The sequence below is a fragment of the Candoia aspera genome, chromosome 4 (genome assembly GCF_035149785.1).
Source record: "Candoia aspera isolate rCanAsp1 chromosome 4, rCanAsp1.hap2, whole genome shotgun sequence".
NCBI lineage: Eukaryota > Metazoa > Chordata > Lepidosauria > Squamata > Boidae > Candoia > Candoia aspera.
Window position 1 is genome coordinate 102,376,559 of NC_086156.1, and position 137,089 is coordinate 102,513,647.

Below are 137,089 nucleotides of genomic sequence, written 5' to 3' on the forward strand. Positions count from 1 at the left end.
TTCCCTAGCCAGCATGCTGGCTGGGGAATTCTGGGATCTGAAGTCTACGTATCTTAAAGTTATGAACATTGAGAAACACTGGAACAAGCAACAGCGAATAGTGGCCCTATGGACTGCTTTTCTAGTGGCCCTATGGACTGCTTTTCCAGGAGCTCATTTGCAGTAATCTGTGAGTTCTGTTTGCAGATCTGACCATTTCTAGCAGAAGGGGTAGGGGTGGAGGTGAGGGTTGGTTTATTTATTCCAGATCTTGTCTTGACTTCAACAATTCCATATAATTTCCATTTCTTAACAATGCTTCTCACAGTTAAAATTGCTAGCTGGAACCACTGAGTTTTATAGCCTTCCCCTGCTTTCTAAGTGTAAATTACAGTATCTTTGTTTTCAGATGCTCCAGCAACTACTGAACAATCACAATCTGAGAGTGAAAAGGATCAAAATATTTGCATGCCTCTAAAAATTGTCCTCACTTGACTAACTGTATGAGTCAATCACTTTTTGGGCCTTATTAACAATTCTACAAGCACTGTTGATCAATTGAAGGGGTGCCCAAATTTCTGCACTTGCTATATTTACTGTTTTATTTAGAATCTGTAAACAATTGAGCATGAATGGCAGGTATGCATTCAAACTTGCAGAAAACTGTTGGGGTAAACTTGATACATCGTAGAGGTTATGTCAGCTTCTGTTCACTTAGAGATTAAAGGTGCCTAAACTTTTTCATGCAACTGGGACTATCTAAGGCCAGGACATCCGTTGCCACTGTTTCAGATCTGCTCTGAAGATGCTAGCAGCACAGCTAGAGAAATCTCAGCACATACTGCCTTGCGCTCATTAGCTGGAAGCTGCTGTGAAAAATTATACTGTAAATATTGTGCCTAATTTAATAAGGTCCAGGAAGCTTTGTTTGAAGTCCCAGTTTTAGCTGTAAGGTTTAAGGCTGGGAGCAACCTTAGCACATTTAAGATGGGTGGACTTCACCTCCCAGAATTCTGGGAGGTGAAGTCCACCCATCTTAAAGTTGCCAAGCTTGAAAAATGCTGCTCTAAGGTACAGCCGTTAAGAATAAGTTAAATGGGGCAGCTACTAATGTTCTACTGGAAGAAGAATTGCATCCAATCATTCCCCTGTTGGAAAATAGTGTCACATGATCGTCTTGTGACGTCAACTGGGCTTTTGTCATCACCGGGCTGCCACTCCGCAGGCGTCCACGGGCCTTCCTCGTCAACGCGGCGTGATCCCACTTGCGGAGGCTATGACGTCATTGTGCACGATTGGGGGAGGAAACTGACTTCCTCGCCTTACGTTTACCGCCGTAAGACTATGACGTCACCCCCCACAGGACGGAAGTGACTCCTGCGAGGGCTGAGGCGCTGAGGAACACCGTCCCTCCTCCGCAGACGTTCTATGAAATGGAGTTTAATTGGAGGAACTATCCTCCGCTCTCTTCCGGCGGAGGGATTCTTCCACTTCCATCCACCGAGAAGGCGGAAGGATATGACGCTGTGGGCGGAGTTGCGTGCCGTGCGCAGAGAGGAAGGAGATCCGGCAGAGACAGCTAGGGAGAGAGGGAGTCGGGGGCAGCAGCTGAGACGAAGCGAGGGAAAAGGGCGACGGGACCTCCCCCCAACAGGCGGGGGAAGGGGATGCAACGCGACCCAGGCAGCTGCCCTCCTTCCGCGCGGCTGACCCGGCAGGCCGCCGCTGCCCCTCCCCCATCCTTACTCACCGCTCCTCTTCGGCCAGTCAGCTGGGGGGGCTCCCGGAGAGCCGAGGGAACCGGCCTCGCCGCCCGTCAGCCGTAGAGGCTCGCGAGACGCTCAGCCGCGCGCGCGAGCGGGGGCAAGAGGGGCGGCGGCGAATTGAAACTACCCTCAACAGCCGGCGCTCTTAAAGGTACAGCCTGGGGGGCAGCGAGAAGAGGGGGCACTTTCCGCCGGAGGACAAGAAACCCCTCAGCTTCCAGCTCCTGTCAATGGATTTAAAGGGAGCTCGGCCCTCTTAAAGGGGAGTTGTCTCCAGGCCTCATTGTGACTAAGAGGGAGGGCTGGCTCTTAAAGGGGCCGTTGGGGTTCCTCTGGAGGACTTTGAACGCTGGAAGCTTAAAGGGGAGTGCGAGCTGAGCAGGGGAAACGCTTGGAGGCTTTTAAAGCCAGTGGTGGAAAGAGTGGATGCCTGACAAGGAGAACTTTAAATCCAGGTGCTTAAAGGCGAGGCCATGCTTCAGCAGGAAATGTGTGGCGGACTTTTAATCGTACGTTCTTAAAGGGGATGGAGTGAAAGGAAGCAGATTCTCAAACCTGGACTTTTAAAGGGCAAGGTCACACCTTTTAGGAGGAATCCAGGAGACCTTCTTAAAAAAAAACAAAAAACCGTAAGATTTGCCAAGAGAAGGTGGCTACAGAGTGGAACCTTGAAAGGAAATGCTGCCGCAGGAATAATTATGGGAGTCCTCAGCCTCAAAGGGGGGGAAGCAAACGCTCTCTGAGAGGAAGCCATTTGCCATTGTTGGCAGAAGCCGCATCTGCAGTCTTAAAGGGGAGGCTCGTGAAGCTCTTAGCCCTCTCTGGGTAAATGTAAAGCCTCATTTCATACAGAAACCCTAAGGATAGTTTATGCTTTTTAGAACACACACACACTTACGTGCACACATAAACATATATCTCTTTATATAAATATAGGCACTTAAATCAGAAGATTCAAGGGAGAAGCAGCGAACTAGCAAGTACTGAAGTTTATTCAAAGGGATTGTCAGTTTTGCTGATTTCAAAGGATCCATCTCTCCATACTGAACCACTGTTGGAGGGATGTAAAAATCTGATCAAAGCAAAGTTTTTGGTGTTGGACTCATTTTTCTTCTGGACCCAAAGGTAAAGTTATTCATTAAAAAGAGAGTTCTGTTCACTGGCAAAAGTTAATTTCCTGTTAAATGGTTATTAGATCAGTTTCCATCTTAGTATTTTATGTTGAAAGTATTTGATTATTTTTTAAGTGACTAGTCTTGCCTTTAGGAGGAAGTCAAAAAAAGAAGTTGCCATCTGTATTTTCCTTAAGAGAGAATCTGGGTAAAAGAGTTACTTCCTTGACTTTCCAGAGCAAAAAGGAATTTCTTGATTTTGAATGGGTTTTTAAATGTAAATCAAGGAAAGTTGCTGACAGTTAAGGTATAGGAGCCGAGGACTTCCTGTAAGGAATACAGAAGTTACTTTTTTTCAAAAGCAATATAAAGGAGAACCTCTTTTTCACGAGTGTGCTGCTTTTCTCCGTGGCTTCCACAGAAGAGCAGAAACCCAGCAGAGGCAGCTGCAATGCTTCTGGCTGGTGAGGGGTGAAGGGTGTCTCCCTCCTTTTTCACGTGCCTGCAACAGCCATTGGACACAACGCAATTTATTTTCTGTACCTCAGAGGGGAGCGTAATGGAAGGAACAACAGCAGCTCCTACCCCGTGTTGGAGCGGGGGAGGAGGCAGCAGCAGCCGAGCACGGAGACAGCGACGTTGCTCACGGCGGGACCGTGAGAGTCGCTGTACGCGCCGTAGAGGAGGCCGTCTTGGAGACCCTTCCCATCGGGGCCTGTCCTCCTCCTCCTCTTCAGCATCAGACAGTGAAGGCCCCTCTCCACCTGCCCCTGTGGCTCCTAGCAAAGGACGCCCCCTGCAGCGACGGCGACGGCCCCTCCGACGGCGGAAGAGAATTTCTGGATCATCTTGCAGTCGCGAGGAGGAGGAGGAGGAGGAGGAGGAGGAGGACCTCATTGATGGCTTTGCCATTGCAAGCTTCGTCAGTCTTGAGGCACTTGAGGTGAGGTGGTCCCCCAGTCTCTTTCAGCAGAGGTCAGGTCCTGTCATGTATTATGCAGCTAAAGTAATGGGCTGGTCCTTGCGCTTGTCCTGAGGCCTCTTCAGAGACCAGGAGATCAAGAGTTCTAGTCCCGCCTGAGGCAGGAAAGCCGGCTGGGTGACCTTGGGCCAGTCCCTCCTGCTCAGCCCAAGAGCCAATCAGGGGTGGTAGGAGAGTTCTAGTCCCGCCTTTGGCAGGAAAGCTGGCTGGGTGACCTTGGGCCAGCCCCGCTCTCTCAGCCCAACCCACCTCACAGGGTTGTTGCTTTGGGGAAAATAGGAGGAGGAAGGAGTATTTGGTATGTTTGCCGCCTTGAGTTATTTATAAAATAATAAAGGGATAGAAAATAAATAAATAAAATATGATATGATATGACGAAGAAAGAGAAATAAACTGGGAATCCACCTGTTTTTGTGGCTCTGGGGCAATGCAGATAACTAGTGATTCCAAGATTATGCAGAATGGTGTAAGCTAGGATGGGTATATTGGAAATTGAGATTTCTTTTTTTTTTTAGTAGCTAGTAATTTTTAATGTAGTATGGATCTTCTAACTAAAAAAACACAGTGATGCGTTCAGTTGGTCAGCAATACCAGATGAAACTGCATTGTTGCTAAGTAGGGGTAGACCTATCTGTCCTCGAAAGGAATACCAGTGGAAACTCAGTGTAAGAGCGAGGCAAGGGGAGATTTCTACCTGTGGTTGGTGATGTTCAGAAATCTGAAGTTATTTTTCTCCTACACAAAGGATCAAGGGAGGATATAAAAGGAAACAAGGGCATAGTAGTCTGTGGTTTCTACATCCTGAGTTAGGGTGACCAAAAGAGTTAATGCTTTTTATTTTCTGTGCTGCGATTCTGCTCAAGTAGAGAAACAATAAGATACTTGAGGCGAGAGTTGAGGTGGGATGGGCCTATATTTTCTTGCATAAAATAGAGACTAGGGAGTTCAGGTGCAGTCAGATGAGTTTCCATAATAAAAGTTGTAAAATGGTATTGGCTGACAGAACATTTAGCACAATGTCAGAACCACTGATTTGTTCGTATAAAGATTATGAACTCCTTGTTAGTACTCTTAAGATGGAGCCAGGGTCCAGCTCACCGTAAGGATGTCTCTTAATGCTATCTCTTAATTTCATAGTGGGCATATGTTGTGTCACAGAACACAGAAGTGTAGTATGAACATAAAGCCTTAAAATATTGAGTGAGCTGTTAAATTGAGATGAGCCTATGTTTCCTCCTTGACTGGGTGTGGGGCACTGCCTATTTATTATGCTTGGTGGAAGAGAATATTTTTTTTTGGTGAGAGTTTCAGCTTGCCCCTCCTAGGCATTTTTGTAGGGCTGGGATCTGTCCCTGGAAACTACCTATTTCTTGGGAGTGGTCAATCAGAGGATTTAAATAAGCAGGGCAGTTATTGGATGACATGTAAGGCACAGCTGATTTACCTGCTGAAGCAGAGAGAAAGCATTCCTGCTTTATTCAGGAATGTTCTAGGCTGAGCATGTAGACCAGTTTCGGACTGGATTCACCAGTCTTTCTGGCTAGGCGGGATTGGGTGAGGAGTAGGGTGTGAATGCAGGTGTCTTTACCAAACTCTGCAGCAGTGCAGTACACAGCTAAGAGACGTTACTACACAATAAATAGACAAGCATACAATTAGAAAAGTATGCAGTAACTTTAATTCAGTACCCTGCCACCCAGAAATTTACCATCTGTTGTATGATTTATCTTCTAGATCTCTTGTCCTCCTCTGGCATGCTTTAAACAGTTGCCGTCTTCCTTGAACCAAAGAGTTCTTTCATAAAAATGACTACCTCTCCCAGAACAGTGTTGATGACTGTGGCGTAGGACAGCATTTGTTGCACCTCAGTAGCCTTACATTAAGTGTTGACTTATGTTGCAATATGAGTCTGATGAATAGTTATTGGCAAGCTAGCTTCTTGATCTGTGATGTCTAATTGTGGCATTCGGGACATAACTGACCAGATGAAAGGGGTTGGGGTTTTTTTGCATTTACCTTTTTATTCTGTCCTTTTTTTCAAAGAGCTTAGAGCAGTGTACTTGGTTTTCTCCTTTCTTATCTCCTTGCTTCTCTTTCACCCTACTAGGATGTCAGACTGAAAGAATAGCAAGCCCCAGTTTAGTCTGTGGATCTAAGAGCTACATACGGATTTAAACCAGGTCTCCTAGCTCTTACTTTTAACAACTACCTCTTACTGGCTTACGATGTGGAAGTGTTTTTATAATATTTAGGATATTATTACACAAATAATTCTATTGGAATGCCAACCTTTTTTCTAAAATGTCTGCAGTATCTGCAGTACAGTGAAAAAAGAGTTTAAATGTTGTTTCTGGATCCTGGTATTAGTACTGGTAGTTAAGCAGTCGGGCTACATATTTCAGTGTTTGTCCCAGAGTTGTGTTTTACATTTTGTAATGTGCTTTTCAGTTCTTATGTTTAAATAGACATTTCTATCCTGGACCAGCAGCTACACCCTAGCCTTTGTCCAGGGAAACCATAGGGTAGGCTGTCTGCAGCCATTACAATGCCCTCCTTGTCCCTTCCGCAGAAGGATGCAACCTTGAAGACTCCAGAGCGGTTGGAGCTTCGGCTGAAACATTCTGGAAAGAGGAAACGGGGCGAGGGAAACAACTCTGAGCCTGAGGACGAAGAGGAGGGCTCAGAGAAGGGTCGTGGCCAGGGCTGTGGTGGGGAGAGAGCCCTGACAAAACGAAACAAGCGGCGGCATAAAGAGGTGAGGTCTTGGGCTCAGGGGTGGGGCTCGGGAGGAAACTGGAGCAGGCAGGGGGTGTGCACGATAAAGGTTGGAGGGGGAAGCAGCTAAATTGAGTTGGGGGAACATGTGGGCTGGATTGAGCTTACAGAGACTTCTCCTAGAAGCCTGCTCCAGGAAAAAAATCTTCACTTGCTTCTCAACACTGTCCTGTGGAAAACTGCAGGATGCCCAATGGAGGCCAGTATCGCTGCCTTGAAAGGATGGCTTTTGAAGGCTCGACTTTGCCTTTTTTACCAGGGTAGATGAGTGGGGAGTAAAACCTTTGGGAAACCCTCCTTCAGGGTGTTCGGTAGTTCCTGAAAGAGCAGATAAACCAGTGTTTCTCAACCTTGGCAACTTTAAGATGTGTGGACTTCCATCTCCCAGGATTCTGGTTGGCTGGGGAATTCTGGGAGTTGAAGTCCACACATCTTAAAGTTGCTAAGGTTGAGAAACACTATAATAGACTGTGGCAACAGAAGGTCTAGCCTCCTGAGTTCGTGGGTACAAGAGCCGTCATGGGAATGGAGGCTTGTCTGTTCGTAACATTGCCACTGTGGCTAGTATAGCCTGCCACAAATCACTTGGTGAATTTTCTTTTCTCAGCAGCCAAGTAGTTTCAGTTTTCAAATGTATTAAGTGTATTAAATATACAACATTTATTTTTATTATTATTATTTCTGAGTGTCCTTGTGGTACCTGTGTAGATCCCAGATGCATATTTGAAACTAAAAATAACCGACAGCTGGTGTTTTGCAGCTTCCCATTTGTTTTTAAAAATAATTTAATTAAAAAGATTAGATCCGGGTGAAGCAGGGAGCCTTGCAAGTGCCAAGGAAGGTTTTCTGGGAATACATGTTAGAGATCAGAAGTGATTCATGGACACGTGTGTCTGAGCAAGGGAACTGCATGCCAGCAGTGCCTGTGTAGAACCAATGCAGCCTTGTACCCAAAATGATGCTCCACCATTGGAGTAAACAGTCATCTGCTCATCTACTGTAATTTGCCATGCAAGGGATGTAAGTGTTGACATTCAGTGGGGGAAAACAAAAGTGCAACATTGACAGCAGGAAACGGTCATTCTGCTGTATGCCGAATCAGAGCAGGATCACAAGCAGCTACGCATATGACCTGCATTAATATTGTGTAGTCACAATGTTTACATGATTGTGTCATTAAATAACTCTGTCTTAATATATGTGCATGAAATTTGCTAAGCTTTTATTGGAAATAAGACCAAAAAAAGCAGTTCATAATAACTCAGCCTGTAGTGCTCTTGAGTTTTTTGTTCCTTTGAATGGTTTTTCGTTTGATAACCATGTCCAAAACACAGCTTGAATAACTAGCAAGTCAAAATCTGTCATCCTAAGACTAGCTGAAATCCCAGCTTTTTTCTTTATGTAGTGCAGTTGAAATAGCAATTGACAACAATAAAGTGGGAACAAAGCTGACCTATACTCAGAGTGACCATATTTTCTTGGAAAAAATAAAGGGCAGACCTTAAAAAGAGGCAAATCTGAAAGAGGTTCATAAGGATTTTAAAAAAATGTCAATGTTTATAACTTTAATTCAAGAGCAAGAAAATAATTAAATTTAAAGGACAGCTTTCTGAAATAAAGGACTCCTTTATAATAAAGGACTTTTGGTCACTGTATCTATACCAGAGATGGACATATTTTTTAGCCAGAGGCTGCACTTGCTATTTGAATGGCATGCCAGGAACCACATTCCTTAAAATAAACGTGGCTGGAAAGAAAATTAACTTTGATTTAATTCACATTTAATTTTAAATATTTGAATTTAAATTACATTTATTAACATGATTATTCCCCATATATTTAATAACCGTTTCCTTCTTTCATATTAGCAACTGCAGTTTTGGTGGCCATGTTTGAAGGAGTTTGCTGGGTCCTCAGACTATGTTCCTCTAACAGAGACAACTGGGCTTCCCTTCATGGGAGGTTTGTTGTCATTATTACACTACTGAGAGATTCACAAGTGCAGTGTTTTCTGCTTTGTAGTTGAATCTGCTAAATTGTTTAAACAGGAATAATCTTAGCACAATGATCAGTATGTTGTCATATGCCCAGCAAATTGGCTCATGGTGCCTCAGAACAGTGTACAGCTTTAGAGCAAAGAGTGGAGCAATTATTTTCCAAGGTGCTCTATTGGCCTCTATAGTGTTTACAGCCAACTTCAAATCAAGGTTGACCCGTTTTAGAAATCCAGATCACATGTTTTGAAGGCGGGCATGGTCTTACAAGCCTTTCAGCAAAACAAAACTTGGTATCTAGAGCTCCAGTCTGTTTTCTTTACTTTGGAATTGTGTAAGTCTAATCAATTTCTCTCTCTCTTTTCTCTCCCCCTTCCTTTTTTAAAATCAAATTCAGCCTTCTCTCCAATCTTACCTGGAAACTGGATATATAGTAAGTGGGTAGTGTATGAATGTTCTCTCCTCAACCCCCTCTAAACACTGTTCTGCAAGACTGAACTTTAACTGCCCAAGCATTCCATCAGTAGAATTCTTTCCCTCAAACTAAAGCAGGTTTTAACTGAGTTGCAAATGGCTTCTCCAGAAGAGAAGAGAAATCAGCTCCACTCCAACACAGTTATACTAGGGCAAGTGGTGGATTATGTATAGGACAGCTAGAAGGGGCTAAAAGTGCTCATTCACTCCCTCTTAGTTATAGTTAACTCTTGCAGTGATGCCAATTTGCATGCTTTGATTTGTTAGTAATAGATTCCAATGCATTTTAGTGTCTCTTGGGACATTCTGACTAATTTCCTGAGTTCTGTGTAGTAGCAGATCACTCTTCCCATGTTCTACTGTTTTTTAAGAATGCTTTTGTGCTCTTAACACTCTTATTTTTTTAACATACAATATTTTTGTATTGGATACAGTAAGACCTAGCTTGCTATTACACTGTAAAAATCTCTAGAATATGGAGTTTGTTGTGCATATGCATAGAATAGCAAAGGTCCAGAGGGGGATATTTTCCATTCTATTGCTGCACTATTTGACATCTGTTTCTTTTTCTCCATTGTTCTTTGACAGTGTGATACAGAAAGTGACCCAGAGGAGCAGGTAGGCACCTATAATTTTCTGGGCCTAATTTATGACACATTCTCAGTACTTAGCAATAGCTGCGTATTTTTCTAGAAATGACTTGGGGGCAATGTTGTGAGAAATTCCATTTTATGAAAGGATACTAAGGCTGTTTCCACGTATGGTAAGCTGCTTTCCATGGTTTCATTCTGCACAAATATATAGTGTGTAAATACTTCAACTTTGTATATTTCTCCAGAATTACACCAGAATTCTAGGCATGTGCAAAATATTCAGAACTTGAAAAGGCTTTTATTAGTGTTCAGAGCTCAAAACAAAACACCCCATGTTTTGAGGTTTTGTCCTGAGGTAGGGACAAAATGGAGGGCTTTATTTTCAATGTTCTATAGTATGAAGGCAGAGGAAGCCATAACAATTGCTCACTCCTAATTAATTATCTTAGGGTCACAGAAGTAATTGGGTGGTAGATCAATTGACCAAATTGGCCAAGGGGATGTTTTTTTAGAAAATTTAGCTAAGTACAAATAAGCACACTTTTTGCAATCTATTGCAAATGTTTTTTTAGAAAAGGTTTTTGGCTGATTTTTCTGTAGGTTGGGTGGTAGGTAGTACCAAGCATGAATGACACCCCATGCACTTTAGTGGCCTTAGGATGACTAATATGAGAGCAAGGATCTGAAAACCATTCTTTGTGTATGCATATGCTCATATACACAGTGGTAAAAACTCTGGCCCTTCTCACCTAGTCGCGATTTCACCACGTGAGCCATTGAGGACTTTGTAGAAGATCTAAGCAAGGGCTTTAAGCGGCATCTGGAAGTTTATAGCAAGTGAATGCAGATCAGTAGTAGTCTAATAGTTTTCCAATGGATATTGTGCTGGAAGGTACATTGCCATGTTGTGTACCAGTTCTGACTACCAAGAGATATCATGGATGACCTGGGTCAAAAACTCAGGAGGTTTGAAATGCAGAAGAGAGAATTGTGATGAATTAAGGGTAGCTTGAGAGCCAGTTTGGTGTAGTGGTGAAGGCACCAGGCTAGAAACCGGGAGACCGAGAGTTCTAGTCCCGCCTTAGGCACAAAGCCAGCTGGGTGACCTTGGGCCAGTCACTCCCTCTCAGCCCTAGGAAGAAGGCAGTGACAAACCACTTCTGAAAACCTTGCCAAGAAAACTGCAGGGACTTGTCCAGGCAGTCTCCGATAATTGGACACAATTAAACAGATTTTTTTTTTAAAAAAAGAGCAGTTTGACTTGGGTAACAACCATTCCTAGCCTAATTACTTGTCATACAAGGCAGTCAATCCTACAGTAAAGATACCCATGAATCCATCCTTCTTTGTAGAAAAAAACTATCATGCTTTTGCTTCCAAAAGAAAAATACTTGGGCTCTTGAAAACCTCTCAGGTAGCTTTTCTGCCTGTTCCAAATAAATATGGAAGTAGGGGATTTTTAAAAAAAATCAATTTGGGGGGAATATAATGGATTCCCTGTGTTTCTTGTCTTTCTGCAGGCCTCCGTTGATGACCTCGAACAGTCATTCACTGTCTCAACCAGCAAAGGTTGGGTGTGGACAAATAGCAAGGGGGTGGGAACTGCTTGTGGTCCTGGGCACTAAAGAAAGCATTGCAGCATTTCTCAGACCTGGATTTTTAGCTGGCTTGAATGAGCATGGTTTTTGGTTCTGTGGGGAGACTGGTGCACTGTTTTACCTGTACAGAATTCTCAGTCCATCCAATTAAAACAATGAGGTAGCAAGTGGGGTGTAATATCTTCCTCTGCCTGAGATGGTGGAGAGCTACCTTGAGCCACAATTGGCAAAACTAATCCCTTCCAGCTATGTGGGCATGGCAGCTTCCAGAATTCCCAACCTGCCTTGTCATTTATCCTGCCAGCTGAACATCCTAAGAGTTGCAGTCTTCAGGGCAGCTTGAAGAAACTGGGTTTGTATGGTTAAAAAAACCAAACTATTTTTTAGCATATTTCTAACCAAATTCATAATAATGAGCATTATCTTCCCATCAGCAATGGGTCAGAAAAGACTCTTAATTATTTCAGAGTAACCTATATTAGGTCCCCTGTCCTCTCCCTCCTGATGCTTGTAATTATTTTATTTATTTATACAATTCATAGGCTGTCCAAATCCCAACAACTCTGGGCAGCTTCCAATTAAAAAGTAAAATTTAAAAAGTCAAAAAATCATGAGTGGCCCCCGAAAACCCATCCAGCAGGGCTTCGTCCTGTACTCTGCCCCAAAGCTTGAGAGAAGAGCCAGGCCTTTTAATAGGTTCTTGAACATGATCAGGATGGGAGCCATCCAGATCCTTGGAGGTTAGGAGGAACATCTGAACAGAAGACAGAGTACGTCTACATTGGATTCTGTCAAAAAGGGGGGGAAAGAGGCAGTTCTGAGTTCCACAAGAGCTTGCTTTCATAAACTACATAGTATTAAGCAGCCCTGTGCAGATCACCCTTCTGTCTCGACACGGCAAGGGACCCCATAGGCTAGAATCACTGTGCTTCTGCAAAATGTTGTGGGGGGGGGGGGCTGATGTGCTTCGTTTGGTAACTTTGATTGCAGAAGTGGCTTCTGCGTGTGCATAATCATGACTTTCGCTGAGCGAGGTATTGCACCACCAGCTAGGAGCAGGGTGCTGTGGCACCTCAACAAAGCACTGTGAGGGGGCACTTTGCTTGAACTTCCAAAGCGAAGCACTCCTTCATAGTGTGGCCATGCCCTCTCAGCGCTTTGTTGAGGTGCCACAGTGCCCTGCTCCTAGCTGGTGGTGCAAAGAATCAAATACGAAATCCTTGCTGGGTTCTGTGACAGGGTTGCCACCTCTGTTGCTGGTGCCTGTGCTATTTTCATGGCATTTTTTAAAACATGCAATGTCAGTGGATAGTTACGCTCCCCACCCCCCTTAGTTACTTACTGTGGCTCTTGTTGTGTACCATCAGCACTGTAGCTGACAGACTTGTACAGCCAGTGAAATGGGGCTCCACCCAAAAATTTTTAAATCCAACACTATCTGTTGGGCCTTTTCCAATAGCCTGATCCCTGTTTTCTCTGTTTCCATTTTTTCTGGCAGCCTCGGGACCCATTGGTGCATTAAACGGGAGCTGTGAAGCCAAACTCTCTGTGATCCCCAAAGTCTCCGGCCTGGAACGGAGCCAGGAGCGTAACTATGAGGCTGACCGGGACTCCCTGCTAGTGCCTTTCCTGCCTAAGGATCCCCCTTCTCAGGCAGCCACTGCCCCTATTCTGGCTCAGGCCTTGCCTCCAAGTCCTCCTGCCCCACCTCCTGTCAAGACTCGGGCTCAGACACCTAACACTGTTCGTGGGACGCCCCAGCCCAAAGGCCAGCTGCCTCCAATGCCTCAGGGTGGAGCAGTTACCCACAGCCTTGCCCAGAGCCAACTGCACATGAAGGTGCCACCCTTTGCCAGCCAGACACAGGCCCCGTACTCTGTAGGGCTCGACCTCAGCACTGGAGGGTGAGTCCTGGTGCTGTCTGGCCACAGAGCTCGCTCTGGTTTTTGTTTTTTGTTTTTCACCTACTTCCTCTCTATCCATCCCTCTCTTTCAAGCTCTCCTTCTGTCCCTGTGTTTGTTTTCCTTTCTGTCCTTTTGTTCTTTCTTCTACTTTTCCACAGTTTTCTTCCCTTTAACCATTGTTACTTCTGTCCTCTTCAAGAAATTTACGGCTTATTAATTACTTGGAAAATTTTGAGAGCTCTTTGTACATCCTAACAGCAACCCCATAAATAATTATCTATTGTTATAGCTACATTGTGGATGAATTAACTAAAGTGGGGAGAACGGCCTAGCTTATTCCATATACTGAGGTTATGATGGGGGTGAGATTGGACTGGGGCTTTCTGGCCCACAGTTGAAGTGACTACACCATGCATTTGGGCTGCGCTTTTTCTCTCTCTTTCTCCTTCTCTGTTTTTCTCATCTCTTTCATTAGAAAGATGTGTCTTTTTTTTCCCCTTAAAGTTTATTCTGAATACATAGTACCCTGGTATGTGTTGATAACAATTCCATGAGACCTGCCATCATTGTTCCGTTTACGCTATAACAAAGGACGTAATATTGGATGGAGCGTCTATCCAAGACATCCCAGCTGTGTTCGTCACTGAATTGGGATGGAAAACCAAGCCTCTCAGAGCCTAATTAATGGCTTTCTTGAGTGTCTCCATATTTTTCTGGCTTCCATCATTATTTTCTCCTCCTGACCTAGGCACTCCAAGTATTTTTTTTTCTCCCTTTTTCAGGTGCAGCCGCGGTGCAGCTCACCCCAAGCCCATCCTCCCGCCCTGCTCCCCCTCTTCCTCTCAACTCCCTCACCGGCCCTCCACCCCCTCGCTGGCCCTGCCCCCCCACGCCTTTCCCTCCACCCTTCGGCCCCCTTCCCACCACCACCCAGGCATGTTCACCCCCTCGCCTGGCCTCCCACCGCCACCCCCGTTGCTTCAAGTTGCTGGGCACCCAGCTGCAGCCGCTGCCATATCTGGTAAGAGAGAATTCAGGGGAGGGGAGCGATAGGGTGTGACAAGTTCTTTGGGAAGATTGGCAGGGGCTACATTGAAGAGAAGAAGGGCAATTCAATATTGCAGTTGATCTGTTTAGCCTGCGTTGTACACATTCAGGATACTGGACATGCATTTAGATGAGAAATGTGTTGGTAAAAAACTCAACTAAAAAGTGTACTGTATGGATGTAGAATACTTATTCTAAGTATTCTAATGTCACAAGTATTCTTGAACAAATTGTGCATACAGCTTAGAGCAGAGGAGTACAAGCACTTTGCGGACAGAAGGCTACATTTGGTCTTTGAGTTGCATGCTGGAGACTGCACTCAAGAAGTAAGCAAAAGGTTAAGGCAACGGGCTAGAAACCAGGAGGCTGCGAGTTCTAGTCCCGCCTTAGGCACGAAAGCCGGCTGGGTGACTTTGGGCCAGTCCCGCTCTCTCAGCCCAACCCACCTCACAGGGTTGTTGTCGTGGGGAAAACAGGAGGAGGAAGGAATATTAGGTATGTTTGCCACCTTGAGTTATTTATGAAAAATAATAAAGGTGGGATAGAAACTAAATAAATAAACAATGCCCCAGGAACTAGGAACCAAGTGCTATGAAGAAAGATTGAGGCAGCTAGAGGTCTTTCGTCATGGGAAGAGAAGATAGAGCAGAAAATGGTAGCCAGAGTACAAGACACAGAAATAATTTCCTTAAGCCACAGGAAGGACTGATTCTGATTGAACACTAAAAAAAAAGAGTCAGAAAAGACTCTGTATCTTCTCTATTTACCTAGCACTTACTACTCTGAACACCCACTTACTAAAAATTCCAGTGGGTGAAAACAATACACGCGGGTTGAGCTAATATAGAAAAATCTTAGCCCAACCCACCTCACAGGGTTATTGTCGTGGGGAAAACAGGAGGAGGAAGGAATATTAGGTATGTTCCCTGCCTTGAGTTAGTTATAAAGATGATAAAGGCGGGATAGAAAATAAATAAGCAAGACAGGGCTGGGACAAAAAACTTCGTTTTGATCTACATTTACAGTCAAATTAGGTAATTTAAATACCATTAAGATAAATATTTCACTTGGATTTAATCATTGCACACTCTTATCACTTTAAACATTACAATTCAGTGGCAACTTTTGGAGTTGCTCTAGGGACCAGAGGTTGTGCAACCTGGTTTTAAGACACTATGCAGTGGGGACCATAAGGTTCTTTTGAGGGAGCTTAGAGGAATTTCTAGCCCCAATTTTGAGGGAAGAGTTTGAATATAAACTGGCAACATGAAACAAGAAGAAGAAGAAGAAGAAAATTGCTTTCAAAGGGAAACTAAAAATAGTAATTTTGTCAAAGGGTATGTGGAGGCCTTAACCCAGTGTTTTTATCAACCTTGGCAACTTTAAGATGTGTGGACTTCAACTGCCAGAATTCACAAGGCTGGCTGGCTTTTGGCTTTTTTGTAAACTGCCCAGAGTCCCTCTTTTGGGGGAGATGGGCGGTGACGAAATTTGATAAATAAATACATTAGTCCACATATCGTAAAGTTGAGAAACAATGCCTTAACCTAAGAGGATTGTTACTGCTTTGGAAAATGTGATGAATTATGGGAGAAAGGGCCTGGCGAGATACAAAATCTAGTTAAGTGCTTGTAGAAAAATTAGGCGCTATAGGGCAGAGAGACGTGGAGGGTTGGGGAGTTGTCAGGAGGGGGTGAGTCAAACCTTTCCTCTCTCTCTCAGCATTGGCTCCTTTTTTCCCAACAACTGGCTTTTAAATTACGGGTTGTCCTTTTGTCTCCTCAGAACAAGAATTAATCCGCCAAGACCTGAGTTCCCGATTCCTCACAACGCAAGGCGGGGCCGACATGGGGACTGCTGCCATCCGCCCTCTGGCTTTCCAGTTCCACCAACACAACCACCAGCACCAGCACACCCACCAGCACACCCACCAGCACTTCACCCCTTTCCCATCAAGCATGGTGCCCACACCCAGTCCAGCCATGGTAAGTGCGGTACGGACTCAGTGAGGTGGCAGGCAAGGCTCCAGGGCTCGTGCGTGTTACAGCATCCAGTAGAAGATTAAGTTGGTCGGTCAGAATTTAGATGTTGGGTTAAAAGGCTTTTCTTCCTTTCCCTCCCTCCCCCTGGCACCTGTCTGTCCCATTCAAAATGTTTCTTTTCTGATTTCTTCTCTCTTTCTGCAGTATGAGAAGTACCCTGGGAAAATGGATGGTCTTCTGAGGCATAATGTAAGTGCAACCATTTTGGCATGGGGGACCCAAAGCAACGTATCAAACTGCATCCTGAGAAAGGAGCAGAACCCTCTCCTGCCTCAGTTCTCTGGGTGGCACTTCCATTGCTTTCTCTTCTTCTTCCAGTTTTATCCTGCCTACCCCCCAACCGTGTCGGGGATCTCCCCAGTCCTGCCTCCTGCTGTGAATTTTGGCTCCCTGCAGGGGGCATTCCAACCTAAGGTGAACCCTCCAGACATAGTAGACAAATGGGTTTTTGTGGAAGTTTGAGTGGAGGGAAAACGTTAGAATTTAGAGCTTCTGGCTTTTCTGCTCACTTTCTGGCAACAGAGGCCTATTGCATTTTACAGCAGGGAGGGTTGAGGATTATGACTCTCGGGTTCTCTGCATGCAGTGAGTTTGGTGGGATAGATTAGGGCTGTGGAGAGCCACAGTGACTAGAAAAGAATGCAGACCAATGGGTCTGAGCATGAGAGAGCAAGTACTTAAAGTCCCAGTTCAATCCTGAGCTTTGAGAAGGAAGTAATGTTTTGGAAAAAGCTTTGGGGTTGTGTAGGGCTTCATAGCGTGGTGCCATTTCATAGAGTGGTGTCATGTCTGCCAATAATAATTTGGTAGGGTAGGAAAGGAAAGGAAAGGAAGTACCATTCCTTGGCAGCTGGGCACAAAACTAGGATGTTTTCGGTGGAAGAGGCTGAAAGGTTGAGCTCACAGTTCCTGAACCCTGCAGTTGGAAGGGGGAAGGTTTCAAGGTTCTCTGTGCTAGGAGCACTAATCAACCGATTGTGCTTATATTGAGTGGCCTGTTTTGCCTCTTGACTTACTCTTTCTTCCTCAGAGCACTAATCCTGACCTGCCATCCCGGCTGGGTGCTGTCCCACCCAGCATGTCCCAGAAAGGCACCCAGGTGAGTTTACCGTCTGTTCAGGAGAATGGCAGGGACAGCAGGGAGAGGATTATCCACCCCCACATGGCTTTTCTGTCTCCTTGCAGCTCGCCGATCCTTTCAGGCCGACATTGAGAGTGAGTAGTGTCAGGACACCCTTTGGTCACAGTGCCAAGGGGTCTAAGGACTAGAAGTGGTGGGAGGGGGAAACACACCCTGGAGTGGGGAAAGTGAAGAAGTCAGGGTATAGGGCAACATGTGCCTGGCCCATCAGGGACATAATGCGCAGAGCTGATGGTTCCCCCCTCTCTCGCAGAAGCCGGGGAAGTGGTGCGCCATGCACGTCCGCGTGGCATATATGATCCTGCGGCACCAGGAGAAAATAAAGGTAGGGTGAGCCTGGGCCACCTCTCCCCTCCGCCTGCTGTGTACAGTGCCGGGGTGTGGCACAGGCCCTGCCGGTAGCCACCCAGAGGTCACTGCAAGCAAATGGAGAGGAAACCTTGCACTCTGCTCTTCTGACGGCTCACGTGCTGGACCCTGGATCCAAGTTGGGGCTTGTGATACTGGGTCAGAGGTTGGAGAGCAGAACCGTAAGACTGTTGTGGGGCAGAGTAGGAGAGATCTCTGCCTAAGTATAGAGTGAGGCTAGTTGGATTGAGTTGGGCCTGACTTGGTGGCTTACCAGGGCTTCTTGCTCTTCTGTTTTCTCACAGCTGATGCAGGGTGATCCCCATAAATTGGATTTCCGGAATGACCTCCTCACTGGCTTGCCTGAGACCGGAGCCTTCGGCAGTCTGCCCCACAGCCAGGAGCTGGCACGCCCTGCCACCCTTTTCACAGCCTCTGGTCAGTGCTTTTTGCACAATCCTGGAAGGCATTTCCCTGGCAATGAAATAACTGGGACCTCCTAAACTCACCCTGCCCACTTTTTGCCACAACTACTAATTGTGCCATCTACCTGCCCTGGCACTTGGTGTCTGCTTGAGAATCAGGCCCATACTGTGAGAAGAACAACCCTATAGCCTTTTAAGGAATGCTTTCCTTAGTTTTCTCTGAAAACCTGAACAGGAAGGCCTTACCTTAATACAGGGCTTATGAGAGAAAACTAATCAAGGCACTTAAAGCAAGTTTTGCTTACTTTACATTTTACCCTGGAAGTATTTCTGTTTTGAGAGTCATTATTCTTTTGATATAAAATATTCTCATTTTTCTCTCCCCCACTTCTTTTTTTTAATCTATCGTTCCATCCTCACCCCCACTCTCTTGCAGGTGTCGTCCATCCAGGCAATGCCTCATCCTTTGGTCCTGCTGCTACCCCTCATGGCTCCTTCCTCAACCCCAGCCCCCACATTGGTAAGAGCTGGTGGACCAGAGTAACACACCCAAGAGAACAGGATCCAGAAGCTCCTGTACGATGGTTCACTCCTCTACTCTCTTTTTTTCCAGATCCCTTTGGCAGACCTCCCAGCTTTGCCTCTCTGGGTGCACTCTCCAACGGGGCATTTGGGGGCCTGGGCAACCCGTCCTTCAGTGAGTATTTTTGAGAGAAGGCATAACTAGTTAAAGCATAACCATTTTCTGTGCTTTATCAAAGCGGCTGGGCCACGGGTGGGCATTGTTTTGGTTCCAGCATTTTGAAAGTGGGGAAAAAAGCAACCAAGGACTACAAACTCCCTCATTACTTACTTTAAGGTTAATTATTCATTCCAACCACTGTGGTTCTGAGAAAGTTTAGAGGGCTATAAGCTCTGTCTCTCTGTTGCCGTTTCAGTTGTCGTCTTGCCCCTTGTCCTACAGTGGTATGTGCGAAAAATGGGCAGAAACAAGATAAGCGCCCTTGACTGCTTCTGCAGTAGCACTGACCCATACACACTGACCCATATCACATTTCTATGATTGTTTCAGCTGTAGTGAAAAAAAATAATAAAAGGAAAGCAATAGCTCTCTAGTCTCTCTAACCTAAGGAAATGGCTGCCAGGATGACTGACAGACCCTGTAGCTCAGGCGCTGCTGGTACGCAGTTAACTCGCCAGGTGTAGGGTTATCTTGGTCAGTCATGCTGTGTGAACACATCCAGCAGTATGATGGGGCCACAATGTCATGAATTTTGGGGTTAAATCTCTGAGACTGCAGCATCCTTTAGTTTCCTTCTGTCAAGTGGCGGGAAATCATGCCTTTGTGATTTCCTAGTTTGTTATTGAATCTCGGCAGTTGATTTCTAAGGCCACAAGAAGGTTGGGAATGCCACGAGTTGAACAGTTTTTACTCGGTCAAGCAAGCGCATAATAAAGGATAACGTGCCAATTTGAGAGGTGGGGGGAGATACCCCTTACGGTCACAGCTTACAAGTAACACAGGGCTCTTACCTGTCTCTCCTGTAGCCCATTATCAAGAACGTGAGAAAGAATTTCAGAAGTTCTGGCTTTTTACTATTTTTCTTCACCGCTTGGGCTTGGGATTTCTTTTGTTTGCTCGGTTCATGGAATTCCATGGCTATCTCCCTCTTCATCTCCTGCCCATATGATACTTTTTTTCAAGGCTTAGATAAGGCTTCGAATTTCTCTACTGCAAACAGCGTAACATCCACCCTAATCTCTGCCCTTTGGAAAAGGCAGAGACAGGGAGGAAAGCCAGGCCGTTCTCTGCCCTTATCAAACATGTAAGAGAGAATCTTAGGCTAGAAGTCCTCTGTAATAGCTTCCAATGTGCTGACAGTCTTTCTTTCAGTCATAATTTCTCCCCCTTCCCCCTTTTAATGAGTCATTCCACCAGCATTTAGAAGTAGAAGGATCTAATAAGACCATACCATGTGCTTTCTGAATGGTGAGCTGCTCTGTGCGCTTTTCACTGAGATAACCTGCTATCGTTCTTTTAATGTGGGAACCTAGTTGCTCCCATATCTGGTCCTCATTGATACCCGGGCTGCAGGGGCAGCACTGCATCTGGCATGGCCGTCTGATCTTTCCACTTTCCCTCCCAGACTCAAGTGCAGTCTTTGGGCAGAAGGACAGCCCTGGAGCTCCTGCCTTCCCTAGCCCACATGAGGCATGGAATCGCTTACACCGCACACCCCCTTCCTTCCCTACTGCCCCAGCCTGGCCCAAAGGTGGCAGCAGCGATGGGACTGAGCGTGGAGGCAGCCAGCTTGACAAGGAGAGTGAGAAGTCCGAAGGGCCAGTGATCAAGGATGAGAAGGACAGGTAAGGGACTAATGGCAGAGGCTTGATGTGCAGCAGAGTCCCATCCACCGTGGATGTATTGCAGGGATAGGCAGTCAGTGAATATATGTACCTACATACCTGTAAAAAAAAAAAAAAGACACTGCCATTCAGAACCAGGTTTTCCTGGAGTGGCTTATGTAATGGGAAGCTGGCATGCAACAAAGCACACAAGAATCCTTCTGGGCTCCGTAAGTATTCTTAGAAAGCAAGTACTGAACAAGTAGGAAGCATCCTGGGGATTAGAGTGGATGACCAGGAGCAACCGCACTGATTTATCTTTAAAATAAAATGCTTTGCGATGGCCACATCCACCCTAGCAGCCATTTTGTAAATTGGCCAGCCTCCCCCTCCCCCCTCAGCAGCCATTTTGTAAGGGCTGTCATGCCACGGTCTCTAACCTCCGTGTGTGTCTGCCAGCCCCAAAAGGCTGCCCACTGCTGTTGGGTTGGGAATCATTGAACACAAACATGTTTTGCAAGGATCCATCTGACAAACAGAAGAAATACGGATGATTTTTCTGAAAGGGTGGAGGAGAAGGGTGCTCTTGTGGCGATTTAGGTCAGACGAGTGACTGCTAATCAGTGATTCAGAGCCAGGCTGCACAGGAAGCACTGACCCCTTCCATTTTATGTCTCTTGTGTGATTCAGAGATTCTGGCTTCTTCTCCCGCCATTCACTGCGCTCCTCTCCAGCTACTCCCACCTCAAAGAACCCATCGCTGATCCACGAGGAGCCCACAAGTCGACCCCATGTACAAGCAGAGCGTGAACATCGCTATGGCAGCCCAGCAAGTTCAGGGCACGCCTCCCGCTCACCTTATCCAGAGTTGCCTCTCAAGAAGGAAGTGAAGGTCAAGGAAGAGCCAGAATTGACTGGCTTTGAGGGAGCACTGCGCACGGGTGCTCCATATCACAGTACCCTGCACGTCACCCACCCTCTTGGGACGCTGGCTGTCTTCGAGAGACCCCAAGCCGGGACTGGCGGAAGCGTCTCTCCCTACTTGGTTGCTGCCCCACCCTCAGCTGCCTCCTATGCTGCGCTCGAGGCATGGCGAGAGCCCTATCACCGGGGCCTGGAGTTGCACCCGCTACAGCGCCTGCCTCGGTACCTGGAGACCCCATCGCCTGCTGCCACTGCTGCCGAGGACTACGAAAGGGCCCGCTTGTACGGCTTGGCTCCCCCGCCGCATCCCAGCCTCATGGCCTATCCCCGCCATCAAAATGGACTGCTGGCAAAAGCCACACCCTCAGCAGCTGTGGCAGCGGTGGGGCTGCTGAGTGCCCCCCCACCCCTCATCCCTGCTTCCAATGCTCGTCCCTGCTCCCCTCGACGGGCCCCTGACATCCGAGAACTGGCGGCCTCCTACAAGGACCGGGACTCCAGATAATGGTGCCCTAGGGGTGCTCTGGAATGCGAACGCCTCTACCAAGCAGCCTCCCTGAGCTCCAGTGACTGATGGACAGGATCAGGGGAGTCCAGGACCCCTGTTCGCATTAGCGGGGAGAGGAAGGTGGCCTTTTGGTCACATTAGCCTGAGCTAGGGATATGCTGCTGCCGCCACCTGGAAGGACTTTGACCTTGGAGCTAAATAACGGGGTGCATTTGGGGGGAGAGGTCAGGAGTCCAGGTGCCAGAGTGCCCTCGGTCGATGTTCCTGGTTTCTGCAAAGGCCTCCTCTTCCGGCCTCTGCAGGATGTCGGGATCTTGGTTCTGCTTCCAGCATTCCCGCTGGGCTAAAAATGGACTCTGGGTGTGTTCTTCATCCTCAGTGGACTGATGGGAAGGCTGCTTTCAGGGGAAGGGGGAGGGCTTGAACCTTGGGGCACCTCCCCCATGAGGCAGTGTAAATATTTATATATTCTCCCCTAGGCAGATGGGGAAAAGGTTTTTGTACATTTATAAAAGGTTTGAGATTGTGATTTTAAAAGTGATTTCTCTCTCCCCCACCCATGCCCTCTTTTGTTCCCCCTTGTTTTTACTGTACTGCTCTTTTCTATACCTGTATTCGCTCCTGCCCACTCTCCTGATCCCCGTCGTCCTCCTCTAATTAATGGGATGGTGCAACACACTTGTCCAGTGCCCTTTTCTTCCCCAGGCTGGTTAATTAAACCCCAAACTGGTGCTTCTTGATTCCTTGCTGTGTGTGTGTTAGATGAGGAAAAGGGAGGGGAGGATACAGGTTCTGACATTCTTTCTGGACAGTAGAGAGCAAGTGAGAGGCTGCTGAGTACAAGGTGAAATTCCTGGGTAGGGAAGCTGCTGTCCTGGATAGTTTTTATTTTTGCAGCCTCTGAAAAGGGGAAAGGGAACAAGATACGGAATCCCTCTATATATCATTTTAATGCAGGTGCCCTTGTGGTCCTGAAGGTGTTCACAGAGCATAGCCATAATGTGAAAATAGGGCTGCTTTTTGGGGGGAGGTGGTAACTGGCTTTCAGGCAGAATCAGCAGTGCTTTGGGGAAAGAGTCAAAGTCTGTTTTCCTTTCCATTGTTTTAAGAGATGCTCAGCATGCAGTTCCTTCAGGTACTGGATGCAATCCCAAAATATCACTAAAAGTTGCCCTGGATTGTACTTGTTAATGTGGCAAAAGGGCAGAATTATTAAATACATGGGGAATAATCATATATACTATTGTTTTTTTTAAAAAAATCCAGTTTAGTTTTTGCCTGCACTACCTGCTTTGTTATGGCTTAGCCCACTGTTTGAAGAGTGTTCCCCACCTGCACAAATCTGGCCCTTGATCCATAAACTTTGCTCACATCTTGAAGAATAAATGAAATTCTGCATATAGTTGCCTGCAATGAAAAATGGGGTTTTGCATTTTGTTTCCTCCACCCTCATCTTTTTGTAGTAAATCATAAAACAAGGCCAGAGGTATCGCCTAATAAAATCTTGGCTGCAAAGTAGCGGTTTCCTGCCCTAAAATATCTCTAAATTCAAAAATCCAGATGCCTTAGAGTAAGATACACCTATCTAGAAGATATATTTGGTAGGTGAGACCCTAAGAGGGTTAGATAAAATGTTCAGGCACTTTGCCTAACTTTGGGATCTTTATTGGAATTAGAAGAAATATAGAGTGTATCTGTGCCCCTCCCTTGAATACTGTAGAGTGTTCCATGGTTCCACCTCAGATTTTCAATGAAAACTACATCACTTAGTTATGCTTATGTTAAATCATTTGTCATTTTTCCAATGTTGAATTATGGATTTGGGGAGCGCCATGTCCATAATGTTCCTTGTGGTCTAGTTTGCTTATCCACAGGGAACCTTGCTAGTAGTTCAAGGTAAAATACTTTTTCAGTTGAGCTCAGCTCCTGGAGATTAAATGGGCACATCCATGTAATTTTGTTGGTAATAATATGGACAATTTTTCTCATTGCCCCCTTCCATGTTTTTTAATCTTTTCAGTCTAGCATACAGCCTTTAGTTTCCTGGTGGTCTAACCCTGTCCAACACTCCTTAGTTTTTCTGGGATGAGCCAAGGTCAGCTAGATGCTGCACTTGAGCTTTCAAACTTAGCACAAACACTTCTAACGTTGAAAAGTATTCATAAAGACAAATCACTCCCCAGGTCTCTAATGCTGATACTTTGAATTGTAAAGCAAAGCAGCCAGTCTGGAATTGTCATCAGGCGCATCCTTCAACTTCCTCTAGCTCCAAATACATATGCTGGGTGGTGATGTGCACCACTTCCCACCAAATCCTTTGTTCCATCTGCATAATAGTAGAGCCTACTGTGAGATCAGCACAGCAATGTGGTGGACAGCAATGAAATTATGCACAAGCCAGAGATGAGCCTCACTGGAATTAGTTCAAAACACCCTTTTGTACAATACCCCATGTATTAGATGTAGTCTAATCTACGCTAACTCACAAGGAACAGTAAAAAAAAAAAAAAACCCATTTTCCCCCTTTACCACTGCCAATCTAGAAATCAAAAGGACTTAAATATATCTAGGATAGGCCTAAATAATTTTATTCTCATAAACAGTCTGGTGGCAAAAGCTTCCATGCACCTTTAAATCTTGAAATGTCTGGGACCTCAGCATCGATCTTCCTTGCTTTTCTAAATCTCAATTATTAGGCATGTATATACACATGTGCACACAACTTATAATTTTATTTTAAAAAATGAAATAGAAGAAAAATACATGCACTCCTACCATGGTACAAAATTATTTGGATTAACACATCAAAATATACATTTAATATTTTGAGCCAACAGTTCCAGTAGTAGACATAAAAATACTTTTTAACATCCAAAATAATTATTTTCCTATAATCTTCATTATTTTTATGCATAAAGTTTACCAAACATTTTGTAGCCAGTCTAAACTGGGTGAATTAGTATTCTAAAACAAACACAAGCTATAACAATTTTATCAAAAAGCTTCTAGAAGATCTGATCGCAATCATCAAATGTATCTGAATTCCATATTTTGCATGTTTCAGAACCACCCCCCCCCAAATACCAAGTGCAGTCCTACGTATTTCCATGTAAAAGTGCTATTGGGATCAATGGAATTAACTCAAGTATGTCAAAAAATTCGGAAGTGTTTAATACCAAGAACATCTTCACACAATTCTCACTAGATAAAACGATATGTCTAGTCTATTTTTTTGTGTGTACACACGAAATTACCTTATAAATCTTTGCTAATGGTCCTCTCTGTGACCCATGACCTAATACAGTCCTAAAAATTGTCTCTATTTGGTGTAGCTTCTTTCAGGCTGCAAATACTACTAAAAAAACATTTGCATCTTTTTGTGATTGAAATAAAAATACATAAAAATGTCCTGAAAAAAAAGTCACTTTGAAGGATATTATTACTACTACTACTACTACTACTACTATTCACAGTAGGATTAAGAGTTACATTTTTGTTGTCAAAGGCATATTTAGAAAGTGAATGGAACAGTAGGGTTTGACCGAGAAAAACTTCAGCAGGAGAAAAAATAGTCTGGTTTGGTAGGAGGCTACCAGTTTCATATAAATACATGGATGAGGTGCAGTCCAACTTGGAGCCATGGTCAAACCCAATTGTTTCAAACTGACTCATACCTAACAGACTTTTTGATCATATATTCTAATATTCAAATCATGCTAAAATATTCAGCGAAGACTATTAGATACTTCAAAACCTAAGGAATTTGTTTTTGCATATGCTTTGATGGAAATACCAAGCAAAGCAGTCCTTTTTTCCTGCCATAGCGTTTACATTGTGGAGATTTTGGATTTAGCCACTGTTTTATCCTACTTAGTAAGTTCTTCGTTCTGTATCTGTAGAAAAAGTTTTCACAAACATTAAGTTCACAATTATGTTCACAATAAAAGTATTACTATTCAGGATAGATAATGAACTCAAATGTTCTGTTGGAATAACATGAGAAAAGATTTTTTTCCCCTTGGAATGTGTTTAGGAGAGCCTAATGAAACAATTTAAATGTCCTTTGGATACAAAGGTGGATTATAAAATAATGAAATGCCTATGCAGGAATCCTCAAGAAGCCTATGAGGCAGTGCTAACCCCAATGCTACTTTTCTAATCCAGAAAATTGCCACAGATGTAGGCCTGAAAAACGGTGTAAAAATATTCATCATGGGTTGGACCTGTCCAAGAAATTACCTACCAAAATAGAATGACTGAAACTACCGTACTTCCTATGTATAAAATACTTATACATAAAATTATACTCCAATAAATGGGAAGTGCCTTTCAAAATCACTGAAGCACATTAAAACAATGTATAGTTTTTATTATAACTGCATATAACCATAAAAACAGTTTAGCTGTGCAACACTATTAATTTTTACCTAGATGCAAGCCCTTTTGAACTCTGTAACACTGGCTTACAAAGTATAGGGCTGCAACTTAAAATATTAAAAGCATGATGCTTTACCTATAATGTGGAAACAATAAATTTTCTTGATAAAACGTATACCGATTTTGGCACGATATATTTTTAAAGTCAACACTGAGAATTTGTTGCCAGTAAACATTCCAAGCGTTGGAGTTTTATAGTCCCTAATGCGGATCGCCATCCCCTTTTTTTGTTGAAAAAAATCAATGCAGTGGAAGTTTGCTGTAATCAAAACATGTTCAGTGTTGCAAGAAGCTTGCGGCATTTTAACATTTTGTACCTTACTTTTCGCAACCTAAATTGGCAGTTCCCGCCAGAAACATTCCGCTCTAAAACTTCTGGAAGGTTAAGATACTTGGAAAATATTTGCGGGCCGCCCGTAAAATGTGTTTTACAGAGATGTCAACAGTTTTGTTTTTCTTCAATGACAGTCATGCAGCAAAGGCCGTGGGTACGTACGTGCGTTTGTGTGTGTGTCTGTGTAGACCTACACCCTCATGCACACGCGCACACACTCGGGAAATTCGAATGGTCGCGCCAGCCAGCTCAGCGAATAGTCAGAACAAGGTCCCCCAAGAGAGTCCCCCCCCCGCTCCTGTTTTCATGCCTCCGGAGGGGACGGAAAAGAGCGACTGCAACTCCCAGCATTCCTGGGGACTTCGTTTCCCAACATGCCCTTCACTCACATGGCCCTGCCCTTTCCGCGCGGGTTGATCGACCCGCGCCCTGTTCTTGGTATGATTGTTACAAAAAGCTTCGCCTTCCACCCTGCCTCCCCCGCAGTCTTTCATGGGGTCTCTGTCAGTCCTCAACACTCTGCATGAATCACCTTCTGGTTGAGTGTTTTCCCCCGTGCCGCTCGTCTCCCCCTCGCGTAGCCTTAATTCTCGCGAGACTTCTGCGCCGAGGCCGGCGGGCGGAGGGAGCAGTGGGAGGAGGGACGGGGTTGGCCCTGGCGCTTGGTGGTGGCGGCCGCCATTTTGCCGCGGCGGGTCGGGTCTGCCTCGGCGGGGCCTGGTTAGGGATTAACAGCCGAGTGGGAGGGGTCAGCGACGTGCCGAGCGGTACCGGCGGGGGCCACGCATAGGGAGAAGCCGAACGGCAGCGGCCTAGGGGCCACGGATGGCGGCAGATTCTATCCGACCGAGGCGGCGGCGCTGGGGCTGAGGTGGCGGCAGGAGGAGGCGGGGCAGGAGGCGCCTCCCCTCCCTCCTCACTCCTCCCCCCTCCCACCCAGGTAAGATGGCGGACCGGCCGGGTCTCTACTACTCTCGCTCACACCCACCTCTGTGGAGCGGTGCGCGACTCTGCGTCGAGTCGGGAGGGAAAAGTGAGGAAACAAGAGCGCCCGCGTGCCCTTTTTCCCCATCCCCCCTACTGGTCATTTTCCCCCTACCTCTAGAGGGCGCGCTATCGGAGCGTGGTGGGGCGGGAAGTAGCGGGAAGCCAATGAGAGAGCGCACGCGCTTCTTCAGCCAACGGCTGCTGCCGATGCCGGCCTATTATTATTACTTCAGCCGCCGTCGTTCTCTTTAACTCCCCTTCCCCCGGCAGCTCGTCGTCTTGGCGCGCGCCGCGAATCCGGCCGACCAACCAACGGCCGCAGCTTCTTCTGTGCGTGGGGGGAGGGGCAGGTGGGGATCTTGAGGGGACGGGGCTCGGGGGGGGGACGGGCGCGTGGGTGGGAGGGGTTTGAGGCGTCGGGAGGGGGCGAGGGGGGAAAGTGGGCGGGGATAGGGGACAAAGGGTTAAAGTGAGGGGGGAGGGAGCGAACGGTGGCGAACTTGCTGAAGAAAGGAAAGAAAGAAAGAAAGACAGAAAGAGTCCACGGGCCATGTTTTAAGAAACGTGATTACAAGCTGTGTGTTCAGGGAATCGGGTCAGAGAGCATAGGGTTGCAAGTTTGGGGAGCTTTAGGGTGGCTGGCCAGAGCGATTGCAAGAGATTAGGGTCTCAAGACGTTGGGTGGTTAAGGGTCCTAGAGTGCACGGTCGTTTGGGATAATAGTTGAATAAAGCTAGGACTGGAGGGACTCTATTTACTGAATGTCATCAAATGGTGAAGAAAGGTTTGCCAGAAGCAGAGTAACTGAAGGGAAAGAGACATATGAACATGGAGCCTGAAGAGGGACATAAAGAAGATCAATCTGGTAGTGCTGGAAATGAGGGGACAAACCCAGAGAGGAAGGTGGAAAAAACCAACAGTGAAGTGAGCAAGGGGGCAGCAAAATCATTACCAGAGACAGCTGAGGAATTGGAGGGGCAAGATCAGAGAGAGACTGGCTTATTTGTGAGCCCAGCTGCCAGGGAAGCAGAAAAAAAGACTCCAGATGGGATAGATCAGTGGGAGATAAAGGAACGTGAGGAAGAAGGGATTGTTGGAGAGGGTGGAATTTTTCTAGAAATGTATGGAAAGAAAGTTGTTTCCACAGGTCAGGATCAGAGAGAGAAAGAAGTTCATCCAGATACTGAAGAAAAGAATGATTATCAACATAACTTGGATGAGAAGAAGATTAAAGAGACAACTGATAGGGAAGGCATGGCATTGGAGAAGGTTGAAGTATTAGCTTTAGACCGGAACTATTCAGAGGGACGGACTGGAGAGGAGGTTGTTGAAACTGCAGAGAATCAGATAGAGGATAATCAGTTGTCAAGACTGGGTCAAGGAGGCAGTTTGGAGATGACTGAAGAGGGAAAGAATGTAGCAGTTGTAGTTGGCCAGGGAAAAGCTGAGGAAATGTTAAGTACAGGTGACACAGAGAATATGGCTCTAGGAGGAGATGCAACTTCAGTAGTATATCAGAGAGAGACTGAAGAATCTGTAGGATTAGGTGTGGAGCAAAATAAATTGTTTACCAAAGCTGGGGATTCAGCCTTGGATGAGGCAGAGACTCGGGTATTGGTTGTACCAAATGAGGAAGAATCTGGAGAGATTATCAAAGGGGAAATGTTGACATTTGGAGAGTATCAGGATAAGAAGATAGCTGAAGTAGATCAGAGAGAGACAGACAGTTTAACTGCAGGTGGAGCTGAGGTACCAGTAGAAAGCCAGGGAAAACCTGAGGAAGTGTTGGAGAATCTCAGGGAAGATGGGGAGATCACCGCAGAGAGAGATGCAACAATGGTTGAGGAGGAAGCCAGGCTTTTGGAAGCAAATCAGATGCAGGTTGAAGAGACTGGGAAAGAAGAGGTACCATCAGCACGGAGTCAGGGGAAAGCTGGGAAAGCACCAGGACCAGAGGTTGATCAGGTAGAGGCAGAGATGGGAATTGAAGAGAAAGATGCCATGTCAACACCGCATCAAACAAAGGCTGAGGAGTTGGTTGAGGGAAGTCAGGGAGAAAGTGTTAAATATGTGGAACCAGTGGAGGAACAAAAATTAACTGCAGAAGGAGATGTGACATTAACAGTGGTTGAAAGTAAGGCTAAATATTTGCAGGAGACAAGTGAGGTAGTAATGGGAGGGGAGGATATCACACTAGTTGTAGAGACAGAGGAGGAGAAAGTTGGGGAAGGGACTGCAGAAGAAGATGTGACGGAGACAAGTGAGGTAGTAATGAGCAAGAAAGATGTGGTAGGAGCTGTGGAAGCAGAGAGAGAGGCTATTGGGAAGGTGATAGCAGAAGAAGATGTGACATTAATTCCAGTTGAAGATAAGACTGAGGATTTGGTGGAGACAAGTGAGGGGATAACAGGAAAGGAAGATGTGGTAGCGGCTGTGGAGGCAGAGAGAGAGACTGTTGCAAAGGTGACTGCAGAAGATGATGTATCATTACCAGTAGTTGAAGTTAAGGTTGAAAGTTTGGTGGGCATTAATGAAATACTTATGGGAGAGGAGGACATGGCACTAAACGTTGAAGCAAAGGGGGAGACTGTAGAGCAGTTAATTACAGAGAAAGATGTAGCATTGACATTAGATCATGGAGGAGAAGTAACAGAAGCACCAGAAAGTATAAGTAGAATACAAGAAGAAATCCCTCAGATAGTGGTGGAGGAAATACCTGTGCAAAGTCAGGAGAAGACAAGTAAAGAAAAAATGGAATCAGAGGTGGTTGAAGAGAAAGTTGGAGATTTAACAGAACCAGAACAGAGGCCAGCAGAACAAGTAGGACTATATCAGAGGGAAAGCAAAGAGCTGGCTTCAGCTGGCATGATTGATAAAATGGAAACTGGAGAATTAGAGGTGGCATTAGCAATTAATCAGAATGAAGTAATGGAAGGACTGAGACCATTTCAGGAAAAGGCAGAGATTGCTGTCATAGGTGATGAAAATTTGACATTACGCCAGCAAGATGCTGTGGGAGAAAAATTACCCTCTCAAGAAAAGATTTTAGTTTGGAGTCCAGAACTGGAAGGACCAACTCAGAAGATAGTTGGAGTGGGCTCCGGAGAAGGGATATCCAGATCAGATAAGAAAGAGGTTAAACAGAGTCAAGAACATGTTGCAGAATTGGGCTTAGATCAAGTACAATTATTAGAAACAAGCATGAGGATCACTGAAGAATTAGGTAAATTGGGTTTCTCAGTGGCCCCATCACCACTGTCGCAACATACTGCCATGGGAAGTGAAGAACACAGTCGCAAAAGGAAAGGTAAAATAATTTTAGGCTTGGCAGGGCTGCGACAAGGGCCAATTCCAGTAACACGGCGTGGGCCCACTCGGTCAGCAGGAGGCTATAATGGTGTGTTGGCACATATAGCTCCAGGATTGATTGTGACTGGCTTAACAAAGGCTGAGCAAAAGAGACCAATAAAACAAGGTCATAAGCAGTTGAAGACAGAACAAAGAGAGACTCGATCAGCTGAACAGGGGCGTTTTGGAGTAAGAAGGAAGTCAAGTGAAGCAGTGGTCCTCATGGGTTACCGAATTGGGCGGGAAGGAATGTCTTGTTCTTCAGAGGCAGAGAAGAGGATGGTGAAAGTTCAGCAGGTGCCTGAGTTAGAGGAGATTGAAAAAAAGCCTGCAGTAGAACAGGCAGAGGTATCCAGGCAGGAACAGGAAGGAAGGAAGGAAGAAGCAGAAGAAAGTAATGCTAATAAAGTAGCAAGGCATCATCTAGAGGAACTGTCAAGGGCATGGCTTGGTAGACCATGGACACAGGATTATACAGCAGCACAAGGAAGTTCTGGGTCGACTGCAGGCATAGGACCCGGACATGGGCGTACTTCAGGGTCACTTCAGGCAAAAATAAAAGAAAGAATTAACATGATGGTGATGGGTGAGGGTACAAAAAAATCAGCAGCACAGAGTCCTGAACTGTTACATTTTGGAATGAGAAGAAGGGTGTTTGGGCTTACAAGCAAGTCTACAGATGTGCATTGGCTGAATGAGGTATTGAGGCCAAGACCAGCATACTCTAAGCTTGGTGTTACAGGTCATAAGGCTCATGACAAAGAAGGGAGTCCTGAACTGATGACTGAGAGGCAAAGTCCTGGTTTATTAACAAGGAAAAAAGAATTAAAAGATTGGAGAGATGGGGTGATGGGAATTGCAATCAAGAGGTACAATGCAATGAGACTGGCTATGTGGGGAGAAGGCCCAGTTGGTTTGCACATAAGGGGGATGAAGTTAGCTGAGGACTCATGTGCTTTTCCAAGTAGCACCAGTAAGATGAGTTCCATTCTGGGACATGTTGAAAGAAGAATGTTTAAGATGGCACAGCATGTAGCAAGTGAGACAATAACAGGTTTGGAAGTGGATGGACAAAGGCTGACTGAAGAGTTAGCAAGGTCAAAGAAGGGTGAAAGGTAACTGGTGAAAGAAATTATGCAATGGGTTTAGGGATATTGGGTTATTTAAGAGTTAGTGGAAAAGCGGAGAGTGTATAGAGAACAGTAAAATTTAATAGCAAAGCTTCAGCATGAATGGATTTGTAGTTATTTGCTAAAGAAATAGAGAAAGAAGAAAGACCAAGACAATGATACAAGTAACAGGCAGAGTACTGACACTTCAGGAGCAAAGGTGGGTACATAGAAAATGAAAAGAAGAAACAGGATTAAAAATTGATATTGAGAAAATTGATGTTTTGGATCATCTGGGCTTTGTGGATGTGAATGGATGGTAACTATAATCTTTCAAAAAGGGAGAGGATTGTCTCTGGCATATTCAGTAGCACCCCAAACAGGTTCTTGCCTTTTCTTATAGGCTTGGATTTGGTAGCTGGTGCTTACATTAAAACCCTCCATTGCAACCTGTGGTCAAGCTATTCCTGTGCTGTCTGCATTACAGTCATGGAGAAACAGGATTGCCTTTTGCTAGTGCTGTTGAGGAGGGTTTAGGAAAAAATAGGAGGAGCAAGACTTAGGCTAAAGGAACAAATATTTGTAAAACATCGTGTTCTCTGCCCTGGATTGACCCATTTTTTTTCAGGAGTAGTCTTCCCCTGGAAAGCGAAACCCTGGAAGTGCAGTCTGAAAAGCAAGTGGAATTCTCAGCTCAAACAGGTACAGCTGAAAATTTAAAAAAAGTATTGTGGACATGGAAACGGCATTTATATAAAAGTGCTGAGGAAACAAACACTTTTTAAAAATTAAACTTTATTAGATTTTCAGGATAAAAAGTTAAAAACTAAGAAAGAATGGTAATTAGAATAAGAAGAGAAACAGAGTGGAGAAAGAAAAAAAGTAAAGTCAAAAGTGCAGAAATAAGAGAAAAAAAGAAAATACAGAAAAAGAATGACTCCTGACTTTCTTTGCAACAGATATAAGTATGCATTTACATAAACTCTTACTCTAAGTTTACAATGCAGCTTTCATTATTTCTATTGTCCGTTATTATATCTAATCATCAAATCCAGAAATCATGATTTCATTTTTTCTGTTTCATACAAAAAGTCCAGAAGGGGTTTCCAAGTAGCATTAAAATTACTCAGTGTCTTTTCTCTAATCAAAACTGTCAGTTTCACCATCTCAGCTAACTCAGTCAACTTCACCATCCATTCTTCCATTGTAGGTAGTGTCAGATCTTTCCATCTTTGTGCATATAAAAAAGCCTTGCTGCTGTTACCAAATACAGTGAGGACCCGAAATATTGGAACAAGGATAACTGTTTTGGCATTTGGCCTCTGGACACCACCACACTGAAGCTGAAAGGAAACACACCCAGATGGGAGCGAAGTCAGGACTTTCAGCTGTAATTCAAGGGGTTTGACAGAAGTGGGGCACTAACCATTCAGGAAGTACAGCCAGTGGCATACACACACACCCATCGTTGGTGGCTCATAAGTAATGGAACAAACCAACATAATTACAAACATAAAGATCGCCTTTAATACCTGGATGAAAATCCTTTGCAGTCAGTGACTGCCTGAAGTCTGGAACCCATGGATATGCCCAAATGCTGAGTTTCCTCCCTTGAGATGCTTTGCCAGGCCGTTACTGCAGCTGCCTTTAGCTGCTGCTTGTTTGTGGATCTTTCTGCCTTCAGTCTTGTCTTCAGTAAGTGAAAAGCATGCTCTGTTGGGTTGAGATCAGGTGACTGACTTGGCCATTGAAGAACATCCCACTTTGTCTTGAGAAACTCTTGGGTAGCTTTTGCTGTATGTTTTGGGTCATTATCCATCTGCAATATGAAGCGGCGTCCTCTCAGTTTGGCAGCATTTGGCTGAATCTGAGCAGGAAGTATAGCCCTGTACACTTCAGAATTCATCCTGCTGCTTTTATCAGCAGTCAGGTCATCAAGGAACACCAGTGACCCAGTTCCATTGGCAGCCATACATGCCCATGCCATAACACTGCCTCCACCATGTTTGACAGGTGATGTGGTATCATGAGCTGTTCCTTTCCTTCTCCATACTTTTCTCTTCCCATCATTCTGGTGCAAGTTAATCTTGGTTTCATCAGTCCAAAGAATCTTATTCCAGAACTGGGCAGGCTTTTTTTACTGTAGGTGTTTGCTGGCAAAGACTAATCTGGCCTTTCTGTTCTTGAGCGTTACTAGTGATTTGCACCTTGTTGTGAAGCCTCTGTATTTGCATTCATAAAGCTCTCTTGACTGTAGATGTTGACAGTGACATGCCTACCTCCTCAAGAGCATTCTTGACCTGGCTAGATATTGTGAAACGGTTCTTCTTCACCATGAGCAGAATTCTGCGGTCATCCACTTTAGTTGTCTTCCACGGTCTTCCAGGCCTTTTGCTGTTGCTGAGCTTGCCAGTTAATTCCTTCTTTTTCAGGATGTTCCAAACTGTTGTTTTGGCCACTCCCAATGTTTTTGCTATCTCTCTGATGGGTGTATTTTGTTTTCTCAGCCTAATGATGGCCTCCTTCACTCGCATGGACACCTCTTTGGACCTCATGTTGAGAGTTCCAATGAACAGCTACCAAATGCAAATGTAACACTCAGAACCACCTCCAGGCCTTTTATCTGCTTGATTGGTCATGGGGTACCCAGGAAACAGGCCACACCTGGCCGTGCAGCTGCTTGTCAGCCATTCGTTCCATTACTTATCAGCCACCAACTATGGGGGGGGGTGTATGCCAGTGGCTGTACTTCCTGAATGGTTAATGCCCCACCTTTGTCAAACCCCTTGAATTACAGCTGAAAGTCTTGACTTCGCTCCCATCTGGGTGTGTTTCCTTTCAGCTTCAGTGTGGTGGTGTCCAGAGGCCAAATGCCAAAACAGTTATCCTTGTTCCAATATTTCTGGTCCTGACTGTAGAAGAACAAAGTTCCATAGGTCCCAAAAGAAAAGTCTCTGGTTTTGATTGTATATTAGTCTTTTAAGATTTTTTGAATTAAAATATGTATTTGATCCCAGAATTTTTTAACTTTTTTGCATGTCCACCAAAGGTGGTAAAAGGTCCCCTCTTGTTCACATTTCCAACATAGATTCAAAGTACCTTTGTACATTTTAGACAATTTATCTGGTGACAAATACCAGTGGGACATCATTTTATAAAAATTCTCTTTAAGATTATAACACAGTATAAATTTCAATTCATTCATCCACATGTTGTTGTTGTTGTGTCTGACCCTTCATGACCCCATGGACCACAGCATGCCAGGCCTTCCTGTCCTCCACTGTCTCCCAGAGTTTACTCAAATTCATGTTCATTACATCAGTGATGCTATCTAACCATCTCATCCTCGGCCGTCCCCTTCTCCTTTTGCCTTCAGTCTTTCCCAGCATCAGGGTCTTTTCCAGTGAGTCCTCTCTTCGCAGTAGGTGGCCAAAGTATTTGAGCTTCAGCTTCAGTATCTGTCCTTCCAATGAACAGTCAAGGTTGATTTCCTGTCGGATTGACTGATTTGACCTCCTTGCAGTCCAAGGGACTCTTAAGATTCTTCTCCAGCACCACAGTTCGAAAGCATCAATTCTTCAGTGCTCAGCCTGCCTTATGGTCCAACTCTCACAGCCATACATTACTACTGGGAAAACCATAGCTTTGATTATACGGACCTTTGTCAGCAAGATGATATCTCTGCTTTTTAATACGCTGTCTGGGTTTGCCATAGCTTTCTTCCCAAGGAGCAAGCGTCTTTTAATTTCATGGCTGCAGTCACCGTCTGCAGTGATCTTGGAGCCCAAGAAAATAAAATCTGTCACTGCTTCCATTTCTTCCCCTTCTATTTCCCAGGAAGTGATGGGACCAGATGCCATGATCTTAGTTTTTTTTAATGTTGGGTTTCAAGCCAGCTTTTGCGCTTCCCTCTTTCACTCTCATCAAGAGGCTCTTTAGTTCCTCTTCGCTTTCTGCCATTAGGGTGATATCGTCCGCATATCTGAGGTTGTTGATATTTCTCCCGGCAATCTTAATTCTGGCTTGTGATTCGTCATATTCCATTTGTATATTATGCCCAAAGTTTTTAGCCCATTTTATCATACAATCTTTGACTTGTTCCTCTTCTGTTTCTAATTTCAATAACAGTTTATACATCTTGGCAATAACATGTTTATCATTTGTACAGAGTTCTTCAAAACTTCAAATTCAGTTTTACCATATTCAAAGTCAAAAGTCCTTTTATCTAGTTGAAATCTTTCTAATAACTGAACATATGAAAACCGTTGACATGTATAACCTTCAGATATCAAATTCTCTCAAATCCCTGAAAAAACAAACAACATGTCACCATAAGTTAACCATTTATGCTTAGTTATAATTTCTCTTTTGTAAAATGCTTCCTGTGGTGACAACCATAAAGGAATTTCAGAGACAACCTATCTTTATATTTATTCCATACCCTTAATATGGCACGTCTAATAAAATTATTTTTAAAATCTACATTAACCTTTATCATACCATAAATAGCTGTGCCACCCAAATCTCACATCATGCCCTTCTAATTCCAATAGTCTCCTGTTCCTCAAAGTCACCCAATCTTTTATCCATATTAAACTACAAGCTGCAGGAAACAGACACTTTTGATTATCTTACCTTCCTAAAAGCAGAGTTAGATGCAATTTATTTCTATATCGCATACTAGATTTTGCTTGCTGAGATATGCTGGAAAGTATATTAGGAACTATTGCAGCTAAAAGGCAGGAAATATATTTGATAAATCTTAACACAAACATACTGACATGTTGTAGGCACTCTCAAGTTTGGAGCTGCACATTTTCTCGTAATGGGCAAACAGAAATTTTCTTGGGAAATTTCCATTGGAAAAAGATGGTGTGGTATCAAAATTCCATTTTTGTGTTGTAGTTACATTTCAAATCATAATAACATACTCAGCTGCTTTTTGCAAAAACGTAGAGATGAGAAAGTGGTGAGCTGTGAACAAAACCATTAGAACAATTTTCAGAGCTATAGAATAGCAGCACGGTAATAATCATTGATTTTTAAAGCAGTCATATAGTCAGAAACAGGCAGCCAAATTAAATAAATGGAAGAAACTGAAATACAGATTTTTTTAAGGGCCCTTCTAAAAACTGAAAGAGAAGTAAAAATATGTTTTGGGAGAGAGAACCTTTCTCAAATTTAGGACAATCCCTAGAGTGAATTTGGTCTTTCAGAGAGAGTATATTCCCTTTTCAAGACTTTTCCTAGAAGTTTTTCTTACCGTTACGTTAAATGCTGTTGGCAGAAGGCATATTGGTTTGTTTTGATGTGGTTAATTGTACTTCCTTAAAAAAAAAAACTCTTCTTGATTTTTGCATCAGTCTTGAAAGATTTTGTAGATTTTGGCTGTAATCACATGTGCTGATTTCTGTTCATGAATCTCTTCAGCTAATTCTGAGTCAGGCAGTCCCGAGCGCAGGCTGGGCTGCCAAGGAACCCAGGAGCTGGACGGCTCGTCCCAGTGGCTGGCTGACCAGAATGAGGCCGGTTCCCAGCATGCACTGGAACAGGACGCCAGCACTACAACCGCAATTGAAACTATTGGGACGAGAGGCAAAGAGCAAGAGCGAATTAAAATGCAGAGCAGTCCTCCCCAACAACACCACATGCTGCACGCACAGGTAGAGTTGGAGGTGAGAAGCACCCATGTGCAAATCCCTCTGTATTAGCCAAGGCTATCACTGTGGATTTTGAATGATGGTTAAGATAATGGGGGCCACATTGTAAGAAGCAGCTTTGGGGGCAAACCAAAGGAAGGTCTTCTCTGAAGCCTCACCTAGTCTTATTTCTGGAGTTACTATAGTTTAATGATTAAGGCCACCGTGATAATCCTTGCTGTTGCTTTTCTCCCTCCCTCCCTTCTCTTGTTACCTTGTGTCCATCAGACTACATCAGACAAAATGACAGGCAGCAATCCAGTGTCACCAGCCTCTTCAGGCTCACCTGCCTCAAGCGGGAGCATCTCACCATCACATCTCACCCACGACTCCTCTTTGGATAGTCACTTAAGCTTTGATGGTCCCAAGTCACAGAACAGAGCCCTTGTATCATCGGGGATGTACATCTCCCCTGATCCTGCGAGCATGTGGGACAAGACACATGCAGAGATTGCTGAGCAGGCGAAGCATGTAAGCCACTGGGCCATTTTGGCCATCTTTCTGTTGGGTGTTAGCATCTGCAATCTGAGCCAGTTTGGTCTAGTGGTTAAGATGCTGGGCTAGAAACCAGGAGACTGAGAGTTCTAGTCCCACCTTAGGCATGAAAGCCGGCTGGGTGACCTTGGGCCAGTCACTCGCTCTCAGCCCAGCTCGGTGCAATGTAGACTAGCCGCCTCGTGGTGCACCCCGGGCAACGTGACTTGTCACTGCTAAATAGTCTACACGTCTAGCTGCTGGACCTCACAAGAATCTCCCAGCAAGAAAAAGCAGCATGAACACTGAACTGCTATGCCATACAATTAAAAACAACAACTGCAATCTAAGATAATAGGGTAGCACTGGGGGCTTTTAGGAAGCATGTGAATGAACTTCCTGACTTGGACACTCTATTTTAGGAAGCAGAGATTGAGAATCGCATTGCAGAAATGAAGAAGGAGGGATTCTGGTCTTTGAAAAGGCTTTCAAAGGTGCCTGAGCCAATTCGGCCCAAAGTGCACTGGGATTATCTTTGTGAGGAAATGCAATGGCTCTCTGCTGACTTTGCTCAAGAGCGTCGCTGGAAGAGGGGTGTTGCCAGGAAGGTGGGTTCCGGCATCTTTGAACTGTCCAGCCTCCAGACTTTTTCAGCTGGTTTGCGTCCATCCATTCCTATCTTTGTATGTTTTAGAAGCAAATACCGTTTAATGGGATGCTTCTTAACTGTTTCATGGCTCCTGTGGGATTTCTGGAGTTCTGTATTTCCTAGCAGCTAAGTGTCATAATTGGTGCTGTTTCAACAAGATAGTACACAATATGGCTATAAAATTTCCCTCTACAAAACTTCTAGGGAACCAGTCTTTCCTAAAATATAGTCCAGGGTAGGGTGGAAGACCTGGCCATCTGTTATGGATTTTGGTCATTGGGATCTGCCTTCTTCCTCTGTTGCATACAGGTTGTGCGCATGGTGATCAGGCACCATGAGGAACAGAAGCAGAAAGAAGAACGAGCCAAACGAGAGGAGCAAGCCAAGTTGCGCCGTATTGCTTCCTCCATTGCCAAAGAGGTCAAGCAGTTCTGGAGCAATGTGGAGAAGGTGCGTGAAGCCCTTGTCCAGAGTCAGGAGAACTTATGTGTACATCTTGTTAGCCTAAATATATAGGCAAGTGCATGCCAGCTCATTTTCCAAGTCGTATTGAATTTATTCTTTCTTTTATGTAGAAAGGATGTAAGAAATTTATGCATGAAAGAACTGGTCCTTTATACCAGTGTTAACTTTAGCTATTATTATAGTTATATCCCACCTTCCCTCCAAAAGTTCAGGGCAGTGCATATGGGGATTTCTCCTAATTTTTATCCCCAAAACAACTCCGTGAGAAAGGCTGGATTGAGGGATAGCAACTAGCCATTCAGTATGCTCCCGTGGTCATATAAGTGTATAGTCCAAGTCCAAAACCACACTGGCCTACACTGTTTAACTTTGCATTGGAGCTCTTCTCCTAAGTAAATTGGGGTCATCTTTTTTTTTTAGCTGATTAGCAAGGTGCTTTTCAACAGCATGAAGAAGTCAAGCAAGTTTTTGTATTCTCATGGTTGCAGAGGAAAGGATGGCTATATTGATGCATAATGCTATTGAAGGTGCATTGTGGGTCTTGAATGAATTTAATTCAAGACTAGATTCCAGCAGAATTATATTCTGCAGAAGATGTAGTTTGATATTTCTTAACTTCTTCTTCAGGTTGTGCAATTCAAGCAGCAGTCACGTCTGGAGGAGAAACGGAAAAAAGCTCTGGACTTGCAGCTGGATTTTATAGTGGGCCAGACAGAGAAATATTCCGACTTGCTGACCCAGAGCCTCAATGAGACTCTTCCAGTTCCCAGCAAGGCCAGTGGCTCCCATGCTGGCTCTACTGCTTCTAGCCCACCGCCCCCTGCTCAGCTCATTGAGGATGAAGGTCAGTTACCTCAGCTCGGTTCCTTGAGCTTGCCAATTCCTGACCCGCTTAGTAGGGCTTCTGCCCCAAACCTCAGCTTCCCCTTTAAGGCATTTGCTTCGTTAGGAATGTATTCACTTCCCGGGGTAGGGATTTCCATGTCTGTTCCCTACTCACAAGCCTAGAGGTGGTTTTGTGATTCCAATGGAGATGCAGTGGATCTTTCTTCTCTGGCAGATGGGGATTTCCAGCCCCATGAAGAGTCAGATGATGAGGAGACCATTGAAGTTGAGGAGCAACAGGAAGGGAATGATTCAGAAACACAGCTGCGGGAGGTCGAGCTGCTGAAGCAGGAAAGTGAGCTGCCCCTAGAGGAGCTACTGCAGACGTTGCCACCCCAAATCTTAGAAAACTCCTTCAGTGTCTCTCCTTGTGCCTCCAGCTCTGACAATGATGATGAAGAAGAGGGTGACAGTGAAGAGGAAATTGAGCAGGAGGAAAGTCAGACCTCTGAAACCCTAAAGGTACCCTTCAAGACAAATCTTGGGCTGGGAAGGTAGGACGCTTTGTACTTGTAGGCTGTGATTAAAAGAATCCAACCCCTTGATTTTGACAGTCATACTTTAACTGGCACCCACGATTGATATTTGGCAACAAGCATCAATTACACATGCTGCGTAAAATAAAAGTTTAAAAATCAAGGGGCTCTCTTTTTAGATTTTGATGTTCTGTCCTTCTGTCACGTGCCCATAGAATACAAAGGGCTCCTGTTGCTGTCTGTCTCTTGAAGCTCTTTTTTCCCCCCATACTTAGCAGGAGAAACCAAAGCCTGTTACTCAGAGGAATAAAAAACCTTGGAAGCCTGATGAGGAGGATGAGGAGTTTACAGCCAATGAAGAAGAAGGTAAGCATGCTGTTCTGAGCCATGGGTTGACTGAATGTAGTGAGTACTGGGGTGAGGTTAGGACTGGAATGCAGTAACACAGGGAATCCTTTCTCTCTCAGCTGAAGATGAAGAGGAAACAATCGATGCTGAAGAAAAGTTGGAAGGAAATGTGGATCACAGCAAAGAACTGGATGATCTGGCCAAGGAAGGTTCGAAGGCAGATTGTAGCTTGGGATAGCAAATGGGGATTAGGAGTTGAATTCCATAGTCCCACAAAACATAGTCCCACATAATCTCTGTTACTGAACTGTGTTTCTGAATGTTTGCTAGGTCTGTGAACCATTACAATCATTCCCAGAATTTCTTAAAACGACAGGGCCCGGGTAACCACCTGCCCCAACATGGTATTGTATGTCTTGGAGTACTTCTCCTTCCCCCAAAAAGTGTGCCCCCAAAAGCTTGACCACTCCAGAAAGGGAAGACCGATTCAACATAAAGCAGCAGGCAGGTTTAGAGAAATCAAACCCCTTAGATTTCATTGGCCCAATGTGAGGTTTTATTTTTGTCTTAACAGGTGAACTGCCCGTGGAGGAGTTGCTGCAGAAATATGCTGGTGCTTATACTTCGGACTTCGAAGTGGAAGCCTCAGACACTTCATCCGAGGCATTGGAGCCTACCACTTCAGAGTACGAGGAGGAATCAGAGGAGGAAGATAGCACTAGTCACTCAGGTATAGAAGGAGGAGGGAGTGGCTCCTGTAACATATGACTACAGTTATATCTTGGGGTTGAACAACTGAAGTCCACAAAACGTGGACTGTACCTGTTGTTATTTCTTATTATAGTCTATGCTGGTTAGGACTATTGAGGGTTGAAATTTGACAGTGTCTGAAGAAAAGCACTTTGCAATCCCTGCTGTAAATGATTATTTTTGTCTGGTTTCAAAGGCTGAATACATTTTTAAGCTGTTCAAACATTCACCCTAGCTCTCCAAATTGATAACCTAATTTTGCAAAAATGCTTGTTTAAAAACAATGCATTGGATTGTTCTTAATGAAAACTGGGGCCTGCAGTAAGTGATTTCTCACATAAAAAAGTAGTATATATGTTCTAAGCAATTGTAACTCATTGATTTAAAGCAGCCAGCTGTTTGGCTTGGGGTCCGGAGCACATTTGGTCTGATAGGGATAGGATTGTGTGGTATAGTTTTGTCCTGATGTTGCAGATTTGCCTCCAGATTCCACAGAAGAGACTGAAGAAAGTGAACAAGACGAAAGTGAAGAAGAGGATGCCCTTGAGGAGGAAGGGAGAGAAGCTTCAGTAATCCAGGAGGAAGATTTTGGGGTTGAATACCTATTGAAGCAGGATGATGATAATGGTGGAGAGGGAGACAATGATTCAGCTCCAGCCCCAGGGCCAAAAAAAGAGATCACTGACATTGCAGCAGCAGCAGAGAGCCTGCAGCCGAAAGGCTATACCTTGGCAACTACACAGGTGAGTCATTTCTGGAGTCAGCAGATTTGGGGTGGAGTGAAATAAAGCAGACAAATTATATTACCTTTCTCCCTTGTAGGTTAAGACACCAATTCCTTATCTGTTGCGTGGAACGCTGCGAGAATACCAGCACATTGGTCTTGATTGGCTGGTTACCATGTATGAGAAGAAACTCAATGGTATTCTGGCTGATGAGATGGGGCTTGGCAAAACAATCCAGACAATTTCCTTGTTGGCGCATCTGGCCTGTGAAAAAGGTGGGTAAAAGTCTTGGAGAGAGCCTTGATTATTTGGGCAGGAAGGAGATCAGGGAGTGGAGATGGATTCCACGTTATAAAAAAAAAAAGCCACAACTGATGTGCTAAGTCACATCAGGTACTAATGTCCACTGGCACTCTTGGTAATGTAGCTAAGCTAGTTCCTCCATACCTGTGACTGATCCCTCCTAGTGGTTTCATATGGATGTTAAATAACACCACTACAAGGACCGATTTGTAGAATCCTACAGGATGCTTCCTGTGGGGTCAAACAGAAGTACCCCAGTATCACTTGGTGGTAGTACTTGGTAAGATACAAGCAGAACCACTGCAAAGCAGTAACGCAAAGCAGTGCCTCCAGACCACAGCCCCCTCAACTACTGCAACAAAATACTGTAGTTGCTGGTGTCTAAAGCTGCCAGGAGATGCAGGATACTAACAGGGCTGCACTCCCCCATCTTTCTCCCAGTAAGACCATCCATCAGTTTTCCCAAATTGAAAAGGTCAAGATAGTTAGCTTAATCCAATAACTCTTGGAGCAGTCATGCATTATCTTCTCCACCAGCTTGATTAAATATGGAATATTGGATGCTGGCCAGTAATCATTGAATTGACCAGGTCCAAACATAGTTTCTTAGGTAGGTCCACCTCAGTGGCCCTTTTTAGTGGGTGGGGAATTCCCTTTGCAAAAAGTATTAATGATCTCAGTGATAATTAGCATACCAGAGTCTTTAGTGGCCCTTAAAAGGGTGGGGAGGGAACCGGCATTCAAATAGCAGCACATCTAATTCCCAAAACCATATTGGCTTCCTTAGGAGGCAAAATATGGGATTAATTCAAATGAACGTTATTAGGTGGTGTTATGGTCATCCCAGCTGTGGTATGGCTTGAATTGACTCAAAGCCCAGCATGAGTCTAAGCGGCCTTAAAAAGCCTCACAAATTGCTCATAAGGTTCTCAGATGGAACCTGGCACTGGTCGGAGCCACTGCAGGCTTGTTCATCCATCCAGCAGCCTGAAAGAGCCCACTTGGACAGTTCTTAATAAATGCAATTGGGAAGAAGGTTTGATGTTTCTTCTTCTTGTAAGATCTGCTTGTGATGGTGCTGCCATTTTGGGGATAGAGCTGGATGTATCCAGGGGTCGTGTGTGGCTGAGGAATAAGATGAAGAACCCACCTTTGTCTTTAAAGGCATAAACATGTTGGTGTGCAATGTTTGTTGGCTCCTGCAGGCAGTTGGGGTCCTCACTTGATCATCGTTCCTACCAGTGTGATGCTCAATTGGGAGATGGAGATCAAGCGCTGGTGCCCCAGTTTCAAGATTTTAACATATTATGGGGCACAGAAGGAGCGTAAGCTGAAGCGACAGGTGAGGGTTTTCAAGCACTTGCAGCTGGTTTTGAACTTTCATGTTCTTCAGTTACACATAAGAAGGTTGCCTTTTTTAACTTTAGAAGACTTTAAATTAAATACATGCCTCTCCAGTAAATTCTCAGTTCTGTGGGATCCTTGAGTTTTAGAGATCCTTGATCTCTAAATGTTTTTAAATAGATTTTAAAATAATAGCTAGTCTAGCAGATGAGACACTAGATTCTGTTACTGTTATGTTGGACAGCATGCATGAACTAATACAGATTTGATGTATTAATTACATGCTAATACATACATTAAATCAGAGTTGAGCAGGAGGTAAGTCAGAAAGTACCAATAGATCTTAGTATGGTTAACAGAAGATCAGAAAGAATTTCTGCCTCCACTTTAACAATAGCAACAACATGATTTTTTTCCAATGTAATAGGCTGCTGAAGTGACACAATACTTTGCGTAGCTAGAAATGGATATTTGGGTGAAATGACTATGGGCTCCATTCAGTACAGATACTAAAACCAAATTCCTGTAGTCAAAATGTAGTCAGGAATCTCCACTTGTAACTCTTTTGTACTTGACCTTAATAGTTAAGATCTCAGGGGTTCACTACAAAATTAAAGTACATGTAAAAGAATTCAAATCTTGCCACTTCTGGATTTAGAGAAGGAATGAAAATTTAGGAAGAATGATGTCCAGACAATCCAGAAAATAGTTATATAGCATATAGTAGGTGTTTTATAATGCATGAATCTGGGGACTATATATAATTACTTATTGCTCTTTTAGGTATAAACAGGATTGTAGTTCTAGAATTTAATGCTTTAATGCACATTTACACATACTGTACAGTGCATTCACTGGTATAGTTAAAGGAAAAGTAGTTTGGAGGAGGTGTTAAACCTAATAGGTTTTTTCATTTAAACTGGCAAATATTAGAGTGGTATTCCTCAGTGAATGTAAATATTAAGTTATTTCCTGAACATTGTCACTTAGCTGAATTCCCTGGCTGGTTTTATAGTATGTATTTCTCCATGGTTTTTTTTAACCATGCTTTCTTCACTAGATCACAAGGTGTACTAAATGATAGCATAGCAGCATGTAACTCCTGTATGATGTGTCACTCTCTTCTGATGAATCAGCTTCCACTTTGTAGGGCACAATCCCCTTCCTTAAAAAAGGCTTTTGAGAACAGGAAGCTGGTAGTTCTTAGTTGGGGTTAGGGAATATTCCTATTCCTAAATGGATGAAAGAGTGGTGGATGAGTGAAAGCATTAAGAGTGGGGAAGGAACTACAGAATCATAGGGTTAGAAGGTACTATTTATGCCATTGAGTCCAACTAAGGAGCGTTTTTGAATCACCAATGGGCAGACCACCATCTTGAGATTATGCAGGGAAGGTAACGGCGTTCCGTGTCGTCATGCTGGCCACATGACCCGGAAAAGTGTCTACGGACAACGCCGGCTCTAAGGCTTAGAAACGGAGATGAGCACCGCCCCCTAGAGTCAGACACAACTGGACTTTACGTCAAGGGAAACCTTTACCTTTTACCTTTAAGAAATTAGAGCAGCTAATACCAATACCTGCAAATAATGGAATTTGATTCAAGGCATTTATATTTATATTATTTAAAACATTTATATGGCAGCCCATCTTGTTGGCAGCTCACAATCCAAGGATAAAAACAATATATACAAATGATAAAACAAAAGCAGTAAAACCAAAAAAATAGTAATAATAGTAATAAGTCTTGCTAGGTTTGCAGATCTTTTAGAAAGCACTTGGAAGAGATATTCCCAGTTTCCTATGCTTTTATTGGGTTTTTTCCTGACTACCGAAAAAAAATCAGAGTGCTGAATGGTCCAAGGACTACAGGAAATACAGCTAGATGTGCTAGCTAAAATAACGTGTTCAACCTCAGTTATATCTTCCTGAAAGTGATAATCCTTGAGGTAGTAATGTGCCATTTTACTCCAGCTAAATTGCCTTATAAATTAAATATAGAGAACTAGTGGCCCTCCACACATGCTGCAACTCCACCCCAACTCCAGCAGCACCATTTTTGTAGGCAAAAATTGTATAAGCATCTCATGGGTGTTGTCACAAGATGGTTGCTATGGGTGAACTGTCAGTCCACAAAATGACTGCCACAGTGGTGTGGCAAGTCAGACATTTACCAGAGGATAAACTGGTGATGTTATCACCCCTACCGTTCAGTCCCCCAGGGTCCCCTCTTTTGCCCCAGCATACCTCTTACTTCTGAACAAGTATGCTGCCAGGCAGAGTAATTGGCTGTACCCCTCTTCTGTTACACTTTTTAAAAATGTCTGTTTAGGCCTCTTGCGAATAAGGTTATGCTGGAGACTAGTGCTTTGCATCATACTTTCTTATTTAATCATTTAACTAGATACACCAGTTTATTATATCACTAGGAGGTCAAGGTAGTTTGCATAGAATTTCCTTCTCCTATTTTTTCCCACAACAATTATGTGAGGTAGGTTAGACTGAGTGTGTAATTGACCCAAGGTACCTGGTGAACTTCTGGAGTTGAGGACTGTAACCTGAGTTTCCTGGTGCCAGTCCAAAGCTCGAACCCCTACACCACTCTGGTTCTCGGGAAAGATTTATTGGTCAGAATTTCAATCCAGATTACAAGAAATGTTTTAAAATATTTCCAGATGATTTTGTATAAAGTCAATATGTAGTTTGGAATATGAAATACAGGAAAAAGCAAATAATTCTAATTTGTAGTGGTAATTGTTCTTGTTTTGCCTGTAATTTGAAATATATAAGAATTTCTTGCCTATTTTGCAATGTTTCCTGGGGTGGTATTAGGAAAAAAGATAGTAGCATATATATCTTTGCCTAAAGAACAGCCATTAAAAAAGTATTATTGATCCTTAATACCTACAGATAAATAAAATTCTTAATACCATTTGTTTTTTTAAATTGCATTAATGCAAACCGAGAAAGGGAGTTTGCATCGTTTTTTAGAGGGCTGCATGTTCAAGAACGTTCGGCTGTGTAGTAAAATGGGATAGGCGTTTTACTACATTTTACTACGAGGCATCCAGTTTATAATTTGATCCGTTAATTTTATTTTCGGATACTTTAAGAGATCTCAACCAGGGGTTCGTCTGCTCCATCATTCTGTGTGTCCAGCATTTGGTATTTATACATATACTAAATGCAGGACAAATAGGAAAATGTTCGTGTTAATGCTGTTTCCTAGTAATTAAAGCAGGAAAAAACATCTGTGGGATTGGGCATTGCCTCTGTGCCGTCTCGGAACCATGTGTTAAGGTTCTAGAAACAGCAGGCGCGCTTGAACCTGTGGGCAATGTATAGAGAGAAGGTTGTATTATGCTGTAGTGGTGGACCTAGGAACAGAATTTTTATTTATACTGTAGATCGTTGGCTTGAGGGACAACTTCGCATTTAAATGTTTCTACTGAAAGAAGAGTAGCAGGCAGTTAACACGGAATCTCTCTTACTGGTCTTGTTGCAACTCCTTTACAACTCCCTTTAGGGTTGGACCAAGCCCAATGCCTTCCACATCTGCATCACCTCTTACAAGTTGGTGTTGCAGGATCACCAGGCCTTTCGGCGCAAGAACTGGAAATACCTGATCCTGGACGAGGCTCAGAATATCAAGAACTTCAAATCCCAGCGCTGGCAGTCCTTGCTCAACTTCAACAGGTGAGGAGATACAGTGCTGCCCTCAGCATTGAGCAGAAGCACCTTCTCTTCAGAAGTTCTCAAAGCGGTGTCTTATTTGGGTTCCAGCCAGAGGCGGCTCCTGCTGACTGGGACTCCCCTCCAGAACAGCTTAATGGAGCTGTGGTCCCTCATGCACTTCCTGATGCCCCACGTCTTCCAGTCACACCGTGAGTTCAAGGAGTGGTTTTCCAACCCACTGACAGGCATGATTGAGGGCAGCCAGGAGTACAATGAGAATTTAGTCAAAAGACTGCACAAGGTGAGCATCGTGGGAGAAGAGGGTCTTTGGAAGGGACTGTTGAAAGTGGACAGATCGACTTACCTGACAGGGAAGATCTGGAGCTGAACGTGTCTTCCTTGTCATTTTCGCAACAGGTGCTGCGTCCCTTTCTCTTGCGAAGGGTAAAAGTGGATGTAGAGAAGCAAATGCCAAAGAAATACGAGCACGTCATCAAGTGCCGCCTTTCCAAGCGCCAGCGTTACCTTTATGATGACTTCATGGCCCAGGCGACGTGAGTACAGAAAGCTAACCGGGAAGTGGCAGAGGAAGTGGTGCCAGGCTTCTTGGGTTTTGTGAGAAACTTGTTAGTTAATGGTCCGGGCCTCCCAAAACATGTAGGCTGGTCATTGAGAGAAAGGAATATGGACTGTGGTGGCTCTCTAGCTTTTGTTTTTCCAGTTTCACACCCCTGTGCAGCCACTGTTTATGACTTTTGAGATTTATTGTTATGTTCCTTGGCCTAGCTGATTATGTGTGGCTGTCCCCCTTTCAGCACCAAGGAGACGTTGGCAACAGGGCACTTCATGAGTGTCATCAACATCCTGATGCAACTCCGCAAGGTCTGCAATCACCCCAATCTTTTTGACCCGCGGCCCATCCACTCGCCATTTATCACAGAGGGCATCTGCTTCGACACCGCCTCCCTCGTCTTGCATGCCCTTGATAACGACCCTTTCAAGGCAGGTGCCTCCCCTTCTGATCTTTTGGAAGGGTGGGATTGCTCCATTTAGGGGTATCTGGGTGGATGGACGACAGCTGTTTTTGAGACAAGAGGGATGTGTAAATAGAATAAAGCATCCTGAATTTATTGCATGTGGACCTTAACCTCTTATAGCATGTGGACTTGGGCATTTTCGATCTGATCAATTTGGAAGGCTCCGTGTCCCGTTACGAAACAGACACGTTCCTGCCCAAATGGAAGGTGACAAGGAAAATGATTGAGGAGATTGCTGAGTCCCCAGACCCTCCTCCCAGGCCCAAGCCAGTCAAAATGAAAGTGAACAGGTATGTGTAATTCCTCTCACTTCTCAAGAGGCAGATTAGTTAGTGGCTTCATGTCTGGGTAGCACTGTTGCTGTTAATATTTTAGCAAGGCATTTGCAAGCATTTTCTTGTGGCCAGAAACTTGCCAGGTCTAGAGGATTTGAGGTTTTCTGGCCTAAAGAAAAGGTTTGTATTGGGAAGAGATTCTTTTTAGTGGCAATTATGCGGCAGAATACCTGCTATTAGTTAAGGTGCTGTTAGTATCCTGGCTCTGAACTCTGAATTTTACCTTGGCTAGAGTAACTATTATACAGTAATCTTGGCTGAGAACTGTCTAGTGGGGACTGTTGTAGCTCTCCATCTGTGGTACTGTCACCATCAGATAGTTCTTAGCCAATATTATTTTATTACATGGCAGAAAAAAGGGAATATCCATTGCTTGGTTGCTGAATTGATCTCTTTGCCTATGTCATCTCTTCCAGGATGTTACAGCCAGTGCCCAAGCCGGAAAACAGAACGGTAGTGCTGGTGAACAGCCCTCGGCCCACCACTCCTCTGCAGCGACCCATCACTCCTGTGCTCCCAGAACCACTGACACCTGCTCTGGCTCCTGTACCACACACAGGCCCAGTATTGCCCGGGCCTTTGCAGCCCCCCACGCTCCCCGTCTCAGTGTCTCTCCCTGTGCCTATCCCTGTGCCTCCTTCCCCCGTAACCATGTCAGTGCCGGTGCCTCCTTCCGCCAGGCCACAGACCCCAACTCTAGTGCCTCCTTTGGGCCAGAACAACACAGCTGCTGCTTTGCTGCAGAGCCAGGCCTCCGTTCCTCAAGGTAAGGTTCGGAATTGTTTGGGGATCTGCAAGGAAGGGGGACACGTGGGGGTTCTCAGGTGGGAGGGGAGGTTGAGCTTTGGTTCTTCTTTAGGGTTGTTTTTAAAATTGTATCTGCGTGTCTTGACCTTCTTTTGGCATAGAAATAATAGATTTCTTTTTTGACTTCTAAAGGGCTAGTAGCCCTTTAGACTGCAGGACTGTTTTGGTATTGGGATTGCTTAAGCTAGTTAATTTTTTAAAAACAGATGGGGCAAGACTAAAAGGACCTGCAGGTCTCTAATCTTCTTCTCTTTTTTTCCACAGTCCTGCCCATGGCAATGACTGCAGCTCAGCTGGTCCCAAATGCTCCCCGACCTCTCCTCCCCCCACCTCCTATTTCTCCCACCACCACCTCCTCCTCCTCCCTTAAGGCTGCAGCAGTCCCAGTCCCAATGGGGCAGCAGCCCCCAATTAGCACCTTGAGTGTCACTCCAGTGCGACAGCAACCACCCATTAATACTTTGGGTATCACCCCTGTTGGGGGGCAACAGCAGCAGGCCCCCATCAGCACCTTGGGCATTAGTCCTATGGCACAGCAACCACCCACCAACACCCAATCCATTAATGCGCTTAGCATATCCCCCATTAACCCGCTGGGTGTGACCCCTGTCGGAGGGCAGCCGCCGCCGCCTACCAACCCTTTGGGCCCAGGACCTCCAGCCCAACCGTCTGCCAGCACCGTCGGAGGCATGGTGAAGCCCACGAACATCCATTCTGCTGTTCCTGCCTTGCCTGGATACAACTTTGCAGCGGCTGGAGGCGTGCAGCAAAGGCTTTTGTTGTCCCCGGATATGCAGGCACGATTGCCTTGTAAGTATTAAGGAGCCAGCAAGAAACAGGCAGCCACCAGGATGGTCTGAAAACCTGACCCTCTTTTCTTATCCCCCACCCCACCCCACCCCGCAGCAGGTGAAGTAGTAAGCATCGGGCAGCTTGCGTCGCTGGCTAATCGGCCTCTCCAGGGTGCTCCGGGCAGTAAACCCCTCACATTCCAGATCCAAGGCAACAAGCTTACCTTGACGGGGACACAAGTTCGCCAGGTCACTATGCCTCAGCCAGCCCGACAGCTGCCAAGTAGGTAAACCCCAGCCCTGAACAGCCCCCATGACTTCCCTGTCCTCTGTCTTGAATAAGATGGGTTTGGATAAACTTTACTCACGGAAGCTTAATAACATCTCATTAGACCCCTGAGGGTCAATACAGAATAGTGGTCTGGGAACCAGGCGCTTCCGAGCACTTGGTTCAGGGATTTGTTTTCAGAACAATGGCCTGTGCATCAATACATCTACCATATATATCTTAATTTCCGCCGGGGGGCGGGAGGGGAGTGTCTGTTGTCCCTTGAAATCAGAAGGCTTGTTTTGTTTAAAATTAGCAAGAGAATATCAGGTCCTAATGTACTTTCTGGTCATCCTTGGCTTAGGAACTTTTCAACATAAGAAACAGTCCTGCATGATGTGTGCCTTGTAAGTCTCGGGGAGCATTAAACTTCCCACTTGCTGTATAAAATTAATTGATCTGCAAGGGAATGCTTTTTTCTATTCTTAATATCTAACTCCATTTACGGAAGAGATTTGAAACATCTGAACGAACAGATCCACAGGCACAATAAAAGTGCCTCCTGTTAAGTGGAAGTAATAGTGGCAGCCTATCGTGGAGATAACGTTGAAAGGGAAATGAAGTGGTCGATAGCTTTTTTATTGGCGCAGTCCCTCTAAGCTCCTGGTGTCTCTTTGTGAGTCATCCGGTGACCCGAGGGATAGAGCAAAACGAGAGCCTTACTTGACTCAGAGGACCACTGCTGCTTAGTGGGGTCTCTGGAGGAGGGCTTACAATTGCATTTAAAAGATTGCTACAAACTGCAGACAGAACAGACAATAGAACGGGCAAGGATTCTCCTTTCCTTCTTTCCAGGAAATGTAGTTCACTTGGTGTCTGCTGGGGGGCAGCACCACATAATCAGCCAGCCAGCTCAAGTGGCTTTGATCCAGGCCATGGCCCAGCAGGCTGGGCAGAACCCAGTTGGTGTGCAGACTGTGCCAGGCCACCAGCCTCCCACCATCCTGCCAGTCCCAGCTACCAGCACAACTGCTCCCCCAGTTGCTTCCACAGCAACAATCAGCGTCCCTATTGCCGTTACCCAAGGTTGGTATAGATTGAGATCCTGGATTTTCCTTCTAGCTCTTGAGGGAAAGGTCACCTAGGAAATGGGTTTCTGGGACATTAAGCCCCTTTCTGCAACTGGTTGCCCTCCACCAGTTTTCCCTTCTGATTACTGTGTTTGAGGCATGCTGCCTGCTGAATTACATCACCAATCCCACTTGGCCTTCCTTGTGTTTTGGCAGTCTTTTCCATTGTGTGCCTTCTTTCTTAAGCTTTTTTATTTCTCTTCCTATTCCAACATATAAATAGCAAATAGTAATAACGAGAAATAATTGTGCTTTATAATAGAGCCACAACTCAGCCTCTGCCATTGTTTCTCACAGTGCCATCCTCAGCAGTGAACAGCTCTGGTGTAGTGAAGATAGTTGTGCGACAAGCTCCTCGAGATGGCGTAGTGTCCCCATCACCTGGGCCACAGCATCCAGCTATGCGTCCTGTGACACCAACAACCGCCAGTACTTTACCTGGCCTTCCCACAGCCGTCTTGGCCCAGCGAGCTCCACTTCCTGTGAACCCAGCCTCATCAGCGAGGCTGCCCAACCAGCCTCTGGTGCCAGTGAGGGCACCCGCACCAGCTCCCCTGCAGACCCTTGTGAGACCCATGCTGCGAATGATACAAGCCTCAAGCCCCAACCTGGAGCAACAGCTGGGTGAGCATGCCTTAAAATCACCCGATGGGATTTCACATACCTAAGGAAATTCGGGAGTTAGATCCCAGTGCCAGCTTCAAATTGATTTTTTAAAAAAAACATGATGTTATATAGAAAAGAAAAATCGAGAAGGGATATATTTGTATACTAAACAGCCTAACTGTAGATATATTCCTGTAACGTTATGCAAATAAGTGAATGATCGTTCATGTAGTAAGAAAGTTAACCAGATAAATTAGTGTATAGAATTAGAATTTTAATAATATTTAATGGCTTCAAAATAATTAAAATGATTAAAAAGCAAAATTACATACATAAACAGAACAAACAAAAGTAATACAACAGCAACTTTAAAAATGGAGAGAAAAGCAAAAGGAAGGGGTAGAAAGTGGGTGTAAGCACCTCCACGAAAAATGACCAAGTTGCTTGAAAATCCTTTTCCTTGCCCCTTCCTTCTAAAAAAAAGTGAGACGTTGACTGACCACGTGTATCAGTTGTTAATTGCTGCAAGTCAGGTTTGTTCTTCTAATATTTTACTCACTTATTTATCAGATTTGTCACTGCCCATCTCCTCTCACCAGATAATATTCTTTTAGCCATCCCCCATCAGTGAAACATCCACAGTTCATGATGTTGTGATAGATGCCAAATGTTGGAGACGCAACCAAGCAGAACACAAATGCCCTTAACCAACAGTGATCTGTCTGAAGTCATGTTACGCCTATGAACGTCCATTAAAATGTGATAAGACCAGTCTAGACTATATGCCTCTCCAACAGCAAGATGATTGAACCCAGCAATTAGTTGACATTTTCTGAGGTGTCCAGTAGGAGAGTACACAAAATAGAAACGTATTTTGTTTCCGATGACCCATTCCAGATAAGTTCCAGTCTGGCAGAAATAAAAACCAGAATGTTTTTGTTTTTCTGGGTTTTATCCAAAACAATACCCACAGGAATCCCTGAGTGGATTTATTGGGAGAACAGGACAAGGTTGTTGTAGATGGCCCCCCTCTCTCCCCTCCTTCAGAAATAAGTGATACCACTTGTACCTCTTCCATGTAGCCTGTTTTCCTGTTCCTTCATGGTTTCTTTCAGGAGCTCTGAGTAGGACGTGTCCAAACAGCCTACCTGCCTCCTGACCCTGCCAGCCCCTTCCCTCCCTCCCCGCCTCTCCTTAGCTGCCTCCAATGACCTAGCACAGCATATTCCACCAGCCTGCCCCACCTGGCCTTTTCTGCATCTTCCTTTCCTCCAGGTGTTACAGCGGCTGTGTGAGAGGCTGTTCCTCCCCTTTCCATCTTTCACTGCTTCCCCCTTCACCGTTAGCATCGTAGGCACGTACCACTGCCCAGAAAACTCTTTGGCCTTGTTTTTTTCCTGCATCCCTCCTTCCTCCAGAGACAATGCTTCAGCCTGCATCTGGAACAAAAAGCTCTGTTTCATTCCATATCTGGACTGAGTATGCGTGTTTTGATTTAGAGATGAACCACCTGAAACCAACTGTTCCATGCATGCACAAACAGTTATGCAGATCCCTAGTGTCTGAGATACCTAAAATAGATTTTTCTTTCAAATTAACTGCATTTTAGGATCAAAATAAATTATCTTAAAGTGACATTCCACTGGTTCACAAAAGTAGACCAAGATCATTAGTGTAAATTCAGTATTTATGCTTCATAAATGTTCTTCAATTTCTTATAAAACTAGATAGCAGAGCCTCTTCCGATTGTTGTAACAGTTGTGACTTATAATAACTGTGGAACTTCAAAGGCAGCAATTACATTGGGAGCAAACAGCCGAGGCAACATCTGTCAGAAAGTTCTGTTAGGGAAACCAAACTGTTATAAATTCTACGAAAGTTTAAAAAAACAGCTGTGTTGGAATTGTTGGAAATAATGTGAAAGGCCTAATTTACCGAACCTTCCTACGTTTGATTTTCCAGTCATTTTTAAACTCAGACTATCTTGTAATACAAGCTTTTTATGGATAAAATGATCAGTTTATGTCTGTGATGCAGTACCAGGATTCTAGTGGGGTCACATAACAACTTTGAGCACCAAGAGGGACTCAGTTCTGAAGTTCTTTACCTCCAAACAGTGATGAAATAAAGGCCCAGAGATAGATCTGAAAGTATGAAAAATTAATCCATTCTTCCCAAAATGAAAAACAAGTGATGCCTTTGGCACTGAATGTTGCTTAGTATCCTGTACGAGCTGTTCATCTGTGGCCATCTTGGCTCTACCCCACCTTAATACTCTACGTTTTCTTTACATAGTGTGAAGGAATAAAAATAGGAAGACTTTTTAAAATAGAAATCAATCTTGGATTAAATCTATCTCTTTTTAATATATTTCTATTGAAACTTTTTTAAAAAAGATAAAAACTAATACAAACCAAAGTAAGGTAAGGAAAAGAAAGAAAGAAAGAAAAAGAAAAAGAAAGAAAAAGAGAGAAAGGCTTCTGATATTCTTCATAACAGTTATAAGTACAATTATATTTTAATCTCTCTAAAGTTACATCTTAATACTCATCTTTTTATAATTTTATTTATTATTCACATTTCTATTACTACCCATCTCCCCCCAAGAGGAGGAGATAATCTATCCTGTCTAATCATCAGAGCCGTAGATTAAATCTATCTCAATTATCTATTTTACTCTAAATATTCAAAGAAACACCGGTCCATTTTTCTACATACATTATTTCATCTGTGTCAGAATTGGAGATAAATTCAAAGCGTCCTAGAAATTCTAACACTGAGATATGAAAAAAGGAATCTAAAACCTCACTTCCTATATGTGTAAAAATTATAATTGATACTTAGTGGCGTCAGATACGTTTTGTTCCAATTTAGAAAGCAATAAGACAAGGTATTGCCTTCAGCTTACTAATGAGGTATGATTAGGAATGGAAAATTCTGGCTGATCTATGAAACATACAATCTGCATATAGCCTCCCCTAATGCGATTCCTTTAGTGCTTACATAATTTCTGACATTTTACACACGTAAAATGTTCTAAAGCTAAATTAAAAAGGAAAGATGAAAGGGGGCATCCTTGATGAGGTACATAACCTAATATTAACCACTGAAAATACCCCAAATTAAGATTTAATTCTTAAACTCTTATTTAAGTCAGTCTAGGCTGTACACTGCAGGTAATCCATAATAAATCAGTGTCTGTTTCAAAAACTTCCAGGAAATCACGTCAGAAGATTTCTCAGTATCCAAAGAAGCAAGTAACTGATAGATTCTGCCTGTTTTGAATTAAAGCAGTTACACCAGTTAAAAAATACAATATTATCAAAATGTTCACAATCCTGTATAAATTCAGATTTCCAGACAGACCTCTAAACAGTGGTAAGATGCTAGTTCAAATGCAGAAAAAACAGGTGCATTCTTTAGACCATTATGTAATTGACAGAGAATTGGTACTTTTCCAGCTGCATATAACATTTTGTTGTCATAAAGGTGTGTGGTATTCATTTTTGTTGCCCTCTTACTTTCCAAAACGTTGGTATATGTTTCAAAAGATACACAAGCATCTACAGAGACCAGTGAGTCTTCCAAACAAAATTAGCACATGCAATAGCTTCAGTCCAAAGAGGGAGCCAAGGGGCACGTTACCACGCTCTGTAAAACGTGAGTGAGATGGTAGATTTGTCGGCAATCCTCGCAATTACTCTTCTGTCTCTTTCACAGTTCCTACTTCCCCGCCTCCCACGGTTGCACCATTTGCTATCGCCCCAGCTGCCACAGTCACTGTTCCTGCCAACACCTCTCCCACGATGGTTTCCCAAATTGCCTCAAGCCCCATGCCCAAGGAGGAGCCGGAGACGTTAACCCTGCGCTCTACCACCCCCACTCCGCCCCCACTTTCCATCCTGGCGCCAAGGCCCAGGCGGCAGCCACCTCCCCCACCTCGCTCTCCTTTCTATCTGGTGAGTGTCCCAGCTGAGGGCAGGGCTTTTGGGTGGGCTGGGGGGACAGGATAGCTGAGAGGGGGTTGCTGGGAAGCCGCTGAATCCAGTTCTACCTAGTTTGCTTGCTCTGGCCTTCAGGAGTCACTTGAAGAGAAGCGGAAGAAGCAGAAGGAGGAGCGCCTCGACCGGCTTTTCCGTCTCAATGAACAGCATTGCAACCTCGTGCCCATCTATGGTACCGAAGTGCTGCGCTTTTGCACCCTCTTTCCTCCTGCTCCTCCCCCTCCGTGGGAGCAGGAGGAGGAGGAGGAGGGGGAGGTGGTGGAGGAAAGTGAAGGACGAGCAATGGCGACGCAGAAAGCAGAACCAAAGGGCTTGAGGGGGACTCGCTATACCCATTGCTACGCAGCACAAGTGCAAAGGGGCGAGCAGCATCTCGAGGCCTATTGGCAGCGGTCAGAAGCCTTGGGCCAAGCTATCCTGGCCCCCCAGCAACGGATTGAGGAGCTGACAGACATTATAGAGAGGTAACGCTTTCCTGCAGATGCTTGGCCTTTTTGAAGGGGTGGCGCTAAAGGGGGGAAGCATGATGAAATCCCTTAGTTTTTCAAAATATTCCTGCGAGTTCCCGTTTTAGTCAAATCCTCCTCCCCACTTCCTTGAGGTGTTCTTACCCTCCTTTACCATCCGTTGGTCTTTGCAGGTTCATTTTTGTTATGCCTCCCGTGGAGGCTCCTGCTATCACCATGCACACCTCTCACCCTCCCCCAACACTCCTGCTCCAGCAGTCGGTCTTCAAGGAGACCTTGCGGCAAGAGCTCTCGCCACATGCAAGTTGTCTGCATCGTATCATTTGCAACATGAGGACGCAGTTCCCGGACCTCCGCCTCATCCAGTACGATTGTGGTATGTGGTGAAGATTAGGGTCTGTCTGGCACCAACTGGGAGTAAGGGCAGCGTGTTAGGCTATTCGTAAGCTCAAGCAAATTATTTCTGGGTTGGCAGATACATCATTGCCCATTGCCCAGTTTCTCTCTGTTCTTGCTTTTGTCTTCAGGGAAATTGCAGACTTTGGATATTCTACTGCGGCAGCTCAAGGCTGGGGCCCACCGGGTCCTTATCTTCACCCAGATGACCCGCATGTTGGATGTGTTGGAACAGTTCCTCAATTATCATGGGCATATCTATCTGCGATTGGACGGCAGCACTCGGGTAGAGCAACGGCAGGTAAGCGATAGCAGCTTGTGCCCTTCCTGGAATGCTAAGCAAATCCCTACTAGAGGTGCTTTTTTTGGAAAACAGAAAACAAAAATGATAAAAGAGGAATAGCTTTATTAGGCCAAGCATTTTCTTTAATAGTTGCAGTATTTTAGAAAATGCCACTATATGTTTTATTTAATTTATTCTGAATGTAGACTGTTTTTTCCCTGAACTTGTCATAAGGCTAAAATAGTTAAATAAAAAGGGGGAGGATTTGACTGTTGCTAGAGCCTGTGTTGTATCAATTGCATTCTTAAGTGGAATGAGAGCAGGCCTATAGGAATGTAATTTGGCTGTTACTTGGTAGGATGCATAGGATTAAATTGCAGCACATTCATGCTGCTTTCTTTCTGCCCCATTTATTTATTGCTTACTTAAACAACGTATAAGGCTGCCCATCTCCCAGGAGTGATTCTGGGTGGTGTACAAAGATAAAAAACAACCACAGTTTAACAAAAAACAAATGTCTGAGGCCATAAACACAGTCCAATTCACAGTGGGTAGTATTAACCAGCAGAGCTTGCCTAACCACACAGCCCAAACACCTGGGGGAACAGCCAGGTCTTCAGTGCCTTATGAAAGACTAACAGGGTCCAGGCCATCTTAATCTCCAGAGAGATGCTGTTCCATAGGCAGACACTACATAGAGAATGCATGACTCTGGGATCCAACAATATGACATTGCTTAATGGAAGGAGCCAGGAGCTGTCCTCCCTGCTAGATCAGGTGGGGCAAGCAGAGACGATGGAAGATAGGCAGTCATGGAAAATAGGTGTATGAATATTTAGGAAAAATAGCCTATATTCAGAATAAATGAAAAAAAAAATCTTGTGGCATTTTTCATGGTTGAAGTGAAGGAGATTCCTGCATGGGTAAGTGAATAATTGGGACATTCAGAGACTGGGGATCATAATGATAGAGAATGATGCAAATTATGGTGACTCTGTCCTATAATGGAAGGTCTTTTAACCTACGAGAAGGTTCTGGGGGGAAATTGATTTTCCAGGTCACCAAATTAAGATAATTGTATAATTTTAATCTGATTCATAAACTTATGTTCCCCTCCTAGAGTGAGGAGGTAAAGGCAGGAATCCCAGTCCAGGATTTTCTTTCTTTCTTTGACTCTGGCAGGCACTCATGGAGCGTTTCAATGCAGACAAGCGCATCTTCTGTTTCATCTTGTCAACACGCAGCGGTGGGGTGGGAGTGAACCTGACAGGTGCTGACACTGTGGTGTTCTATGACAGTGATTGGAACCCCACCATGGATGCTCAGGCCCAAGATCGCTGCCACCGTATCGGGCAGACACGGGATGTTCACATCTACAGGTTAACTAAGCTTTCTGTTCCATAAGTCTCAGAGCAGTGGTTAGGCTAATTCAGCCATGTTTACGCTGACTGGCAGTTACTCTCCAGGGCAGAGTTTCTCAACCAGGGTTCCGTGGGCCCCTAGGGTTCCTCAAGAGGTCACCAGGGGTTCCCTGGGAGATCACAGTTTATTTTAAAAATTATTTCAAATTCGTGCAACTTCACATTAAAGAGGTAAGTTTCATTATTTTTAGTTTAAGAACAATGCATACATACAGGCCTACCCGTGAAACATATATAATAATTTTGTGACATCTGGCCTATATTTGAGTCTGAATGTGCAGGGATTCCCCAGGGCCTGAAAAATATTTCAAGGGTTCCTCCAGGGTCAGAAGATTAAGAAAGGCTGCTCCAGGGTTTCAGTCTGCCCTTGACAAATGAGGTTGGAGAACATGTACAAAGCATGGGATCTAGGAGGTTTTGCCTCATAATAATAGATAGCCATGTTCCCATTTTTCAGCACTGGCAGAGGGAGCTCTGGTAGCTGCAGAAAAGGATTCATATGTTTGGTAGTTGTATTAAAGCAATAACATTATTTTAAAAAATAGTTTGGAAGTTTCATGAGTTTTCTCTAATCTAGACATTGTTGCTAACAGTAACTTACATATTAACTCTCATGCCTTCTTTAGGTTGATCAGCGAAAGGACTGTGGAGGAAAATATTCTGAAGAAAGCTAATCAGAAGAGGATGCTGGGAGACATGGCTATTGAGGGGGGCAACTTTACTACAGCCTATTTCAAGCAGGTAACTATATACATCTGTAATTGATGCAGGACCTCGGTCCTGAATTGTGTTGTGTGTGGTGCGTGATGCATGGGACCAGTGGTTTGAGGTGGCAGTGCTTTGTTCTTGAGCATCGTAAGAGCTTCTTAACTCTGCCGTGTTACTCAGAGACATCCTCAGTTATGTTAGTCTGCTGCAAGAAAGGCAACAAAAGAATCATCAGACGTGCATGGCAAGCAGTTCCTATTTTAAGGATAATTTGTAACTTAATTTCTGTGCTCCTCAGCAAACTATTCGTGAGCTGTTTGACATGCCACTAGATGAACCTACAAAAAAAGAAGGAGAGGCCCCAGTTCTAGTGCAGGAGGAAGAAGAGGATCCCATGGCCACCAAGCAAACGCAGATTCTGGAACAAGTAGGTTAATTTATTCATAATGCTGAACATGAGGTAGCTGCCCTCCTTTGACAAGGACTGTCGTTATTTCTGCCTGGAAATGTCTTCCCTTGCAGGCACTGTGCAAGGCTGAAGACCCTGAAGACATCCGGGCAGCCACTCAGGCCAAAGCAGAGCAAGTGGCTGAGCTGGCAGAATTCAATGAGAACATTCCTTTGGATGCAGAAGATAGGTCCAGCAAAGAAGAAGAGGAAGAAATTTCTAAGGCAGAGCAGGAGATTGCTTCGCTTGTAGAACAGGTACGTAAAACCCTGCCTTTTAACCTGAGATGAAAGTGGAAGGCTGCCCCTTTGTTCCATGGCATATGCCTGCTGTGATCACAGGAAGCTGCCATTTCCTCTAGCATCAGGCAGAGGCTTTTTTAAGTTTGTTTGCTTAAGTTTATATGGCTGCCCATCCCATCATCATGCCTCTGGGAGGCTAGCAACAGTTAAAAAATACAGCCAAGCAACAGCATAACAATGAATAGTGCAGGAGGAAGAAGAGGATCCCATGGCCACCAAGCAAATGCAGATTCTGGAACAAGTAGGTTAATTTATTCATAATGCTGAACATGAGGTAGCTGCTCTGGCTGCCCATCCCATCATGCCTCTGGGCAGCAGGAGTAAAACTATAAACAAACATCCAAAACTCAACATAAATATAAACATCTCACAAGTGCTGCCCTACATTCCAACCCCCGTGCCCCAAATAATTTTAATCACATGATCTGTACTTTTCAAAGATCCCCTCTGAATTTCTTCCCATTTTGTAGCTCACTCCTATTGAACGCTATGCCATGAACTTTTTGGAGGCATCTCTGGAGGACATCAGTAGGGAGGAGTTGAAGCAAGCAGAGGTAAATACCTAGTCCCTTGTTGGTGAAACTCTTTCATATAATACCTTGTCAGACAAGTGTGGCATGAAGGATTCCATACAACTTTTTTTTTAAGCCGGCTAAATCTTCCTGTTTAATGTTGGTCAGCTCCTCAATCTGATTCAACTTCTTTAAAATAGCCGCAAAGCAACCATCTTCCAGGCTGTTGAGAGTCCCATTTTTCTGGTCTCTCAACCTTTCATGGAGAGGACAATCAGCACACGGTGTATTACAAAACAGGACCTTCTGTAATTTTGAAATATGATGAGGGTATTTAGCATTTGGTCCTACTGGGAAGAAAAAAAAAGGTTACATATCTGTAGTCTTATTTTCTCTGATGCCTTTGAGTAACTCTCAGTTTTGATTGGGCTAGAATCAATTGCTAAGCTAGTGATGATTCCCCTTTGGCTCCTAGTTAAGTGATTTCTCTGTTGTTCCAGGAACAGGTGGAAGCTGCCCGCAAAGATATTGATCAGGCTAAGGATGAGGTGGTCTTTAAACTGCCGGAAGATGAAGATGAGAGTTACCTCCTTGAGGAAGGCTCCAGCAAGAAAAGCAAGAAGGCCAAGATTCCTAGTCGGGCAGCCTCAGAGAGGACAGGCACCCGCATGAGTGAACGGCTGCGTAGCACTCGTCTTCCACCAAGGGATGGGGACAGTGGAGAGGCGGAATCCCCCCAGGCCAGGCTGCCCAATCTCCGGCATCCCCGGATGGTGACGGAGGAGGAAGATGACAACCTGCCCCAAGTGGCGCAGCACACAAGAAGTGCTGCAGTGCGTAGAGAACTGGTGCGGGAGGAAAAGCGTGCTCAGGTTGTCCTGAATACTCGCAGAACTTTGGCCCGTCGAGAAGAGCCATGGACTAAAGGCCCAACTAGTGGGGAGAGGATGCAGAAAATGCCCCCTCACAGAAGCGAAGCTTCTGGTGAAAGAGTTTTGAGAACTAATCTCCATCGGACAGACACCCCAGCTGTGGGGGATAAGCTGCTACAAACTACTCCACAGAAAGCAGATCCAGGAGCTGCTGGTGACAGAATTCTAAGAGGCACCGCATCAAAGACAGAGACCCTGCTTGTTGATGAAAGATTACCAGGAAGTGTCCCACAGACATCAGATACCAGTTTGGATAAGGTGCTGAGGCCAGGCCTACAGAAGCCTGAAAAACCTTCTGGGCCAGATAAATTTACATGTAGCTCACCTAGGTCTGAGGTGTCAGGAGCTGAGGTAAAGGTTCCCGGATTTCATTTGCGAGGACTCGATGGAGAGGTATTTAAATTAAAAGCAGATGTAGGAGAGCAGAAAACAGAAGAAATTTCCCAGCTCCGTCCCCCAACCCCTGAATTCCAAGCCCCTAAGTATGCTGCAGGTATGGAAGTACCAGCATTTCAAGAACAAGGCACGCTAGTTGCTGGGAAATCGTTGGCTACACAGACATTACCTGATGCTGGGAAGACCATCCCAAATATCCCAGCTATTAAAATGAAACCAGCAAACCCAGGGTCACTTGTCACTGTGGAACTAACTAACAAGAGCAAACTCGAGGCTGCAGGTGAGATAAATTTACCTTTGATTGAGCAAAAGATGAGCATACACAAGCCAGCAGAAGGAGCAGATGTGAGCACCAGCTACAGTGCTGCAGAGCAAGAATCAATCAATTTGGTGGATGAGGCAACCAGGCAAGAGACAGCAGCGCCTCCTGGTGACGCTGCCCGGATAGTAACTGAGCCTCTTTCTCCTAAAAGCGCAAAAGACACCACTTGGGAAGCCACAGACAGTGCACCATCATTTATGTTGGACAGTGAAGTCCCCAAGATGGACACCCCTGTGTTTACTTCCCTGGATCATTCTCCAGCTACAGGCTCTCTGCTTCAACTGGAAACTTTGGCCTGCGTCAAGGAACAAAATGGCTTGAAGGAATCTCTGAGAAGTGGAGACTTCCCTTCTCCTATTTCAAGTTTGCTAATTGAGCCCCAGCTTGGAATCTTGCCCTTGGCATCACCAGTATCAGAGGCAGCTGACAGCAAAGTCAATAGTCTCAGTGAATCGACAATTCAGAATCAAGAAGTAGGGAAAAAAAATAATGGGGAGGGCCCCCAGGAGGCCAGGCTTATGGCAGCCTGCCCAGGGTCTGCTTCTTCCCAGGGGAGCACGTCACTTCCAGGAAATTTGTCTTCGGATGAGAGCCTTTCACCGAACAAGCCCCTGCGCCGTCGAACCAGTGCCGATGTGCAAATCCAGCAGAGCTGTCAAACTGCAGATGGCCCTGCTGCCAAGGTCTTACGCAAGCTGCCAGGGCGCCTGGTCACAGTGGTGGAGGAGAAGGAGCTCATTCGGCGGCGGCGTAATCGCACGTGCAAGCTGGATTCTGCCCCCGGCGCCGAGATGGGTCAGGGCAGCAGCTCAGCGCCAGGCTTGTTGGAGCCAGAGGCTCTGCCTTCTGCTAAGGCGTTGCCCCTATTGCGTGACTTGCCTGCCCGCCGAAGGATTGAACTGGAGAGCCGGGCAGCGGCCAAAGAAAGGGACAGTGGGTCAAAAGGAGAGCCTCCCGGGAGCCTGTCCTCTGAGCCTGTCAAGCGCAAACGGGGACGTCCCCCCAAGAACAAGTCACCAGACCAGCAGCAGAGTCCGGGGTTGCTCCAGCCTCTCCCTGAGCAGGCTCTGGAGACCAGTCCCCAGAGAAAAGCACCAGGAAGGAAAATACCCGAGGGCCATCTGCAGACTAAATCCCCAGAGCAGAAGGCGCCCGAGACCGCCTCCCCCAAGAGTGAGTCTCCCAAGAGTAAGACGGACGGCAGCGAGAACGGCGACTCCCCCGTGGAGAAGCGAAGGCGTGGCCGGCCCCCCAAGGCACGGCAGTCCCCCATCGTGCCTCCCAAGCCGCCTGCTTCTGAAGTGCTGCTAGCCCCAGCCACAGGGCCCCAGACTGTAGAGTTGCCCCCGAAGCTGCAAAAGAAGCTGCAGAAGCCCCCCGAGCCACTCTCTGTAGCAGAGGCAGCATCGAAGATCCACGAGTCGCTCGACTTGCATCCCAAAACAGCTGCCTCAAAAACCTCCCCTAAAGCACGGAGTCGAACATTGCTGCATTCTAAACCCGGGTCAGTGTCCAAACCAACCTCGAAGGCACGAGAATGCTTGGCTGTTTCCTCCAAGGCGCTTTCCAAACCATCCACTGAAGTGTGTGAACCCCCAGCTTCTGTCCCTAGAGGGGCCTGTGCAGCAGAGCCTTCCCTGGAGACGCGAGAGCCGCCCCCTGCGTCGTGCTCGCTACCCAAAGATGCCCCTGGTTCCCCAGCAGCAAATTCTCCACCTAAGCGGAAAAGGGGTCGTCCCCCAAAGAACCCATCTTCTCCTCGGGTGGAGGCGGCACAGCCTCCTGCCTCTGCCTCCGACCAGGAGACCTCTCTGGAGAAGCACACCCCGGCTCCTCTCGGCCGCAAGCGACGAAGGCGCAGGAGAAAGGAGGGCCTCGGCCCATCGTTGCCCGGCCCCAGCCAGAGCTCCTCGGAGGGTGAGGATACCCGGCCACTCACCAGACTCGCCCGGCTCAAGCGGGAGGAAAAGCCGGAGTCTTGCGGCGGGGCATTAGTGCCGCCCTCCCCAAAGCACACGGCCACCGAGAGGGCTTCATCGGCGGAGAGCAGCACTTGGGAACAGCCTTCTAGCGACATCCCTGCCCGCTCAACTCGCCTGCGGCCCGGCTGCCTCGTTCCGCCGCTGGAACGGGAAACCCAGCGACGGAAGCGGCGCTGCTCCTTGGAGGGGAAGCGGGTGAACAACAGCAGCAAGTCGCCTGCTTCCCAGGGCATCTCCGAGCAGGAGGGTGGCGAGTCGGAGTCTTCTTTGAAATCCTCCTCAGAGTCAAACAGTTATAAGTGTATCCAGCAGCCGAAGCGCCAGTGTTACGACTCGGCAAGGGGGCACGGCCGAAAGCGGGGCCAGCGTCACCACGGCGGGATGGCCGACCGCATCCTCCGTAGCGCGGTTAAGCCTGCCGACAGTACCCGATCGGCGCCCTCCCCGATTCCCCCCAGGAAAACGGGCCCCACTTCTGCTTCCTCCGCTGGGGGGGTCTCTGGCACGCTCTCTTCCCCCACGACCCCCTCCTCCACTGCCCCGGTTACCTCTACACAAAGTAACAGAGGCCGCAAGCCCAAGACGTGACCCCCGCGCAAGACGCTCTGCTGTTACTTCTCTGCGGGGACGGCTCAACGGCCGCCATCTCTTCCCGCACGTACCGTAAGCAGATCCAGTCCCTCCCCTCCCTTTGCTCTTATTCCTCCCGTCAATGTGGGGGCAGCTGATGGGGCTCCCTGCATTCCAGTCTTGACTGTTGGAGTACTACTTGAAAGGAGGAGGACCGCGAGCGTGGCTCTTCATCCCCGGGGGCTGTTCTGGGAGCAGGCAAGGGGCACTCGTGCTGATGCCGCTAGCTGTGGCTGCGTGGCTCAGTTGCCCCGCTGCAGGTTGCAGTGGCAGGGCCAGCACTTGTGCAATGAATTCTGCTGCTTCCTGACCACGGGGAGAGGGGGTGGGGGAGTGGCTTCATAGAGCTGTTGCCCCTAGAGTGACACTACAGGGCCCCTGCCATCCCTGAATGCCCCAACGCTTTGGGAAGTCTCGCCCGGGCTTTAGGTAGGCGCTTGTCACGTTTTGGGCCTGGGTGTTCCTCTGTCCTCTTCCCTCCCCCCTCCCCCCTCCCCCAACTCCTGCAGAGGATGCCCTCCTGATTTATAAACACAATTAGCTCTTACTTTTTTAATGGCTTTGGGTTGGTTTTTAAATGACAGTGACCAAATGCTAGGTCCCCTTTTCTGGCTACCCCTTTTGATTGTCTCCCTGCTTATTCCGTTCACAACGTAGGGCCCTTTTGAGGCATGAAGAGGTGGGAAAGTTGACTCCCCGAAATGGAGGGCAAGGGAGGAGACACCAGACACAACCCAATAAGATTATGTGCTCCTTTTTTGCATCCCCACCGAGAGAAAAATGTCTTATTTTAATGATGTCGATCACAGCCCCACTGCTCCAAGGACTTCTTTGTGGGTTCATGAGTTGGGTCAAATCCTTCTCCCCTTCCACTCCTCTTGTGTACAGCTCTCATTGTAAAATAGGTTCTTTTGAACATAAACTATGCAAAGGTTATTTTGTATAGGGGAGCACAACTTTCCCTCCCCTCCCCCACTGCAGTGGGTTTTGTGGGCGGCAGCGGTTCTCTGGATTTGGGGAGGGGGTGCAGTTGGGGTGGAGGGGGAGGTGTTCCCGCGGAGCTGTCTTTCCTACTGAAGCATGTTCAGAACTTGTACAGAAGACCGATGTAATCTTTCTTCAGAATAATGCTATGAATAAAGTGTTAAAAGGGGAAAAAAAACCACACACCACATGGATTTGTGGAATCTTTTTTTTTTTTTTTTTAGATTGTTTTACTTTCTCTGTCTCCATCTCTCTGGACGGCAGCCTGCTTGGGCACCATGGGTTGGGTTCTGTGGGGGAGCTGGGGGTTGGTGTTTCTCCACACACAGTCATGCTCAGATTCAGCCAGTTCCTTGGTCTGTAGTGTAAGCTGTCACTTGCTGTCATACCCAGTTGGGCACACTAGAGTCTGTGCTAGCCCTGATCCCTTGCACATTCAAATTATAGCTGAAGCATGGTTTGCAATTGTGGTTTGGACGCCAAGCCCAATATTTTAATATACCTGCAGTTTAAAATTAAAGTTTGTGCTAAGAAAGGTAGAAAATTATGTCTGCGCTTATTAGGAAGTACCCAAACTTAAAAGTATTATTTGGGGAATAGGAGTGGAAGATTGCAAATGTCTGATTTCATGTTCTGTGTCATGACAGGATTTTCATTGTAACCCAACATATTTATTTAGCACATTTATATCCTGCCACCAAGACTCTAGGTAAGATTGTGGTGGGATATAAGTGTAATGAGAGTGCCAGTTTGGGGTGGTGGTTCAGGCATCAGGCTAGAAACTGGGAGACACTGAGTTCTAGTTCCACCTTGGGCATGAAGCCAGCTGGGTGACCTTGGGCCAGTCCCCCCTCTCAGCCCTAGGAAAGAGGCAACGGCAAACCACTTCTGAAGAACCTTGCCAAGACAACTGCAGGGACTTGTCCAGGCAGTCTCTGAGAATTGGACACAACAGATAAAAAGTGAAGTAAGTAAATTTGGGAAATAGGGAGCAAGAAGGAAAACCAACTGATCCGCCTGTTGTAATCGGACATCCACATCTTTTGTCCACATAATTCACTTGGAGAGGTTCTCCACATGGGAAGATTTTACTACTAAGTAAGAGACAGACATCCTTCCCTGCGCTGGGTGAGCTTGTGTGGAGGCAGGAAACTGTTCAGAGAAGAGGAAGTTGCCCACCTACAGTCAGCCAAAACAGCTGGCTTTACCCTGTTCTTGCTCCTCTTTGCACATCAGCTTCCCTCTACTGACAAGCACACCTGGATTGAAGCACACTCATCTTCTAGGTAATGGGGTATTAGCCCTAAATCAGGCAGGGGGTCTGTGTTCAGCCTGCAGCAGAGACGACCGTGGGGGGAGATGATTGCAGTTCTCTGAAGGGTTGGCCCAGAGGAGAAGGAACGGATTTGCTCTCTTATCCCGCAGGGCAGGATCAGAACAAGCAGGTTAAAATTACAAGGAACTTGTCCCAGGGTAGATGTTGGGAAGAATTTCCTGACTGCACAAGCTGTCATCCAGAGGAACAGGTTGCTACAAAGTGAATTCTTTACTTGAGGTCTTTAAATGGCCTGGACAGTCGTTTCTCAGAGATGCTCTGGCGAGGCCCGTCCTGAACAGAGGATCGTCCCTCCGGCCCTGCGATTCCGTGATCCCCCACGACCCTGACTAGCAGGACCATGGGGGGGGGGGTCATGGGAGTGGCAGTCCCACATTATTTGGGCACTGCAGGCTCGGTTAGACAGAACGGGTAGTGGTGGTTCCAGCCAATGTGAGGGCAACCGGTTGGAAAAGGCTGGTCCACACTGGAAGGAATGGGGAGAACGTGCGCCTTTGCATTTCCAACCAAGAGCTTACAAGTCTGCTGGGCGACAAAAGCAACCAAACAACCAAAGTTGTTTTAACATACCCTAAAAGGAAGTAGTAAATATTTGACGCAAGGGTTGGGGAGGTGTCTTCTTTGCTGCTGGCTTAGAAATGTAGGCTAACTTGTTCTGTGGCGTTACTTGGCAGAGAATCTGGTGGGATTCCCCGGAGCTGCAGCTGAGGCGTGTCCTGATTTGGACTCGATGGAGCTGCAGTATTCCTAAGCTACAGCCAGTTTCCTGTTTCACTCCTTGATCTTGTAGCTTGCCTAAAAAGAAGGGTTTAGTGTGGATTGTTGAATGAATTGAATATGCTCATGGTACTGTCCAAGGAGTAAAAAATCCCAAGCTAAGAAGAAAGGAGCCCATTCTTTGCAAAACAATATCCTGCCTCGGTTCTTGCTGTTCTTGTACTACGTTAATCTGGACTTGAATTTCAGCGTATCTTCAGTAGGGTGAGTACTGAAGCCAATTAAACACTTCATTGATAAACACTGAGAGAACATTGATAAACCAAGATGAGACATTTTTTTTATAAGAATTTTATTAAGTTTGAAAGAATAAACAAAAACTACCAAAAAAAAACTACCAAAAAAACTAAAGAGTGCGAAACACAAGAAAAAAGAATTTTAGCAATTACATAGTGACTTCCCACTTCCAACAACAGGAATATACAGCAGTTTCCATATTTAAATCCTTACTCTATATCAAACCCAGCTTGTGTTATTTCTATTGTATTTGTATTAGCAATTGTATTATATTTGTATTAGCAATTATATTAGTGATTTGTATATGTGCTAATGGAAGGATTTATAGAAAGATGAGACATAATAAAGGGACATCCTTTAATGAGGGGCACAAGCAATTAAGGAGGCAACGTAAATATGGAAATCATGCCCAGATCAGCCTTTATCAACCTTTTGACCCTGGAGGATCCCTTGAAATATTTTTCAGGCCTCAGGGAACCCCTGCACATTCAGGCTCAAATATAGGCCAGAAGTTGTTATATTTGTTTCATGTATAATATGAATAATTATAAATATGAATTGTGTGTGTGTGTGTGTGTGTGTGTATACAATATGTATGTATAATTAACAATACAAAATTAGTATATCTGTTTCATGTGTAGGCCTATATATATGCATTAAAGGTGCTCTTAATTTAATAAAGAATGAAACCTCTTTAATCTGAAGTTGGCCAGATTTGAAATAATTTTTTAAATAAATCGTGATCTCCCAGGGAACCCCTAGTAACCTCTCATGGAACCTGAGGGTGCCACAGAACCCTGGCTAAGAAACCCTGCCCTAGATATCAGGGCCTATGTTGTCACTTCCTTATCAAGATGAAATCTCATCTCATTTTGTTAACACATCTTAGACCAACCTAAATGTTCTCTGGCAGTTGTAAGTCATAAATTCATATTCTAACCATGTTGAGCCAGACATAAGGATGAAACTAGCTCAAACTGCAACATTTTTTTATGTGTCCTTCAGTTTATAAAAGTACAGCTAATGCATACACGCAGTATATCCTTTCACCTGAGGAAATTATCCAGTCCCCACTTTTGGATTTTGAAGCAGCAAAAAAGTCACTACCAACTGGTTTATTGTGCACCGTGAGCAAATTCAAAGGAAAGAAAGATTTCAAGACAAATTTATATTTTACTAAAAACCAAGGGGCTTTCCAAATACGTGCAAGTATAAGATTTTGCGTAGCACAGCAGTCTGCACTTTGCTTACCAAGTTCTACTTTAATGTCTATAAATTTCATTCCTCCACCTAACCATATATACATATATACATACAGTACATACAGTAAAAAATTAAAAAATGGGAGGCTGGCATGTTGCTACTGTCAATCTTATTTTGGAGAATGCTTGTGGGCCCCAAATGAACCCCATAAGCTTTTTTTGATCATAACCATGATAGGTGACTATAGCCCAACTCCACCTGCCTTGAAATAGGGGAAAGGTCAACTCAGGAAGCTCCTAGAGGGTGACGGGTAATATTCTAAACTGGCACTTTGCAGCTGGTTAGGTTCCCCACCTCCTGTGGCAGCCATAACTGTAAACAAGAAGTGTGTGGCTATTTTGCAGAAGTGTCCACAACATGCTCTCATCATAGCAAATGTGGCTAGCAGCCCCCCAAATTGAGGACTCCTGAGTTAGGCAACGGAATTGAAAGTATTTGCAAATGTGTGGCCTGGGCAGTTTCATTTTCAGAAGCAAAGCATCCTCCCTTCCCCAAAGTCCTTTTCTGGCTCATCTAGAATGGATGGGAAGCCCTGTTCTATGAGGATAATCTGTCGAAGCAGTGGGGCAGGCTCTATTTGCATAATAGGCTCAGCCTGCTTCACTGAAGCCATCAATTTGCGGGTTAGAATCAGAGAACTGGAAAGGACCTCAGAGGTCATCCAGTCCAACCCCATTCAGTGCAGGATCTGCTAAAGCATTTTGAACAGGTAGCTCCAGTGGATATACCCCTTAATGAACTAGCCTATTCCATTGTTTTATAGCATTTGCCATCAGGAAATACTTCCTAACTTCTAACCCGAATCTATTTCTCTGTAGGGTCCACCCACTGGATCTGCTCCTGCCCTCCAAGATAACAAAGAATTCCAATTCAATTCAATTCACTGTCACATTTCTAGGCCTCCCAGTTCCTCCCGACTCTGGATAACTTCACGAACTAAAAACACAGTAAAATGCAGAGAACAAGTCTACTGCCTCCTCTATATGACAAACCTTTGAAGAAAGGCTGCTATTGTATATCCCTTAACTAACCAACTGGGTTTGCCCATGATAAGCTACCATAAAATAAATAAGGTTAAAATGTATTTATCACGCTTAGCTGGCTGTGCAAGGCAGCTGCTAGGTCCTTAAGTCACCTTCTTGAGTTAGCAATGTAAGCCAATTTAAAAGTGAGGGGGTCAAGAAACCCCTGTCTGTCTCTCCACCCTCCTCTTCATTTTCCCACCTTGCCTAGAGCCAGAATATTCCCTATCTTACCTGCCAGGCTCCATCACCTTCAGCAGTTGGGGACGGCCCAGAACTCTCCCTCTCCTCAGCTTTCTGTACTGCCTGGCAGAAATTTCCAGTTTGACCATTTCTCATCGAAACTGCAGCACCCAGGAGATAGACTGGAAGAAGGAAGGCGAGGCCATGAGCTCAATTGGAATGATTAAAACATGAATGACTTCATTGAGAAAACAGTAGGAACCCAGCCCAGGAAATACAGGCATGCTGGTGGGCGTAGGAGTAAATAACAGTCTGGGAGAAAACCAGGGAAAAGGTATTCTGAGGAACAGTAAACCTCAAGAGAGGTAGGAGTTCTGTCTTTTCTCAAAACTTGTTTTCTCCTCTTCACCTCTCCCCTACCTTCACCAAAAGAGCGAATGAAAGTTCCAGTCAAAAAGCAACGATCCTCAGGAGCCGCCCTCTGATCTTGATCTCAAATGTTCAGTTTGTGAAAAGGTGGGTCCCTGGGGGCGTTCTGCCTTGTTTGCTTTTGTGACGATTTGGCGAGGCTAAACACAAAGACAAGACACAACAGCTTTGCTCAAAGAAGACTGAGGCTGAGACGACATTCTTCTCCGTGGTGTGCCGTGAAGACGCAGGGTTGGAATCCAGGTCTCCCAGATGAAACATAGACCCTATCACTTCCTGCCCCTGAAATTAGACTCACAATCTTGGATGAGAATCCTCGCTCCTCAAGTAGGTAATGTGATCCACTGAAAGGGAGAGCAAAAGAGACCAGCTTTTTACTTTTCTTCAGCAACTTTGTGGTGTGTCCTTTAGCCATGGATGAAGAGATGGGAGTCATCAATGTGGGGGAGAACAGAGGGAGAATAGTACTGGGCACCTTGGAGAGTGACATCCCTGACAAGACCCCTCCTTTGAATGTGCACAGATTGCGCAACCTGGCCATAGCTAGCATCGTCTGTGGCTGTTCGTGCATTGGGATCCTGGCTCTGATCTATGCAGTCAAGGTGAGTGATGCTTTCTCATTTGGAAGGAGCTGGCTGGGGAGGAGGTGGGGAAACTAATGCCTGCTTTTCTGTGTTCTCTGAACTAGAAAGAGAACAATGTTAAGTCCCATTTCCTTTGGGAAAATAAGTCCTGGAGATTAAGAAAAGCAATATACACCCCTCCTTCTCTCATATTTACAAACGCTATGATCTTCCTTCGTTCCTTCCCAAAGATATGCACTGATCCAAAAAGGAAGTATTTAGAAACTTAATCTAAACCAATAAACTCTTCTTCTTTTCCCCATCCCTTTTGTCCCTGGTCCCCCATCTTTGCCAGAGAGAGAAAAAGTCCACATGCTAAAAAAATCACTTATGATGTGTCTCTAGTGGCACAAAGAGAGAGAAAAGGGGGGGGGGGTTAAGGGCTTCTTGCTACAGTTAATGGCTAATCACACAGCTAGTACCTACAGCTAGTAGACTTAATTATGCCCAAAGGAGAAAGGAGTGAATTGTATTCTATTTCCCAAAGCTGAAAATCCAGATTTTCACAAGGTGCCTATGATAGCTTAGAGGATTCTCCAGAACAGAGAATAATAGGGAGGAGTTTTGATGGTGGGAGAAAATATTCCTCAAGTAAGTGTGGAAAATAATTACATTTCTGCCCCACCCATCCCAGAACTGATTATCACTGGAATTCCCATGCTACTGTCATGCAGCAGAGCTTGATCAATATGCTGCAACAGTGTCACATTCCAGAACTGAGGAAAGCTGTTGTACTTCATGGATTCTGAGGTTCAGAAAAGCATCATTCCACATTCCTCTAAGGACTGTACCTCTGGCCTCTCGTGAAGTGGGCTATAAAAAGCTTACGCTATAAGACAGGGTTTCACAACCTTAGCAACTTTGAGATGTGTGGACTTCAACTCCCAGAATTCCCCAGCCAGCATGCTGGCTGGGGAATTCTGGGAGTTGAAGTCCACACATCTTAAAAGTCGCTAAGGTTGAGAAACAGTGCTATAAGAGATGAGTTAATTTTTAAGACGCTTGTTTTTGTCATAACACAGCTTCTGCTCTGGAAAGCAGACGTTCCTTAAAGGCTCATCGAGGATTAATCAATGGGGAAAGCAGAACTAATTGTGGGGGACAAACTAGATTTGGGGCCACCACTGATCCTGCCCCTGCAGTGTGCAGCCACAGGGGTGTTATGGGAGAGTATTCAGCCACATGGTCATTTCACAAGAGTTGGCAACCGAGTCCAACAGCCTCCCTTTTTTTTATGGTGGGAAGTCAATGGCCAAAGTGTTCCTTGAGGGCAGGAAAAAAACAGAAATCAGTATTGCTTTTAGCAATTCACAAGTGGAACTGTTGCAAAACATTGCTTTGAAGAGCAAGCAGCCATTCTCTTCCTTTTCCACCCAGTTTCCTATTCCATCCCTCAACCAGCAGTCAGTCAGGATTTGGTCAGCACAAAAAAGGCTTATCCTCTTTCCCAGCACCTTCGGTTTTTTAAGATTTCTCTCTTTTTTCTCTGCAAATGCTCAGCTGCTGCACTATCTGCTAACACCTCCCCACTCTTCTGATCTCACTAATTTTGATGCTCATCCTTGATAAGAAAGAGGGGGAATTGTATTTCCTTGGAAAACTAGGTTGAGCCATGTTTATTGGTTAACAGTGTGGGAAGGTTCTAAACTAATCATTTCTAGACGGTGAAATTAATGGAGCTGGCAGAGATGGCAAAACTGACAGCACTGATAAGAGAAAAAAAGTTGGCTGGATTTGTTTCTACGCGGAAACCGCTTTGGGAGTTTTTGCTTGTATCTGAAAAAAATGAAGATTTTGGTTTTGGGTTTTGATGATTAGGTTGTTATAGCTTATAGAAATAACGTTTATTATGGTTTGATTTAGAGTAAGAGATTAATGTATTATCTATTTGTATTTGTATCTGTGCTGGAGAAGGTCGGAAGTCATTCCTTTTGTATTTCTTTCTATCTGCTTCTGAATTTTTAGTTTGTCTTTTTTCTTTTAGTCTTTTTTCTAATCTTTTCTATATTTTATATTTTATCTGTACTTTGAAATTTTAAAAAAGTTCTTAAAAATAATTCTGTATCAAGCATTTCAGCAGATACATATATATGAAGAGTTAGGTAAAAAAGAGTCTTTCCTTAAAATGAATGATATCTGGCATCGTTATTCAGAGTGAATAATAAAACTGTTTTTGCTCCTTTAGGCTAATGAGAAGCAAAAAGCTCATTCCCAGAATGCAGCAATCCACTGGGCTCGGAAGTCTTGGCTTATGTCTTGCCTAAGTATCAGCGTCTGGCTTTCCATTCTTATTCTGACCCCCCTGTTACTAGTCCTCATATCTTACCTCGTATCTCAAGCGGAATAATGAGCCACATCGATCTGTGACTTTGGACTTCCAGGATACATTTTGACTACTGAGGTTTCTTGAGTTGGATTAAGCCAAGTGGGCACTGAGCTGTTCATTGTGGTGGTACTTCCTCAGTTGAGGTGGCTCTGTGGAGGGGAAAGATGGTGGACATCAAGTTTGGTCTCCTACAGACAATGTAGAAGGATTAGTTCTGCTTGACATAAGTCTGGCTGATTTCATCTGTTATCACCTTTCTCCATCTGATGTATTCTAGATGTTGGACTACGGCTCCCATCATTCCTAGCCAGGACTGCCATGTAATGCAGATTCTCAGAAGCACCTATACTGGACTGAAATATTTGTATTTCTAATTCATGAAATGTTCTTTCCTGGTTTAAAAATATATACCCAATGTTGATCTAATCACAGAAATCCCCTGAAAGTGAAAGTGGTGAGTTTGGAAGGAGGAGTCAGATTATTAGGCATACAAATGACCAAATTACTGTGGCATTAAGCTTTAATTGGCCTCAGGCCAAACCATCTGATTTGGGCACAAAGAATCCCTCCCTTTGTACCAAAAGTAGTTTACCTTTGAGGGAGTGGGGCAGAAAAATCTGAATTTCAATGAGGGGTTATTTCAGCATTCTTCTTTTTTCTCCTTGGACCTCATGGGATACCTTGGTTGGGCACAGAACAGACCCTGAAGAGCAAGGTGGAATCAAAGTAAGTGTTGGGGGGAGAGGAAAGTTGGATTCGCATCCTGCCCCATCTATAAAGGCCCTTGGGTGACCTCAGGCTAGTCATTAACTCTCTTAGCCTTGGTCCACTTCAGAGGGTTGTTGTACAGATAAAGAGGGAAAGCAGGAGCCACTTCTGGTTCTTTGGATGAAAAACAGATTAAAAGTAGCAACAGAGCTTTCCTAAGGAGACAGGCCACATTGAGGTGTGGTGGTTGGAGCTATCTTCCCAACCTGATGCCCTCTAGCCGTGTTAGGACTGCAAGTCCCATAATTCCCAGGCAGTATGGAAGTGCAGCTCCAACACATCTGTGTGGCATAAAGTGAAGGAAAGTTGGCCCAGATTTAGATCGCTGCTGATCCGAGACACAACTTGGATGACCTTGGGCCTCCCGCCCTGACCTACTTCACAAGGTCCTTGTGAAGCTCGTGGGCTGTGCGCGGAGTGGTGTGTGTGTCTGCCTGTGCGCAACACTACCACCCTGTGGGGTCACGTGACCAAGGCTTGAAGAAAGGCATGGGAGAGCTCCCCGCCGCCACTTCTCGACCTTTACTTTTGCGATTGTGAAACCCAGAATAACCCCTCTGGACAGCGCCTTCCTCTTTCCTTTTGCGATTGGCTAGTGTTTTACCCGAAGTTTGTTTACCAAACCGCTTCTCTCGCCCTCCCCTCTCAAATCTAGCAGACGATTGGTTTATCCTCCTGCCACTTACGTCCTTCCATTCTGATTGGCTAATCGTTCCCCTCCTTTCTGTTGTGCATAGGAAACAGTGCTTCCTCTTTTAAGCCCCTCCCTTCCATTTCTTCATCTTCATTTGATTCGCTTCTGCCTTAGACAGCCCGCCTCCCTTCTATCTCTATTCGTCTTGCCACTGGGCGCTGCCCTCGCCAGTCTGGACGGATCCCTTTCATCGCTCTTGTCACTCCCCACGACGTTAAAAGCGCGCGAACCAATCAGGAAAAAAGGGGTGGGGCCTGGGAGTCGCCGGCTGTAGTTGGGGGTCATTCACTCATTTCCAGCTAAGGCGCTGCCGGGTGAGGATCTTGGGGTGTCGCTTTCTGCGGGAGGCGCGGGGGTTGATGACGTAACTGGGGATTCCTCTGCAGAGGAGAGAGGAGGAGGTGAGCGGACCAGGCTTACGGGCTGGGATAGGCGGATGGTTCGTGGCATCGTGGGATCCAGAACAGCTCAGCCCCGGAATCTGTTGCCAGTGCTAGGCCACGGTCCTGGAATCTAAATGTAGAGTTTCTGAGAATATGCAGAGTGCATTTCTGTCGCGCCTGAACGAATCTGGGGTGGAGGAGGAAGCTTTCACGGCGGAGCACCTATCTCAGCCTCTGCCCGCTTTGTAATATAATCAGCACTTTCTATGTTATGTCTTAGGTGCTCCGATGGCTTCACTCATGATATCTGAGTAATTTTTGCAACAACCTTGGAAGGTAGGCCAGCATGATAGATATGCTTAGAAAGCAAGGCCCGAGTGCAGGAAAAAGAGTGGCAGATCTCCAACTGTGTGTGTGTGGTTTAGGCACAGATAGAACACAAATGGTGCCATACTCTAGATAAAATCCGAAGGATATTTGGATAGTATATCCTTTGATATACTGTTATTATCTATTATCTTTTATCAAGCTTGTCAGTATGTGCTTAGAGATGGGAGATGCCCTTCTAATACTCTTTAATACTAAATTGTGGAGATGGAATTTCAGCCCATAGGTTCAGCAACACAACCAATGTCAGAATGTTTGTCAGGATAACCTCCCTTTTTTCCTGGTATTATTTGGACATCTTGGACTACATCTCTCAGATTTCCCAGCAAGAGTGACAAATGGGTATTTGTATTCCTCTAATGTTCCCAGTGGGCACAGGGTTGAGAAAGCTTTCCTAGTAAGTGGAATGTTCTCAGAGACAAACTGATTTACTGCATTATTAGATATACTGTCAATCTTATGCATCTTTACTTGGAAAAAAAAGCCCAGTTGGTTTCAATGGCGCTTATACACCCTTATGGCAGGGAGATCTGGATTCAGACAGTGGGATTGTGGTGAGGCTAAAATGTGGCCCTAAGAGTTTTTCTATAGGGAGGTTAAGAAATAAAAAAATTCCTGTAAGCAGGCGTGGGAAGAAGGTTTGAGTGTGTTTGCAAAATGTGGTATGTCTTGCCCCAAGGAAAAGGCTCATGTACATGTTACCATCCAATGGGATATTTCAAAGAGATGTCTTTGCTTGGTCAAGCCCCAATAATTCCTATATGTGGCTTCTTTGTCAAATCTTCATGGCATTTTGCTCACTGTGGTTGTTGTTTGGAGAAAAATGCATCAGGCTTTCTCTACTTGGCCCTGATTTGCTCACAGGAATGGGGATCTACCCCACTGTAGTACAAGGATGCAAAATGTCGAGATTTTTTTTTTACTTGTTCATGAATCCAAAGGGAGGAATTGCAGCTCCATTTAACCCCAGGGGAGAGCGCCTTGATGGCTAAAATGTGTCTTAAAATCCATCCTGGCACTGAATGTAATGTTCAGTCAAGGGATTAGTCTCCTCAGTCCAATTAAGTCCTTTTCCTTTATCTCTTCCATGACGTCCACGAAAGCCATGTGTGGATTGGAATGTCTCGGCCTGAGGCTGCCATCACGTATGTTGATCATGTTGATTGCCCCTCTAGGTCTTCGCTTGGACTAGTGCATGCAGATCAGGGAACAGCTGACTCTAGAAAGTGTTCAGCTGTTTGACAGATTTCCCTTGGCCTCATTGTGCATTTCAGAAGCCGAATCTATATTTGCAGTTTACCCCCCCTGTGGTACAATGACACGGGACGTGGGCCTAGATGATGAGCTTCCAGATTGGGCTGGAGCCAAGGAGTTCTATCAGAAATACGACCCCAAGGATGTTATTGGCAGGTGAGGCCAGAAGGGCAGAGGGGACACTATGCAACTGAATGGCTTGGAGGGATGGGAAAGACCTTCTATTTATTTTTCCCCACCGGGGTCCTTAGCGTTTCTGGAAACTGGATCTCTCTGTTCATTATTTGCTCATCCCATCCTTCATCTGCAGAGGCGTGAGCAGTGTGGTACGGCGTTGTATACACAAGCAGACAGGCCAGGAGTATGCAGTAAAGATTATTGAGGTAACCCCAGAGCGGATGACCCCACAGCAGCTGGAAGAAGTGCGCTTGTCAACCAGCAAAGAGATTGCTATCCTGCGCCAGGTCTCCGGTCACCCTTTTATCAGTGAGTGGCTGCCCCATCTGTATCCTCTCAGCATCTCTCTACTCCAGATGTCCTCTTCTGATTCTTCCCCATCCACCCCAACATTAAAATATTTTTGCTGATGCAATTCTGCATGGGTGATGCTTCCCCTCCCTTCTGATTGTGACTTGCACCATGTAGGCAGATGACAAAATTAGTAAAACGAAACCTCCCCACCACCCTCCACCAAGTAGCTCATTGCTGATCTCTATGCTCATTTCTTGTTGTGTATAAAATCACTATTAAAGGTGGTCCTTGCTTAACAACCATTTGTTTAGTGACGGTTTGGAAAAATCTGACTTGTGACTGGTCCTCACACTTACGACTGTCACAACGTCTGCACAGTCATGTGATCACCATTTGGGTGCTTGGCAACCGGCTTGCATTTATGACTGTCTCAGTGTCCCGTAGTCATGTGATCACCATTTTTGACCTTCCTGGCTGGCTTCTGGCAAGTAAAACCAATGGGGAACCATGTGATTTGCTTAACAACCGTGTGGTTCGTGTAACACCCACAATGATTCACTTAACGGCCACTGCAAAAGTTGTAAAATCGGGTCGGATTTGCTTAATGACTGCTTCGCTTAGCAACCAAAATTCCAGTCCCAATTGTGGTTATTAAGCGAGGACTACTTGTACTGAGCAGTCTGATCCTGCACAGTCCTAAATCAGTTCTGTGGTCTGTAATGTATCAGCAAATTCTGCCAGCTGCTTCATTCTTAGCGCAATGGTAGTATCCTAGGATTGCGGTGGTTTTAACAGGTTGTTTCAGTGATTCTGTTTATATGGCTTCCTTTTTGAGAAGGTTGTGCTTCGGTGCTGCTTTATATTTTTATTAACCGAGTGCTGTTGGAGGGGAAAGTCTGGATATAAATTTAGCAGATAAAGAAATAAAATTATAGGCACTGATCAAAAGTGGGGGCTGGTCTCAGGGCTACGGTTGCTCACTGGGCATCTCTGGTTGGGAGGGGAACAGCGGGTGACGGTATTCGTATTCTGCCATTAGATCCTGCGCAAGGGCCGTTTTATAAATCCTGAAGCAATTCTTATGTAACTGCATGATTCTTCTTTTTCTCCAGTTACTCTTATAGATTCCTATGAGTCCTCCGCCTTCATGTTCCTAGTCTTTGATTTGTAAGTAACAAGCCTTTGGAAACAGGGGTGGGATCAAGGGGTGATTCGCCCTCTTCTCCCTCTGGAAAATGTCTTTGTGAAGCCTGTGCTTCTCCCACTACAGCTGCGTTAGAATTGAAGAAGTAACACTTAAGTCTACTCCAAAAAGGGAAAGCTGGAATTGGGTGGAAAAATAAATCACCTGTCTTTATTTATTAGACTGTAATTATGAGAAAGAGAGGGTAACAGAAGTGGTCAGATCCTGCTTCCAGACCCTACAGCTGCTTTTCTCAGCCTGTGGCCTTCCAGATGTGTTGGGCATCAGCTCCCATAATCCTCAGCCAGCATGACCTGCTTTATAAGTTGAGCTGAAGTTGCTTTGCAGCCTGATCTTCTTCTGGATGCTTGCCGCTGTGCCTGGATCGTTTCTCCAGACTTTATACACACCATCAGAATCCCACTGCTGCATTCCACTTCTTATGCTCTTTCTTCCCTAAAGGGCTGAGATGGGGGCGGGAGCCATGATTTTCTTTTCCGTGCCATCCCCACCATGTGTAAATTATACCTCCAATTTATGTCTTCCCTGCAGGATGAGACGTGGTGAGCTTTTTGACTACCTTACAGAGAAGGTAACCCTTGGCGAAAAGGAGACCAGGTAAAACAGGAGGTCTTCTGCTGGGGCTGGAGAAGTGGAGGTCCCTCTCCCATAATTTAGTGAGCCCTCCTTGTTGTTTTCGGGAAGGCCCTGAGGCACAGTCACTGCAGCAACCGGGGCACCGTCTGCCTTCTTTCAGGTGCATCATGCGAGCCCTCCTGGAAGCCGTGAGCTACCTTCATGAGAACAACATCATCCATCGAGACCTCAAACCAGAGAACATTCTCATGAACGATGATCTCAGCATCAAACTCTCTGATTTTGGCTTCTCCTGCCATTTGGAGCCAGGGGAGAAACTACGAGGTGGGACGGGGTCCAGTCCAGTAGTGTATCTTTGGGGAAGTGGAGACAGGAGAGGCAGGCTCATTCCATTCGCCCTGCCCTATGGAGCATCCCTCTGCTAAGCCACGGGGGCAGGTGGGAAAGTTCAGCTCATTGGTTCTGTGGGGTGGAGGAAAGGGTCTTTTCATAGCCTAAACATCCACCTTTCTTGTCCTGAAAGGTTCTCCCAATTTGAATTTCTCTGAAGTTCTCTGAATCTGTGACTGTTCCCTGCAGAGTTATGTGGCACCCCAGGCTATCTGGCACCAGAGATACTGAAATGCTCCATGGATGAGACTCATCCTGGTTATGGGAAGGAGGTGGACCTGTAAGTTGTAATTAGGGAATGGGGGGTGTGTGTCATGGAATCTTCCTCAAACTCCAGATTGTGCTCCAGATACTGTATCCTGGACTACGACTGCTATCATCTGCCAGCCAGGGTGTGGTGGGGCATAGGACTATAATCTCTCCCTTGCCCTGCAGCTGGGCCTGTGGCGTCATCTTCTTCACCCTCCTGGCTGGCTCTCCCCCTTTCTGGCACCGCAAACAGATGTTGATGCTTCGGATGATCATGGAAGGCCAGTATCAGTTTGGTTCTCCGGAGTGGGATGACCGATCTGACACGGTCAAGGATTTGGTAAGAAGACAGCAGCGTTGTTGCCCCATATGGTAATTCAGACAGAGTTTATGGCCCTTTCCCACTGCCCAGTAGAAGAAAGGGCTCTTGGGACCATCCTTGAAGAGTTGAGCTTCATGCAAATTAAGTCCGTTTTACATGGATTTTCCTCTGTGGGTTGATGGAGCATGGAGCCTTCTCTTCCACTGCTGGCAGCCGTTCTTCTTTCTTTGGCCTGGCACTGAAGTATGTGGAGGGTGGGATGGGAGGGGGTCAACCCACAAGAGCTGATCTCAGTGCGGCAAAGCAGGTCCTGCACCGTCTCAAGTTTCTCCTTCTGCCTGACTGAAATAGGTGGAAGCTGGTGAGGGGGCTGCAGAGGAACCAAAGTCTGAGCCAAGATGTGTAACTAGCAGTGAGGTTGGTGGGCTGCATTGCCAAAGTGGCAGACTGTGGACTGGGGTCGTTTGGATTCCAGTTTCTCTTGGAGTTTTAATAAAATTTACTTGGGGACTTCCAGTCATTCTCAACCTAACCTTATCCTCCCAACAACCTTGTAAGGATGGAGAGAAATTAAAAGATCGCAGCTCTTGCCAGTTGGGGCTTGTTAAACTGGAGGGTACCTTGCCCGCCCAAACGCTTGTTTTTTGTAGCTCTCATAGCCCTTTCTGACTACAATTGCTAAGCACTGGCAATAGAGGTTCCCACTGTTCGGAGGTGGGAAACACTGAACACTGTACTGTAAGACCTAAAACTGGACAACACTCATTTTAAAAAGAAGGGGAAAAATGCAAAACTGTAAGGGTTAATTAAGAAAAGCACCTTGGTCCACTTTGAATCATTGCCCAGTGCTTTTGACCAGGCTACTTAGCCTGACATGAAGAACAGGGAAAAAAATTCAAAAATCATGGATCCTGACATGAAAAAGGAGGAATTCTGGAACAATGTGATCGTTTAAACTAGTGTTTCTCAACCTTGGCAACTTTAAGATACGTGGACTTCAACTCCCAGAATTCCCTGGCCAGAATGGCTGGCTGGGGAATTCTGGGAGTTGAAGTCCACGTATCTTAAAGCGATAAGATAAATATATTTATATGTTTAAACAAGCACACTGCTCCTGAATTTCTCCCTTTCCGTGGCAGGATCCATCAGCAGGCCGCTCTTCCCAGAATGCCTCTTGGGACCACCCCTTTTTTTTTTTTTGCAGATCTCCCAACTGCTGCGGGTAGATCCTGTGGAAAGGTTGACTGCCGAGCAGGCACTACAGCACCCCTTTTTCCAGCGCTACGGGAGGGAGCAGCGACATTTCAGCCCCTTCCACAAGTTCAGGGCAAGTGGCATATTTTTATTTATTCATTTCATCATGATTGAATAACAATAAAATACTTTGTTTGTTCTTTTAAGCCATTTTTGCTCCGTTCTTCATCTCGGAAGGGGCCTGTGTCAGGGGTACGTGTAACGCCTTGACTGCAAAGCAGGTTGTTGAATGTTCCAGGCTCAAAATAAAACAGTTTTGAGTCGAGGCCAGAGCAAAACACCGCTCCGTTTGAGGATCACTGTTTCTGGCGTTTCTGGGCGAGGAGAGGCTTCGAAGCCGCCCGCCCGCTTCACGGGTCTTGTTCCAGAGTTGAAACACCACATGTGGACAGGTTTGGGTTTTCTTCCGGTGGAACCTTTCAAGCGGGGCTGTTTTGTTCTGAACTCAGACGGTGTGTCTTGTTACTTCTTTATCCTGAAAAGGCAGCCTTGCCCGCAGGCTTGCACCCAGGAAAACGCAGCACAAAAGGAAACGGGTGGGGAGGAAAAAAACCTAGTTCAGACATACATTTGGAAACTGAAATAGCTGCCCTTGTAACGGCCCCTGAAGCGAACCGCAGCTACGCCGCTGATCTGATGCGTGGCCGCCCAAACCTCTCGTTTCCTTTTACCACCGCTGCTCCCGGAGCTTTACTTCAGTTTCTTACTCCGATAAACGTTTACTGTTCAGTCAGCTAAAAATGGTCTCCTTGGTTAATCTGGTTGTGCTGACACCAACGGATTTTAATATCTCTTGGCTGCTCTTTGTATTTAATTTTCTTTTTTTTTTGGTGCTGGTTTAATTGTTTAACTGTTTTTATGATTGTTAGCTGCCCAGAGTCGCTGGTTTGAGATGGGCAGCTGTATAAACTGAATGAATGAATGAATGAATGATCTGTGTATAGGTTCTGGTTAAAATATTATTCTAGACTTGTTTGTTTGTTTGTTTAAAAAAGAATGTTAAAAGTACATGCTTTGGATGCAGAAAGTTCCAGGTCCAACACTTGGTATCTCTCTAGAGCAGTGTTTCTTAATCTTAGCAAGTTTAAGATGTGTGGACTTCAGCTCCCAACATGCTGGATGGGGAATTCTGGGAGCTGAAATCCACATATCTTAAAGTTGCCACGGCTGAGAAACACTGCTCTGCAGATCCCCTGAAGCGCCACTGTGAGTCATATCGACGGCACTGACTTTGGTGGATCAGGGGCCTCTCCGCTTCTCCCCCTTCCTCTTTTGGGGCCACGTGGGAGGAGGTGCCTCTTCTAAGGTAGTGCTCGGCTGTGTTGCTACAGGCACAGTCCAAAATCAGTATAGGCCGATTCTGCCCAGCTTTACCCCCACTGCTTCTTGAGTTGCATGTTTATGCAGCTGTCGCTAAAACTTAGGGTTGTTTAGGAGTGATTGGGGGCAGGAATATTTTTAAGTACAGGTAGTCCTCGCTTGACGACTAGTTTATTTAACAACAGTTCAGAGATACGATGGGGCTAAAAAAAGTTACTTACTACCCATCCTCAAAGTTACGACTGTTGCACCACCCCGGCAGGCATGTGATCATGATTTGCAACCTTCCCAGACGGCTTCTGACCCAAAAAATCAATTGGAAACAATTGATTTGCTTTACAACTGCGTGACTCGCTTTGCGACCACAATAACTCACTTTACGGCTGCCGCAAAAATGGTCATAAAATCGGGTCTAGTCACATGGTGCCTCACTTAACAACTGCATTGCTTAGTGACCGAAATTCCAGTCCCTGTTGTGGTCTTTAAGCCAGGACTGCATATTGGCTATATTCCTGTTTCCAAGTTGAAGATCTCTTTAACATTAAAAAAAAAAAGTCTTGGTAACTTTCCTAAAACTGCAGGCCTTCCACCGTTCCTTATAACTGACTTATAACTGAAGTGTGTAGGAAGGAGAGTGGATGTTGCTTCTGGTTTTCCCAACTTAAGTGGCTTTTAACAGGACTGCACAAAGTTAGGAAGGTGTCTCGGCAGGATGGTGGTCACCATCTTTTTATGGCAGTGAACACCTGTTGGTGGGGAGCCATGGCAGAAGGCAGCTGGATGTTTTCTTCCCCTCGAAGTGGTTCCTTGGAGGTATCTACCCGGCTGCTTTGGAAATGGGAGGCTGGATTTCAGTGATGTTTGAGCTGATCCAGCAGGGCACAGGTTTGCCACAACTTCTCCCCAGAGTTACGAACTTCCTTGCCTTTCTCTCCCCACCTTGTAGCTGCCTTTCCGCCCCCTTGCAGCCTGGTGCTATTCCTTCCTCTTGTCACGGCAGGTGATGGCGTGGACCGTGCGGGCTTCCATCCGCATCTACTCCAGCTATCGACGGGTGCGCCCAGTCACCAAGGAGCTGCTGCTGTGTGACCCCTACGCACACAAGGGGGTGCGCAAGCTGATCGACGCCTGCGCCTTCCGAATCTACGGGCACTGGGTCAAGAAGGGCGAGCAACAGAACCGGGCTGCCCTCTTTGAAAACGTCCCAAAGGCCATCCAGCTGGTCTTGCTTGGCACAGAGGGAGAGGAGGCCCTGTCACTGGCTGTGGAAGGCCCTCCCAACTAGAGAGGTTCCTTCCACTCCCTGTGAAACTGCAGGGCGATGATCCCTGGAAGAGCGACGCAGGGGGGCAGGGGATGTACAGCACGCCAGAGACCTCCTCGCCCCATTGGGGGAGAACGGCAGATTGCAGAATCCTCCTTTGGCTTGCCCCTGCGTAGAAGGGACTTGCTTTCCAGGGAGCAGGAACCTTGGGGACCTTGAACGCTTGGCCGGTGGGACAAGATTCCCTGGTTATGCCTGGGAGGGAGCTCTAGAATTGGGTAGGGCTCCTGTTATGCCAATGGCGTTGGTGGAAAGGGAGGGTCGGGGAGAGCATCTTGCTTCTGCTGCAGAGCCCGGAGCCACTGGCCTCGCCCTTCGCGCACCAAGGACAGTCCGGGCGCCTCATCCTTCCGTGCAGTCACTTTTCCCGTTGCTGAGGGAACAATCAGTGTGTTTGGATTTGGTCCGTGTTGGAGAGCAGGTCTGGGATCAGGTTTTGCATATCTCCTTTTCGCTGCAATCTGGTAGTCGACGTGGCCTTTCTGTTGAATTGCTTCCTGTTTTTTGTCGTCCCCCACCCCATGATTGTCCAAACTATAATAAAAGTGAGATGAGACCATGACTATTGACTGACTTGGGCTTCCTTTACATGCCAGGACGTGGAAGAGGGCTTCATGCAGTTTCTGTTGAAACGGGGGCCCTGCCAGGCATACTCATTTCCACCACCATCTTCTGCCCTGAGTCCCAGCAGTTCCCAAACACTGCCCAAAATGGAAGCAAGAATTCAGCTGGAATTAGGCATGTCCCAGGAAGAACGTTCAGTCCACAGTGACAGAGTTGGCCCCCGATGGAACTGGGCTGGGCTGAGGAGGAAGTCTGCAGAAAGCAGCCATACCAAGTTCATCGCAGTTTAACTGGCACCGACAGATTCCAGGCACAGCTTTGGGAGAAGGAAAGATTTCTCTTTGCCCAGCCATGCTACATTATGCTTTGCATCCTTTGGAAAATGCAACAGACTCAGCAAGATGTTGGCCAGGAGTGCTCAGCCTAAGGCACCAGGCTCCCCAGAATCTTTCCAAAACTTGAATGTATTTATTTATATCCTGCCTTTATCTTGCGCAACTCAAGGTGGCGTGCAGAACGCTCTCGCCTCCTATTTCCCCCCCAAGCACGGCGCTGCGAGGTAGGTGGGGCTGAGAGCGTGTGACTGGCCCAAAGTCACCCAGCCAGCTTCCATGCCTGAAAGAAGACTAGAACTCAAGGTCTCCTAGTTTCTAGGCCAGCACCTTGCGCCACTACACCAAAGTGGCTAATTGTCACGCTAATTTTTAATGTCGTAGATGAAAAAAAATGGGCAGTAATCACATTAAATGACTTGGCTCATTTGGTTTCAATTAAGCCCTAATCAATTTTTCCCCCAGTGTGGTCTTTCTTTCAGACCCACCTTCTTTAGCAACCCCTAGCATGCTATTCAGAGGCTCAGATTGGCCGTTGGCCTTAATAACGCTGCATACTTTTGACCTAGAGAAAAAAACCTGAACAACGGGAAACTTTGAAACACACTTTAATATTGTAATATCATGTGCACAAGGAACGCAGAACTTCCTGCTGCTAGTATAAGACCTTACTACCTCAGAAAAGATATTCAGTAAACGATACCACATTTTCAAAAGCCTTTTAGAAATCCATCTGCCCCCCATATTTTAACTGACATCCTCTGTCTGCTCTCGTGGCTTTTCTGTGGCCCCTCGTAATCTCGCTGCAGAAGCCCCGGAAACAGACAGTCCTGGGACAGGAAGTGGCCCTTCGCACCCCACCTTTTCGAGTCTGCTTACTTCTTCTTGCCCTTGCTGGCACCAGCACCTTTGCTGGCACCAGCACCTTTCTCCAGCTGGATCAGCTTGGCATTAAACTGGTCCTCTGTTGCTTTTAGACGCTGATCGATGGAAAGGCGCAGCTGGGATAACTCCTGGCTGAGCTGAGATACAATGAAGTCCCGCAGAGCGGCCGTGGGACCTGTAAGCGGGCGAGGGGGAGCGAACTGTAATTCTAGCAAGCAGCCCAGGAGAAGCACGGCCATCAGGCACTCCGGCTTCAGGTCCCGCACTGCCAGAAATCATGCGCTAGTTAGCATTTAAAAAGTGTTGAAGTATTTAAAGCCCTCCCCATACGCCATCTCTGTAAAAGCAACGAAGGCTCTGTAAGGTAGAGAACTGCTATGTCCCTCCTGGGGCTAAAAGAGAGTGGCTATGAATGGCTACGGGGCAATCTGCAGAGCTGTGGATCGTTTAGCTCGCCTTCTTAAGCCCAACCCCACACCAGCCCCAAACCCGCTGCTTCTGAAGGACCCCCCCCCCCTCCAGCTTACTTTCTGCAGGGGCAACGGCTTCCTCCAATTCCTCTTGCAAAGGGGATAGTCCTGCTTCTGGACTCTCAGCTGTAGTGTCTGTGGAGGAGAGAGAGAAAGATGCTAAATCTTTTGGCAGCCCTGGAAGAAAAGGGGGGATCAGATAATGCTCTCTTTATTTTTAATCCCGTTATTTTACATGATCTGTTTACGTAAGTTAATTCATCTTAGGTAAGCCCAGCCTGGAAGGGAGGGGCACTAGGAAGTTTTAGCCCCTTTGGAGTCCTGCAAACCTTGCCTTGACAGGGAGAAAGGCCACCACCCAAACACAGCATGAATACCTTGCACCCCAGAGGTCCTAGCTTCACTCCCCAGTGAGTGCATCTCAAACTGGTGGAGCTGAGAAAGAGACCATCTCCATCTGAAAGCCTCTTTTGGGAAGAAGAGAACTCAAGTCTAGGTTGGCCAATGGCCTAAGGCGCCGGCATGCAACTTCGTGTGTCTCCAGATCCCACCTGCAGGGGGCATGTATTACCTTATCAATCTTCCCCACTGTTGTCCCCTACGCTACGGTCCCCAGTAGCTGAGTTGACTGGGAATGACTGGTAAGCCACCCACGTCTGGAGGACACCAGAATGGGGGAAGGCTGTCTTAAGCCATCTTTGGAATCTGTTTTATTAGTAGCGGCTGCTTTAGGTCTATTTTACTCAGGAAGAAGGTTTCCCAGACAAAGGCAGCCGTGTCTGTTCCTTCTTTCATCCTCCTAACTAAAAAATAAATAAATAAACAGAGTGGATCAAGGTAGGCCTCAGAAGTGAGTTGGGAAAGAATCCAGCAGACCTCCAGCCTCACCTTCATCTTTGGGCTCTGGTTCAGGCATCCCAATGTAGGTGAATGAGACGTCCAGCCGCACCTATTGATTCAGAGAAGAATCGGGGTGGTGAGCACAGAGCAACGGCCCAACACTTGCATTTCACCATCTTGAAACTCTCTCGGCTTGGGATGCTTGGTGCTCCATTCATAAAGGTGGCACCGCTCCACCTCCTGCCAATAAAATTCTCAGGAGCAGCCAAGCGGTGTCAGAGGCCGCCTTTTGTACGTGGGACATCTCCCTTTCCCATTGCAGGAAAACGGCAAGAGAGCACCGGCCCCTGTCTAGCGCTGCCCAGGCTGAACGAAGCCAGCGTTACCTGCGGGGTGAAAGCGTATTTGTAAAGCTTGTAGTGACGGAAGTAGGTGTTAATCATGTAGTCAGTTAGGAGTAGCAGCTGGTCCTGATTGAAGAGATCAATGCTGAAGGGGGGTCTCTGAGAAAGGGAGAGAAAAGGAAGATGGCAGTAGCACCATGGCAAAGAGACACAAGGGGAGGAAGGCTCTCCTGCAGGGGAACTTCCTTCAAAACGAACCATGTGGATAAGGCAACAGACAACTGTAACAACCTAAAGCCACTTTCGACTTGCCCAGCCTTCCTGCACTCACCCGAATGGAGTGGCAGAACACGAGTTCGGAGAAATAGTTATAGCATTCCTCCACATTGGGGAGCGGTGTTTCTGCAGAAAAACAACATGGTAGGAATAAGCAGAAAAGCCACTCTAGCCCATTTCCTTTCTTCCATGTCCTTTTCCATTAAAGCCCTCACCCTGCAGCCCCCTTCCTCCATTCCACAGACTCTCGCAGGGCCCTTTCCCTTTCCCTTTCCCCTTCCTCTTCTACTGCTGGCTGCTGCTACTTGTGTGGGACATTTCCTAATGATTCTGCCCAGACATAACGCCAAAGGCAAAGGCAGCCCATGGGACTGGCGGTACCACAGCCACATCAGTGACAGACAAACAGGGCCAGACCGTTGCACGTGCAACATGGAGGCCAAGCTTACCGCAACTTGGACATCTGGAACAACTATTATTTTCTCCCATCTATCTCATACACCCTATTGCACTATTAAAAATCCAAGTAAATAAAGAAATATGTTGCTTAGAGCCCTGGGACCGAGGCAGTGTAAAAGCCCAAATATGCAAGTAAGTAAATAAATAAGGTTTCCGTCTTCTTCCCCCACGTCTCTCTGCTCCTACAACCTTCCTTTTTTTCTGTCTTCCTTGACATCAGGTTCCTTACCCACACAGGCCTCGTGCACGTCCTTCACAATCGAGAAGAAAGCAGAGGTCTGTTCCTGGTTGAAGCCCTGCTCTTGGCAGAACTGGATGGTGTAGAAATACAAATCTAACAAGATTGCAGAGCGTGAATTCGATTCCAAATCCTTCAGATCAAAGAGCTCACAGAGGAGACTGCAGAAATTGGGGAAAATGTGATAGCTTGAACATTCACAACAGTTTACTAGCCATTTCCGTTACTTGGTAAGAGCCTTTTCAAAAATGTTGTACGTCTGTGGCAAATCCGGTGGGTTTATTTGGTATAATTTCTTCTCTGTTTCTTTTGGCAATAATTGAATCCAGTTTAAAATCTCACTGCCACCACTCCAAAATGATAGATACAGTTTCTATAATGAGGTCATCTCCTCTGTTAGTGATTCTTTTTCTGGTAGTGCAGTATTTCAAGGTGAGGGCAGGGTATTATATTTTGTCTTCTGTTTACTCAGAAGGCATCTGATCATAAACAATTAAAACATTATTTAACAATAACATTGTAAGAACAGATAACATTGGCTATAAGCGCTTAGATCAGAGTTTCTCAACCTTGGCAACATTAAGACATGCTGGCTGGGGAATTCTGGGAGGTGAAGTCCACACATCTTAGAGTTGCTAAGGTTGAGAAACTCTGAGTTGGATGAACAAGTCCTCCTGACTGATTCATTCGAGAATAAGTATCACAATTCTTTCTTTTCCCTCTTTTTATTCTACCCAACTCTAAATTGCCTGTTTTGTCTTAATCCCCCTTCTCTTCATTTCCTAACAAGCTTCCTAATAAGAAAATGTCCAGTTAACCCCTTATTGTTACATTACACAAACCACTGCAATATAGTAATAGTGTGCCATCGATAGCAAGGGGATAGATTTCAGATACTAATTTCACTGCTAGTCTGATTCCTGAGGTCTAAACATGCAAATGCAGCACTGCACTACTCCTGGGCATAACTTTTATATACAAACTGATCAAGTACTGATAACAAATGCCGTTGTACTACCCTTCCTTCTTGCTGCATTCTGGATGTCTTTAATTTGTACAGACTGATCCTTTGCATGTTTATTCAGCAGGAGTTATTCCTCAAATAAAAGTGTAACTCTTTAAATCTGGCTTCCTAGCATATTATTATTTCTTTGGCAAACCAGATTTTGCTTTTCTGCTGCACAAGACACATCTGCATGTCTGTTTCATACATCTGATGAAGCAAGTTGCAGCCTATGAACGTTTTTGCCACAATAAATATATCATTGTGCCAGGGGAACCTTGTCATTTCTTGCAGTGAATGAATACAATGTCACTGCTACAGGGAAGGACTTACAATGAATACAGATCTGTGTTTGGAAGCTGTATAGTCACTAGAATTCAATGGCCAGAAATAAAAACCAGTAAGATTAATAAGCCAATAGGTATCCCCTTTGGGGGGGAGATGGGCGGTAATAAAAAAAATGATAAATAAATCAAACTTATTAATATATCCTAGATCCTGAAATAGTTGGATCTTTCCCAAACACTCACAGGGAGAAAGAAACACCTGTGTTCCTCCAGATGCTGCTAAACTAGAACTTTCAGCATCCTTAACCTTGGGCCGCAATGGCTAGGTTTCAGGGAATTTTGATTTGGCAACCTCTGAAAGGCCACAAGTTTCCCACACCTGCCTAAATTGAATTACATTGCTGAGAAAGCTCACAAGATGTGGATCCTGGAGGGACTGGGTTCTGCTGTCCACTGCTTTACTTATCAGGGTAGTTTTTCTTTAATAGCTGCAGCCACAAAAGCTATTGCTGATACCCAAGAAAACTAAATAATGAGGGAGGGTGAGGGGAGGGGAGAGAGATAAACCTGTTTGCTGTACCACATTATGCTGGGATTCTCGAATGAGTCCTTTTTGCAAGATCTTTAATGCTAGAGAACAACTATGTATCTTATTGTATGTAAATACACTTTTGGGTTATGCTACAGATGAAAAAGTGTTTTATTAAACACTATACTGGTGATGAATTTATTCAGATCTTCATTCTGTGCACTTCTCATGTTTGGTTCTAGAAAGAAATCAAGAAAGCCAGTCATGAAATGTTTCATAATCTTAAAACTCCCATCACCTCTTCAGCTCATCAGTTGTTCCAGCATTATTGATGAGGTCCAACGAGTGAACATCTAGATATTTCCTGAAACAGCACAAGAAAAAGTAAGGAGAATAACTATGGGTTGCTAATGTAACACAAACAATTTTGTCTATAGCAGTGCGATCCTATAGATGTTTTCTTGAAAATAAGGTCCAAAATGAGTTTAATGAGTTTACACTGGATAAAGGATGTAGCTTGAGTATTAGAACCCCAGCCAGCCAGATATGCAAGGAACGTCTGTCCATGGGTCAACATGCACCTGGCTCTTAGATAGGAAATTTAATATATCTTCTGAACTTCAAGAACAGAAAGCTACTCACCACATACATATTTTTGCCTTATGTGGCTGGGGCTGAAAGAAAAAGGTCAGTTTTAGATACACAATAAGTTTAAACCACAATTAGGTTAGGTCATTGTTTACTAAAAGCCTCAGCAGTAGTAATTGCTACTTATTATTGGTATAATTCTGAGATTTAATTCACACAACCACTATGGCTTATAGTGTTTGTGAACTGAAATGAAATCATGTTTCATTTGATAAACCATTTTTCATTTAATACATTAAAGCATTGCCTACTATAAACAGTAACCACAAGTTTTTATGTGTCTTAACTGTTGTGGTGATTAATTTTATTTGCGCATGTATCTCAGGCATCTACTAAGAAGCAGTGTGTGAGTTGTAGCATTATGGCTTATTCAACAAACCATGGTTCAAAAAAGTGTGATGTGTCAACTCTGCTATGAAGAGAAGGAGATGTGTCCAAGGTTACTTGCAGGACTTCTGGCCACTCAGGGATCAACCTATGTCCATCACGCTACCTGCTGCAATGCACTATACTAATTAGTATACCTGGTAATTCCACTACTAGTAAAAAGTAAGGATTTCTTCATTGGATAAGATTTAGTCAAAGACAGGAGGGACCCAGTGATAACAAGCGTTATAAAACAGCTTCGATTAACTTCAAACCCAGTTATTTCATTTTAAGTAAGGCAAAACCTAGACCATCCAAAGAATTGCACTCGATTTTTGCAGTTTCTAGCTTTAGCTCCCTCACAGACATGCTTTTTCTCCTCCTTGACGGAGGTCCATGTAATCTTCAACGGTTGCATGGCAGGCAGACGTTCAACAGGTGAAACTTCCCATCGTTTGTGGATCTGCTGAATTTGGGTTTTTGTCCTTCAAGTGCCACAATATCCCCCGCGGTGGAAGTAATTTATCAGCAATTATAAATATTAATTTAATACTAATTTCTCTCTTACCTGCTGTAGGCTCTCTGGCCCCATTTCAGCTGGCTGGGCGGAGAGGAGTGAAGGCACCACGCGTTGCCATGGCAATCCCTGCTTCAGCCTCTCCGGATTCCATCGGCAGTTGTCCAATCAGTACGAGCTATACTAATAAAGAGGCGGGACGTAGAAAGAACGAGAGAGCGCTTCGCCAATCGCAGACATTTTCAATGCGGAGAGAGAAACGGAAGACTTTCAATAGAGATAGAATCAAAAAACAAAATAGAATCAAATCACAAAAAAACGGAATGGTGGTCAAGCAGAAGATTCCACCTCTTTGTTTCACTTGCATAGAATTAATCACTAAGACTTGATAGTCAAATCGTCTTATTGCCACGTAGACGAGGAAAAAACTTAACTCCCTTTCAAAGCAAAGTCCATCAGAGTGGTTCTGTCTATATATTCTATCTCTATCTCAATCCTCTCAATCGAAGGGAAGAGCCAATACGGCAGCATAGCTCCGGTAAAGCTAACTTCGCGAGTGTAAGGGGACCAGAACGCAAGCTCTTCTGCACTTTACCCAATCGCCTTCTTGTCCCGCCCCGCTCTCCCGACCAACTTCAGAATAATAATCCCGCCCACTTTCCTACTTTCGTCGAAAGCAGGAAGACAGGTCGCCGGCCTAGCACGGGCGTCCGCGTCTGCGCAGTCTGCTGAGCACAGAGCGAGGACGAAGACATTTTCGGGACCGGAGGCGGGGATTGGGCCTCCGGGAAGAGGCTCGGGCGAGCATGCGCGGTAGCTGCGCTGGCGTTGGTCGTCGGAAGCGTCGCAGCGAGCGGAATGCTATGGGGGAAACGGACACCTGTCTGGGCCGGTGAGTGGTTGGGCAGCCGCTCCCTCACCGGGGGCTTTCCTTTCGCCCCTCTCCGTTTCTCCTCTCCTCACTGAGGTCTCCTGCCTTGCCTACCTTTCTGCAAACGGACCTTCCCTTTCTATTCTGTATTTTACAATACATGTTGTGACTGATACTGGAATTTGTGGTGGATACGAGGGCTTCTTTGGGGAAAGCATTCTATGAAATGTCACTCTAGGTGGAAATAGGAACGTTAGGAGAAAGGGCAACCAAAAATCAGCCGGTCTTTTTCTTTTTTAAGCAACCCAAAGAGGTAGAGTTTGACAGTCCTTGGCTGTTTCTATTCCTTTTATCCCACCCAAGCCCCCATCCCTTTCCCTTCTTCCAGCTTCCCTTGTTCCTTCTCTGTTTCACTATTCCCAAGTTTGTGCTCCATCCTTAGAGTATTTGACAGCACCCACCCTCTGGCTGTTCTTTTAGAAACACTGTGATGGAGAAGTAGCAGGTCTGTGCTGGGAAACCCTTGTTGTTCTTCCTGTCTTGCCATTTTTAATAATTATCCTTTTCTGTTTTAGCATCAGAGGAATGATCTCCCTCGTGACATTTGACTGGTCCCAACCCTGGTAGCCTTCAGGAAGGCTTTGAAGACCTGGCTGTTGGGGCCAGGATGTGGGATGAGCTCATCCTGGGAGGTGTAGGATATGTTGGTGGACCCCAACTGTCTGGTTTTGTTCTTGTTGATTTTGGGTTGTTCCGTTATTGAAGACTTCGAAATTCTGTTTTTGTTGCTGTACGCTGCCTAGATTTGTACTGGTGCCCCCCCACCCCCCAAATCTTTAAAATCTGTTGCTGGAATCCTGGTTTTTGTTCATATTTTCCATCAAAAGCCCTGTGATGTCTGTGCTCTCACCTGCCCTTTTCTGAACCTTGCTAGCGTTCTTTTTTTGTGTCTCTTCTGACCAGGTTTAGGTCAGTGGTTTAGACATTCTTTGCGTTAAATACCATTCTAGTCTTGCTTTGGCGCAACTACAACCTTTTCTTTTTCCCCTTCTTTTTTAGCTGAAGAGCGTCTCCTTGGCCAGCTGCCTGATTCCTGTGTTTGGGCCCCCTGCTGAGAGTCACCATGTCAGGAGCTGGGAGCAAGCGGGCCGCTGGAGATGGAGGGGCAGGGCCTCCTGAGAAGAAAGCCAACCGGGAGGAGAAGACCACCACTACTCTGATTGAGCCTATCCGGCTTGGGGGCATCTCTTCTACGGTGAGGGATTTGGGGATTAAGTGCAGAGTGATATAGTAGAGTCTGTAGCAATTTATTTTAGGATCCGGCATTAGAAAGAAATGTTGAGAACACTTGCGCATATAGAGTTGTCGTGCACGAGATGGGTGGCAGAGAAATTTAATTAATAAATAAAATAAATAAATAGACATACCCTGTATTCATAAAAGGGGAATTCAAGATACCAGGAAACAAAACAAAAAAACTATAGAGCAAGGCCAGAAAAACCCTAGGTTTAGAATGTTGCTTGGAAACTGGATGTAGGCCCATCTATTTTAGTGGCATCTAAAATATTGGTGTAGAGTAGTCTTGCTAAAAGCCAGTCCTGATTTTCCTGATCTCCCTCTCTCTCTCTCTCCCCCTCTTGCAATGCTTTTAATAATCGAGAGGCAGCTTTTTGACCTGTCTCCTGAACCAAAATAGACTTAAGCCTCCAACTATGTTTTCTGGGTTATTAACCAGATCAGATCTTAGGTCTTATGCCTATGTAGCATCTGTGACAGATACGTTAAAAAAAATTGGTGGGTTAGGGTTTATCCTACTTGAATATGTTCCAGTCTCATTTGGTCAATCACGTTTATTCTTAAGGAGCAAAAGCGATTGGTTTTGATTCAGGACTTTGCTCTCAGTATATCGCTAATAGGATGGAAAGGCAAATGAGGAAAAAGCAGACATGCAGGCAGTAATCCCTCACTCTTGCTGTGTTGAAGGTTTGAGTATGATCACGACATAGTTATAATGTGCTTTGTAGTCATCCCAATCTGATGCTCTCTAGATCTCTTGGACTGCAATTGCCATAATCCCTTGCCAGCAAGGCCGCTGGGAGTGGATGAGGGAAGTTACACTCCAACAGTTATAGACAGTACCAGGTATTGGGGTATAGATTTGTGGGCTCCATTGTTGGAAAGCAGAAGTGTTGGTTAGAGAGGATTTCATTCTTGGATGTGACTTAGGCTGGCTGCTCTTGCAGGAGGAGATGGACCTGAAGGTGCTTCAGTTCAAGAATAAGAAGCTGGCAGAACGGCTGGAGCAGCGGCAAGCCTTTGAGGATGAGTTGCGCGAACGCATAGAGAAGCTGGAGAAGAGGCAGGCCACGGACGATGCGACTCTCTTGATTGTCAACCGCTACTGGAAGCAGGTCAGAGGGCCCTCCTGGCTGACGTCTTGTTTTTCCTTTCAGCTTCTAATCCGTGAGTTTACAGATACCGGGGGAACCTTCAAGGGTTAAGCGGGATTTTTAGGGTCCAAAAGGTAAAGTTGTTGTTGTTGCTCCTTAGTTTTTTTCTGTGCTTGGCAGGATCAGAGTAGAGGATGCCGCCATAGCTTGTACTCTGCCTGGAAGCTGCCTTCCCCCTCTATGCCCAGCTCTCTCTGTGTGCTCTCAAAATCCTCTACTCGTTTCTGTTTCTTCAGTTCCAGAGGTTTTTTTCCCCCCTCCTACAGCTAGATGAGACAGTGCAGGTGCTCCTAAGACGTTACGATGGAGATTGTGGGCAGGCCCCAGAGGAGCCCAAATTGGAAATCCCAGGATCAGATCTGGAAGCTGTTCTCTTAGAGAGTTCTGAAAGGAGAGGTAAGCCCAGGTTCTTGTGTTCTGGAACATTTTATTTATTAGAAGTTTTATCTTGCCTTCATTTTTGGTCAGCTGAAGGCAGTGTGCATATCTGATGCTCCCACCTCCTGTTTTCCCCCCAGTAACAACTCCATAAAGGCAGATTGGGCTGAGAGAGAGTGACTGGCCCAAAGTCCCCCAGCTGCTTTTATGCCTACCTAAGAGAGGACTAGAGTTCACGATCTCTCGTTTGCTAGCCCAGCACCTTGGCCACTAGGCTAGACATGGTGGAAGTGGATCAAGGCCTCTCCCTCCTGCCAACAACACTGACCCTTTTCTTGTTTTTTGGTCCATTCAGAGGCGGTACTGTCCCCTGTTACGCCCCCCGCCCCCTGGAAGGCTGGGGACCTCGTGCTGAATGAGCCCTCCCTTTCCTTCTTGGCCACCTTGGCCAGCAGCAGCAATGAAGAAATTGAGCTGCAGCTTCAGGAACGCATGGAGTTCTCCAAGGCTGCTGTCTCCCGCATCGTGGAGGTTTCTGACAAGATCCACCGGCGCACCGAGGAGCTCTGCCAGAAAATCCATGCTCGGGGTGAGACAAGGCCCCACCTCAGATCTGGGCTGGGGGGCCCTTTGAAACTTTTTGACTGCACGCTTAGCCTCTTGCTACCCACTCTGTCTCTGAAATTGCTCCCACAGTGGAGGATCTGGGGCCTCGGGTTTTGGAAAACTCGGGGAAGGAAATGAGGAAAAAGGGGAATTGCATGTTGTCATTCCGGGTAGGTGATTTACTAGGGTTTGGTTGCGGGGAGGAGAATTGGTTCAGGTGTGCGTTTTTTCTGTCCCCTCTCCAAGCAGGAGACATCTTGCAGGTGAGCTACTATGTGGAGTTAGTTGAGACAGAAAACGTTTGTATGGATGACTCCACCAGACTGATGCGTGAGGATGTTAAAAGTGGAAACTTTGGAAGAGCTGGGCGAGTGCTGGTCCCAGTTAGAAGAGATGGCTTGACAGAGTTACAAAAGTGAACGTATAGTTATGGCTATGTTCACAGAGAGTGTTGTGTGTCAGACTTTAGCCTAGTTCTACTTACTACCTTTTAAGGTGTCCCTGCCTTATAAAAATACCACTTCGTATCTGTAATCTGCATTAAACATTTGTTTTCCTAAAACCTTAATAATTCAGATTTTTTTTTCCAGTCTGTCAAATCTTCAATTCTAATTTAATGTGAAGGATCACACAGCAGGGGATTCCTTGTGCTTTGGCTGATGATATGCTTTATCTTTGGGGGAGGTTGCTTTTTAAAATACACTTTAACAACATTTCTGTTACCTGACAATTTGCAGTTATTCTGGGAGGCCGTTCTGTATTTCCAGATTAAGGATTGAAGAAAATAATTTGGCCTCAGAGGACTTTTTAACTCAGTCTGGGGCAGTGTTCTTATCTTGGGTGTTTTGTTGCTTGAGCTCGTGGCTCAGAGCAAAGAAACATCAGAAAAAGGGTCTTCTGGGGAAGCAAAACAGATGTATGGAAGAACCTAAGCAGTGCCTTGCTGGGTCCAATCCCTGGCCCATCTGGTCCAGCAGTCTGTTCTCCCAGTGGCCAGTCAACTGCACAAGGAAGGCCGCCGGTCTCCCAGCAGATGGCCTTCAGAGGCACTCCTGTTGTCCTCGAGGCTAAGAGCCATTGATTCCCCAATGCAGTTTGGCGCAGGGGAAGTGGCCGAGAAAGTTGGGAAGCCCAAGTTCTGATTGCTGATGTCTCAACTCTGCAGTGGAGTTTGACCAACTGGAAGAAGTTGTGAAGGCCCTCAACAAGGAACTGACGAGAGAGAACCGGCACCTGCAGGATCTAATCACCCAGATGCAGGAGAAACACCATAAAATTTCACTGGAGGTAGGCTCCCTGCCCCATCATCCTCAGGGGCTCCTTGTGGCTGCTGCTGGCTGGGGCAGGAGCAGTTCCGAGATCTGCCTCTTTTTCAGTACACAGAACTGCAGGACAAAGTGACTTCATCAGAGACCAAAGTGCTGGAAATGGAAACCACCATCGAGGACCTGCAGTGGGACATAGAGAAGCTGCGCAAACGGGAGCAGAAGATCAACAAGCACCTGGCAGAAGCGCTGGAGCAGGCAAGAACGGCCTTTCGGCAGCCCTCCCTCTCCATGCTGGAGGGCTGCCTGTCTTCACGGAATTGTAACTGCTGGGCAAGGGAGGGAGGGAGCACTTCCCCCACATCAGCTCACCTGCCCCTTGGGAAAGATGGATCTGTTCACTCAGTAGACAGAGATCTCTTAGTTGTGACTCTGACCTCATGGATCCAACAACCTTTGAAAGCCTAAGATGATATTTCTTGGATTTTGGAAAGGTTGCAAGACTGTTTAGATCACACTTTTTAACAAGAGTGTCAGATAAACCTGACCTGGCAAGGACTGTTTTGCTTCTCCCACCCCTGTAATGACAGCAAGGGCTTATTTTCTCCTCCCCACCATTATAATAGAGCAGGGTTTCTCAACTTCAGGAACTTTAAGCTGTGTGGACTTCAACTCCCAGAATTCCCCACCCAGCATGACTGGCTAGGGAATTCTGGGAACTGAAGTCCACAGAGCTTAAAGTTGCTAAGGTTGAGAAACACTGTAATAGAGGACCTTAAACAAATTTGACAGCGATTTGCACTTTTTAATCAAGCTATCGCTACTTGGATATCTCTATTTTGTGGCCAGATACTATAATTTTTGATACAGTTAAGTACTGCACTTTTAACACTATAATAAAACATTACTTTTTTTGGATTATAATTCAAATATGTATTAATGTTATTGAATTTTTAAATTATGTCTTAGTATGTTGAAAGCCTCTGTGAGTCTTGAAACTGAACGGCATATACATTTGATAAATAAGTAAATCTCTACTATTGCAGGCAAAATCTATTGAAATCCAGAACTGTGGCTAGCTTTGCAGAGGCCCATTTAAATACATAAACATTTAAGAAAATGCAGTTCTGTGCGCGCCAAATTAACCTTTCATCGTTATGCAAGGACAGATGTCTTGTGAAAGTTTTTGTTCACACCATTATCTGTGTGCGTATCAATATGTTTGCCATTTTGCTGTAGAGGTTACTGATTCTCACTCTTCTTTGGCAGCTGAATTCGGGTTACTATGCATCAGGCAGTTCTGGTGGGTTCCAGGGTGGCCAGATCACCCTTAGCATGCAGAAGGTAAGCAGGAGAACATGACTGGAAAGTAAATTGTCACCACGCATCTTGAAAGACCTGGCTCTTGCAGCGCTCCCTGTGCAAGTTTTTGCTGACTCAATTTGGGTTTGTCTTGCAGTTTGAGATGTTGAATGCAGAGCTGGAAGAGAATCAAGAACTGGCCAACAGTCGCATGGCAGAGCTGGAGAAACTGCAGCAAGAAATGCAGCAGGCTGTTAGAACGAATGAGAAGCTTAAGGTACTTGGATAGGTATCAAATCAAAACGCCCCCTAGGGGTAAGCTGGGAAGAACTAACACAGCCCTTTCAGCCTGCACTTTTAAAAACATTTTAGCTACTGAGGGGTGCAGGAAGCATTCAGTGACATCCAAGGGAACAATGCTGGAATTCAGGTTTTTTAAGTTGTTGTTCTTGCAATATTTGGAATCAGGTCACCTTTTTTTTTTTTTGTTAAAATCAGCAGATTAACCCATCAGAAGCTTACTGTACCGATTTTACTGCGTATGTTTTAAGTAGCAGTGGATCACCCTGCTGTGAACTCAAGGGCTTGCCGCCAGCGTCTAGCTGTGTGATTTTGGGGAGCTACAGGAGTTGCGGAAAGGAGGGCCAGGTTGCAGTGTACCCATCCCTGCTTTAAAGACAGAATTCAAACCCTCAACCCTATTCTTCTTTTAGTCTTATTAATTCAGTGCTTTTGCGACGGCAGTTACACTCCGCTCACTGATAAAACATTTCTGAGTGGTACAGCAGGATGAGACAATTCTATTCTGCCCGTATCTCCCACCATATTCTACTGCCAGCTACCTTTTCTACACCTGTGACGTCTCAGGCCATCCTTCTCTGGGGGCCTCCAGTCTATACCTTGCTGCCTGCCCAACTAATTCCAAATGAGCTATTTTCCTCCAAGAAATAAATAAATAAACCCACACAAGCTCTCTGAACCCTTTACAGTAGCTTGTATGCAGCGTCTCAAAGATCAAGCAGCTAGCCCCTGGTCTCAGATTGATTTTGCTATCCAGTGTTAATCTGTTGCTGAAGATTAGGTACAAAATCTTACATGGCTGTTTGGGCCAGTGAGCGGGAACATTCCTTTCTTCTGTGGTAGTATTTCTTAGCCTTGGCAAGTTTAAGCTGTGGCTGGCTAGGGAATTCTGGGAGTTGAAGTCCACACAGCTTAACGTTGCTGAGGTTGAGAAATACTGTTTTGTGGATAATGTGTCAGCGCTACCCTGCGCCTGGCTTGCTTCCCTTCTGCACCCCTGGCCCATACAGGTGGCGCTGCGGAGTCTTCCCGAAGAGGCTGTGAAGGAGACCCTGGAGTACAAAGTGTTGCAGTCCCAGTTCTCGCTGCTGTACAATGAGAGCCTGCAGGTGAAAACGCAGCTCGATGAGGCCCGGGCCCTGCTCCTCACCACCAAGAACAGCCACCTGCGCCACATCGAGCACATGGAGGTGAGCCCCCCCCCCGTGAGGGGTGCTGGGGGTGTTCGCACGTTCAGGACGTTAGTTGCAGCTTGAGGGGCCGCAGTGCTGCTATGGAGAGTGGGGCCTCTCGGGTGCGTCTGTTGGCTCCTCCTCGGGGCTGACGTGGCTTCCCTTTCTTTGACGACAGAGCGACGAGCTGAATGTGCAGAAGAAGCTGCGGACGGAGGTGATCCAGCTGGAGGACACCCTGGCTCAGGTGCGCAAGGAGTACGAGATGCTGCGCATCGAATTTGAGCAGAACCTGGCAGCCAACGAGCAAGCTGGTGAGCCTGTGTGTCCTCGTTGCCAGAGGAGCCCGGGGTGCCCTAACGGGTGGTTTCCCTGCCCTGGAGACCCGCCCTGTTGCGGTCCATTACCAGGAGACAGCCGTTCCCTCCTCCTTCAAGGTCTTTGACTCCTGGCCTCAAGGAGGGGACACCAACTGGTGTCCCTGGTGTTGCTGGGCACTTTCTGGGTTCCACCTCCTCCTTTTTTTCCTCCCTCGAGAAAGTGAATCTCTCCCTGCCACGTTCCCGTTGTTGGAAAGGCTCCGGTTATCCCCTGTGTGGAGTCTCTTTTAAATCATCCTTCCAGCTTGTTTGTTCATTGTTTGTTTAAAATATGGTTTTAGCCATTTTTAATTGTTATGACTCTGAAAGGTCTCTCTGGGTATTCTACCCTGCTTTGGGATTCTTTGTAATAAGAGGTGGTTTAGACATTCTTTTAATAATAAAGAAATGTTGGGCTGGAGCTCCCATTAGTCTTTTAAAAGAAATGTTTGGGGTTTTAGAGCTAGTGTGGCATAGTGGTTCAGGTGTTAGACTAGGAGGGGGAGGCCCAGGATCTAGGCCTCCCTCAGCCCCAGAAGCTCCCTGGGGGACTTTGGGCCCAACCTACCTCACAGGGTGGTGGTTGTGGGAGAAGACAGGAGGCAGGAGCATTATCTTGAGCTCCTGAATGACAGGTTAAATAACAAATGAGGAGGAGAGATGCTGAACACCTCTGGGAGAGCCGGGGTGTTAAATCCCTTGTTCTACCCCCTCTGCCTCCCCTCTTGAATCCGAGGTCCCATCAACCGGGAGATGCGCCACCTCATTAGCAGCCTCCAGAACCATAACCATCAGCTGAAGGGAGATGTGCAACGGTATAAGCGCAAACTGCGGGAGGTGCAGGCCGAGATCAACAAGGTGGGTCTCCAAGGGGGAATGGCTGAAGGAGGCCTGGGCGTCGGGTGGGGGGGATTTCACCCCTTCTGCCTGGTTTGGGTTTGGGCCCTCGGGAAGAACATGGTTCTGCTTGAGAGCCAGGAATCTTGATGTTCTTTTCTTTTCATTGAAAAAGGAATCGATGCTCAAATGTGTTTTGACTATGAACATAAAATCTGGCAGGCTTTCCTGTGGGTGTACTTGGGACTGTAGCAGTTTCCTGCCAGCCGTGGTGCTCTCCTCTGCTGATGCTTCCGGTTCATCTCTCTTCTTTTGCCGTCGGTCCTATCCTCTGCCTAGTCTCCTGGTGGAAAAAGAAATCAGACGGGGTGTCTGTAAGCAGGCTGGGCTGCCACCTTCTCCTAAAGTGCCTGTCGGTTTGTCCTTTCCTCAGGTTCGCATGCAGCAGAGTGGGTTTCCTTCTGGTTTGGCTGCTATACCCCCAGCCCCAGGACATGAAGACTCTGGGGGGCCACTGGGGCCCCCTGGGGTAGCTCCTCTTAAAGAGGAGGAGGAAACGGCCCCCTCTGAAGTCAAGAAGGAACTCAGGGAGGTGCAAGTGAAGAAGGAGCCCAAGGAAGAGGTGGTGTCTCCTCAGCTGCTTGGGAACACGGAGGGCGTGAAAAAGGAAGAAGAGGAGACCTCTGCCCCCCAGCCTCCCACTCCTCAGCCACCGCCACCGCCCCGCGCCAAGGAGCCCGAGCGGTCCAAAGGACGTGGTGGAGACCGGGGCGTTGACCGCGAGAGATCCCGGGATCGTGACAAAGAGGCTTCCTCCTCCTCCTCCTCCTCTTCCTCCTCCTCCTCACGGGATCGGGAGAAGCAGAAAGGTGGCGGGGGTAACGAAGATGCCAAGAAGAAAGACTCAGATCTGCTCAAGCAGCTACGAACTGAACTCAAGTGAGCCTTGGGGACAGGGAGGGTTGGCCTGATGGGTAGAAGAGTTGAGTGGGTTGTGTTGTGTTGTGTTTTTTTGAAACTAGGGTGAGAATGTTGCCTAGAACACAGATGGGGTGAGAGCGTGCTGTGTGTGTTCTGTCTGGAAGACCCTTTAGGCTGGGAAGGGGAAAAGTCTCACCTGGGAAGGACCTCTGCCAATCTTCTGTGGAGCTGCCATGTACCCATGCGTACCAGGGGAGAACTAGGGTGCTGTGGTCGCAGAGGCTTTTCTGCATATTGTGAATGTTGCCAAGGAAGCCTAGAGTCTCAACAAAGATTCCTTGATGATTGGCCCAGGAAGAAGGATTATTACAAGGAACAAATTGTCAGGAGGTATTGGCTCCACTAGGTAAACCAGACCAGGAAATCAACTCCACAGGAAGGCTAGAACTACTTTTATTGAGACTGGCTGCAAGAGCAGAGTCTTGTGGGTCTGATTGTGCTGTACCTCCTCCTCCTAGTTCAGTGAATTAGGAGGTGTCTGCCTGAGCTGCTTCCAAATGCCGTCTCACTGTTCTGGGCAAAAAAAAATGCTTCAGTCCCTTTTGCCTAGCTAACAATTCCTGCATATTTCTATCAAGGCCATCTTCCTTACTCTCTGCAGGAGACTATAATAATTGATCTCGTCTTGCTATTTCATAAGAGATCCCCTTCCTCTTGCAACCCATAGCTTTGATAGGCTTCTTAGACCCCAGGGAAAGCTAGAACTTGCTATCCAGTGGTTGGCAGTCAAGGAACGAACGAGACGGTCCCTCATTTGTAAAGGGCCGCCTCTTCACGTGGATTCTGTTTCCTTTCCCAGAAAGGCTCAGGAGAGCCAGAAGGAGATGAAGCTTCTCTTGGACATGTACAAGTCAGCACCCAAGGAACAGCGGGACAAAGTGCAGCTCATGGCAGCTGAGAAGAAGACCAAAGCTGAGGTGAGATGAGGGGGTGGCCTGCAGGGAGATGTGCGTCTTCCCAGAGTTCCAGTTCTTCCGCCAGCCTCTTACCATAGGAGACCTGGACCTGTATATCACTCCAGTGCTTGGGCCTGCTAAGCTCAGCCCCATTAGAGGCTGCCCTAGCTTCATACACTTGAATGCCATAATACAGCATTTGAGGAACTGGTTCTGGGCAAGACGACGTGACTAAAAGAAGAGAATGGCCGTGGTTTCTTCATGCAGGGAAGAGCCAGCTCCTGAAAGAAGGTTGGGCTGTCTTCTGGGTAAATAACATTGCGGCATTTGTAACTGGGCTTGTTATCTTAGTTAGGCCTGCAGGATGTACTTGGAAGGATTCTGTCCTGGGGAGGGTGGTCTCAAGCTAAGGGTTGGCCCCTGCTTTCTTTGACTCCTTTCTTCGGGCAGGTGGACGAGCTGCGGGTGAGGATCCGTGAGCTGGAGGAAAAGGAGAAGAAAGAGAGCAAGAAAATGGCTGATGAGGATGCCTTACGCAAGATCAAGCTGGCCGAGGAACAAATTGAGCATCTGCAGAAAAAGCTGGCAGCGACCAAGCAGGTATTCCTCTGCGCCGCCAGAAGCAGTGGCCCAGAGTGGGAGCCTCGGGGGGCTCTGGGGGTGGCTCCAGCCTTCCGTACCCAGAGACCCACTGCTGACTTGGTCCACTGGTTGCTGTGGAGGGCCACGTTCGGAGAGACGAGGCTCGAGACCCGGCGGTTAGAGTGGGTAAGAACGAGCCCTCTGGATCAGTCCGGGAGTCCACCTAGGCAAGCCGTGGCTGGCCAGGTGCTTCTGGACCCCTCCCAGCAGGGCTGGGGGCCTGTGCTTCATGTGTGCTCATGAGAAGGAGAAAACGTGGTTATGAGGTTGCTGTAAGGGCTGGGGTGGGGGAGAGACTTGGGAGAACTCATCTCTCCTGTTCCTTTTATTACTGTTTTTTTATGGGGCAGGAGGAAGAGGCTCTGCTCTCAGAGATGGACGTGACGGGCCAAGCTTTTGAGGACATGCAAGAGCAGAACATGCGGCTAAACCAGCAGCTGCGGGAGAAGGACGACGCCAACTTCAAGCTGATGTCGGAGCGCATCAAATCCAACCAGATACACAAGCTCCTGCGGGAGGAGAAGGAAGAGCTGGCCGAGCAGGTGCTGGCCCTCAAGAGTCAGGTGGGCTGCCTCCCCACCCCCACCTCCAGTTTGGGGGGTCAGAGCTATGAACGGAGAGGCCACTCAGTGTGGGGAAGACCAGAGAAAGGGGGCTTCTGGAATATGTGCTGAGTGGTGCGGCTCGGATTGCTTTCCTTAGGTGGACACCCAGCTCTTGGTGGTGCAGAAGCTGGAGGAGAAAGAGCGAGTTCTGCAGGGCAATCTGGGCACCGTGGAGAAGGAGCTCACCTTGCGCAGCCAGGCTCTGGAGCTCAACAAGAGGAAGGTGAGGAGCCCGGCTGCGGCTGCCGAGTTAGGAAGTGCGCGTGGGCCCTGGGTGCACCCACTGCTTCCCATAAAAATCTCTAATTAATGTTTAAAAAGTAGAGAGAGCTCTTATCCAGTCCCAGAAATGGGAATCTGATTGATGGGATGTCACGGGGAATATTCATAGCCGGAGGGGAGGGGGGCAGCACCATGTAGACGGTGGTGCGGATGGCGCTTGGGTGCCACGTTCTGCTTGCAGGCAGTGGAGGCAGCCCAGCTGGCGGAGGACCTGAAGGTGCAGCTGGAGCACGTGCAGGCCAAGCTGAAGGAGATCCAGACCTGCATGGCTGAGAACCGGGCAGCCAAGGAGAAGGAGTCCTTCAACCTCAAAAGAGCTCAGGTACAAGGGAAGAGGGGGATGCCCATGATGTGCGAAACAGGCTGTTGGGTCTTCAGGGAGCCATGGTTTCTCCCGGTGCCTCCTCCCCCTCCGGACTCACGGATGTGCCTGCTTTACCCAGGAGGACATATCTCGCATCCGGCGCAAACTGGAGAAACAACGCAAAGTGGAGGTATATGCAGATGCTGATGAGATCTTACAGGAGGAGATCAAGGAGTACAAGGTGAGAGGAGGGACCGGCAGGAGAAACTGGGCTGGTAAACTAAGGGAAGCTGTTCTGAGAAAGGCCGGCCTGGGAGACCCTGGCCCCTCACGCCACTGTCCGCACCCATCCACAGGCCAAGCTCACCTGTCCGTGCTGCAACACGCGCAAGAAGGACGCCGTCCTCACCAAGTGCTTCCATGTCTTCTGCTTCGACTGTGTCAAGACGCGCTACGACACCCGCCAGCGGAAATGCCCCAAGTGCAATGCTGCCTTTGGGGCCAATGACTTTCACCGGATCTACATCAGCTGAGCCCCCGGCCCCGTTTCCCCTGACCTGCCCTCCCACCCGTGGACTGCCCAGGGGTCTCGTGGCTTACCTTATCAAGACCAGCCTTAGATCCACCAGGACTTGTCCCACCTTTTCTTTGGCTCCAGTCTGGGGATCCCTTCGCAGCTGTCTAAGGTACTTCCTGAGGTCCCTGTTTAGGGGGATCCCTATCCCTGAAATGCCCCCCTCGCTTCTCCCTGCTGGGTGCCCTTCCTGAGCCTGCTCATAGGTTTTCCTTTGGGTATCACTGGATCCTTTGCCTGGATCCCGAAGAACTTGCTCCATTGCTCTTCTTCCTTTCAGCCTTTCCTGAAGAGGCTCTCCAACTTGCCTTGGGATCCGGTGGTTTCTCTCCTAGCATTTTACAAACTTAACCCAGGATCCGCCATCACTGGCTGCTGGCAGCAGTCATGCAGCTCTAATGCCCTCTCTTGAAAATGGCATTCCTATTTTTTAAGAATTTCAAGAACTGCTTGAGTGTTTTTGGAAATAAATGTAGGGGGTGGTCTGCTCCTGCAAGATTCCTCTCTGTTCCTCAACCTGGAGCCTGTGTTTTATTCTGGGTTCCCTGTGTTCTGCTGGTTGGAGAATTATTTATGTCCTAACAGTCAGAAAACACACTGAGACGAGGAGCAGGTCTCTAGTGTTTTATTACTGCTACATTAGACAGAAAATCCTAACAAACTGAAGAAGCCAGAAGTGGGAAAAACCCAGACAGATAAACCCCAGAAGTCAAGGCGGGTCTGTTCTGTGTCTCTTTGAATGGCTGCTTAACTCCTCAGTACTCCGCATGCGTTTTCCCCCCTGGATAGAGGCCCCCTCCTGCTCGCCATCAGTACTCATGACAATTTATTTGGTTACAAAACTATAAACAGCTTTAATCAGGGCAATTCTAAGCAGAGCATGAAAGCAACATCTGCAGCCAATGAGTAATTACATTAACGTGCAATAACAGAAATACAGTACTTTGTTGTGGTAAAAATTACAATTAATATTCCTGGCACCAGTAGCTCTGCAGCACTCAAGTACCCAAATCCTTCTAGGACAAAAATTTTACAGGTTTCCAGGAGGCCAGGAGCTACCCTTGCCTTGGGGGGCACCCTGTTCTGGAGGAAAATTTAGGGGCCTGGGTACCTTTGGCAGCAATTCCTGGGGGTTAGATCCCCACCTAAGCACACACTAGCTGTTTGGGTGAGAAAAAGATGGAGGGGGTGGTATTAAAGGGGAGCCATGCCTGAAGACCGTAGAGAGACATCGTGACTTCGGGATTTTGTGTGTGTGTGTAGGTGTTTGGTTTTGAAGAAGCAATGCAAGACATGAGATAGCAGGAGGGAAGAGGGACAGGTTCTACTAGCACTCTGGAATAAGAGCACTGCATTTATTCATTAATGCAGGGTTTCTCAACCTTGGCAACTTTAATGTGTGGACTTCAACTCCCAGAATTCCCTAGCCAGCCTTCCACACATCTAAAGTTGCCAAGGTTGAGAAACACTGACTTAATGTATTGTTTATATTTGTTCAGGAGCTGAAGGCAGTATACACATCACTCCCTCCCTAGTTTCCCTGCTACAAAAACCCTGTGAGATAGGTTCGGCTCAAAAAACAAAACAAAAAAAACCACCCCAAAGTCACGCAACAAGTTTCCATGGACGAAGGGGGACTAGAACGGTGTTTCTTTGCACCATCACTACACCAGCACAATGGCTGTCATTTCAGAGATGAGGACACACTTTGGAGTTGGTGGAAAAGTCACCAGAAAAAAGGTACCTAGACAGAAGGATCAACCACTTTTACTAATGGACATATAGTATGTAAGCTTTTTTTTTTTTGTATGACTTAAGTTCCAGTTTGCTCCACTTCAGATCTGCAAATATTACAGAAATATGAAAAGAGGTAGCAGTTGATTCCCAGCAGGTTTTCCCAGCAGACAGCTTGACCGCCCTTGGCTGTGCGTTTTGGAAATTGGCGTTCAAGATCTTTGGAGTGTAAGAGGTTGGAGAACGCTTGCACAGGCCAGCTCCTGTCTCTCAAACCAGATTTCCTCAAAGTTGGAAAAGGTGGAGGAAGAGCTCACTCTGCATTCCCTTGATCCCTGCAAGAAAGGCAGGGTATAAATCTTACAGGTTAAAATGGAAGGGTGCCTTGGGGATCCCAGTGGATGGTGCTGAAACTCAAGTACTGGGCAGAAGCAGGAAAAAAATGCAGAGGAAAAATGTTCTTAAAAAGTGAACAGGACCCCAAACTGCGTCTTCAGAACAAGTGCTCAAGGGATTATTTGGATGGATGGCAATCAGAGGCAGTAATGGCAATTGATTCATATATAGAAATCCAGTTTTAACGATCTGTCACATTTCTTCTTTTCCACATCTAGGGAACATTTCCCAGAAGTTGGGATAGGTGAGCTTGTGCGCCCTTTCCTTCTCCTGCTATCTTCCTGCTAAACTGGGCCACTCCAGGAAATGAATACTCCTGCCTTTCTTATTCCAGTTCTGGGTTCCGGCGTAGGATCTATCCCAGTATATGAACAGACTGGATTTGTTGGGGGGAAAAAATAACCCCAACCCCCTGCCATTCTCTGGTGTTTGGCAGGAAAGTCCTTTTGTGGTTCTGCAGAGAAGCACACACCTTGTTCCTGGACTTTTCAGAGCTGGAGTGCTGTTGCGCTGCTTTAAAGAAGGGTAGTTAGGGTTTATTTTCTAGCAGACCTGGATTAAGATCATAATACTGCAGGTCTTGGTGTGAATGGGCCTCTGTTCTGCCCAATGCTAGACATGTATAAAAGCACAACACAACTGCCCTCCCCCCACCCTCTTCATATTAATATTTATTATTCAAATTCTATTACCCCCCCATCTCCCCCCAAGAAGGTGGACTCTCTAATAATAATAATAATAATAATAATAAACTTTGCTTTCCCGGAATCAAGAGTTGAATGCATAGTAGAAAATTAAAATTCAAGCACAAGCTCCAAATTATTATTTTGCCTTTTACAGTGCTCATTACTAAAGACATCTTACAGAAATAAATATGAACCTCTTAATACCTCAGAAACGGTAATGCTTTGGATCCATTCAGGAATAAAATTCCTTCTGTTGTTTTAAGAGGGCAGAAATTCAACAGGTGATGAGGGAAGTTGTCCCTCATCACTACCTTTCAATAGCAGAGATCCCAGGCTTTATCATTACAAGCCCTTGAAAAACTCTGAAAAGCCACTATTCCTTTTGGGAATTTCTTTCTCTTGAGGTGCTTCTGTAAATGGTTGCATTTTAACTTTTTCTAGGAATAGTTATAACTTAATACTGATGTTTGTTAATTGTTTTATGTTACACTTGCTTTTTCTGTGCATTTCTGAGGCCCTTAAAGGCAGACTAAAATATTTTAAATGTGAAGAGCCAATACTTCATGTATGTTTAATGTACACACTTTAACTGGGGTTTTTCCCTTTATTCCCGATTTTGATCCGTCAAACATATCTATAGCTATCCAAAAAAGAAAAAAGAAAGACATCTATAGATATACAGAAATGTGAGGCTGTGGCTGAAGTTTCTTCCCTAAACAAGAATAGCTAGAGCAAGGATAGGCGGACGACTACATTTCCCAGAATTCTGTGAAAGAAGAAGGAGCGGCACTGAAATGAAGCCGGGTTCACAATTCGGCCATATCTCTGGTTCCCTCCCTGGACGAAAGCGGCGTATAGAACAGCGGCCAGCTGGAGCCGCTTTCCAGTAGAGTAAGGACGTTGCTAAAGGTTTCTTTAGGGGAAGGGAACTGGGTCTTTGGATGTATTTCCACTTCTTCCAGGGTTTCCAATTCAAATCCAGGCAGGAAAGACGCGGACTTTCATTTTCCTCACTTCTGTAAAGGTTCTTGGCTCCTTGTCTTGGCGATTCTTCGGGAAACCGACATTTAACGCGTGAAACTTTCACACGTTCACAGTCTCTCGGGGGGGGATGGGGGGTGGAAGCCGTTGCAAACTATTTGAATGCAGTTTACTGTGCACTTCTGTACATTTCTGCCTCCAAGTCAGCCTTATTAGAGTCAATGGGTCTCACAGGTAAAGAGATCTAGAATTGCTGGATTAAACATTTACAGCCACGTCATTAGCATGTTTTTGTTTAAATGGAGTTCTCAAGACGAAATATGTGGCGTCTTTCCACTAAATTGGGGTGTGGGTAGGTGGTTAAAGCCTGTGTTTTCACAAAAGCGTGTTTGTTGGCAGAGAATGTGTGTGCGGCAAAACCAGGTGCCGGAAGCGCTTGCCTGTTTGTGTTGAATACTGTCATTGTTGCATAGGCGCCTTGTTTGTGCGTTGCCAAATAGACCGAGTGGAACTTGATCATTTAGGGGTGGCTACATTACAACTAGCAGTTTTCTGACAGTATGACAAATGGTGAAGGATGCAGCAACATCTAGAGCAGGATTTCTCAACTTCAGCAACTAACTTTAAGATGTGTGGACTTTAACTCCCAGAATTCCTCTGCCAAGCTGAGGAATTCTGGGAGTTGAAGTCCTCACATCTTAAAGTTGCTGAGGAGGGATTTCTGAGAATTGAAGTCCACACATCTTAAAATTGCTGAGGTTGAGAAACCCTGTTCTAGAGGACTACTTCTCCATCCTTGTAAAAAAATGGGTACAGCCTTGAGTGTACCATTTAGTTTAATTAAACGGGGCAAAAAATGATCTGATTACAGGCTTTTGGCTGGATTGGATGTGTTGGCCAAGTGGCAAGTTTCTAACTTTTATTTATTTATTTGATTTATATGGCTGCCCATCTCAAAGCCATGACTCTGGGTGCCTAACAATATTAAAAAGTAAATAAAAACACTATGTGGGTGTGGGTGTGGGTGTGTATTTATATATTTATGTATTTATACATATGCACGCATGCATACATACATACATACATACAATATTATATGTATGCAAACTTACCAGATTGCTTGAGCGATTAGTGTCCTTGTTGGAAAGGATCTTGAAACATGCTGTCTTGCACGATCCAGTTAGGCAATGATCACATTTTTATATAAGTTATAGTGGCACTTGATAATGCTGCATATCTTTAAAAGTTCAGGGGCAGTCATGACTGACTTGGAGACACAAACGCTTTGCACGGAAAGTTATGGCTCTCGATCTGCTCGGCATTACCAGGCCTTGCCTAACGGAAAGCTAAGCTCTATTGCAGATGCCTGTGAAGACTGGCACTTTCATTCACTCCGTCATTTCTTCATGGTGAGTAAACTTTTCTGGTTTTAAAAAGGTTTCGAGTTTAGAGAGCTACTTGACAGTGAGGGATGCCCAACTGATGATTGAATTAATTAAAAGTAGGTAGATTAATTCTGATCCTCTCCAGCCATACTTCTAATAATTTTCCCTTTATGTTCCCTAAGAATCTTACAATTTCACGACAACTTTTTTTAGAGGTCTGCGAGTGGCAATCATTGCTTTTGGAAGTCACAGGCACTTGGGGATTCAGGTTACGCAACTGTTATTCAAATAATTATTTTGCCATCTTGATGAATATGGCCCTGGGTCCTGCCTATCTAAAGATGGATGCTGATCAGCTGAGACACCCTTGCCTCTTGGATTCGCATTGGCTGTAGGATTTGAGAGGACCCTTGCTGTGCCTATGGCAAGCGAGCCAGAGATACTTTGGCCAAGGACAGGGGTTGCATCCCTGCAGCACTCCACCAGGGTAGCTGTGCCACCAAGGAAAAAAGTGCAAGCAGATTGGCAAAAATGAGGGGGGATCCATGGGCAGAGGGGGTGGCTCAGAAGGGAGAAGGTGCTCACCCTTTCTCTTTCTTGTAGTCGGTCTTCCTGCCCCAGGGCTATCCTGAAAGTGTGAGCGAGGACTACCTGGCCTACCAGTTGTGGGACACCATCCAGGTGAGGGAGGGGCTTCTTTCTGAGGGGCAGGGCTGCTCGCTTTCCATGGGATCCATGGAGCTCAAACCTTCCTTCTCTTCACATCCAGAAAGGTGGCCTCTCTGTTTTTGGGTCCAAAGAAGAGCCTATTTTTGAACAAGGGGCTTGCCTTGACTGGATCTTTGGGTGTGTGAGTTTTTGGGTCTGTGAGCTAAGAAGAACCCCAGCCGGTGATGAACTGGGCCCAAAGGGTTCTTCATTCTGCTCCAGCTGTTGCCCTTTCTCTCCTTTTCTGCATTCAGGCCTTTGCAAGCAGCATCACAGGGACACTGGCCACGCAGGCGGTGCTGAGGGGGGTGGGGGTCGGGGATGAGACATCCACTGTTGCAGCTGCCACCGTCACCTGGATTCTGAAAGGTGAGCTTGACTTGAATTTCTCTGGTCTTTCCCTCGTCCCTTGGCGGAAGGCCTTTCTCCCACAGGCTTCCTCACTGCTACTCGGGAGCCTCTCCCATTGACCCAGTCCTATGTCTTGTGCCTCCAGACCCCCTTGGGACCTTCTCCTCTTTGCCCTTCTTAATCCTCACCCAGTGTAATTGGTTCCCAAGGCTGTAGTTTAATAACTCTTCCTTGTGGCTTCCTTGAATCTAAATCCAACACAAAATTAGTGCAATGCGTTCTCCAACATCAGTCATGGTTTGTTTTAACTCTTGTCACTGTCGAGCAAGCCAGAGTAACCTGGTTCACCCTAAACACTGCTTAACAAACAACTATGTCTGGTTTGCTTGTCATCACTAAACCAAAATCCAGAAGACTGCATTATGAGACAGTGCAGCTTGTGAATCCAGCTTGTATTTGGTGAAGTGGTTTGAAATAGTGAATTGTTAATTGGGGGAAGGAGTGTCAATCATTCACAAATATCTGTTAAATCCAAAAGTAGGTCATTACGGCAATTTACATAATCTGCCTATCATGCAAATGACACAAATGATGCCATTTACATAATGATGTTCTTTATTGTATTATTTTATTTATTAAATTGATTTCTATAGCTATATTCTTGTAGATGCGATTCCGGGTGGCTCACAATACCTTAAAAACAATAAAAAGAACAATATCCATAAAACATTATGCAAACAACACAAACTGCTGTGGAAATTTGGTCTCTTGCATGCAAAATCTGTTGTATCAATGTCTTGTTTATAAATGCGCTGGACATGCTGGCCAATTAGATCTTCTCAGTTCCTTCAAATAACTGTTCCTTAAGTTGGAGCAAGCATAAGACGTATGTCCTTCTGTGACAGATGGAACAGGAATGTTGGGCCGAATTGCTTTTGCCTGGAGCAAGGGGTGAGTTCTGCTTCTCTCCTCACTGTGGTCTTAGTAGGCCTGGGGAGGATCTCTGGGTGGGGCTTTCTCTATTTCATTTATTTCTCACCTTTTTCCAACAAACTCAAGCTGGCATGCAGTATACGATTTATCCATCCTCCCTCAGTAATACCTTCACAACATCCTGTGAGGTGGCTGAGACATAGTGATGGTTCTAAGTCAATCCAGGAAACTTGATGGATGAGTGGGGATGTGAACCTGGGGCTTTCCTGTGATAGTCCACACCCAAGGTCTTTCCTGAACTTGATCTTTAAATCCTGTTACTTCCTTGCTTCTTCTTTTTTCTTTTCTAGGAGCAAACTGGATTGTGATGCTAAGCAATGGAGGTAAAGAGGGATAAGGCCCTTCCTTCAATTTTGACTTCCAATTAATAGGTCTCATGCCCAACCTTAGGTACACATTCATACATGACCACAGCTGGGCCTTGTACCAAAAAGGTACGCTTGGGGTGGGGGTGGGCTGGTTTATTTCTACACGTAGCTGAGTGACTTTTTCAACATCACTGCCCAGACTCTTTGCAGACGTGCTCAATGACATGGCCATCTTCATGGAGATCGTGGCACCAGCTTTCCCAGCATGCTTCACGCTCATCATCTGCACCAGTGGCTTCTTCAAGGTAAAAAGCAAGTGTGCAGAGAAGGGGAGTTGACTTGACACTATTAGGAGTAACTGTGGAGGAAAAGCAACAGACTAAGGACTTGGTCTCTAAAATGGTGGGCTGGTTGTGGAGACAATGACAGTTTCAACCCCTTTGTGTAGCACACAAAGCTTCTTTTCAGCTCTGTTCTCCTCTGCTCTTTGTGTCAGTGCATTGTGGGTGTGGCTGGAGGGGCCACCCGGGCAGCTCTCACCATGCACCAGGCCCGCCGGGACAACATGGCTGATGTATCAGCCAAAGATGGAAGCCAGGTGAGATGAGGGATCACAGAAGAAACACCCAGCCCATGGTTTTGCCAGGTTGAGGTCATGAAGGACCTCTGGTCTATACCTACTGTCTTTTAACCTTCTCCTGGCTTTCTCCCATCATGTAGGAGACGCTAGTGAACTTAGCTGGCCTACTCTTCAGTCTCTTCCTGATCCCTCTTGTAGTGGACAGTCTCCAGTGAGTAAAACGCTGTTTTTTTCATCCCCCCCGACAGATTGTGGAGGAATAATATACAAGGATAAAAGGAATAGAATGGTGAGGGAGGGAAAGGGGAGAGATTGGTGAAACAAAAGTCAGGATGGTGAATCTTTCTCTGAATTCTCATTCTCTTCCCTTCAGCCTCACCTATGCCTTCTACGCTCTCTTCACCATCCTCCATGTCTACGCCAACTATCAAGCAGTGCGTGCGGTTTGCATGGAGACCCTTAACCATGCCCGGCTCCGCCTGGTCTTGCAGCATTACTTGCAGTGGGAAGAAGTGCCTAGCCCTGCTGTCATCAATCCTCAGGAGCCCCTTCTGCTAGGTAACTGAGGGCTCATGATCCCAGGCTCCTGTAGTACCATGTCCAATGCTTGTGTTGATAATATGGACTAGAGTGGCCATTGATGTAGGGATGGCTTAAAAAAAATGTTATGGAGATCTGTGTTTGTCAAGCATGGGACTGTTTTCCAGTTCTTCTCCTAGGGTTGCAAGAGTTAATCTGAGGAAGGGAGGTTTACCTCGATCTGATCCTGGTAAGGAAGAATAGCTTTGTTCAAGTTCTCATTTGCCAGTAGGCCAGTCTAGCAGGCCAGATTAAGATCATGGGTGGGAATTTGCCAGCCTCTGGGATGTAGGTAGGACAACCAGATCTGAGCTGCAAGAATCACTAGATGGCAGCAAAGTGTGAGAGTTTTCTCTGCCACCTTGCTGCCATCTAATGGTCATCAGAATTTGTGCAGCCATAGTAGATAAATCCATAATGTTCTACTTTTTGATGGAAACCATGAAACTTCAGTAGAATGTTTTGTGTGCATGTGTGAGTAGCTACTCTGATAGTGGTGGAGCTCATGTTCTACCACCTAGTCAAGACTTCCACCAAATGTTTGGTCAGCATTATTTGAATAAAGGGTGGTGGCTCACACAAATCTTTTCAATATAGGGTTTCGTCAGCCGCTCAAGATAACTCTTGGGACTCCTCTTCATACAGTGACTTCCAGGTGAGTTTCCTCCATTATTCCAAGGAAACTGAATATCTAATTTACCCTTTTAAAGTTGAGTCTTATTATTGGTTTTAACTGTGAGCTTCTGTGAGCAAATACAGCAAATGGAGCATATTTTATAGTGATTTTAAAAAGCAAAGAAACAGGTGTACTCTTAACTGGCACTGACCTCTAAGATGCAAACTTTTTTCTCAGTGCTGAAAATATTCTTTGGGAAACCAAAGACAGAGTCTTCCCATCCCCAAAGCATCCCTTTTTAATTTTCACTACTTGTATGTTTTTCTCCAATCCCCATCAGTGTTGCTGACTTCCAGAAAGCTCTTGAAGGCAATGCTACAAATTACTTAATTTTCTTCAACCGACCAGCAGGTGGGTATATGATCATATTCCAGGAAGATGTGAAGTTATCAGGGTTCCTAACTGACTATAACTACTTGTAGAATTTCTGGCATGGAGGTAAAGTGTGGTGTGGTGGATAGTCTTGGGTTGGGATAAGGGAGATCTGGGATCAAGTCCCCATGCGAAGGTGGCCTGACTTTGGGCCAATCACCATTTCTCAGCCCAACCAACCTCAGGGGATGGTTGAGTGGAGACCCTTGGGTTCACCTTGGGTTTCTACAAGAAGGTGAGATATATGTTAGAGTAATAATCTACAGGCCCACAGAAACTCTTCAGCCATGCTAGTTGGGAATTGTAGTCCCAACACAACTGAAGAGGGCTGAGATGCTCCTTGCATGCTTTCTTAACCACACTTGTTGATTTTACATCATGCTTATTCCTTGACATATGGGCTAATTATGCTTATATTTTGAGAATGATCTTTGGAGTTATTGGCATTACAATTTATTCCGAGGTGTAAACCATAGTGAAGAATACAGGGGGTCCTTCAGAGCTCAACAGTGTTTTGACCATTATCCAAAATGGATTCTCCATTTCTCTTTTTCTGGATTTTGCTCCATCAGAATAACATTGATCTGGTGGAGGATCTGATAGTAAAGTGTTCACAAGAGGGAGCACATCCAGAATCTTCTCGCGCCTGCCTGTTCATTGACTCCTATCTCTTTCTGTAGGGACGATCTCTGTCCTGCTCCATCGGCAAGCAGACAGTGTGGATGTGATTAAAGCCTACGCCCATGCCCTTATTCTAGAGGTCCTGCTGTATCAAGATGTGGGAACATGTGCCTTGGAAAGAGTGTCCCTTCTGGATTTGCAGCATCAGTTACGCAAAGGTGATGACCTGGGAAGTGAATTTGGAGGACGAAACAATTTGGGAGGGAGGACAATCCAGAGGAGTAATCTGGGTGAGACTGGAAACCCACGTTGCAGGTTCCTTTTCTGGCATCTCTCATTAGAAAGGGCCGGGAAGGACATCTCTATGTGGTCCTGATTGTCTGATCAGGGTGGGCAGCCCTTTTATTCCAGACCATTGCATCGTGCGTTGAGAGCTGGGTTCGTGGTATGGCCCACTGCGGGAGTATCCAGCAGTGCCCACGGCCCTCTCCCACTGATATCACTTCACTCGCTCTCCTCGTACCTCATCAGTTGAGGAAAGGCTTGCAGATGAAACCAGGATTTGCACCACCTTCCTCATGTCAGTTACGTTCCCTGCAACTGACAAAACTGCTCTCTGGTAGACTTTTTCAAGGGGAGATGTGGAAGACTGAGATTTGGAGGTGGGGATGGCCATCTACGTCAGGCTACCCCAAAGGCTTCTGGGGGAGGGAAGGGGGTGTTGCTTATGACAGTTGATGCTTGGTAAGGTAGATGGTTGGTATAAGGCTGCTGTTTATGTTCTCATTCTCTCTCTTGCAACATGGAAAGAGTTTTACAGTTCCTGGTAACCTGACCTGCACCTTGTTTGTGGATTAATTTCCTTTGCGTTTATAGTTCATCATCTTTCAGGGACTCAGGGAGAATAATATTATTTCTCTTCTTCAGTTTGCAAAGGTTCTTTCCCTTTTCTCTTGCTTGTGCCTGGTACAGACCTGCTCGTTTTCTTTCTTGCTTTTCAGAATCCAATAAAGAGGATCCCAAGATACATGCTGAAATGCATCAGTTCTTGGACAGGATATTTCCCAGATTCCTGGCAGGTGCGTGGTGGAAATCTAGAACCTGCTTTACTTTAAATCCTGGATTATGCACCAAGAAGACTCAGATTTCAGTTTTCAACAGGTCACATCCATGGAGCCAGCCTGCACCTTTAAATGTCTTTTTGTTGTTCAGTTGTACAGCTCAGTCAGGCATGGCGATGTGCTGATGGCCAGGGGCCACCCTTATTGGGGAGGGGAGCGGGGCTGAGGGCCCTCAAGAGGAGAGGATCACATTCACGAGGATGGAACTACGATCGGTGGGAATATTGGGGGGCGGGATTATTTGATAATGCCTGTTTTAGTAGCTCTCGTGTGGCCGTCACAGCATCCCCACAGTCACGTGATTGCGGTCTGGATGCTTGGCAACCGGCACGCATTTATGATGGTCGCAGCGTCCTTGTGTTCACTTGATCACTATTTGTGACCTTCACAGCCAGCTTCTGACTAGCCAAGTCAATGGGGAAGCCGGCGGAAGTCACAAGTCGCGGTCACATGACATTGCGCTTAAAGACCCATAGTGATTTGCTTAACGACTGCAGCCAGAAATGATGCACTGCTGTTGTAAGTTGAGTGCAGTCGTGTGACTTTTCACTTTACAACCGCGTCACTTAGTGACAGAGTTGCTGGTTCCTATTGCAATGGGTAAGTGAGGACTGCCTGTAGTTTTGAATTTTTAATGCTGTTTACACTTGTATCCCTTGTTCTGCCCCAGAAAGGTAGAAAGAAAGCTTGAGGTGCAATCCTTATAGATACACCCAATCCTTTCTGTTCACTTTGGGTTCCTCTGTGCTTCCAAGGACTGACAGCCGCTGGATGGGTAACCGACCGGAATCTCCTAGGCCCCGAGGAGTGGCGGATGGAATGGCTCAGTGCTGAGAAGAAAATGCTTTGACTCTGGGAGAACTTTTATGCCAAAGACCTGATTTGTTCAGCCCTAGAAAAGGAGGGGATCCTGGTTTCCTTGGGGTTGTTGTTTACAAAGGCAACTATGGGTTTGGATTTGTCTTGCCTCAGTTTACCACAGCTGTAGTTCTAAAATAAAGATGAGGTGCGGACAACGTAAGACCTCCCTTCTTTCCAGTTTTTTTTAAATGTGATGAAGCATTTACATATTTTGCCTTTGTGAGTAATGCTAATATTATATACTTTCATAACTGCACTATGGGACTAATAGTTGGTGCTTTTAATCGCATGGGTAATCCTTGTTTAGCAATCACAGTTGGGACTGGCAACTTGATTGTTAATTGAAGCGGCCGCTAAGTGAACCGCAGCTGTACATATGATCTTACTTCAGCTTTCCTTTGCTTTGCTGTGAAGGTCGTAAATGCGAGGATTGGTCGCAAAGTTACTTTTGCATCACTGTCGTAATTGTGAACGGTCAGTAAATGAGGCAGTCGCTAAAGAGGACTACCTGTACACCCTGACTTTGCATTCCCAGGCCAGTACCCAGTGCATGCCTTGTCAGTATAGGGAATTCTTCTCTTTGTTTACATAGATTTTTACCCAGAAACTTGAATTTGTGCCCCAAAGAGAAGTATGTCAGCTTCCTTTCGCATCTGTTCCCTTGTCTCCTGTCTAGTATACACAAATGCTATGACTGGGTTTTTTTCTGTCTTCCAGATATAGGGTTTATTTTCTTGTTTTTGTGTCTCTCTCTTTTCCAGAAGTTTGGAAGGGATGGGATGGGATGGGATGGGATATGAAGCATTGTGGAAGGGCAGGATGTGCTGGTACTCCTTCTCATTGCTAGTGAGGAATAAAGGGGCGTGCTGGTGTCTTACATATATTGCAGTCCTGGAAGAAATTCAGCAGCTCTTCTTGGAGGAGAACACAAGACTGGGGAGCGTAAATATTTGTGAAGGACATTGAGGCAAGCATATCATGATAAACATGCAGTCTGGAGAATTATATGTAACCCTAATTAGAGATAGTTTAGGTTATCAGTGGTGAAACTACAACAGGTAAGAAGATGGTGCTAAGACTGGGAAAACTGCAAATTCCAAGTTATCTGGGCGCTTAAGAAGGAGGATTGGTTTCTCCCTAACCCCAGCTGTCAACAGCTTTGGGTGGCTTGTCTTCTTCATGATGTGATATAACTAAAAAAATGGTCTTCCAAAGAGTCAGTTGTGATGAGCTTTGAAGGACGTTGACTTGGATGACATGGGTAGATCTTCAGTGACTTGGATGATGGCAGGTGGCCCAGATGACTGTTGTGGAGTCCCTCCTATTTTGATTCCATCTTTTTCCATGTGTTGTTCCTCTGGGGATGATGGGTTGATGTGATGTACCTGGAGGGGTTGGTGAGCAACGTATTCTATCGAGCTGCTGTGGCTGACAATCTTCAGGCATAGTAGCCCCACATGAATACGGCTAGGGCCATCATGATCACGGCATTGATGTTGACCGCCTGCCTCCAGAGCGGGTGCTCTGTGATACCCGCCAGATTCTGGAAGTCCTTGTCCCTCTCTTCTGGGCTCAGTTCTGGCTCCTCTGGGCTGTCAGAGCTCATCCCGCAACACCAGGCCAGGCCTTGGCGTAGTCGGCCAAAGGAGGTCATTGCTTTGGGGTCTGCATGGAGAGGAAAGAGGCACCTGAGGTTAAAGTTCTCTCAAAACATTGAAGCCTGTGTGATGACTGTGAAGTTGTGATAGGAGCGAACTCAAAAGGAAAGTAACGCATACTGAGAAAATGTGATAACTTGGGGACACACCAGGATTGTTTGGATGAGTATTTGAAAAAGGCTGCATCTTGTTTTCAAAATAACACCATGTGAGAACCAATACGGTGTAGTGATTAAGAGGCTGAACTGGCACTGGGGACGACCCAGATTCAGGTCCATCATCACTGGATGATTTTGGACCAGTCATGCTCTCTCAGCCCAGCCTACCTTAAAGGTGGAGGGAGTATTATGTATATTGCCTTGAACTCCTGAATGAAAGGTGGGCTATAAATCAAATAAATAGTGCAACATCCCCTCACCATCCACCTCTAGGACAGCCTCCAGTCTTCCATTCTTGGTGGCTGCATTCTTTGCTTGCTGCTGGCACCGCGTTGCTTCCTCCTCCTCCTCCTCCTCCATATCCAGATCGACCCGTGTCTCCTTACTGTGCCTGAGGCTGAATACCAGGCGATGCAGCTGGGTTGGCAGAATGGAAGTTTTGAGATGAATGAATGGCAAAACAGAATGGCTGTGTGGGGAAGGGGATTCTGGGAATTGTTGCCCAACTCATGATGGGCAACAAATTGGAAAAGGCTAGTTTGGCTATATAAAGGAGGAATGATTGCATTCATTTGTCAGGTGATCCATTTCTGAGTTAGGGAGATCTTGTGACACCACAACTACCAGGTCTATTTCCAAGAATCTCCCTGACGTCACCATCCCAAATTTTCTTTGGAATCCCTGTTAGCGCCTATAAAGAATAACTGTAAATCAGTTGCCGTGTAAAAGGTCTGTGGACCAGCTAATGGCCCTGAAAGAATTTCTGCCCTGGAAAGCAGGGTCCCATTAGAAGAAGAGAAATGGGTGGGTAGGAAGAGGTGGTGGTTGGGCTCTTTAGATTAGAGAAATATTTCCTGGTGGAGGGAGAGAGAGGGAATGTTCCCCCTTGGAAATTGAAAGCCAATTCAGACTAGTTAAGTACTGAATTCAGGAGACAATATGTGTGCGGGGAGGGGATGGGTGGATGAACACATATTCCTACATATGTACATACCTACAAACATTATATATTAATGTATTGTTCCAAGCTACAGTTTATAACATGAAATAGGTGGCTTGAATCTTGTGGATTTCTTAGTAATGAGCATGTCATTTTCATGCAACAGTAGAGAAGGGACCTGGCCCTGCCATTTTTTGCAATGTTTTTTCAACTTTTTAGTCTTGGACCTGGGTTTTTCTGATGTCGCATGCCCCCCCGCCCCACATCCCAGGTAATTAGCTGATCTGACCCTACTTCGCTTTTTCAAGATCAACCAAGGTTGGCTGGGACACCAATTATAGATCAAAAAACATTATCGGGAAAAGGTAATTTAAATAATGTTAATGTCCTGCTTTTTTTTAATAACTCAAAGAAATAGTCCTTACGGTACTTCTGTTTGAACGGAAAAAACAACCCTGTTTTCCTTTTCAATTGCCCACTCTGACTGAGATGATACCTCTTGCTTGTTTATGAAAACTAGACATAGAGATTCTGCTGCTTAAAACCCACTCCTCGCTGCCAAGAAAAATAAAGCTGGTAGGCTAAGTTTAAGAGTCATTTAGGAAGGAAAAAAGTGCAAGTATTAAAAGAGAGGGAGTTACCCAGCAGAGAAGCTACACCGTGGAAACTATAAGGAAACACTATAAAGGAAACACTAAAAAGGCACTGCCAGCTGAAGCTTCTTAGACTCCTATAGAAAGCTGAGTAGACTTCTCTAGGTCTACTAACCAAGTTTACTCATGGGGCAAGACTATTTTCTCATATGGGCTGTGTCCTGACTATAGGGAAGAAGAGGTTTAGAAATAAAGAGTGATTGGATAAGAGTCCTCTTGTCTGTGAGTCTAGTGGATTGGAAGAAAACCCTATAGAAGTTATATGAAAGAGAGGTGGCCTTTCTAGGCAGCTTCCTCTGTGACTTGGAGGTCTGAAATGGAGGAGCTTTAAGTGGCCATGGGAAGGAGGCACATCTCTTAGAAAGCCCTCTCAGGGTCCTTGTGCCAGAAGATGCATTCCAGTGTGTTGGCACTGTTTCCCTCACCCCAAACTCCCCCTGTACTTACATGTTTGTCAGGAATAGGTGATGTGCAGAGTGAGACCCCCATTGCAATGGCAGCTGTAGCCAAGAATAGGATGATGGCGAAATAAAGGTAGTGGACCCCACAGATCAGACGAGGGCAGTTACTTGGGAAGAGGCAGCTCCCGGTCCCATAGACAAATTCTGGGATCATTCGGGCCATGCCTATGGCGAGTCCCCCCATCATGCCCCAGAACGCACCCTGAGGAGGAAAATGGAGGATGAGTAACAAAGCAGGATGGAGCTTTCACATTCTACCAGGGACACTTAGCTCCTGTGCAGTTGCCTTCCCTGTTCCCTAAAACTGAGAGACCACTGCAAATCTGGGAAAAGCATGATTGTTAAAAAGTTTAGAAATGTGTGACACAGATCTCTCTCATCTCTGGTTCTCCACGCCAGCAGGCCAATGTTCTCCCATCCCCAGGACTGCATATGAAATGACTAACTCCAACTCAACTCCTGATGACTTAATGGGCATGTAGTAGAAGTTTTCCTCTGCCTTCTTAGGGACTCCCCCCCCCCCCGCACTTCCCAGTATCTGAAATCTCTGGATAGTCTCTTATTTATCTATAAGGTTCAAACTTGCTTAGGACAGGTAAGGTGGTTTAGATGCTACCATCCTAGCTGGGCTTGAAATTCTGGTACTCTTATTTCCTCTGTTTTGAGTGCTTGGGGTTCCCCTCCATGGATTCAATCCCTTACATGGAGTATCTGTGTAAATGTGATGGGTTGTGTCTTTCTTCTAATTTGCTCACCTGCTCACTAAGCCTTTGGACAAAGACTCCAAGGAGAAAAATGGCAGCAATGGGTGGGGCCAGGTAACTGCTGATGGACTGCATGTAGTCAAAGAGCTGCCCCCCCTGTGCAGCTTGTACCACAGGGATCCATGCAATGCTGACCCCCACAAGTAGCAAGATCCACACCCTGTAGAGAGAAATAGCAACATGAGGCTGTAATGCCTGGGCTGGGATACAGGACATGCTTGCAGAGTGGTGTTTAATTGGGGGTGAGAAAGGGTTTCCATGGGTGCACCTGCTTCCACATGAGATTCACTTACCTCATTGTATAGGTGAGCTCAGAGATTTGTGTTTCTAATGTAGCTGACATGCCCCTGCAGGACAATGCTGGCAAAAATACCAAAGAAGTGGGCAAATTTGGGAACCCTGCAGTGTTTATAGCAGTATGTGCTGGTGGATAGCATTAGCAATCCTAGCTGATGCCTGCCAACTTCCAAAATTAAAGAAAAGAAAAAATGGCTGAAATCTCACGAATTTGCCAGACCTTGCAAGATTTCAGAGGTTGTGCATTAATTCTTATGAGATTCCAAGTGAGAATATTAGCTTCTTGCAACAATTCCAAGTTGCTGTAATTAAAAAAAAAGATTTATGTTTTGGTGCCTACATCAGAGCACAACTCCCCTCACCATTTGAAAATGTTGCCATCCTTTGCGTTAAAGTCTTAAATTGGTTGGTATCACCAATCTTTCCCCACCTGGCTGAGCATGGTAAGAACTACTGTATAGTCCCAACACATCTGTAGGGCACCAGGTGGCAGAAGACTAACAAGATGCCAGTGGTTGGTTTTGGATAGCAAGGGAAGAGTGTAAATGAATATGGGGTGGTCCAGATTTCTTGCTCACCGGCCCACAATCAATAGCTCTTTGTCATTGGCTTGTGGCCTCAAGCGTTTGTAGATGTCCATGGTGAAGAGGGTGCCACTGCTGTTGAAGATGGAGGCAAGTGAACTCATGAGTGCGGCCAGCATAACTGCTAGCATAAGTCCCCGGAGGCCTGCCAGAATAAAACACCACAGGAAGGAACAAGGAATGAATTCCCAGGCATTCAGCATCACTCGTGCCATGCAGAGAAAGCTGGTTAAACTCACAACAGAGCTGGGACCTCTAATTCAGTGGCAGAGTCCCAGGTCCAATTCCTACTATCTGTAGTAGGACTGGAAAAACTTATCCATGACTCTGCCAATTATTGTTGACAGTCCCAACTAGCTGGACAAGTTGTTTGATTTTGCAGGTGCTCCCCAAGCAGAGGAAGGAAATAGTCTCATTCTTACCATTTGGCATGAGAGACACAACCAGTTTTGGATAGGCAATGTTGGAACACCCAACTTCTGTACCACATATTTGCTTGCATTCATCTGGAATGATGCAGGCTACTTCATCTGTAATGTGAAGAAGAGGGATGAGTGATACTCCTGTGATGCAGGTAACAACATTGCATTAACATATACCTGTGCATGTGCACACAGATGAATATGAACATGACGGTGTGTACCTGCTCCTGCTGGGTGCCAAGACGCTTTTGTTTTTACCATCTAAATACCCCATTTCTAAATTGGTGAGAGATCATTCTGGGGTTCTATGTTCTTAAATTACCCAAGGAAAAGATGGGAGAGGTGTTTTGGGACCTTCTCCCTCTGAGCCAGACAGGTAACCCACTCCTCAGATCTTCAGACAAGTAATCATGTTAATTTCTTGTAGTAAATCCTGTGGCATTTAGACTCATTTGATATAAATATTGTACATAAAGGAAGTGCTATCTTCAGTTGAGAAGAATCCTCTATTATCAATGTCTGTCTGTCTGTGTATCTATCTGTCATATCTATCTATCATCTATCAGCTTGGTCTAGTGGTTAAGGCGCTGGGCTAGAAACCAGGAGACAGAGAGTTCTAGTCCTGCCTGAGCCCACAAAGCCCTCGTGACCTATACAGCAGGGTCACAGAGGAGGAACCTGGATCATCCAGGGCAGAGTGTAATTTGAGGGTGTCAACATTGCATAGCAAGTTGAATGAGCCCCAGGAGAGCTCTGCTGGCCAGTACGAGGAGAGGCTTCGGTGAGCACTGAAGCTGCGATTTCTGAAGAAAGGCTCTGTAGTATGATTGACTGTGTGCAAATATCAATAGGGAATAATACTAAATTGTAAAATTGGGTGGTGTTAAGTTTGGGTCTTGTGCTCGACCTGAGTTGTTTAGTAACCTTCTCTAAGAATCCTGCACACGTGATTAATCACCCTGGCTGTGGGAGGAAGGAAGGGAGGAAGAGAAGTGTGCCATAACTTTCTCCATAACACTTATCTGCACAATAGTATACTATTGTTAATAATCATTATTCTCACATCGCATGCTTTTATATGCTAGAGAAATTATCTGCTACTGTCACCATCTGAGGAAGGGGACATTTGTGAACATATATGTTGTGGATGCTCTTAGATTTTACCAGAACCCTTAAAAAAAAAGTTTTAAAATTGAGAGAGATTGTCTGTCTTTAGATGCGGGGGGGGGGGGCAAAAGATTTAACAAGATGGTTTCTGGATGAAAGCCACTGAGTGCAAAGCAATAGTTGAATTTTAATTGGAAAGTCTTTCAAGTCCCTTCTGCAGGCAGGCTGGAAGGGAAGAAGATGTGCTTGTAAGCAGTAAGCAAACTAAGACTGAGAACATCACAAAAGTCCATACTGCCTCTAATGTAACCAGATAAGTAACATCCTTTTCTGAGATAAAATTAATACACATTACAGTTGATTTTATGTTATATAACATCTAGATCAATTTGGGATTGGAGGCTGTATTCTCAGCCAGCTGGGCCCAGCCAAAGTTGGAGAAGGTTCCTCTTGGCCGAGTTAGGTCCAACGATCTCCAAATCCATCCCTTTAATCTTGTCCCCTCTAATAGTATCTGGGACTGTTCTTTGGTTCAGCTGGATCAGCCACCTCACATTTTCCTTCTGGTATCTACATTCCAACCACCATCTGAGATGTTTACCTGGATACAGAATCCGACTAATCATGCCAGGCATAACCATGAGAAACATGGGCAGTAGTTTGAGGTACCCGCAAAGGATGCAGCCAGCTTTGACATGGGTCAGGTTCTTCCCGGCCAGGCACCTCTGCACTATGACCTACGTGGGATGGAAATGGGAAGGTTTGCTGTAAAATATCTATTCCATCTTCTTCATTTCTGTTCTAGGGCATTCTCATCCTAGTGCTCTTCAGACACGGTTTATGAGGTTGAACAGCTGGATGGTCACAAGGTATGTTCTTCTGTGGAAGAGTTGAGCTTGGAAAAGCTACACAGGGTTGAACTTGGGTAGTGCTTAGATGAGAGACAACCACGAAATTTTGGACATTAGACAGAAAAGCAAAAATAAATAAACAAATCTGAAAGAGGCAGCAGCTCTGTGCTGTTGGCCAGATGGATGTGTTTATAAAGTTAGGAGTTGGATTCAGCTTAATGGAGACTTGGCCTTAAATATATGTAATTTTCCTTCCATACCAAGCAACCAGAATCAGGGTGCATCATCAAAAGTTAGAATTAATTTCTTCCAATTTGAAAGCTGTAGGAAACCTTCAACCTTCTTAGACATGATAGCTGGATTTACTATCATATGTATAGGTAGTGTGAGGATTCTAAGCAAGTTTGTTGCTTTGTAAGTAAGGAACTGGGAGCTTAATCCAAACTGAAAGATTGTGACTCTTCAGAAATTACAGCATTATTTTTATTCCCACCATCCTTCCCTATAAACCATTCTGTACCTGGTCATTGCACCAATACCAGACAGAGTTGATGGAAAGACCAAGAATGACAGCTGGCCAGGGCAGATCACTAGTGGTGGCATCTCTGATCATGTGGAACGAGTCTTCACGGGGCAGGTAGCAGGAAGATGAGATGTTGTAGAGGGCAGGGCTAGGTGAAAGTGTCCGCTTGGGAAGAGCCTCCATATATTTGTCAAACAACCCTTGATAACCTCCAACTTCATTGAAGGCTGTACAGGAACAGTCATGGGTCATGTTAGCACTGAAAACCACATTTCCATTCAGATGAATACATGCTACATTACTCCTACTGTTTCCCAGTTTGGCAATCTCTTCCCTCCCTCTAACTTTTCCCTGTACAATGAAATTGTAAGCCAAGATTGCAGGCTTTTTTTGTTGCAGTTTTTGGAAATGTAAGTCTTGCTTCAGATTGATAGGATCTGTTGAACGTGTTTAACTAATGAATATGTGATTGCTAAAATGGAAGTGGTCAGATTGTCTTTACAGGAGCAAAATTAATATACAGTTATGTTTGTTGAAAGGACTGCAGTGAATGAGGATGAGCTGTGACAAGTTCACTGGTCCAATTTGTCTCTGGTTCAAATCATCCTCTTTTAAAAAAAACGTAAACACAGCACAAAAGGTAGCTGAATCTGTGGAAATGGCATTATTCTTCTGTCCTTTAAAAAACTGGGATTTCTTTTATGTGGATTCCCTCCATCCCTGCCCCGAAGTGACAAAAATGTCAGGGCATCACAAATGGCTGATGTAGTGTGAACTCCCTCTACAATTAGTGTGCAAAATTATGTGATTCTGGATCAAATGGCTAATGCAAAAAGCAACTTTGGAGACACTTTCTCCTGGAATCTTTGGGAACCATCTATTATTTCACTGTTCTTCGTTCTGCTATGAGTTGGAATTCCTTGAGAAGACTTCAGAGAAGGAGGCTCTTATTCTTCCTGTTTTCTTTACGGGATTTGGGGCTGAGCTGCTTCCATTCTAATATTTTGCCTGATTGAACGATATGATGATGTATCTCAAAGTGCTAATTATTCTAACATTGGCTCAAAAAGTTAGAATCGGATTTTTAGCAGAGTACTTGCTTCTACTATTTATGTCCTTGATTTTATATTACAGAGATTATATATTGGAATGGATCAAGACTTTAGTTTAGTCAACAGGTAGTCCTCACTTAATGACCATTCGTTTAGTGACAGTTCAGACTTACAACAGTGCTGAAAAACCGACTTACAACCGGTCCTCACACTTACAACTGTTGCAGCGTCCCCACAGTCACTTGATCATGATTTGGGTGCTTGGCAACTTGTTCGCATTTACAACTGTCTCAGTGTCCCATGGTCATGTGACCGCCTTTTTGACCTTCTTGGCCAGCTTCTGGCAAGCAATATCAATTGGAAACCACATGATTCACTTAACGACCACATGGTTTGCTTAATGACTGCAGTGATTCACTTAAAGACTGCTGCAAAAAGGGTCATAAAATCAGGTCAAATTCGCTTAATGACCACTTAGCTTAGCAACTGAAATTCTGGTCCCAATTATGGTCATTAAGCAAGGACTACTTGTATTCCTATTTTCATCATGCTTTCCTGTGTTTTAGGCTACTGGAGCCTGCTCCCTGCAGTTTGGGCAGACAGAAGAAACCAAACCTTTGTATCTTCAGCAGGAAGCATCCTACTCACCAAACCCCATGAGGACGAAAGCGCCTCCAATCATGACAAAGGTCTGGACTGTGTCGGTGTACATCAGGGCTGCCAACCCACCTGCAAGAGGGACAGAATGAGAGTCATGTGCAAGTATGATGGTGCTTTGGTCCTTCATCCACCAGGCTCTGTGTTATCTGCATGAGGTTTAGGCAACTGAGTGTCCTGTAATGCTGTTCTGCAACTCCTGCAAGGCCCAGCCCACCTGGGAAAGGATGATGGGAGCTGTAGGCCAATGCATTTTGAGGGCACTAGTTGGCCTATGCTGGGCTTTTTTTCAGATCCTCAGCTGACCTCTTCTACCTTGGAAAGAATCATGCACCCTGATTTATTTATTGTACTGAGGCATGCACAGACAGGCAGCATCTTTTTAGGATTTCTGAAAAATGTCTTCCCCACATTAGCTGGAAATGCCAAGCACCAAACAGAGGCTTTTTTGTCTGCAAACTCTGCACTTTGCTACTAAACTACAGACCTTCCTCCCTTCCTTGATGCTCTAGATCAGTGTTTCTCAACTTCAGCAACTTTAAGATGGGTGGACTTCAACTCCCAGAATTCCCCGGCCAGCACACTGGTTCCCTCCAGGAGCACTGCTTTATAGTTGGGACCTTCAGCAGTGTGTACAGCAGTGTGTAGGAAAGTGTGTAGGAGCAGATCTATTAGGGTTTGACAGTATTTATTATGCAGTGGAGGAGCTAATTGGTGAAGGTTGCTGGTGGTATTTGTGCTACGTGAAACAAGGCACAGCTGGAGCAAGGGAGAGGTGTCCACAAGATATGGTCAACAAAGTCAAGATGATGGCCATGATGATGTGATTGAAACTGCTCATTATTTATGTGCATTGCAGATAAAAATGGGCAGAGCTTGAATTGCACTGTGGTAGCCACCATTGTGACATTGTTAACCTCACCCTGTGTCTACCCCTGGAGAAGTTCCCTGGAGGAAGGAGGATCTGCCATGGAGGACCCAGCAGGAGCAACCAGGATCAGAAAGGGAGATCTGCAGAGCGGACTGATTGGGTAGAAAGATGGCTGTATTTGGGAAGGACACACCAGGCCTCAGGAAGGAAAGGTGCTGGAATTTCAAGAAGTTCAGGAAAGAGTTATTTTCCCCCTTTTCCCTCCACTTCTGTAGGCTAAAAGTGAAAGTAGTTGTCTTTTGTGCAAGTTGTCTTAAAAGTGGTCTTATCAAAGTTGCAGTAAGAGACACCTGTGTGAGTAAGGGAGGGGCCAGTGAGAGGTTTAAGAAGCTGCAAACAACTCCAGATGGAAATGTATGTGAGCCTAAGGCCTCTTTATATAAGAGAAATCATCACGTGTTTACTTGAAAATCACTGGAACAATGAACAATGAACGGTAGTTTGGAGAAGCACAATGTGTGTCTGGAAAGTTTCCATCCCCTTTCCTACCCTCGAACAAGCAGGCATTTTGGTCTAGTGGTTAAGGTGCTGGGCTAGAAACCAGGAGACTGTGAGTTCTAGTCCCACCTTAGACATGAAAGCTGGCTGGGTGACCCTGGGCCAGTCCCTCTCTCTCAGCCCAACTCACCTCACAGGGTTGTTGTTTTGGGGAAAATAGGAGGAGGAAGGAGCATTAGGTATGTTCCCTGCCTTGAATTATTTATAAAAATAATAACGGTGGGATAGAAAATAAATAAATATTAAATAATTACTGTTGCACATCTTCTTCAAGGCTATCTCCATATTTGTCTACAGCTGCTGCAATATTTGTCCACTCAGAGCTGCCCTCCACAGCCATTTTGGCTTGACTTTAGAAAATAAATAAATAAAATAAAAATAAATTCTCTGTTTCCTCAAGTTAGGTAGGCAGAACGTGTATGGGATCGGCAAATGCTGTAAGACAGATGGAAACTCAAGTGTAGCCCTTTGCTCGCATGGAAGGGGAACAAGAATTTAGCTACTACAAGAGGGCAGCTTTGGCATTTATTTCTTGATTGATTTATGGCATTTGCCTCCCCACTTTTCTTGATTGCTCAAGGCAGGATTCAGGACAAGGGGTGTCTCCTAATTTGACCCCCATAATAATGGATTTGTAAGTTTAGCCTGAGAGAGAATGACTGGCCCATAATCCCCTCCTGAGCATCATGATTGAGTGAGGAGCTGAATCTTGATCTCCCCAGTTTGAGTACAATACCCTAAACCCTAGACCACCCGGGCTTTTTTCATCTCAAACAAAAAAAGGTGATTAAGCCTGTTGCAGGCTTAATAATCTTATTTTGCTTAATTTTGTTATTTTTATTTTTGCTTTTTTTTAAGATGGAAAATTATGTTGCTGTCTTGGCATTGTGCTCTTGAGGGTCAGCAACGTGATGGCAACAAAAATGGGATTGTAGCACCAGAGATGACCCCTGGCTTGTAGGTGGCACTCCCCAGCAATATTAAGATATAGTACTTCTCTCTACAGTAATAATTGGGATTCCCAAGTCAAGATCAGTTTGCCAGAATCTATTAAAAGGCAGCCAGGGGGCTGACTCAGAAAACCATGTCAGAAGGAGGACAGGACAACTGTGAAACATGCTCAGTGATAAACATGCTAGAATGGAGGCAAGGTGATAGAGCAAGAGGAAATGTGCTCATCTGTGGTTCGAGTGGCCAATAGCACAACATCCATCTTTAGGAGGAGCCCCTCCTGTGGAAGAATTTAAGCAATTTTAATCTTAGTAAGGCTTTAGTGATAGGGGGAGATATGCCCAATTAAATGCAAAATTCCAGAGGTTAGCCAGAAGAGATAAGGAATTATTTTTAAACAAGCAATGCATGGAAGTGGAAGAAGACAATAGAATAGGAAGGACAAGAGACCTCTTCCAGAAAATTAGAACCATCGGAGGTAAATTCCAGGCCAAAATGGGTATGATCAAAAACAAAGATGGCAAGGACCTAACAGAAGAAGAAGAGATCAAGAAAAGGTGGCAAGAATATACGGAAGACCTGTATAGGAAGGATAACAATATCGGGGATAGCTTTGACGGTGTGGTCAGGGAGCTAGAGCCAGACATCCTGAAGAGTGAGGTTGAATGGGCCTTAAGAAGCATTGCTAATAACAAGGCAGCAGGAGACGACGGCATCCCAGCTGAACTGTTCATAATCTTGCGAGATGATGCTGTCAAGGGAATGCATGCTATATGCCAGCACATTTGGAAAACACAAGAATGGCCATCAGACTGGAAAAAATCAACTTACATCCCCATACCAAAAAAGGGAAACACTAAAGAATGTTCAAACTATCGAACAGTGGCACTCATTTCACATGCCAGTAAGGTAATGCTCAAGATCCTGCAAGGCAGACTTCAGCAGTTCATGGAGCGAGAATTGCCAGATGTACAAGCTGGGTTTAGAAAAGGCAGAGGAACTAGGGACCAAATTGCCAATATCCGCTGGATAATGGAAAAAGCCAGGGAGTTTCAGAAAAACATCTATTTCTGTTTGATTGACTATTCTAAAGCCTTTGACTGTGTGGACCATAACAAATTGTGGCAAGTTCTTAGCGGTATGGGGATACCAAGTCATCTTGTATGCCTCCTGAAGAATCTGTATAATGACCAAGTAGCAACAGTAAGAACAGACCACGGAACAACGGACTGGTTTAAGATTGGGAAAGGAGCATGGCATGGCTGTATACTCTCACCCTACCTATTCAACTTGTACACAGAACACATCATGCGACATGCTGGGCTTGAGGAATCCAAGGCTGGAGTTAAAATTGCTGGAAAAAACATTAACAATCTCAGATATGCAGATGATACCACTTTGATGGCTGAAAACAAAGAGGAACTGAGGAGCCTTATGGTGAAGGTGAAAGAAGAAAGTGCAAAAGCTGGCTTGCAACTAAACCTCAAAAAAACCAAGATTATGGCAACCAGCTTGATCGATAACTGGCAAATAGAGGGAGAAAATGTAGAAGCAGTGAAAGACTTTGTATTTCTAGGTGCAAAGATTACTGCAGATGCTGACTGCAGTCAGGAAATCAGAAGACGCTTAATCCTTGGGAGAAGAGCAATGACAAATCTAGATAAAATAGTTAAGAGCAGAGACATCACACTGACAAGAAAGGTCCGCATTGTTAAAGCAATGGTGTTCCCCATAGTAACATATGGCTGCGAGAGCTGGACCATAAGGAAGGCTGAGAGAAGGAAGATTGATGCTTTTGAACTGTGGTGTTGGAGGAAAATTCTGAGAGTGCCTTGGACTGCCAGAAGATCAAACCAGTCCATCCTCCAGGAAATAAAGCCAGACTGCTCACTTGAGGGAATGATGTTAAAGGCAAAACTGAAATACTTTGGCCACATAATGAGAAGACAGGACACCCTGGAGAAGATGCTGATGCTAGGAAGAGTGGAGGGCAAAAGGAAGAGGGGCCGACCAAGGGCAAGGTGGATGGATGATATTCTAGAGGTGACGGACTCATCCCTGGGGGAGCTGGGGGTGTTGACGACCGACAGGAAGCTCTGGCGTGGGCTGGTCCATGAAGTCACAAAGAGTCGGAAGCAACTGAATGAATAAACAACAAGGCTTTAGTGTGGAGTTCCTGAGCAGAGTATAAACTGTAGTAGCAATTATTCAGCTAGCAAGTAAGCTTCAAGAGGAAATAGTTTCTTTATTTTATTAGACCAGTGTTTCTCAACCTTAGCAACTTTAAGATATGTGGACTTCTACTCCCAGAATTCCCCAACCAGCATGCTGACTGGGGAATTCTGGGAGCTGAAGTTCACATATCTTAAAGTTGCTAAGGTTGAGAAACACTGGTCTAATACAATCAGATTATTTTCTTTCTTTTTGGTTTGCCATATGGAACACCTGCCCCAGCTATACTCTATCCCCTTGCCCAGGAATTTCAGCTTCCTGCTGGGTACCCAGCCCATTTCCTGGCCCAAGAACCCAGTTACCTGTCGTGGTGTAAATGGTGGTTATGATCAGAAGTGCTATGACAGAAAGGTAAATATTCCAGCCCAAGGCTTGCTGGATGAACACCGCGCCAGAAAACATGTCCACCTGCAGGAGGGAGAAGCAGAAACACTACCAGGAACATGCACAGATTAGCCAGAATTTAAAAGCAACAAGAACATTTAAACCACCCTTCCTAAAAAGGTGAAAGTAGGAGATTTGTATTTCCAAATATTCCCCCTGCTCCGTCACTGTATTCCGGACGTCTGGAGAAATGACCTACTGATATTTTGGTGAAGATATACATGAAAAGAGATATGATGGACAGATAGAGACGGATTCGTTGGCCTCCGAAACGCTTCTTTAAGTACTGGGGCATTGTGATGACCTGCACAGGGGAAGAAGCAGAAGACGTGTTAGTTTTCTTTGTGTCATGTCAGAAGATCCCCAAAGGGCCAGAGTGCTCAAGGGTAGCGCAAGGCTTACAGAGCCCAACGGAACCTGACAGGGTTGGCATGCTCAGGTTGGCACACTCTAGGTCGCAGGAGATGTGCCTTCTCTGTCGCCAACCCTGCCTGTCCTTCGAAAGGCATTAAAGGCCTGGCCCTTTCCCCAGGGACCGGGTCAGGGAGGGGTATGATGCCATCAGGTGAATTTTCCCCAGCCCTGTATTTTTGCTGTGTGTTTTGCTTTTTAAATTATTTATTCCTTGCGTCATTCTTCAGAGGCAATAGTGGGTTGTTTGCTGGTGATGTATGCCACTTTGATTTGTGTGCCACGTGGGTGACTATATAAATTAAACTAATAATAAATATGGCCCAAACGGATGGGTATTTATTTCCTGTAGCTGCCTTTTTATACTGGCAATGACCTGGTTTATAATAAAAATCAAGTTAAAGCCCAAAGCATTAAAAAATAAAATCTTTTAACAATGAAAAGTCTGTGGTTTAGACTTCCACTCCTGGAAGTGTTGCCAACTGAAGATGGCTCTGAGAAAGCAGAGCTGAAGACCATGGCAAAGAGCAAGGAAACCATGAGTAGACCGGTCCCGTGGAACCTCTCTGTATAGAGAGAGGAGGGGAGATTATTCACACGTGCTCCGGATGGCTGCTTCTCGTGAGGAGACCGCAGGACGGTGGTTTTCCGCAGGTTTGAGTGCCGGCAGATGGCAGGATTAGCCATCTTGCTCGCAACCACAGCGGAGCCTTTTAAAGGACACTAAGTTCACAAACCTCACTTTCTAATCACTTCCTGAAATTGCCTATTAACCATTTCAAAGATATTAGAGATCTTTGGAATTACAAACGTGTGCTGGAGAGGAGAATCACTACCTCAGCGGAGAGATAAACCGGAACAAAGAGCCATCCAAGGAGGAGAATAATAAATATAGCCTAGGGAGAAGGAAAGAAATGGAGTGAGAACTAGGATAGGTCAAGTTGCCGTCTTTTTCTTTTCCCCTAAATCCTCATCGAAGCTCCCCGATGATCAGTTTGGGGCTTGTGACAGGCAGAAGTGAAACGGGTGAGCTTTCTCCAGCATTGCATTGTCAATTCTTGCCGAATATCTGTAGAGAACGATGAAATAAAAATTGTTTCCATAGCAGCAGGGCTGTGGGCAGGGTGGGAGTCAAAAAAGGCAAGATGGCCGCCACAACCGTGCGATTGAAGCCCCGCCCCTTTTTAACAGGCATCATGATGGACATTAAAAAGGGGCAGGGCTTCGATCACACGGCTGTGACTGCCATCTTGCCTTTTTTGACCCCCACCCTGCAGATACCTCTGCACAGCAGCCTTTTACCTCAGCTGGTGGGGGGTGGGACTCAGGGACTAATCAAGCTGCTCTGGTGCTTTTTGACCCCAGTTTCTGCTCATCAAATGAGGGGGGTCTTGCTCTGCCCCCTCGCTGGGATTCCCCGGGGGAAACCCCCAACCTTGCCCACCCACTACTTACATTCCACTCAAATCCTGCCACGGCCAGGCCATTTGCTGCCCCGGTGCCTGCCAATCCCACAAAATGCCCGCTGCCGATGTTGCTGGCAAAGAGAGAGGCGCCAATCTGTGGACACAACCACCGTTTTTTAAAAAAAACCCACAGCATTTTGACTTTCCAAATCTGCCTGGCCCTGTCGTCCTGGGTCTTGTCTCTCAATTCATCCAGAATCTTAGGTCGCTTTTCTTTCTCTCCTACCCTTGTCTCACTATCATAGAATCCTATGGTTGGGACTTTGGAGGCAATCTAGTCCAACCCCCTGCCCGGGGCAGGAACCCTGATACCATCCCAGACAGGCTGTTTCATCTCCCTCTCCTTCCCCATGACCTGCTTGCATTATCCTTCTTCCTCCTATAACACTGGTTACTCACCGGCCACCACACCATATTCCTTCCAGCCAAGAAATATCCCCCCACCGTCCCCCGATTGATCCGGCTCATGGACTGTGAACCACAAGAGAAAGAGAAAGGAAAGATGTGATGAGGATTTGTAGTCTGAGTCGTGCAAAACATCCTACCCTGCTTGGCTTAACCATGGTTTGTGGAATAAACCACAATTATCTGGGTTTCCTGCGTCATGACACCACATGCAGCCCTGCTTTTCCGTTCT

The 137,089-nt window shown here is 45.7% G+C and overlaps 9 protein-coding genes across 21 annotated transcripts in view; 7 read left to right on the forward strand and 2 right to left on the reverse strand.

The window, feature by feature from the left end:
* Positions 1 to 1,467: 1,467 nt before the first annotated feature.
* Positions 1,468 to 23,379, forward strand: FBRS (fibrosin). 4 transcript variants are annotated; one of them, XM_063301384.1, is made up of 19 exons: positions 1,468 to 2,870; positions 3,406 to 3,800; positions 6,409 to 6,594; positions 9,006 to 9,041; positions 9,671 to 9,700; positions 11,196 to 11,244; positions 12,772 to 13,177; positions 13,961 to 14,199; positions 16,011 to 16,210; positions 16,412 to 16,456; positions 16,586 to 16,681; positions 17,298 to 17,366; positions 17,453 to 17,482; positions 17,662 to 17,733; positions 18,062 to 18,194; positions 18,618 to 18,701; positions 18,795 to 18,878; positions 20,329 to 20,548; positions 21,218 to 23,379. In XM_063301384.1, the coding sequence occupies exons 2-19, from the start codon at positions 3,417 to 3,419 to the stop codon at positions 21,954 to 21,956; spliced, it is 3,102 nt and encodes a 1,033-aa protein (XP_063157454.1). In that variant the 5' UTR covers positions 1,468 to 2,870; positions 3,406 to 3,416; the 3' UTR covers positions 21,957 to 23,379. The 4 variants fall into 4 exon arrangements, with proteins under 4 accessions (XP_063157454.1, XP_063157453.1, XP_063157455.1 ...); XM_063301383.1 differs by having other exon boundaries at positions 1,469 to 1,896; positions 2,682 to 3,800; XM_063301385.1 differs by having other exon boundaries at positions 1,469 to 1,896.
* Positions 23,380 to 27,459: 4,080 nt separating this feature from the next.
* On the forward strand, positions 27,460 to 66,910 carry SRCAP (Snf2 related CREBBP activator protein). Of its 6 annotated transcripts, none has more exons than XM_063301390.1 (34): positions 27,460 to 27,670; positions 32,803 to 32,876; positions 37,605 to 37,849; positions 38,102 to 38,344; positions 38,770 to 38,955; positions 39,306 to 39,446; positions 40,089 to 40,305; positions 40,522 to 40,808; positions 41,098 to 41,188; positions 41,290 to 41,379; positions 41,745 to 41,900; positions 42,395 to 42,663; positions 42,743 to 42,920; positions 44,154 to 44,290; positions 47,817 to 47,986; positions 48,074 to 48,266; positions 48,383 to 48,519; positions 48,781 to 48,967; positions 49,123 to 49,292; positions 49,754 to 50,103; positions 50,409 to 50,954; positions 51,051 to 51,218; positions 52,059 to 52,289; positions 52,631 to 52,957; positions 56,660 to 56,898; positions 57,019 to 57,407; positions 57,584 to 57,786; positions 57,938 to 58,107; positions 59,272 to 59,468; positions 60,137 to 60,251; positions 60,517 to 60,645; positions 60,741 to 60,923; positions 61,439 to 61,522; positions 61,981 to 66,910. In XM_063301390.1, exons 3-34 carry the CDS (start codon positions 37,793 to 37,795, stop codon positions 65,698 to 65,700), a joined length of 9,960 nt encoding a protein of 3,319 aa, XP_063157460.1. In that variant the 5' UTR covers positions 27,460 to 27,670; positions 32,803 to 32,876; positions 37,605 to 37,792; the 3' UTR covers positions 65,701 to 66,910. The 6 variants fall into 6 exon arrangements, with proteins under 6 accessions (XP_063157460.1, XP_063157461.1, XP_063157456.1 ...); XM_063301391.1 differs by lacking the exon at positions 27,460 to 27,670 and adding an exon at positions 27,703 to 27,763; XM_063301386.1 differs by lacking the exon at positions 27,460 to 27,670 and adding an exon at positions 32,306 to 32,394.
* On the forward strand, positions 28,193 to 32,184 carry LOC134495752 (uncharacterized). Its single transcript, XM_063301393.1, has 2 exons — positions 28,193 to 29,977; positions 30,080 to 32,184. Exons 1-2 carry the CDS (start codon positions 28,540 to 28,542, stop codon positions 32,182 to 32,184), a joined length of 3,543 nt encoding a protein of 1,180 aa, XP_063157463.1. The 5' UTR covers positions 28,193 to 28,539.
* A 5,120-nt stretch (positions 66,911 to 72,030) lies between the features above and the next one.
* Positions 72,031 to 74,979, forward strand: TMEM265 (transmembrane protein 265). Its single transcript, XM_063303062.1, has 2 exons — positions 72,031 to 72,575; positions 74,782 to 74,979. The coding sequence occupies exons 1-2, from the start codon at positions 72,387 to 72,389 to the stop codon at positions 74,941 to 74,943; spliced, it is 351 nt and encodes a 116-aa protein (XP_063159132.1). The 5' UTR covers positions 72,031 to 72,386; the 3' UTR covers positions 74,944 to 74,979.
* Positions 74,980 to 76,630: 1,651 nt separating this feature from the next.
* On the forward strand, positions 76,631 to 86,618 carry PHKG2 (phosphorylase kinase catalytic subunit gamma 2). Of its 3 annotated transcripts, none has more exons than XM_063301396.1 (11): positions 76,631 to 76,698; positions 77,048 to 77,103; positions 78,429 to 78,564; positions 78,719 to 78,894; positions 79,992 to 80,046; positions 80,615 to 80,680; positions 80,820 to 80,983; positions 81,239 to 81,329; positions 81,485 to 81,638; positions 82,825 to 82,947; positions 85,195 to 86,618. In XM_063301396.1, exons 3-11 carry the CDS (start codon positions 78,470 to 78,472, stop codon positions 85,477 to 85,479), a joined length of 1,209 nt encoding a protein of 402 aa, XP_063157466.1. In that variant the 5' UTR covers positions 76,631 to 76,698; positions 77,048 to 77,103; positions 78,429 to 78,469; the 3' UTR covers positions 85,480 to 86,618. The 3 variants fall into 3 exon arrangements, with proteins under 3 accessions (XP_063157466.1, XP_063157464.1, XP_063157465.1); XM_063301394.1 differs by having other exon boundaries at positions 76,648 to 76,785; XM_063301395.1 differs by lacking the exon at positions 77,048 to 77,103 and having other exon boundaries at positions 76,648 to 76,785.
* Positions 86,619 to 87,006: 388 nt separating this feature from the next.
* On the reverse strand, positions 87,007 to 93,472 carry CFAP119 (cilia and flagella associated protein 119). The gene is made up of 9 exons (XM_063301397.1): positions 93,328 to 93,472; positions 92,388 to 92,419; positions 92,044 to 92,109; positions 89,918 to 90,087; positions 89,285 to 89,355; positions 88,996 to 89,112; positions 88,658 to 88,718; positions 87,827 to 87,904; positions 87,007 to 87,474 (listed from the first exon to the last, which is right to left on the reverse strand). The coding sequence occupies exons 1-9, from the start codon at positions 93,349 to 93,351 to the stop codon at positions 87,290 to 87,292; spliced, it is 804 nt and encodes a 267-aa protein (XP_063157467.1). The 5' UTR covers positions 93,352 to 93,472; the 3' UTR covers positions 87,007 to 87,289.
* A 553-nt stretch (positions 93,473 to 94,025) lies between these two features.
* Positions 94,026 to 107,614, forward strand: RNF40 (ring finger protein 40). Of its 2 annotated transcripts, none has more exons than XM_063301398.1 (20): positions 94,026 to 94,175; positions 95,213 to 95,402; positions 96,391 to 96,558; positions 96,864 to 96,993; positions 97,331 to 97,564; positions 98,747 to 98,868; positions 98,958 to 99,104; positions 100,116 to 100,190; positions 100,306 to 100,425; positions 101,459 to 101,638; positions 101,799 to 101,934; positions 102,716 to 102,837; positions 103,250 to 103,755; positions 104,597 to 104,714; positions 105,144 to 105,293; positions 105,686 to 105,898; positions 106,038 to 106,163; positions 106,404 to 106,544; positions 106,666 to 106,767; positions 106,883 to 107,614. In XM_063301398.1, the coding sequence occupies exons 2-20, from the start codon at positions 95,271 to 95,273 to the stop codon at positions 107,057 to 107,059; spliced, it is 3,099 nt and encodes a 1,032-aa protein (XP_063157468.1). In that variant the 5' UTR covers positions 94,026 to 94,175; positions 95,213 to 95,270; the 3' UTR covers positions 107,060 to 107,614. The 2 variants fall into 2 exon arrangements, with proteins under 2 accessions (XP_063157468.1, XP_063157469.1); XM_063301399.1 differs by having other exon boundaries at positions 94,055 to 94,168; positions 95,207 to 95,402.
* A 4,529-nt stretch (positions 107,615 to 112,143) lies between these two features.
* Positions 112,144 to 119,608, forward strand: RUSF1 (RUS family member 1). Its single transcript, XM_063301400.1, has 14 exons — positions 112,144 to 112,306; positions 112,886 to 112,963; positions 113,245 to 113,359; positions 114,247 to 114,292; positions 114,625 to 114,657; positions 114,842 to 114,947; positions 115,139 to 115,240; positions 115,363 to 115,433; positions 115,596 to 115,780; positions 116,399 to 116,456; positions 116,758 to 116,828; positions 117,530 to 117,688; positions 118,472 to 118,549; positions 119,347 to 119,608. The coding sequence occupies exons 1-14, from the start codon at positions 112,157 to 112,159 to the stop codon at positions 119,439 to 119,441; spliced, it is 1,347 nt and encodes a 448-aa protein (XP_063157470.1). The 5' UTR covers positions 112,144 to 112,156; the 3' UTR covers positions 119,442 to 119,608.
* A 1,211-nt stretch (positions 119,609 to 120,819) lies between these two features.
* Positions 120,820 to 137,089, reverse strand: part of SLC5A2 (solute carrier family 5 member 2) — an 18,859-nt gene continuing 2,589 nt past the window's right edge. The window contains exons 2-15 of one of the 2 annotated variants that reach the window (XM_063303063.1): positions 136,852 to 136,923; positions 136,442 to 136,546; positions 135,823 to 135,882; positions 134,775 to 134,879; positions 134,494 to 134,599; positions 129,571 to 129,651; positions 127,868 to 128,097; positions 127,098 to 127,233; positions 125,390 to 125,497; positions 124,962 to 125,112; positions 124,078 to 124,246; positions 123,309 to 123,524; positions 121,529 to 121,685; positions 120,820 to 121,117 (exon numbers count right to left, since the gene is read on the reverse strand). In XM_063303063.1, the coding sequence (XP_063159133.1) occupies positions 120,891 to 121,117; positions 121,529 to 121,685; positions 123,309 to 123,524; positions 124,078 to 124,246; positions 124,962 to 125,112; positions 125,390 to 125,497; positions 127,098 to 127,233; positions 127,868 to 128,097; positions 129,571 to 129,651; positions 134,494 to 134,599; positions 134,775 to 134,879; positions 135,823 to 135,882; positions 136,442 to 136,546; positions 136,852 to 136,923 (1,923 nt within the window). In that variant the 3' untranslated portion in view covers positions 120,820 to 120,890. Of the gene's footprint in view, positions 121,118 to 121,528; positions 121,686 to 123,308; positions 123,525 to 124,077; positions 124,247 to 124,961; positions 125,113 to 125,389; positions 125,498 to 127,097; positions 127,234 to 127,867; positions 128,098 to 129,570; positions 129,652 to 134,493; positions 134,600 to 134,774; positions 134,880 to 135,822; positions 135,883 to 136,441; positions 136,547 to 136,851; positions 136,924 to 137,089 lie in introns of those variants that run through there. The other variant, XM_063303064.1, reaches the window with a different exon arrangement.

What these genes read in the sequence shown, in the direction of transcription:
- FBRS (XM_063301384.1), top strand. Translation starts at nt 3,417, where the DNA reads ATGGAAGGAACAACAGCAGCTCCTACCCCGTGTTGGAGCGGGGGAGGA. An exon ending in ACCTGGAAACTGGATATATA is followed by an intron (nt 9,042 to 9,670) that starts GTAAGTGGGTAG and finishes GTTCTTTGACAG; the next exon opens with TGTGATACAGAAAGTGACCC. An exon ending in CACCCTTTTCACAGCCTCTG is followed by an intron (nt 18,195 to 18,617) that starts GTCAGTGCTTTT and finishes ACTCTCTTGCAG; the next exon opens with GTGTCGTCCATCCAGGCAAT.
- LOC134495752 (XM_063301393.1), top strand. Translation starts at nt 28,540, where the DNA reads ATGAACATGGAGCCTGAAGAGGGACATAAAGAAGATCAATCTGGTAGT. An exon ending in AGAAGATGTGACGGAGACAA is followed by an intron (nt 29,978 to 30,079) that starts GTGAGGTAGTAA and finishes CATTAATTCCAG; the next exon opens with TTGAAGATAAGACTGAGGAT.
- SRCAP (XM_063301386.1), top strand. Translation starts at nt 32,351, where the DNA reads ATGATACAAGTAACAGGCAGAGTACTGACACTTCAGGAGCAAAG. An exon ending in CAACCTGGAGCAACAGCTGG is followed by an intron (nt 52,958 to 56,659) that starts GTGAGCATGCCT and finishes TCTCTTTCACAG; the next exon opens with TTCCTACTTCCCCGCCTCCC. An exon ending in AGGAGTTGAAGCAAGCAGAG is followed by an intron (nt 61,523 to 61,980) that starts GTAAATACCTAG and finishes CTGTTGTTCCAG; the next exon opens with GAACAGGTGGAAGCTGCCCG.
- TMEM265 (XM_063303062.1), top strand. Translation starts at nt 72,387, where the DNA reads ATGGATGAAGAGATGGGAGTCATCAATGTGGGGGAGAACAGAGGGAGA. An exon ending in CTCTGATCTATGCAGTCAAG is followed by an intron (nt 72,576 to 74,781) that starts GTGAGTGATGCT and finishes TTGCTCCTTTAG; the next exon opens with GCTAATGAGAAGCAAAAAGC.
- PHKG2 (XM_063301396.1), top strand. Translation starts at nt 78,470, where the DNA reads ATGACACGGGACGTGGGCCTAGATGATGAGCTTCCAGATTGGGCTGGA. An exon ending in CTCCGGTCACCCTTTTATCA is followed by an intron (nt 78,895 to 79,991) that starts GTGAGTGGCTGC and finishes CTTTTTCTCCAG; the next exon opens with TTACTCTTATAGATTCCTAT. An exon ending in GCCCCTTCCACAAGTTCAGG is followed by an intron (nt 82,948 to 85,194) that starts GCAAGTGGCATA and finishes TTGTCACGGCAG; the next exon opens with GTGATGGCGTGGACCGTGCG.
- CFAP119 (XM_063301397.1), bottom strand. Translation starts at nt 93,351, where the DNA reads ATGGGGCCAGAGAGCCTACAGCAG. An exon ending in ACAACTGATGAGCTGAAGAG is followed by an intron (nt 90,088 to 92,043) that starts GTGATGGGAGTT and finishes CAATTTCTGCAG; the next exon opens with TCTCCTCTGTGAGCTCTTTG. An exon ending in CGTGCACGAGGCCTGTGTGG is followed by an intron (nt 89,356 to 89,917) that starts GTAAGGAACCTG and finishes GTTTTTCTGCAG; the next exon opens with AAACACCGCTCCCCAATGTG.
- RNF40 (XM_063301398.1), top strand. Translation starts at nt 95,271, where the DNA reads ATGTCAGGAGCTGGGAGCAAGCGGGCCGCTGGAGATGGAGGGGCAGGG. An exon ending in TTGGGGGCATCTCTTCTACG is followed by an intron (nt 95,403 to 96,390) that starts GTGAGGGATTTG and finishes CTGCTCTTGCAG; the next exon opens with GAGGAGATGGACCTGAAGGT. An exon ending in TGGCAGAAGCGCTGGAGCAG is followed by an intron (nt 99,105 to 100,115) that starts GCAAGAACGGCC and finishes CTTCTTTGGCAG; the next exon opens with CTGAATTCGGGTTACTATGC.
- RUSF1 (XM_063301400.1), top strand. Translation starts at nt 112,157, where the DNA reads ATGACTGACTTGGAGACACAAACGCTTTGCACGGAAAGTTATGGCTCT. An exon ending in TGTGATGCTAAGCAATGGAG is followed by an intron (nt 114,658 to 114,841) that starts GTAAAGAGGGAT and finishes ATCACTGCCCAG; the next exon opens with ACTCTTTGCAGACGTGCTCA. An exon ending in CTTGTAGTGGACAGTCTCCA is followed by an intron (nt 115,434 to 115,595) that starts GTGAGTAAAACG and finishes TCTTCCCTTCAG; the next exon opens with CCTCACCTATGCCTTCTACG.